Source organism: Anguilla rostrata, chromosome 1, assembly GCF_018555375.3.
Source record: "Anguilla rostrata isolate EN2019 chromosome 1, ASM1855537v3, whole genome shotgun sequence".
Taxonomy (NCBI): Eukaryota; Metazoa; Chordata; class Actinopteri; order Anguilliformes; family Anguillidae; genus Anguilla; species Anguilla rostrata.
Window position 1 is genome coordinate 78,743,772 of NC_057933.1, and position 139,720 is coordinate 78,883,491.

The following is a 139,720-nucleotide window of genomic DNA, read 5'->3' on the forward strand; positions in this document are numbered from 1 at the left end:
TGAGGAGTTAGTGAAGGGTTTGGGGTAATCTGGGGGAGCAGTGAAGATTCTTATTATGTATTCCTTATCAGGAAGATGGGCAGTTCCAGGGCTGGTCAGTTTCATTTCAATTCAATCAGTTTGTGAGCTGAACCAAAATCCCATGAATTGGAAAAATTGCCTAAATGTTCAAACGAGGATTTTTTTTCAGTTCATCAACTGAATTGCGATTCTGTTACTTAATTGGCTGGAATTGAAACTGGAATTGACACCAACCCAACTGCGACTCCTCATGACAAAAAGTACGCAGGCCACCCTCTCGAAGTCTCTTTTTGTTGACAGCAGCCGTTAGCCGTCGAGCTCGTTAGCCGTCGAGCTCGTTAGCACTCATTCTGTCTCTGATCCCTCACCTTTGAAGCAGGCCAAAGAAAGAGGTCAAAGGTCAATTGGGTCTTTTTAAAATATGGCCTTCAAATCCCTGCCAGGACGAGGAGACACACGGCAGACGCTTCCTTTTCGGTTGCGTGTACGCATTGGCTGTTGCCGTGGCAGCCCAGAGACGGCAAACAGGGCCTTCGCAACTGACGTCGCGGAACAGCAGCGCTCCTCGTTGCCCCCGGCGATCTGCAAGCTGGGCAGATTTTCCACGTCATTCAGCGCTTAATTGATCAATTAAAGTGGCTGATTGCGCAGTTCGCTCCCCATATCTGCTTTCATTGGTGTCTGAGTTTTCGTGGGCTAATCTAAAAATAATTTTTTAAAAACCCTGCAAGGCCCTGTGTCTCTCCAAGAGGGCGAGAGTAAACAACCACCAACGTAGGACTTTGAGTGACAGGCGGGAATATCTTCAGTAGGAAGGCCGGGGAACCAGAAGCTCATCTGTATTTTATGACTGTGATCTGTAGGAAGGCTGTCTTGGGTTCTTACTCTGACAAGACTTGCCTCCAGCTTTGTCAGACACCGGCGTTGGACTAGCTCTGAGGTTTGGTGCTCTCTCTGACCCCCAGAAGATCTTTGTAGTTTTGAGCCTTTTTTATAAAAAAAAAAAAGCCTTGTCTCTCTCACTTCTCTGCAGATCTGTCTTCTTCTCTCACTCACCTCTCCTCTCTTTCTCACTTCTTTCTCTCTGTTCTCTTCTGTTTTCTCTCTGTTCCCTGTAGGTCTGTCTTTTCACACTGTAGGCTCACCTCTGCTATCTTTTATCTGGTCCACTTTTCCTCCTCCTCCCTTCTCTCTTTCTCTCTCTCTCTCTCTTTCCCTCCCTCTCTCTCTCTCACTCTCAGTCGCTTTACACAGCAGTCTGTTTGCCGCTACAACAAGGGCAATATGTCATATAAAGTAGCACCATAATGCCTTAGTCATCACTGTGAAGAGCGTTCATAGGCTAAGGAAAAGGTTTGCCGTTTAAGGTCCATTAGCAGAGCAATAATAAACACAATTGTCAAACAATTATCAACCTTTGGTTCAAAACAATTTCTTGAAGTAAAAATGCACCACGTTAATATTAAATATAACACATTTGTAATATTTAGGCCCGGCCATATTTTCTAGTTATTAAATGAGTCGTTTAAAAAAAATTAATTTGCGCCGTACCTTTGACAGAGAAGCCTGCAAAAGAAGGTGGAAACAGAACAAGTGAAGGCCCGTTGAATGAGACGAAACGATCAGGACAGGGGCGTCCGTTGACCGCAGAGAATCCATCTTGTGGCCTTTTTTTTTTTTTAGATGGGACATCACACAGTTTCCCTCGAAACCGACGTCGGACCAGGGAGTCAGTGACATGTGAATTTGTTACGAACAACCGGTTACCTTCTTCCACCAATTACTACTCAGACCGGACATTACATCGCCCGGTCGGGGACCACAAACTGGAACAAGTACAGATAATTTGAAACCCGGACAACCTGGCAACCCCATCGTGCGTCCTCCTTCTCTCCCTCCTCCGCATCCTCCGCTCCGACAGAGCGCTGTGAGCGACCGCCTTCGACCGCCTTCGACGTTTTCTCTATTCCCGCCTTTTCTCACCGCTCTCCCCGGAGGCCCCCTGAAGGTCCCCCTCTCTCGGGCCCCGCGGTTCCGTCAGAACCCCCATCTGTTTTCGGTTTATCAGAACTCGACCCTGCTGGGCCCGGGCTGCTGAAACTGTCCTTCTCGTGCTCGCTGCTGAAATTAGCGCAAATCTGGGAGCAGAGGGAGAGACTGTTCACAATTTTTGGGGGGGTTGGGGGGGTGAGAGGGTGCGGGCGCAGTGATGGGCTCAGCTGCTGCCGTGGAGACGCTCAGACTCCGGCGGCAATAACGACCGAGGTGTGGAAATCGGCGGAAGTCCTGGCCTCTCTCTCACCACCGGAGAAATTACGAAAAAAATTAAAAATTAAAAAGCCCATTCAATGTTCCAATATCATTGACGTGTGTCATTGTGCAATTGTCTGCATCCACTGAGCAGTCCTCTTGGATAGGCCATTCCTTGTGAAAGGGATCCGGCCTCAATGGGACACCCTTGTGAAATAAAGGATGTATTTTATAAATATAAATTTCGGCAATATGGCAGGAGAGGCCGTGCTGTAGTGTAAACGCAGTCATGGTTAAAGGGGAGTTGTATGGGGCACGACGCAAAACGACACCAAAAAATATAAAAACAAAAAGAGAGAAAAAAAAGAAAAAAGAAAAAAGTGACAGGCCTCACTTGTAAGAATTACCTGAGTGAGTGAGTGTGTGTGTATGTGTGTGTGTGTGCGTGTGTGAGTGAGTGTGTGTGTGTGTGTGAATGTGAGTGCGTGTGTGAGTGTGTGTGTGTGTGTGTGCAGTGTGTGTGAGTGTGTGTGTGTGTGTGAGTGTATGAGTGTGCGTGTGTGTGTGTGTGTGTGTGTGAGGGTAAATCTGAGGTGGCGGTGATTACAGGTAAGGACACATTGATCTGGGTGGGATACCCCCCAGAGCCAGTCTCCCATTCATATGAGCTACAGAATGGATCATTATGATGGACAGCGAGTTGACCCGACCTTCATGACCTTTAACCCACAGGATGAGGGTGGGGGTGGGGAGGGTTGGGGGGTGTGATTGGGTTCACTGGTCTGTGGAAAAAAATCCTGGATGGCAGAGGTAGAGTGTTGAGGGCGGGGGTGGGGGGGTGGGGGGTGTGGGTGGCTTACCTGGGTGTCGGGATGACGGATGGGGGAGCAAAGCAAACGGGGCCCGGCTGAGGTGCAGCGGTTTCCAGGCCCCCCCCTCCAGATTGATTTTGCGAGCGGTTCGTGAGGTGGACTGCGGAAATTAGCTTGACTGTAATTACACTCCGGGCGGACGCTTGAGCTCGTGGCAGACAGCTGTGACATCACAGGCGGGAGGGGAAGGGGTGGGGCTAGGAGGTCACAGGTCATGGATGATTGGGAGCAGGGAAGGAGAGGAACTATGAGAATGTTGGAAGGGGGATGATAGATTGACAGGGAGGTGTATGGGTGGAGGTGAAGGGGGCGGTGCATGGGTGGAGGTGGAGGGGGTGGTGTGTGGGTGGAGGTGAAGGGGGTGATGTATGGGTGGAGTTGGAGGGGGTGGTCTACGGGTAGATTCAAACCGATACACACACCCACATACGCATATACATACACCTTTACACACACACCTACACACACACACACACACACACACACACACTAAATTATATGTGGTTGACTGCCTATCAATTAGACTGATTTGAAAGAACAGAAGGTGTCGAGAAGTGTTGGTTTTGTTGAGCGCACTGCGTAAATCTGTGTGATATTCATTTGCTGTTGGAGCATTTGAAGATGACATCTATGCCGATGACACAACAAAACGACACACATGCACACACCATGACACACACACACACACACACACACACACACATATGCACACACGCACACACACACACGCACGCGCACACACGTGCACACACATGCACACGCACACATGCACACACACACACACACCACGACCCATCCATTTTCAGCTGCCGCTGTTAGGTTCACCCTTGCATGTGAATGAAAGAAGATGCTAATACCAGTCCGTCTGGTTGTGCCCTCTCTCCTTCTCTCTCTTCCCATCTCTTTCTCTCTCTCTTTCTATCTCTCCCTCTCTCTCTGCAGCTTTCTGTGGCATAACGTCACCACTGGCACTCACACACGCGTTCTGCGTTCCATCTGCACAACAATGGTTTCCGTCTCAACAGAGCAGCGAGTGAGAGAGAGAGACAGACAGAGAGAGAGAGGGAGAGAGAGAGAAAGAGAACAGAAGACCCTAAATTACAGTGTGGATCACGCAGTGAGAGAGAGGCTGTTGCTACTGTATTCATTCTGTCTGTCTTTCGTCTCCTTTTCCCGTCGCCCACTTTAAAGATATTGTTGTAGATCTATATGCCGTTATATAATTAAAAATGCTTTAATTGAATTGGGAGAGAGAGGCAGATTGAGAGAGAGAGAGAGAGTTGTTGTTGTTCATTGTCGTTATAATTCTGATTGATCAAAATGCTTTGGCAATACGTATATCAAAATATGTTATGCCAATAAAGCATTTAGAATTGAAATTGAGAGAGAGAGAGAGAGGGTGGGGGGGGGGCGACACAAAACAGATCAGAGGGAGGGGAGACTTCATGAAAATTGTTCCCATGCAGAAAGGAAAGTGTGTCTAAAATCGGCCCTTAATGCACCAATTTCAGAATCACAACGCTGTGGTATCCATGGTGACGCCCTGACGCATGGTGTCATTCTTTGTGGTCTCCAGTCATAGTGCACCTGTGCGTTCCAATTTTCACAACTTTCAAACTTTTTATTATTTAAAAAAAAAAAAAAAAAAAAAACATTCAAACAAAACCTCAACAAATCCGCCTCGCTAAACAATAGAATTTTCCCCCATACATTTTATTTTTTAAATTTTGTTTTAGAAAAGCTGAAATCATGCAGGTGATCTTTAAAAAAATTGTAATAATAAAATAAAACTTCAAGCCAGTGAGGAAAATGAAATAGGAAGCTTAGGTCATGGTCTATATAATATGTAACATTCATATGCCCTGATAGACACTTGAGTATAAAGCATGTTTAAATTTGTTCCCTGTTTGTGTGCTGTAGCATGAATGCCAGCTTGCAACCCTGATGATGTCACAACATTATCTTTTTTTTTTTGGACATCGAACTGCAAGGTGTCAATGTATTTATGCACATGTGTCTGCTGTGCGTGGGCGCATATGTTTTCGTCTTTGTGTTTTTTGTTATTTGCATTCTTCCGAAGCTGACAAATACCTGCCTCAGTAGGCGTGGGTGTGAATATCTACCGAACAAAAGGCTGAGAGGGAGAGAGAGAGAGAGAGAGAGAGAGAGAGAGAGAGAGAGGGGAGAGAGAGAGAGAGAGAGGGATCACAGAACTCTCAGCCCCCTGCTTCATGTTCCACCCTTTACCCGTGTCTCTCTCTATCAGCGTGACTGCTGGAGGAGAGAGCCAATCAAACGGGCCCACCGTGAAGAGACAAGTATGCTCTTCTTTTGATCTGTTCCTGCACACGCCCTCGCTACGGAAACCAGCCGCAAACGATGCGCGGGGAGACCACCTGAGTGCCGCTCCCTGCTATGTGTTCAGGGCGGAGGCCAAACCCCTTCAGCCAATTCCGGAATTCCAACATCAAATTCAGCCAATTCCGGAATTCCGACATTCAAATCCAGCTAATTCCGGAATTCCAACATCAAATTCATCCAATTCCGGAATTCCAACATCCAAATCAGCCGATTCCGGAATTCTGACATCCAAATCCAGCCGATTTCGAAATCCAATTTGGCCATTTCCGGAATTTTGACAGACGCAGACAGACCGACAGACGCTTAGCGGGGTGAATCTCCCCGTGGCAGACTGACAGACAGACACTCTGACACACAGTTGCATGGATACACACACACACAGTCACAATCCACCCACACACCAGACTGCCCGTGGGTATTATCCAGCAGACTGCAGTGTGATGCTGTGGTACAGACAGTGAGACAGACAGACAGACAGACAGACAGTAACGTGAAGCTCCATGGGACTGACTGACGGACAGACGTGCAGACACACACTGGACGGTGTTGGCGGTAATCTTGCGCAGGCCAGAGGTGCGTCTGTTTCGCCTGCCCACCCCCACCCCTCCCTCCGAGAGAAACCCACTCCTGTTACCCTGCGATAAGGGCTTTCACCTTCTGCTCCTGCCCCCCCTCCCTACACAACCACACACACACACATGCACACTACACACACAAACACACACACACACATGCACATAACACACACACTACACACACACACACATGCACACTACACACACACACACACACACACACACACACACACACACAACACAAACAACACCACCCATCAACAACACCGCCCCACCCAACACAAACACACACACACACATCATCACACCACATCACACACACACACACACACCACAACATCACACACACACAACACACCAACACATGCATTGTTGATCACCTCAATTAACTCAATACACATCTCACAGTTTTCTAAATTTTAGTTTCGTTTTTTCTTCAGTTTGAATTTTCTAACATATAATGCGTTGGCAATATTTACTGTAAAGATTTCATACCAGTATAGCATATTGATTTGAAATGTGGGGGGGGGGGGATGGAGCAAGAGAGAGAGAGAGGGAGAGAGAGAGATTGAGAAAAAGAGCAGGAGAGAGCGCGTGAGAGAGAGAGAGAGTGACTTCTTGCACTCCCTGTCTCGCTCGGAGATGTGCTGTGGCTCTCGGGCTCATTACCGCGCTCTCTGAATTAGTGATCGCGTTTGGGTTCATCAGGGAATCTGAGGACGTGCGTTACGGGGTGAACACAGCGATCTGAGGCGGCTGAGCTCATAGCGACATGGCTCAGGAGGTAAGACCGATTGTCTGGCAGTCGGAGGGTTGCCGGTTTCAAACCCCGCCCTGGGCGTGTCGAAGTGTCCTTGAGCAAGACACCTAACCCCCAACTGCTCTGGCGAATGAGAGGCATCAATTGTAAAGCGCTTTGGATAAAAGCGCTATATAAATGCAGTCCATTTGCCATTTACCATGAGCTTTCTCCAGGCAGACGCAGCAGCCCGCGTCCTTGAGCAGGCGGCCCGCAAACGCCGCGCGCTAATTTGGTTTGGCTAAACATTTCCGTTCGGCGCGTCGGCCCCGCTGAATCGCGAGCTTCCTCCGCTCGCGGCTCGTCACATCCAGCAAACGGGCGGGAGCCAGAACAGCTGTTCTCCCCGGGGGCCACAGAGCCCTCAGATCCAGTCCCAAACGTTCTCTTCCACAGACGCGCTTATGAATCATAATAATAAAAATAATAATAATAATCCTGAAGATGTTTACTGGCTTCTTAAAATAAAATAAAATAAAATAAAATAAAATAGAAACAAATTGGGAATGTCTCTGCACCTTGATGAGGTTGGCTTTTGGAACAGGCGACATAAAAAATCTGATTGCATGACTAATCTGAGCTGTAGACTGTGATGATTATGTATTGATTATGTAACTGAACCCGGTTAGTCATCCTCAGGGTTCAGTGCAGCACATCCGTCGGCTAATAATATTGACCTGGAGGAGTAGAAACACACAGGTCTGTGTGCTTGTGTGTGTGCGTGAGTGAGCGTGTGTGTGTTTGTGTGTGTGTGCGTGTGTGTGAGTATGTGAGTGTGTGTGAGTGTACGTGAGTGTGTGTGTGTGTGCGTGTGTGTGCGTGCATGCGTGTGTGTGTGTGTGTGTGTGCGTACCGTCCAGTGTGCATGTGTGTGAGTGTTTGTGTGTGTGTGCGTGTGTGTGTGCGAGTGTGTGCGTGTGTGTTTGTGTGAACGCACATGCACACGTGTGTGTGAGTGGTTGAGGGAGACAGATCTCTCCCCCTGTTTATCATGGTAGATCAATGATTTCATTGTCACCTCATCTTCTGTGACTTAATTTCCTGTGCACTGCCTGCCTGTGCGTGTGTGTCACAGAGAATAATCAAAATGCTCCACAACACCCTCCTGGAACTGAACGCCAGGGACTTCCTCCTCCAGTCCATCACTTAAACCAATTAGGTTGAAAGAAGGATTGTGACATCAAGGGAATTTTAATAGGTTGGGGGAGAGGTGGCAAAAATAAAATGCATTGCTTCATTACCAACCAGATACACTGCACATACTGTATCAGTTTTTCCAAAGTCGGGCCCCTATTCACTGCATTACTTTACATTAAGGGGATTTGAACTTCTTTTTAATTAATTTTTTTTACATCAGGGCTACCCCACCCTGTTCCTGGAGATCTACTATCCAGTAGGTTGTCACTCCAGCCCCAACAAAAGCACACCTCTTTCAACAGCCAGAAATCTTGTTGAGCTGCTAATTAGCAGAATCAGGCGTGCCAAATTAGGGTTTGAAATGAAAACCTACAGGAGGCAAGATCTCCAGGAACACGGTTGGGCAGCCCTGTTTCACCCAGCTTCCACAGGATATACACTAAAGCAATTCAAATTATAGAGTAGATGCAGTATGTGAGTTGGTTGTAAGAACATGTTTGTGCATAATTGGTTAAATGTCCTTCGCATCCCAACAGATATCAATAAATTAAATGGTTTAAAAAAAAATCCAGTCTCTCTGACTGCCCCAGGCTCTGAAATAAGCCAATCCAAATTTCATTGTGCCTGAATCTTAACAACCAATCAGGACAGCTGTCTGCCCCGCCCCCCTGTAACATGTCCACAGTGCTGCCAGAGCACTGCCAGGTGGGCGGAGCTACACAGATAAGAGTAGAGCAGAGGTGATGTTACGGAGATCTCCAAACAACACAAAACCTTGTCATCTTGCGTATAAAACCTTTAAAATGATATTTTTACTCTGAATTCGACATTACAGTAAGACAGATACAGATAATGAAAGCAAAGGCATTTTTCGATTAAATATTTTTTATTTTATTTAACAAAACCCAATACATTCGCTTGTGGTTTGTAAATTACCAGACACCGCCATTCACGTCTCAGGATGCACTGTGGAATTTCAAAGCGGGCATAGTCCATGAGTTAATCGGGAATATCCAAGTCCGGAATTCCCAGATCACAGACATGGCCTTTGGAGCGTGCCGAAGTTTCTGGAAATACACGTGTGTGACACGGAGAAACTACCGCTCACGACCGACACGCCCCCAGATTTCACGTAAATTATAGCAGGTTCCGTATACTTCAGAAACTCAGTTTTCATCCAGTGCCTTCTCTGATGCTTTATGAATATGTCGCCTGTGCTCTTCGTCTTTTGCTTGTCAGCTCATGGTGGATAAAATCACAATACTACGATACAGAGAGGCAGCGGCGTCACTAGTGTTGGTGACACCCGGTGCGGTCGACCGTTGGTGTCACCCGATGTTGTACGGGGGAGTGGGGGAGTGGGGGGAGGGGCGCTGTTGGATGTTGTCGACCGGGGTTATGCATTCAAACGACAAAGCGCTTCTCGTCACATTGATGCTGCCAATTAAATCAACCGGCAGTAAATTGCATCAGAGAAATTAGCTGTTTCAACCCGCTGTCGCTGCACAAAACACTGCACAACAAAATTTACTGCCAGCCACTTCGGTGTCACCCCCCTCTGATGGTGTCACCCGGTGCGGTCCACACCCCCTGCACCCCCCTAGTGACGCCTCTGCAGAGAGGGGGAAACTGATCGCTAATCAGTATTAGTACTCTGAAATGCTTCATGAATACAGAGCCTGATTTATGACTAATTTCTCCTTTTAGTTCTCAGTGGATGAGACTGGGATATGCACAAACGGCGGCAGTGTAGTATAATGGCTAAGGAGTTGGTCTTGCAACCGAAAGGTCGCAGGTTCGATTCCCCGGTAGGACACTGCCGTTGTATCCTTGAGCAAGGTGCTTGACCTGCACCGCTCCAGTATATATCCACAGCTGTAAAACTGGATGCAATGCAAGTCGCTCTGGGTAAGAGCGTCTGCTAAATGCCTGTAAACTAAAACTAAACAGACGATTCTGTTTATGACTTACAGACCCTGCAGTGTCCGCCTGTGCAATGGCGAAACAGCCAAGGTGAGAAAGCCCTGCTAAACGAAGTGTGATCATAGTAAGCAGGAAGCAGGAAGCAGGAAGCATTTCTGCTTCGTTTAATCAGCATCTGCCGATGAATCATAACGCCCGTTGCTTATTTGATTGGCAGGTGGCCTTGCACGACCTGGCCTGCGGAAGCTAAGGGGGGGGGCAGGGTTGGGGAGCGTGTTTACAACATTCTGTATTTCTGTTTTTAATGTTGCTGTTTTTCGTCGCTCTCCCTTTGCGCCTTTTGAACTCCCCCCCCCGGTGGGGTAATCCTCTCCGAAGGTGGGCCAAAAAAAAAACGCGAAACACGAAACGCGACGAAGGCGTCCTCGTCCGAACCAAAGCGCGGCGCGCGTCCGCGCGAAAACCCGACGAACGCCCATTCCGTCTGCTCTCTCGCGTCTCCCTGCCAATTTCCTTAATTAGACGTCCCCCTGATTTCTCGCCGCTCGCCCTGACAGGGCTATTAGAAAATGACTCCCGCTGTGAAATACGCCCCTTCGAGAAACCGATCCTCCGGGACGTGGGCCGTCCAATTATTTACGCGTTTGTCGGAAGGGGTCACGAACACGGGGGCCATCCATAAAGGTTTGTTTGGGCGAAAGGAGACAGCCGCTAAAGCTGGGGAGACAGTGACTGATGTCAGAACCGCTCTGACAGAGGAAGGGCTATTCAGTAGATTAGCCCCTGTTAATAAATCACAGAGACGTGAGATGATCGGAGCTGTTGGTTTAGAACATGCGAGTTTCCTGGAGTGTGTGTGTGCGTGTGTGTGTGTGTGTTTGTGTGTGAGTGTCCATACATATATATGTGTGCGCGTGTGTGTATGTGCGTGTGTGGGAGTGTGTGTGTGTGTGTGTGTGTGTGAGTGATCATGCGTATATACGCGCAAGCGCGCGCAAGTGTGTGTGTGTGTGTGTGTGTGAGTGTCCATACGTATATATGCGTGCGCGTGTGTGTATGTGCGTGTGTGGGACTGTGCGTGTATGCACGTCTATGTGAGTGTGTGTGTGTGTGTGAGTGATCATGCGTATATATGCGCGCGCGTGTGTATGTGCGTGTGTGGGAGTGTGCGTGTGTGGGAGTGTACGCGTGTGTGTGTGTGTGTGCTTTGTGTGTGAGTGTCCATACATATATATGTGTGCGCGTGTGTGTATGTGCGTGTGTGGGAGTGTGCGTGTGTGTGTGTGTGTGTGTGTGTGTGCTTTGTGTGTGAGTGTCCATACGTATATATGCGCGCGCGTGCGTGTATGTGCGTGTGTGGGAGTGTGCGTGTATGCACGTCTGTGTGAGTGTGTGTGTGTGTTTGTGTGTGGTGTGGTGGTATGGTGTGTGGTGTGTGTGTGTGTGTGCTTGTGTGTGAGTGTCCATACGTATATATGCGTGCGCGTGTGTGTATGTGCGTGTGTGGGAGTGTGTGTGTATGCATGTCTGTGTGAGTGTGTGTGTGTGTGTGAGTGTCCATACGTATATATGCGCGCGCGTGCGTGTATGTGCGTGTGTGGGAGTGTGCGTGTATGCACGTCTGTGTGAGTGTGTGTGTGTGTGTGTGTGAGTGATCATGCGTGTATACGCGCAAGCGCGCGCAAGTGTGTGTGTGTGTGTGTGAGAGTGACGGAGGACACGATGTGTTTCAGTGCTAATTACCAGTGTTCACTTTGCTACCTCACTGAGCACTTGGCTCCCATTCTTACGCTGAAATTTACAGCCGATCGAAGGACCGGTTTGGTGGCAGATTTCCTGCCTGTCCAAAAATGGCACCTCAAGGTAAGTAGAGGGGAAAGAACCCAAACAAGGACGTTCCTTTCTATCATTCCTCTCCACCTTGCTACTGTCCCTCTCTTGCATCGTAGACATCGCTGGCCATGTAATGCAGTGTAACGTAGCGTAACATAACATAACTTAACGTGGTGTGGGGGATTGCGTTCCCAAAAAGAAGGCAATGACTGTGTTCCCAAAAGGCAGCGACATCACAGCGAAACTGCAGCCAGAGACGGCTGAGAAGGCGTGGGGGGGGGGGGGGGTGGGGGGGGGTGGGCGGCCACAGTCAGGATCCAGAGAGAAATTACTACCTGTCCCTCATCTGAGAGAGGACGGTATAAATAGATTAGCACACAAAAGGATGTGAAGAGAGGGGGTGAGGAGAGTAACGCTTTTACGGATGGGGCAGTCTCCATCTAAATCTCTGTCCAATAACAGAAGAGGAGCAGAGAGAAATTATATATATCACTCTCTCTCTCTCCCTGTCTCTCTCTCGCTCCCTTTAATCTTTTCCTCTACTGTATCTTTCTTCATTCACATTTCCTTCTCCCAGCTCTTTTCCTTAAAACTGAATTTGATTGCCGGTTTGGGGCGCTGCCCACTTTGCGGCCTTGAGCGAAAGACTTAACCCGAAATGCGCCAATAAATATCTGGCCATGTAAGTGGATTGTGTGTCAGGAAGGCGAGCTGTGTAAATCACCCCGGAGTGGAGAGTCTCAACATAAATTTATGTATTACAAGTAAACTTGGATCGCAAAAGCAGCGAAGGACAAAAATGAAGTCAACAGCTGTCCTGCCTAAGAAAGCTTGATTATGATTTTTAGGGTCTCGATCTCGTTTTTAGCTTTTAAAAATCACCATTTTTTTTTTTCAGAGAAAGAAATTGTAATTTCGAACAGTAGATTGCCAAATATGTTATATTGTAACAACGCCCATCTCGAACTGAGAAGGTTTTAGAGTTCCAGAAAGAGGATTTTGGCGGCTAAACCCTAAACAAGAAGTAACCCAGGGCAACCGATCGCAGACCGGGGGCGGGGAGAAGAAATGGTTGGAAGCAATCATTGACTGGAGTGGGGGCGGGGGGGGTAAATGTCGGTGAACATGGACTGTGAATTCGGCGCAAGGACAATAGCGTCACAAAAAGCTATTCATGCCCTCTGAAGATTGCACAGCTAAAATGTCTTTCAAAAAAAAACAAAACAAAAGAACGTCTTTCAAAAAAAACAAAAAAAAAACGGTGTTTATGCCAGCAGGGAATGACATTCTGTGCTTACAACAACTCTAAAGGCTGCTACATCTGAATTCTGGAACAGTCTAGGCTCAAGAAAAAAAGGGTGCATTTTCTCGCGAGGACAAACTTGTAATTACAGCTCGATTTGCATGTGGAAAGCTCTGGAGGTTTGGCGCTAGCATCAGCAGCGCTACGGCGCGGGTGCAAAGCAACGTTCACTTGGCGGTTTGTGCTGATGTTCGAGCTGGAGCCGGAAGCAACTGTTTGTTTTTTTTGTCTCCATCGGGTGCGCTTTAGACTAAACACATCCGATACCGGCCGGGGGTCTCTGAGGAGGGGTTTGGGAACCACTGGGCTAGAGGTTGCTTCAATGTGTCGAAGGTGGACTCAGAGTAGACAATGCATTTTTTTAAATGCTAAAACCAAGCTTAAAAACAAGCAGGAGCAAGCCATTGGCTGGGTTCCATTTACTAAAAGAGAGGTTTCTTAGGCAGGGAATGCTTGGACTGAAACACTGTGTGAATGTACTGGGTTTAGGCTTTCTGGGGAAGTGGAAGGCCAGTGCTACCACTGCTTGAAAAAATGTTTTCTGGAAGATATCTGACCTGTCTAATTTCCACAAAATCTAGGGTGCGTCGGTAACGAACGGCAGTTTCTCTGTGACAAGGGAGACATTTCTGCACACTTTCAGGCTTAAGTCAGGTGATCAGGAATTTCTGCGCTCGGATATTCCGGATTCACTCATGTGTTCTGCCCGCACTGAAATTTTATGGCATGTCCTGAGACGTGGGACGGCCATGTCTGGTAAATTATGCCAAGAGTCTGGACAAGAACAGCTCCGAGCACAGAATCATGCCAGTTTCTGAGGCAGAACTGAGGTTCCCAACACTGACATGCCGCGCGCGCCAGGAAATGTGTTTTCGTTTTTTTTTGGATTTGTGTCCGGCCCGTGAATGTGCCTTCTCACGCAGTGCTCCATCCATGATGACTGAATGAGAAACCGCGGTCGTTTCTTGCCGTACGCTGACTTTTCCGATTGCGTAGGGCCCTCGCGACCAGTAGGGGTCCCCGTTGAGCTGGTGATTTTTTGTCTTTGCCCCCCTAATTAAAATTGATCAGGGAAGCTTATGCATCCTGACCAGGGCGGCCGAATGGACCCCTTTCGCTGGATTCGGGATCACAATCCCCCCCACCCCCCCCCGTCCATGATTGCAATCTACCCCCCTCTCCCACTCCCCACCACCCTTGCTTAGCGCCCCCACATGGTCAGGGGTGGCCCCGCGGAGGCCTCAAGCATCTCCATCTCGTGAGACACGTCGCCGCTAGCCAGCGGGACACAAGCAAGACGACAAATGATCTCAGTCAGTCGCCGTCTTCGTACCCTGCGGGGGGGGGGGTGGCAGCTGAAAGAAAAGAGCCCCCGACAGAGCCTGACAGGACATCTGACTGAGCCGCAAAAAAAAATGTACGCCCCCCCTCCCCCAGCACCGAAATCAGTCCTTAACGCTGTCTGCCACCAGGCAGCCAGTAGACACTATCAGCCTGAGAGAAAAACAGAGACGTTTGCCAGTGACACCCCCCCCTGCTGATGACATCCTCTCCCTCCCATTCTACATTAACTTGATTCACGTCCAATTACTGACATGCCAGTATTCAAATGAACAAGCGAAAAAACACCAGAGGCTTTTCATTTATCATGTCCTGCAAGACTTGTTTTGTTTTTTTTTTGTTTTTTTTCGTCTTGATAGCTATTAATGTTTATTATAAATATCGTCTTGGAAAATATACTGCAGGCACATTGCAGAAGGGCAGATAATACAGGACACTAAATGCCAGACAGTTATTGGCCAAAAATACACACTGCATGACCTCAGAGCCATTCACCTGAAAGTCTCTGTGAAGAACAGTTTTAAGATTTACAGCGTGGGGGTTATTTGGTTTAATCAGTATATCTTGCAAAAAAAAGAAAAAAAAAGAAAAGAATTTCACGACTGCGCTGGATTTTTACTGGATGCCCTCTGAACAAACATAAAGCTGGGAACACGGACTAGAAACTTAATTTTAGCGGCTTATTTTGTATCGTAGCCCAAAGACCAAATAAAAACGAGAACTAATGGGGTTGCAAAGAAAGATACAGTGGTGAATCACAATGAGCATCTGCGAAAGGACAGGGCAACAGATTTCAGAGAAAGAGTTTTTCTCTCACCTCGTCATTCGTCTCCGGGGAAGGTCAAGCTCACCTGTTGCTTTTTTTTAAAATTCTAAAATAGTTCACTTAGCTGTCTGGTTACCTGAGTTCATAATAATAATAATAAAAAACTGAGAAGGTAATTGCGTTGCCGGTATGAAGCCTAACCCGCCCCCTTAATCAGTGCTTGTGTTGGGGGGGCATATGGGGACAGCGCAGGCTTGGGGATACTGGTGGTTAATGCCTGTGTCAAGGTAGAAGCACAGACTCTCCTTGCTACAAAACTGGGAGAGGAAGAACAGAGAGTCCACACGGATATATATATCAGCACTCCATGCTGATTCATTTTGACATAAATATCCACCAAACAGTGCGGGGGTCTCACGTCTCCATCCTATCATATGTAACTAGGACCAGGGAATATAGCAAACTCAGCACATTACCATGAAGACAGGAAAGAGCTGGGGCTAATACCAATATGGTAGAGTGACGTAACTCCAACTCTATCGCCTTCCAACTAGTTGGTTAACAGGAGGGGGAGTGCATAAATTTGGGAGCTCATACATATGCAAATTAGAAACACAGTTTGTTTTAAAGATACAGAGGCCTCTTTCCACCTTACTGTCAGACAGTGAGAGAGACATCTTTTTTTCTTCTGAATTTTAAACACATTTTGCAAGTTTCGGTCAAGTGGAGGCTACCGGTTTCTACAGCTGTCTCAATTCTGTCTGAGAGATGTCCATCAATCAAACCTTGACAAGGTGGGCTAAAGCCTGAGAAGAGGATACAGCAGCTTCACAAGCAATTTTCTCCCATATTCCAGAGTGAAATGGTTTCAGCTGGCATCGTTCCTTTAAAAAAAGTGGAGATATAGATTGCAAATGAGGAGCATGAGGTCTATGGCATGTTTTATTCATGCTGTCATATTGGATCTTCTAATCAGTGAATCTCACTGTCATTTTTTTTCATGGATGAATATACTCCTTATCTAAGCTGTAATTATACTTTTTTTCTCATTACTCTTTTTGCATGTCCTAGGCATGCCACAAGAAACCCTGACTGATGGGTCCCTCAGCCAATCAGAGAGGCCAATTGCAAGGGCGTAACTTAGAGTTAGAATCTTGGGGGCTTGAAATGCATAGACCCTGAGAACTGAGACCCCATGCCTCCGGACCCCCCTGTAGGGGGGTCAGGGGGCATGCTCCCCCAGAAGAAATTTTGAAAAGAACAGCTGTGAAATTATTTCTGGTGAAGGGGAAAATACAACAGATTACTCGGCTGGGTTCATGTACCAAAAACACTAGCTGATGTCCCAGAAAAGTCACGGCAAAGCAGTTGAAAAATCACAGAAACCTAAAAAAAAGTGGAAGAGAACTGAGTTGTCTCACTCGTTTTCAAATTAATATATCAAATTAATTAATCGATCTCATGAAATAACATATGCAACTACAGCAACAGCAACAACTGCTTGAAGTAAAAAATTTAATAAAAAATCAATGGGCAGTTGCCAGCTGCTACGAACAGCTTACGAAATACATTGACAAGCTGGTGCATTTAATTTCTTAATTCTGTCCACATGCTATTCCAAAGAAATAGCGTGTTTTTTTCTATAACGGAATGTCGTTATAAATGCTTAAGGCACGCTTAAATTGCAATTGCACTAAAATAAAACACGGTTACTGTGTATTCGTTCTTTTATTTCTTTGAAGTGTTTTGGTACAATACGTCGTAGGCTACATTGTGAAGTTTGAGTCTGTTGATGAGCGACTGTTGTCACTGGTGTTACCATAGTGGGTGAAGGAGTCAACACACTATTGACAGAAGTCGTCAAACAACTTGAGACAAATTGAGACAACTGAGGATCGAGAATATTGATCCCTGCGCATTCCAGAATCTGTACACACTTTGTTTCTTCAAGCATTTGGCAATAAGCTATTATTAGAATCTGTAGACCTATACAAAGAACATCATAGGCTAATGTTAAGGTTGACAATTACCATCCAAAACTGGTGGGGAAAAGAATCACGGAAAGCACTAAAAAATGAGGAAATTGCTAGAATGGCTAAAAAAATGGGGAAAGTCACGAAATCCATGACACCTGTGACGTCCATAAAAAACACCCAGCCTTACTGATCAGTGTATTCCAGCCACATCATGACATCTCCATCTTAATTATATGAAGTTATTTATCTCATCATTATGCTATATTATTGGGGGAAGCGGATGGGGGGGGGGGGGGGGTGTTCATTTACACCTTAGCCCAAGTGTATCTGCCGTCCTGTGTTAGTGTGGGTTGCTATGGTGATAGAGTAGTGCTGCAGTTGTGATTAGGTCAAATTATGGATGAAAATGAGGGAAAATAATAATGACACAGGCACACACACACACGCACACACACACACACACGCACACACCTGAGATAGCCGATTACGGACTATCTCAGGCTCTGAATTACCACGACAGGACAGACAATCTCAATTGAGAGTTTCACACTGTGTAATTTAACAGACTTAGAGAAGCTCTCTGCGTTTCCATGACACCACAGAAATGACACAGGGTGGTGAGGGGGGTTGTGGATCACTGTGCAGAGGGAAATTCGGGGAAAATTAGGGGGTGGATGTAAGGTGAGAAATTCAGGGAAAATTAGGAGTTTGGATCACTGTATGTAGGGAAGATCAGGGAAAACCGGGTGGACTGGATCACTGTAAGGAGGGAAAATTTAGGAAAACCGGTGGGGTTTGGATCACTGTAAGGAGGGAAATTTTGGGACAACCGGTGGGTTTGGATCACTGTATGGAGGGAAAATCCGGAAAAACCGGGGGGGGGTTTCAGGTTTCTTATTCCACTGAGAAGGCCAGACGCATGAATATGATGTGACACACTGACTGGCTGCAATGCAGCTGCCTGCACAACCGAGCTCATTCTGCAGCAGGGAAGCACTGAAGCACTACAGCACACTGTGGCACACCGGCTCTCATATCACACCAAGTTAGCCTTTCCACACATCAGTCATGCCTCCCACAAAAACGGAAAATGAGGAGTGGACTCAGTGTAACCATAGGCAACAGGAGGTCTTTCCCCTCCCTGTGAACAAATGTGCTCAATATATATTCTCACAGTAAAATGTTGGGTGTTAAATGAACTCTTACAATCCGATTGGACTCATACACAGTAAAATGTCCAGTGTTAATTCAACTTTAACAAAGTTAATTCAGCTCTTAACAGGTGACATTTGGTCTGGCAAGAGTTGAATTAACATTGTTGGAGCGTTGAGTTGAATTAACACGGGACATTGTACTGTGTATGTACTCTGTTGGAGTTCATTAACACTGGACATTTTACTGTGCGAAGACAATGGCATAGTATTTGTACATATGTTGTGAGCAAGTGAGAGAAAGAAAATGTCAGCGTGTGAGAGAGAGAGAGAGAGAGAGAGAGAGAGAGAGAATCATTGTGACTATGACAAAGGAAAATTACACATCCAAAGACTTTAAAATCTATTTTCTGACTTAATGGTGGAGGTGGTCATGCACCCTAAGAAGTAAAACAAGACCAGGTCAAAACCTAGTATACGGTTGGACCTAACACACTTAATCCGACCGACCAATGGTGTAACTTCATAACTCGGCCGACCAATGGTGTAACTTCATCACTGACGCAGTCACTCAGTCAGTCACAGACATTCGCGTTTGCAGGGCTGGCCCCACTGTTGCGGTCCAGCCAAAAATACTTTTCGACAATGCAGTCACTCACTCTAAAAGGAACACAAAAAAAGAAGAACAAGCTCGCAGGACAATTGATACAGGCCCCAGGATAGCAGGAGGCCCTGTACAAGCTATTGAATGTAATTTTAGAAGTTAGGTGACTCACTGGGATTGGTTACTAAGGCCTCATTACTAATATACTTTAAAACGCCGGCAAATGCAATCTTTGCAATTACTGTAGTTTTTTTTTGCAGGCAGAAACCTGGGGAAAGTTTTGGGCAGTTTAATTAATACAACGATACTTTATTTTCTGAGCACAATGCATTCAAATTAGCATTAGTCAAATTAGCATTTAACCTTGTATGCCCTAAAAAACACAAATATCAAAAGGAAAAGTACAGACAGTTTTTTCTGAGAGGGTTTAAATTCATCTTCTTGGGCAGGACAATTTTGAAAGCCTTCAAAATATGCTGTATGGAGGTAAACTTGCAAAATGAATTTTATACAGAAAATAACACATGTTAAAAACTGGAAATGGAGAGAACAGAGCAGTCCAACGTTGTTCAGATTTTATACGAATGAATCAAACACAAAAACAAAACAGACTATAGCTCCAGACCTTAAACTGTTAAAAAACCATTTATTGAAGGGAAATAACTGCATATATCCTGTTATTCACCTATAAATCCTGTCATTTTATGTGACGCTCATTAAGAAGTTATCACTGCTATTCTACATGACTTTGGCCGCATTTGACGGAAACAGTGAAACCCTGTAATTTTTTACTAAGATTTCAGATCCACAAAAATGCAGTTTCTTTTTCACAGAACACTCCCTCCAGATGGTGAATAAATCGAACTGTCCTCCGCACGACTGTCCTGGTTTCACCTGAAGGAGACGCGGCGGTGCCTCCCGCAGTGAAAGCAGTCCTGTCAGACCTGGGCCCTGGCCGTAAATCGGAAAAACACACTGAAGTTATGGTCCTCAAGGAACAAGGCTTCACCTTGAGCAGCTGTTTCCTGGAAGACCATAATTTTGGCTTTGTCCTAACCGGATACACTTATTCCACTCTTGACAAGGCACTTTAGACTACGCCATAAACTTTGAGGGGATGGGGAGAGGGAGAGTGCCGGAGGAACTTCCGGAAACTTACTGGCAAATGGTTGCTGGGTGGCTCACCCTGTTAAGGCACTGTTCTAGTGAGTCATATTTACTGCATGTCACTAGTGGGGGGAAAGATGATGATGATTTCAGGGGCCCACAGCTTGGGGGCCAAAACATTTTTTAAATTTGTTTCATTTAAAACTGGGGGCCTGGAGAAATATTTTTTCATGGGGTCCTTTCCTAACTACGCCCCACGTCCCAATGCTTGACTGGGCATTCCAAACTGAGGATAAATACTTTTTTTTTTTATCTTAAAAAAATCATGTTCTCGCTTCTGATTAATGATGATTTTTTTTTTTTTTTTTAAACTGCAACCGATCTGCATTCCTGTCAGAATTAAAACTCTTCCGAGCAGCAATCTGCAACTATGCAAATCCACTGGGACAGCCAGCTAAAATAAAAATGCAGATTGGTTGCCCCAACGGCAAAAAAACACAACATGAATACCCGAATGAGCCACCGTACGCACGGTGGAGATACTTACATATATCATTTAAATGTTGCTCTCGGGTGATGGAACAAGGACGTGTACTTGCAGATATATAATCAGGGTAAGCCTGTAGGAAAAATACTGTTCGATTTTTTTGTTGTTGTTTAGTTTGTGTGTGTTTGTGTAAAAAAAGGAATTCAAATACAGAGGGTCAGTTTCCAGATTAAGTCCGGATTAAGTCTTAAACTAAAAGAAAAAAATCTCTATTGAAAAGAGTTTTAAGACGTCTAAGATGAGGCTTAATTCATGTCTAGGAAACAAGCCAGAGTCGCCAGAGTGCATGCCTAAACCTTGCCACATGCACATCACTGCATAGCAGGAGGTTCACAAGTGTAGCATAAACATCACATCTTCCTTCTCCTGACTAATCCTGTTGATTTTCTCACGATTTCACAGCAAAACACGGGCAGGTTTTCTACTTCAATTACAATTACACGCACACATGTGTGCACATACACACACACACATACACATCACACATACACGTGTGCAAGCACATACTCACACAAACACAGGCACATACACATACATGCGTGCACACACACACACATACACACACAGACACTCACTCACACACACACATATGCACACACACACACACAACTCATATCTGGAGGCACCAGTTCCCAGGGGCTGCAGACCATATGCTGTCTTTTATTCATCTCAAGTTCTCAGCCCGGAGGGGGAAATGTGGATTGGGCATCTTTTGGATCAATACCTCATTAATGTGAATATTTTTATGACTGCGCATGTGGAAATATACGTATATTTAATGATAGAGTTGCAAATAACTGGGGTTTTGAACACCAGGGAACCGCAGCCCAGTGTTTGAAAAAAAGGTCAGGCAAAGTTGAACCATAACACGAAGAAGCAAATGAATGTTGATGAAAAATGAAATATCCATTTGGATTAACCATGGATTTTTCACTCCTGTTGGGGCAGTATGGATTTTGGGATGGGTACTGTTTTCACCTTAGCATGAGCTCTCTCAGATCTTCTCCACCCTGGTTTTTTCCAGCAGAAAGAGAAATCAGTTTATTCCAAAATTACATCCTCCAATTTTTGACGAATTGATCTCCCTTCAGACTGGGCTTGTTACATTACAGGCATTTAGCAGACACACTTATCTACAGCGACTTACACAACTTTCTTGACGTACTACCCACTGATGCTGCTGGACGTTTACGGAAACAATTCAGCTTCAGTACCGAGCTTAACCCTTTATGGTGCAAGATCACAAATATGTGATTAGAATGTTCTTAACTGAACATTCTAATGCTGATGTAATAATCACTACTGAAAGCAACAGAGTTTTAGAACACCGATTTAGAATTTTGGAGAAGACATTCCAAAAAAAAAAACAACTTTTCACAGGGTTAAGGGTACAACAGCAGTGTCCTGCCCAGAGGTGGAAAATCTGAGTTCATAAGTTAAAAGTCCTGCCGGGTACTTTGTTCCAATCACTTGTATTTGTTAACTAGCTGAACTTGTCAGTCAGGAGGGAAAACTAATAAGTGAAATCATCTGGCAGAGTTCATGGGTGGAAGAAACACAAGGCAGCACTTTTACTCTCTGACCCCTGTAGTGGAGGGCGGGCTGACTATTTTCACAGTATCGGTTCCTTCAAGATGATACATGTAAATGTATCGAACCTTTCGAACCTCTCGAGTTTTGATACTTTTTCTAAAAAATGGCGTCAGTTTCTCCGTGACATGTATAAGTTTACATTAATAAAGATAAAATATTCATTTTAATACACTGATTCTGCATCCTACTCGTATGTAGGTAGGCTATGTAAGCTCAATACGATGTTACAGAAATGTGACAAATCAACGTCAAGTCCGATTCAACTTGCTCATTCATTGACGTCCTATAGTTCGAGACAACGGTTCATTCGATATCGCTCATTCATTGGTTGTCCCATTGACTTCCTATACTCCGAGAGAACAGTTCATTCAATCTCGCTCATTCATTGGTGGTTCCACTTGCTATGCTTTGAGCGCTGCACCTACCGTAGCAGGCAGCAGTTTTGAGTGGAAAAATGCAGGGAGAGTCCAATTCATGAGCGCTCGGAGGTTCAACATGCTGACCCGGTACATACCGGACACTAAAAAGTGTCGTTAAAAAAGTTTTCGTTCGTTCATTTTCTCCCATCACTAGACCCACCACCTCTGGTCCTACCTGGGAAACAAACCGGCAAGCACTGGGTTACAAGCCTGGCGATCTTCCCATTATACTGCAGCGCTGCACATTGTAGGCTATCGTAGGACCCGGGACCTCTCTCTGGCTAGGAGATTAACTGCCGCGATGCCAGCACCAGCGCGGGTGGCTGTTTGTCAAAATCCCCTCTATGGGCGAATGATCACTGCCTTCGATTGAAGGGCAAACAGCGCAGCACAGATTTATGCCTGACGACACCGCTGATGGATTTACACCTCTTTCTGCTTTCACGACTAATTCTGAAGGAGAACAGTGCCTCTCAGATATCGAAAATTAGGAAGTTTTCTCCTTTCTGTGTTGAGTAATAAACCTTTAATCCCTGGGCGGGCATAAATATGGTCAAGCGTTGGCCACGTGTTAAACACAGCAAGAAATCGGGTGCTCCTGTACCAGTTCGAATGCGGTCTGCCATAGCCGATAGTGTCCACGAGCACTGTAGGCTGCGGGAAGCATTTGAAACGATGTCTCAACCACGTGACATCGTTTAAATGTAGCGGGCTGCGGTAGTCTCCCCAGCTGTCACCAGCATCAGAAGTCAGCGCAGCAGTACCGTCAGCCGCGAGGTTCGCTGAGCGTCAGACGCAAATAGATAGGGCCTTGATCGCGGAGAGCGTAAAGAGCGGGCATGCGGATAAATCGCCGAAAGTAACACAGAAGTGAACGGGCAAGCTAACCATGATATTGGCCGCAGTCAGCGGAGTTGTAATTATAGATGTATCCTGCGGCTCCCCGACGCGGACGTTACTGCATCACATATTACTCAATTAAGCACTGCCAGACTTCTGCGTCTGTCTAAATGGGAGAGGGGCGGTGACATCACCAACGATTAAAATATTAAAAATGCCACAGACAAGAACTGCCTTAACTGTTGCATTGGTCAATGTGCAATACGAAATTCCATAATTTTGTTTAACAAATTGCTCAAACTGGTCATTATCCTTCCACAGTCGCCACGCATGTAACTGCTCCACTTCCATAAATACAGACGCAGCCTCCACAAATCAGACCATGGTACAAGTCAACCAAAAACCTGGCTCGTGGGAATTTGTGCCCCAGACCATCATCACAAGCCTTTATACAGTTTATACAGTCCATTTACCATTTACTATAATCTACATTATACCAACGTGTGACATGAATATAGTCTGTCTGTTGTCCTGTAGGTAAAATTATGGGTTAGGGGATTACAACTAGGCCTAAAATGTATGAAAACAGTAAAATGTCTGTCAGCAGTACAGATAAGAAAAATAGCCCTATAATAATGCACAGGCCTGCTTATAAACAGAGTAAATGTGTAGACCCAAAGGATTCACACAATCCTCAAAGGACACATTGTCATGGGATTAAATATTAGTTTTAAAAGCAACTCCTTTCCACTCTATTCCATACAAGGCAAGTGTGTTCAATGGAGGTGCCGTGCGTGTTCCAGCGCCATCGTTAATATCATAAATTACAAAATGTAATGTAATCATGTAAATCATTGTGTTCCACCTCTTTGAAATCCAAGCAATTTCAGATAAATTAGAATGGAAACCCACGGGTAATATGAGCAAGGTTCTAACAATGAGGCTCTAATTGAACTCGAGCTAAATTATTTTTTGGTCGCACATAAATATGTAAGAAACATTTTTAAATAACAGAATCTTTTAATATCGTGAATAACAGTAATAGCTGTCCGATTTAAGGCTCAGACTATTATAATAACGAACTGGACACATGTAGAATACGCCACAAAGTACATTTACGATGGAGAGCTTTGCTAAATCAGAAAAGGCGCACAAAAAAGCTTTCTATATGCTTTATTGAAGATTCAACCCTCCGGTTACCCGCACTCCCCATCGAATCTCCACAAGCGAGCCAGTCAGTGGTGCTCATTGGACAGTACCATGACGTGGCCGCCCGGGGCTGAGACCGCCCAGGCACAGTGGCTCAAAGCATTCAGTTTCGAAGTTCCCAATTGGCAACAAATTGTTTATAATTGTTATTGTTTATTTAAAATATTACACGGAGTTCCAAGAGCTGCAATACTAAATATGAATGTATTTTCCAAATTTTTCTTAAAGTCAACGACTACAAAACAGTGAGTGCACAACATTTTTGCAGTTAAATTCAACTAGAATAATAATATAATCTTGTTAGAAATATAACTCAAAAACCGTAGCTACCGGCAGCGTATATATTCTTGTGTTTTCTTTTTCTCTGAAGTATTTTAAACGTATTTTTTTAACGTTTTGCTAAATCTCGGTAGCTATCTATGCAAGCATTGTTGTTCGTGTTTAAAGTTATCATTTTAATCAACCGTTTTCGTGTTGCAATTTTGTCAGTTGTCGTTTTAAATGACAACAGTACAAACGTTTCATATTACAAAATAGTGTTTGCGCTTCTACAACAGGTACTGATTTTGAAGCTGAGGGGATTGTGCGGGTGCCAATCTATTATTTATTTATTTTACAAAACATCCGAACAGAACTATTTGACACCACTAGCTTTTGAAATAGTGAAACAAATAATGTTTAAAAAAAAAAAAAAAAATCGATTTCAGATCTCAAAAGAGAAGTACACATTTTACGAGATAAGACGTGCGTAAAGATGATTTGTCAAACGAGTATTTAACTTAAACAGCAATGACGAAATTGGCACGGAGCTGGCATGATACCATATAAACATGTGGTTCTACTACAACATATGGCTGTAATATTTTTACGCGAATGCATGACACAGGTTGGGCGTTTTAAATAGCCTGCAAACAGAGACGTTCCAAAAAGCATTTAAACATGTTGAATCTTACTATTTTGTGTTGGTTGCTTTTGACATGACACTATTTTACTCGTACGAGTAATTTATCAGAATATACTAGAAAGCGGCTAAGCGGTGTTTTTTCTCAGGAGTATGCATTCTCTCGCATTATAGAGTCTTTTACGGGCAGTACATTCGTTATCATGCAAGCACTTTATTGAACAATGGTCAAGAAAACACCTCAACAGGAAACAATTGTCACACGTGAGATAGAAGACCTGCTGCCTGGCGAAAATAAAATATAAGTATCATATCTCCACGGTCATTTTATTGATCTTTACTTGAGCGGACTGTCAAACAAATGTAAGAATGCAACTAGCTATGCCTGAATGGATTTTGAACGGAATGAATTGAATGTCTTTGATCCCACGCCAGTTAGCGATAGCGATGTTAGCGACGTGAAGTCATTCAGAAGTAACTGCTTTTCCCTCCACTTATTTGCAACTCTGCTGCCGCGTTCTGTGCGCCTCTGCCAGGAACGAGATGTTGGTATCGCTGAGGGAGGCGCGTGCGGTGCTGTCGGACTTCCGAGCCGCTTTCCTCGCACCACCTTCGCTGGACTGCAGTTCCATCAGCTCCAGCTCGTGTTTTGCCGCGGTCTCCAACACCTTTTGCTTATTGTAGTAGATGACGAAGTTGTTGATGATGGGGTGGATTGGTAGGGCAATGGCGATGACCCCGCATAGAAAGCTAATAGCGGCATTGCATCGGCCTAGCGTGGTCTTGGGGTAGATGTCCCCATACCCTACTGTTGTCATGGTGATGATAGCCCACCAGAAAGATTGTGGGATGCTCTTGAACAGGGTTTCGGGGTGGCTCTGTTCCATGGTGTAGGCCAGTGCCGAGAACACAAAGATCCCCACGCCCATGTACATGAGCAATAGGCCCAGCTCCTTGAAGCTCCTCTTGAGCGCATACGTGAGAGTCTGCAGCCCGGAGGAGTGTCGCGCCAGCTTGAAGATGCGAGCAATGCGCATGATGCGCAGCGCCTGCACCGCCTGCTGAACGTTGGCCAGCTCCATCACGGCCGTCCCCAGGTATGTTAGCACTAGCACCACGTAAAAAGGCATGATTGCCAAAAAGTCAACGATGTTCATGAAGGACAGGGCGAAGTGCACTTTGTTCGGGGCGGAGGCCAGGCGCAGCAGGTACTCCACGGTGAACCAGCCGATGCAGGCGGTCTCGATGGCGTCCAGCGTCGGGTGCTCCACCTGGTTTCCTTCGGCGTCCTCCACCTGCAGTTCGGGGATCGTTCCCATGCACATCACCACGGACGAGATCAGGATGAAGAAAAAGGAGACGATGGCGATTGTGCGCGCGGGTAAGGATGACTCCGGCTTCTCCATCAGCTTCCACAGGAACTTCTGACACCTCTCCCAACGGTTGGCCGACGGCTCCCCCTCCATATCCTCAAGAATAAGCTTTACCTTGTTTGCTATTTCGGCCAGCTCTTCCTCCTTCTCGGTCAGGTTACTCTTACAACATTCGTCCAGGAAACTAATGTCGATTTTCCAGAATTCCATCTCCTTGATGAAGCAAATGGGACAAATGCCCCGTTTCATGTGGATTTCACCAAAGTAGTAAACTTCAATAATGCATTTAAAAGCGTCCGGGTCCCTGTCAAAATAAAACTCGCCTTTACCGGGGTCGTAGTCGTCACAAAGGGAGGAAATTGTATCGAAATTCCGGGAGGCGCAGTTAACCAGCTCCGCCAGCCTGGTCTCCGGATAGCGGTTTAAAATATCCCCGTGTAGCACTTGCCTCACTCCTCCGATGTTCACGAAAAGCTCGGTCTCCTCGCTAGAATCCGAGGCGTTGCAATTTCGATACCGCGGCTTCGGCAGTCCCCACATCTTTTTCTCTGAGTGATCAACAAGGGTTTCCAGACCATTTAATATTTTTACATATATATGAAGCCTTGCTTTATTGGTTCTCGCTGAATAACAGTTACGTTTGTAAAGTTTTGAAATTGAATTTTTAAAAAAAACTTTTTGCGAATGCGTAAAAAAAATGCGTCCACGAAACTACAGCTGTCTCCGGAGACAAAAATGGCTAGTGTTCACAACAAAATAGACCCAATATTCCGCGTAAGAAGAAGAGGTTAAATGAAACAGCCTATATATTAAAACAAACCAAGTCATGGATCATAGATTTGAGGCTCTGTTGTAAGGTGCCATAGGGGCGCGCGCTTGGCACGCAGCTCCTCGCCTTCCCATGGAAAACGCAGTTCAGTAACAGGTCTCTGTTCGCCGTGGCTCCGGCTCTTCTCTTTATCTCTCTCGGAATGTCTCACGAGGGGGAGTGTTACAGCGCGAGCTGCCGGACCGCGGCAGAAAGTTTCGAGCTCCACCTGTAACAGTATTTATCCAGCCTCGCGAAGCGCGCGTCACAACAACGGACACCGTGAAACCCTGCTGCAGCCATTAATGAACAGTTGCGTAACTAACCGGGAGCAAAGGTGAGCAGCAAGAACGGAATATATGGAAATGGGTGGGGGCAGTGGGATAAAGCACAGCGTTTTTTAACACACCGCCGCCTCGCCAGGATGGAAAATGGCTGTACTGATTTCTACGAAATGGCAAAAGAAAATTAGAGCACCCTCTCACATGCGCGCACGGACGCTTTTTTTTTTTTTTTTTTTTTTTACAAACTGTTGCAAATAGTAGGGATATGCACGCACGGAGTCGTTATGGTCAAAAACATGGGCACAATATATTTTATTCAATCATTACGACACTGGCTCTGGACCTGGACGTCTGTTGAGAAGATAAATAATGTCTTCTATCGCTGCGAGAAGAGGAAGTTATTTTGATGCCAATTGCCGTTATGAAGATATGACTCCCTCTACTGACCGTATGTCAAAAATGGCAGCATAAGACCTCATCCTCCATGCCAGGAATATACTGTGGCATATCCATTGCATGGAGTGGCTATCCCGTTACGGTTGATACGCACTGCACTTACCATATCAAGACACCTGCCAATAATTAATAATGCTCCCATTGTGTTAAATGACACTTTACAGTGCTAATTATGCGCACGTGTACTTCTCATGGAGATTATAGCACAAATTAAGTCAATTTTATTTGGTAGCCTTCTCAATGAACTGTCAATAAAATGTGAATACCCATCAGTAATAAATAATTATTTTCCAGGTAATTTTTTTACTTGCATAATGGTATGCATAATTAACAGAAAATAAAATAAAGCAGAATAACATGGTTATATAGTGACAAAAATGAATAAAACATTTTTAGCATCTAACTGCATCAAAAACAGTTAATTTTGTTTACGCTCAAAACTAGACTGTTCACAGTGTGTATTCATATTCCTCACTAACCCTTTGAAGAGCAGGTTTTTTAAAATAAATAAATAAATAAAGGGTTAGACGGCTACTTGTTACAGGGGAAGTTAAATTCACACAAAAAAGTGGTCGAGGAGCAAATGTAATTATGGAAAGCAATCAAAGCTCAGGTCATTATATTTGGCTGTCAATGATATTTGGCATCATTATTCCATGAACATGGTCAATCAACAAACAAATAAATAAATAAATAGAAAACAGTGTCAGAAATTTTCACTGTTTGAGAGTTCACCAAATGCTGGTAATAGAAGCAGCTGCTTCTATTGTCCCAGCTCTCTTATCCAATCCATCCAGTTAACGCTGATTAATTGCTGATTGCTATCATTTAACTCATAACGGTCGTCGTCAAATTAGGCACTATTTACATGCACTAAAAAACAAGACCAAGTCAAAACCTAGTCTATGGCTGGACTGAACCGGCCGACCATATACACTGGTCGGCCGGTTCGGTCCAGCCATATACTAGGTTTTGACTGCATTCATCAGTCAGTCACTCAATCACAAACATGCGCGGTGTAACTTCATCACTCACTCAGTCACTCACTTTTGCGTTTATAGGGCTGTTTGTAGACCGCTGTTGCGGTCCAACCAAAAATCTGTTCAACTGTGAGAGGGGGTGTTTTCGCTGAATTGCAGGTAGCAGAACCCAAAAGCGGAAAATACAGAAGAAATCAGTTTTTCCGTTTGATGTCTTAACTCTAATGCCTCACCAGGTGGCGACAGAGTTTCCCCCGACTCCGTGACTGCGCTGATTTAAGGCTTTATAAAATACATTCACCGTTGTGTCAGGTCCTCTCTCTACTTTAATCGACAATGAAGCAGGGACGGAAATCCCTTATTGTAAAACCTAGTACTTTAGTTTTAGATTTGCATTCCATTTTTTCCAAAATTATGACATTCTGAAGAGTAAAGTTCTCAGCAACTGTTCTGTAAATCACCTGCCAAGGAGCAGTACTAGTCTTCTTTTGGAGGACCAGATAACCTTCTGGAAAGATTTGTGGTGACATAAAAACGAATCTCTTTAATGGGTTTCTAAGGGCAATACACACACCACTCAGAATTGTTCTTGGGCTAGAGTTATGAAGATATTTTTTCAGTTTATGTGTGTGGGGCATTATTAACCAAATATAGTCGCAATGGATTTACCTATCTGTCATTAAAGACGCAATATGAAAAGGCAACCGGTAAGCCATAGTTAAAAAGTGGCCACAGCCTACTTTAGACAAACCTAGAAAAACGAACCATCACTTCAAGGAAATGGGGTTTATCAAACTATTTATAATCTGTTTTCTTTTCAACCATTTATATAATTTTTTGCTCAAAGTGAATGTTTTTAACTCATTCTAAGTTTCAGACAAAAGCCAGACACATTAAGAAAAGTTAATAAAAATAAGTCCTGCCTTTTAAACTTGTCTAATGCCACTGAATGCTGTATCATAAAAACAAGAAGGCAAAAACTATAGTAACTGAAGTAACTCACAGATAAACCTGATGAGGATTCATACATTGGAAGAAAAACTCAGGAACACTTTACTCCTACTATTTCAGAAAGGTATGGGTGTGCATTTTTTAAATGTTTCAACGTAATATATTTGAACAGGTTTATAGTCTTGCTTTGAGCAATGCCGTCCCATTAACAGCGAAAAATAATGTCCTGTCTTGTTCTCAAATCGTATGAGTCCTTAATAGGCGTTCCACGGCTTGATGTAGGCCTACTGTTGACAGCTGCAGCCCAATATGGGGTGGGCCCAAACTCGAAACAGGATGTATTTTATATGTGCTTAAATATGGTGTTGTAACTGTGTTTTTTAACCCTTTTAATAGTAGGCTTTTGGAATGCAATATATCATGGCCTAGTTCAGGCTTTGCCCTGCCCATGCACCCTCAGTCTTACCAAGTAATCTCGGCTACTGTTAACATATGAGAGATGCAGCATTAATGCCCTTTCCACTGATGTTACTGCAGATATGTTACACGTCCTGACTGTGTGAATAAATGGAAATGGTAGCTCTCTAGTGTAGAGTTATATTTTTACAACACCCCATAGAATCCTGGCAATGCAGAGAGCTAATGCAACCCTTGTTATGACGAAGTAAGAAAGGACATCAATAAAATGTGAGTGCCTGTCTGCCTAGCTTCTTTTATAAATATTCATATTTTATTCAGAGTAAGAGTTTCAAATGCTGGAATTAGCTCAGTCAATTGTCTGTTAATAAGTGCCGGATATAAATAATAATAATATTACTGCACATAACTGCTTGACTCTCTAAATGGTTTTTAAAGTGCAGCCAGGGTAAATATTGTATGATTCCTCCATCTTTCAGTCCTCGCACGCCCCGTTCCCTAGTCTTCCACTGACGGCTCTCCACGCCACTCAGCCAGCGTGGAGCTACACGTCGAGCTCCTATTGGCCACGACGCGGCATCGCCGACTTGCGGCCAATCACCTCAAGCCACGGCAAGATTTGGTGTTCCTTTAGCGACTGTGCCCGCTGCATGTGTCGTGGTTCTGAAGGTGTACCGTTGGTTCTGGAGCACAAAGCTGTTGGAAATCAAGAGCGAGTATGAAGGGTTTATTAGGTAAGGTATTTAAAATCCATATATTTTAGACGTTGTTTTAATATTCATTTGCAGAAAACAATTACAGTTCGCTTTCTCGCAAGCCACTGTTTGCTGGATGACTATTACCAGTAACGTTAACGTTAGCATCACCTTCTAAAAATTATTAACCAGTCTTGCAGCTTGTGGCCTTTTGAATGTCCAGGGGTTCAGCTTAATTTATTCATGAATTGAAATAAATGAAGACAGATAATGTAGTAACTGTGTTGCTAACCACAGAGCCAGCTACTTGACTACACTGTTATCTAGTCATGCAACAGTGGGAAAAAGTTGAACATCTATGCCGGCTGAACATATGAATAGCCAGTTTACAGGCCTGAATGTAAGAACCGAAGATGTGTTTCTTCTGAACGTAGTGGGTTTATTGTGTTTAAGTTAGCTGGCTACTTGCTAGACATCTACTATCTTAGGCTTGATCCAAGCTGAACTTGGGCGATAATCGGCTAGGTAAGTTTGGTAATACAACTAGCTAACAATCACATGATATAACGACAGATAACATTCGCTAGCATGTCGGATACTACGGCTGAACGTTACCTCAAAAACAGACGGTTGGAAAGCAAACGTGCCAACATAATGTTGTTTAAAATGATTATTCCGTTGTGTTTTACCCCAGGAGCGAGCATTAGCTGCAGTTTAAAGAGCAATGTTTTTACATACGGAATCGTGTTCATTCCATATGACCGTGACGTTAGTTTGTAAAGTGTTGGCTGTTGATTTGGCTGCAACTCCATGATACTGCCGAATGTTTTCCCTACACTGATGTGCTCTTCTGTGCTTTTCTTTGCCGGTGTCCAGCCGGTACATTAGCGTGTACGTTAGTACTCACAGTACACGGGTTCTACTCTTCAAGCGACGACGTGGTGGAACTCAACCCCTCCAACTTCAACCGCGAGGTTATACAGAGCGACAGTTTGTGGCTTATCGAGTTTTACGCACCGTGGTGAGTCCTCCAGCTGTGCCCTACGAATTCAGGTTCTATGCCCATAACGCGTATCAGAGAAAGGCTGCTGATCTAAGATCAGCCTCGTCTTTTAGGTGAAATGGATAAGATTAGGACATTGTTCCGACATCTTACGGAGTAGCGCGACTACTCCGTAAGACACATTGTGGGCCCGACTCTATTTGGCTCGCAGTTTTCCCACTACAGATATGTGACGTGACGTCAATATCCAGCCTCACCAAACTAGCTTCCATTGCGAAAAACCCCACATCTCATACAATTTGATACGATCTTGACTGATAGCCAGTATCCTATGAGTATTTGATTTAGGGTGCATCCAATCATACACCTACATTTGTCTACATATGATCTTGTGGTGCACATGCCCAGTAATTTTTTTGATTGCAAGAATATAGAATTATCCTGAAAAGATGCTCACTGGTACTTCCGCAACAGTCGTTTATGGTTGTGGCACCCCTGTAACAAGTTGTTTTTCGTTTGATCTTGGAAAAACGGCTTCCAAAAATGATTGTAAAAGCAGCTGCATACATATAATATAAGCTATATACAGAACTGAGTACAGCAATTTATTCTAGGACAGTGGCTGCATACAGTTTTGGCACTTTTAGACTGTCTTATTTCCTCATTGTTAAAGTTAATATGCCTGTGCCTATACAATGGCTGTCTGTCTCACTTGGAGAGCTGACTGTGATGGGGTTGCCTGATTCCTTGTATAACTTTGTTCCTGTTTGCGTGGTGCTGTGCTGACAGTGAACACAGTGAGTTTGTTCCCGCAGGTGTGGCCACTGCCAGAGGCTGACAGCTGATTGGAAGAAAGTTGCCACAGCCTTAAAGGTAAACTGTGCCTAGATCAGGGTCAGGCCTGAGGACCTGGGCCTAATACATATGCTGCACTTTAACCTTGTAGACACCAGTAAACACCTTGCAGTAGCTAAATGGGGGAGGCAGTGTAGTATAATGGCTAAGGTGTTGGTCTTGTAACCTAGAGGTTGCAGGTTCGATTCCCCGGCAGGACCGTGTACCCTTGAGCAAGGTACTTAACCTGCATTGCTCCAGTATATATCCAGCTGTATAATTGGATACAGTCTAAGTCACTGGTGCAGCATTGAGATTAAGACGGCGTAGACGTGGGCGTGACTGATGTGATGATGAAACGAACGCGGACGCAACGTTGAGGTGGACCGAAGGTAACCGTAGCTTTGTCGGTCATATCCGTCAGGGCGTGGTGAAGGTGGGCGCGGTCGACGCTGACCAGCACAAGTCGCTTGGCGGCCAGTATGGCATCCGGGGCTTCCCCACCATCAAGATCTTCGGAGCCAACAAGAACAAGCCCGAGGACTACCAAGGTAACGTGGCCCTGAGTTGCCTGTTGTCTTTGTGAAAAGCGGTACGCAGGACAGTTTGAAGTGGGCCTGAACAGCTAAATGGCTGCAATGTGCTCGAATGGTTGTCTTTGTAAACTTCTTTTTTTTTTGGGGGGGGGGTTGGGGGGTGAAGGACTACTTTTCTTTCTGTTTGTCCACCTTTTTTTTTTTTGACGCCCCTCTTCTCCCTGTCCTGGTTGTCGAAGGCGTCTTTGTTTGCGTGACCCCGGGCGTGACTCATTTCTCTCAGTCTTGTATTGATTACCTCCTTCCTGTATTCTGTCCTATGCTGCTTATGCCCCTCCCCCGGACTTCCTGTCTCTGTTTGACCCGAACTTAAAGTCTCTCTCTTTAATATTCTCTCTCTCTCTCTCTTTCAATTCAATTAAATTCAAAATGCTTTATTGGCATGACAAGATACAACTTACTTTTGTGAATTTCTGGTAGAAATTTTCCCTTATGTCCAGGTATTTTCCACCTGTTGTGAGAGTGTAGCTCTGTCTCTGTCTTTGTTGATTTCTCTCTCTCTCTCTCTCTCTCTCCCTCTCCCTCTCCCTCTCCCTCTCTCTCTAATATTCTCCCCCTCTCTCTCTAATATTCTCCCACTCTCTCTCTAATATTCTCCCTCTCTTTCGCTCTCTCTAATATTCTCCCTCTCTCTCTCCCGCAGGCGCTCGCAGCAGTCAGGCCATCGTTGACGGGGCCGTGAACGCCGTGCGCTCCCTGGTGAAGGACCGGATGGCCGGGAAGACCGGGGGCTCTGAGCAAGGCCGACAGGTGCGGAGCTCCGCCCCCGTTACTCCGCCCGTTACTTACTTCCACCGCGTAGCGGTGAGCTGAGGGGTTGTGTGCGGCTTTGTGTGATGGGCTGTGCGTTTTTCAGGGCGGTGGCGGCGGCGGCAGCGGCAGCGGAGGAGGAAGTAAGAAGGACGTGGTGGAGCTAACGGACGACAACTTTGACAGCACGGTCCTGAACAGCGAGGAGGTCTGGCTGGTGGAGTTCTTCGCTCCCTGGTGTGGCCACTGCAAGAAGTAAGCTCGCCGCTTCATGGCGATACCTTTTCATCGCACTGTGACTACAGCCGTAGCATAATAACTGAAAACATTTTTAGTGGGTATAGTCTATAAATTCCCAGCAAAAGACCCAGCAATTCATTGTTGTCCTCTGTAGGGGACATGAGTCTGATCTTAATCTCGAGCCATATTTTCTACTATGCTGAAACCTTTTTTTTCCTGCTGCTTCTTAGGCAGATATCTAAACAAATGATGAACATGGTTGTAGTTCTGTAGTGGTGGGCCTGTAGAAGTTATACTGGTAATCCCATAACAATTAAGGAGCTGGGCTTGCAGGTTCATATCTCATGCTACAGTCCCGAGCTGTATGAAATGGGTGACATTTAAAATGTAAGCTCCGCCATCCCTTCGGACGGTTGCCATGGTGATATAGGATATATATATAACGGTCCGTTCTGTCTGGTGTCTCCGCCCACAGCCTGGAGCCCGAGTGGGCGGCGGCGGCCACCGAGGTGAAGGAGCAGACCAAGGGCAAGATCCGCCTGGGAGCCGTGGACGCCACCGTGCACCAGGGCCTGGCCAGCCGCTACGGGGTGAGCGCCGCGCCCCGGGGACAGCCTGCCCTACGCCAGTGCGCCGACGCCGCGTGCTTCCAGCTACGTCCATTTCAGGGGTCGTCGCAGTCCTGAAATTCTGAACAGCGCGCAACTGCGAGCTGCAGTGCGGAGCGTTGCAGCGAGGGGGCGCTGTAGCGGGCAACAGTGGGATTGAAGCGGTCGTCTTCGATTTGTGCGGCGACCGGAAGGACGGGGGAACATGGAGCGATAGCCAATCAGATCCGACGTGTGAACTGTCTCCGATTTTCAAATGTTATTTCCCCATTGATTAATTATTGCTCTGCGGGCATTTCCAACATATACGATCGATACACATTTAACGAACAATGTTTTGAAAATAGAAAACAGGCCCACAAGCGACCGATTGTGGGATGCGGGAGCGATGCCGGGTTATCTTGTTTTTTTACGGTTAAAAATGGTATCAGTTACCGTTTAAAGTTATTTCGCTCGTTGGACTCTTTTCCCACGCCCTTTTGCACTGAGCACAGCGAGGCGTGAAGGATTGGCACGGCCACTGAGCTCGGCGACGCGCGACGTGGTGGGATTCGAGCCTGCAACCCCTAACCGCTGTGCCACTCCCGACCCCGCAGATCCGTGGGTTCCCCACCATAAAGATCTTCCAGAAGGGGGAGGAGCCGGCGGACTACGAGGGCGGCCGGACCCGATCCGACATCGTGGCCCGCGCCCTGGACCTCTTCTCCTCAAACGCGCCCCCGCCCGAGCTGCTGGAGGTGAGGCAGAGACCCCCCGGGGGGGAGGGTCTGGGGGTTCCCTGGGGGGGTCCTGGGGGTTCCCCAGGGTGGTCCGACCACAGCCAAATAATAACGCGTAACCCCTTACACACCGGTGTGTTATTTTAAACGGTCTGTTTTCATCGATATGCAGAAACAAACATTTCTTTTGTAAAAGTTTGCGTTTCGGCTGGAAAAACCTCCAATGCTGACCCTGGCCGTACCTTGTGTCTCTCAGATCTTAAACGAAGACGTCCTGAAGAAGACCTGCGAAGACTACCAGCTGTGCATAATCTCTGTGCTCCCACACATCCTGGACACAGGTAACGGCTGTGCCACACTCGGCCCTGCCTAACGCAGTTTTACACAGTCTCTGTGTTTCTCCTGTTGGGCTGCACCACACACACGCACGTGTGTCAAACTCGGCTTAAAACGAAACTCTCTCCGCCTGGCTGCCCAACCGCTCTTCCTGTACACCATCTGTAGGTTTTCGTTTCAGCCCTAGTTTGGCACATCTGATTCTACTCATTTGCAACTCATCGAGATCTCTAGCTGTTGAATGAGGTGTGCTTTTGTTAGGGTTGGAGTGAAAACCCAGAGGACAGTAGAATTCCAGGACAAGGATTGGTGTAAAGTTGTCGGTGTGAACTTGTTTCTCATGGCTCCTGTTGACAGGTGCGTCCGGAAGGAACGCCTACCTGGAAGTCATGATGAAAATGGCTGAGAAGTACAAGAAGAAGATATGGGGGTGAGCAGTGTGGCGTGGGTGTACTGGGGTCTGTACTGCTGTACTGAGGTGCACTGCGGTCAGTAGATCAGCAGTAGTCGGTAGCACAGGTTGTGGGGAGGTTGAGGTTGTGTTGATGTGTGTGATGTTGGGTCAGTAGCTCAATGTGCGGCTGCAGATGGCCAAGGGTCAGTAGGACAGTATATGTGTGTGTGCAGATGACTTAGTCCGTAGCCTAGTAATGAGGTGTATGGGTTTAGATCAAAGGCTGAGACAAACAGGGTCAGTAGCTCAAAGGCAGAGATGTTTAGGGTCAGCAGCTAAAAGGCTGAGATGTATGGGGTCAGTAGCTCAAAAGCTGAGATGTTTGGGGTCAGTAGCTAAAAGGCTGAGATGTATGGGGTCAGTAGCTCAAAGGCTGAGATGTTTGGGGTCAGTAGCTCAAAGGCTGAGATGTTTGGGGTCAGTAGCTCAAAGACAAATGTTTGGGGTCAGTAGCTCAAAGGCTGAGATGTTTGGGGTCAGTAGCTCAAAGGCTGAGATGTTTGGGGTCAGTAGCTCCAAGGCTGAGATGTATGGGGTCAGTAGCTCCAAGGCTGAGATGTATGGGGTCAGTAGCTCAAAGGCTGAGATGTTTGGGGCCAGTAGCTCAAAGGCTGAGATGTACAGGGTCAGTAGCTCAAAGGCTGGGATGTACGGGGTCAGTAGCTGAAAGGCTGAGATATACAGGGTCAGTAGCTCAAATGCTGGGATGTACGGGGTCAGTAGCTCAAAGGCTGAGATGTGTGGGGTCAGTATCTTGGTGTCTGTGCCTCTGCAGATGGCTGTGGACAGAGGCTGGCGCTCAGATGGAACTGGAGAGCGCTCTGGGCATCGGCGGGTTTGGCTACCCCGCCATGGCGGCCATCAACGCTCGCAAGATGAAGTTCGCCCTGCTCAAAGGCTCCTTCAGCGAGACGGGCATTCACGAGTTCCTCAGGTGCAGTACTCCGCCTTCACGCACTTTTTTATTAGTGTTTCTTGTGGGGCTTACTTACAGGAAATTCCCTTATGGCTTCTGGAAAGGCATGATGGGACATGTAGTCTTCTGTACAAGTGAGCATGAGCATTTGCTTATATGTGTATGATGAGGTCAATAAGGTTACACGTTCATGGTCTTGGGCATCTGTAGGCAGTTATCGCCAATGGGCACCTGCGAAGCCGCTAACCACGCCCACAGTGTAAACTGACTGTGGAAACTGACTGTCACTTTCAAGGTCGCGGGATTCGTGCGGTAAAAGTGTGACAGGCACCGTGGGTTTTCTGAGATTTAAATGCCGCTCGTCTCCCCCCCCCTTACAGGGACCTTTCCGTGGGGCGTGGCTCTACTGCAACAGTCGGGGGAGGGGCACTGCCCAAAATCCACGCCGTGGAACCCTGGGACGGCAAGGACGGAGAGGTGGGTATTGCGGGCGGATGGATGGATGGATGGATGGATTGATAGAACATATAATTTTATGAATACTTAGGAGCTAATATTAACACGTGCAGCCAGCACAGCGCTTATGGGATTGCATAATAGCGTGTTGTCATTTATACAGTCCGTATTATTTCTTTTGTTGCTCGGTGTGCTAAATGGTAAATGGACTGCATTTATATAGCGCTTTTATCCCAAGCGCTTTACAATTGATGCCTCTCATTCGCCAGAGCAGTTAGAGGTTAGGGGTTAGGTGTCTTGCTCAAGAACACTTCGACATGCCCAGGGCGGGGTTTGAACCGGCAACCCTCCGACTGCCAGACAATCGGTCTTATCTCCTGAGCTATATCTGCTAGCCTCGCTGTGGCTGAAAATCGGCCGTCGGTGGCTTCAGGCCTCGACTTGGCCACCTAAGTTCTGCAAACTCATGGAACACTCCCGCTACTTGCTTTTGTTCCATCTTTTCGTTTTTTTTTTGTTCACTCACTCTTTCCCTCTCTTTTCCCCCCCGCCTCAGCTGCCAATGGAGGATGACATCGACCTGAGCGATGTGGAGCTGGATGACCTGGAGAAGGACGAGTTGTGAGTCCGTCGACGGTCACCCTCCACCCCATCCCGGTGACACGGGCGCAGTTTAAGCCCCGTTCAGCCCCCCCTCTCCCCCCTGTCGCCTCTCCTGTGGAAGAGGTGAAAACCAGGACACTCTAGGGCTTTTTTTTTTTTTTGTTTGTTTGATTTTATTTTTATTTCTATTTTAAGAACTAAAGAAGGAAAAAAAAAAAAAAACGCTCCCAAAGCTTTACACATTGCCCTGTCTAGAAATCGGGAGGCGGGGCTTATGTGCTGGAGGGGCGGGGCTTCAACACAGTCCATCTCCGGGCAAGCGGTCAGGCTGCCGACCGATTGGTCCGTAACGGATGGACCGGATGCCTGGCCCCCCCGCCACCCACCCACCCCCCTCGCGCAGTCAAAGCCAGTGGATCTTTTCTGCGTGATCAGATTTCAGACACGTCCGGGGTCTCCGCCCACCAATGACCTCATTCCCCAGTGGTTTGGTTCATATAATGTGAAATTGGGTCTTATTATCAATATTGATGTTATTTTATTTTTATTTTTTTTCCATGTTCGCATCCTGCTGTAATTTAGCCGAGAAGTACAAGTCAATGTCATCTGTGTGCTTTCACTGAGGGAGGAGGTAATAATTATTGGGGAAAAAAATTGGTATTTGTCTTGTATATTATTTTTCATACTCAGCTCTTAATTTTGATTGTGGGAATAAAATGTTTTTTGGAAAAACAGTACCATGGCTGGATTTTTTAAACTCACTTAATTTCCTGATTAAAAAACTATTAGGCCAGACCAAAAATATCACTTAGTTAATGGTGCTATGATCTGCCATCTTGGCTCGAGTCTTAGAGCCACAATGGCTGCTACGGCATAAATTGGGGCAGGTCAGGAAGCTGTCCACTTCTTAAATGTGTACCGAAGTTTTAAATGTGTTTCTAACAAAAACATGGCCAACATTCACAGAAACGGCCGTGTGTGTGTGTGTCTACGTGCGTACACACAGGAAATGTGTTAACTGAAAGGTAGAACTAATCAGCGAAGTCAGCTGGCTGAGTTCACGGGTGGAAGAAACACACTGCAGGACTTATACTTTCTGACCCCTGGACATTCCAGCTCTGATTTACAGGCATGAACCACCCCTCTCAAATTCTTTCTCTCTCCCTATTGGGGGTCCTTGGGCCTTGGAACTGCTTTTGGGACCTCTGACGATGGCACGGAAATCCAGACGGGCGATGACGAAAGCAGAAGCGTCAAAACAGAAAATGCGTTTCCATTCACTTTATTTACAGCGCCTCGTTTCTCCAAACTGCATTTAGCCATTTCAGTCTAAATACCCAGGAAAAAATAAATAATTTTCACTAGGTTACAAAAAAAAAAAAAGTAAAAATAAACAAACATACTGGTGTTTATAGCCCTAAACTCACAGTCTTGATGCAGTCTTGAGTCTGGAGCTGGTTGTGGAGTGGTTAGGGCCCCTGGTGTGACTCACGGGGGTGGATGGCTGTCTGTGAGGAGATGTGGAGTCTGTTTTCTGCGAGTAGGCCAGTGACTCAACAGACAGCTCTCTGACACGGCCCCACTGAACAGTTCGCCGGAGACGGACTCCTGCTGCTGCACAGATCAAATGCCTCAAAAATATATCCAGTACAAGCATCCATTTCCATTTTATTTTATTTTGTAAAAACCTAGTCTTGTTTCATGAATCGTGACCAAGCACAACATTTCATATCTGTTTAAAGGGATTTGTTCTGCTGTGTCAGGAGGAGGGGGGGGGGGGGGGGGGAGTTGGGGTGCCTAGTTGGTCAGCAGGTTGATGTTGATCTTGTAAAAGATGTAAGAGTAGTACTCTTGGGGTGCCATGCTCATATCAGGGATGTCCAACCCCACCTGGCAGATAGGGGGAGACAGAACACCGCAATGCTTTAAAAGTGCACATCCTGTACCACAGAGGTGCTCAGATCTGGCCCCTGGTAACATTAGTGCCCTTGTTACTTGGGTCTCGGTCCTCGACGGCAGGGAACCGCCACCCTCCCTACCTGGTGTGAACACAGACTGGCCAATCAGTAGCACTTAATTGTTCAGCTAATTACCCGGGAAAAACGAAAACCAGAGCCGGATTCGAGGACCGGATTTGAGTATCCATGCCACTGTGAAAGATCAGTAGTACTGCCTAGTCCAGTAATGTCTCTGATTGGCCAGAGATTACAGTTACCCGGTGCATGAGGTTTAAATCAGTCTGATCACAGCATTGAAAACCAGCAGCACTGCTGGCCTTGAGGGTCAGATCTGAGTACAACTGTATGAAGGGATCACAGCATTGAAAACCAGCAGCACTGCTGGCCTTGAGGGTCAGATCCGAGTACAGCTGTATGAAAGTATTGTATGCAAACGATGAAAGTTTTGTAAGTTTCTCTGCACAAGATTATCTAGTAAATGTCTGTAATGTAACTGTAAAGATTTTTTACAGTTAGTAATAAAAAATGTTCAGAATGTGGTATGAGGTCACATTTTGTGCAGTCAAATCTCCCCGTCGTATAATTTATAATAATTTTCCATATAATAATTATGAGGGAAAGTTCAGCTCTGCTACTGTGGGTAATTGTGGATGTCAGATGCATGCAAAGCAAAACTTTGTACATTTGCTCAAAGTTTAAGTGCTCTGTGCATATTTTAATTAGTCATTCTTATTTTTTGTCTTCTTTGTTCTTCTTTTGTACTTCTATTTTCCTTAAGTTCATTTAGTTGTTATGAACACATAATTTATCGATTTTATGGAGAGTCTGTAGGAAAACCAGCTCACAAGCCCATATAGGCATGCTCCAGTGGCTGTGGGTTCAGTTCCCCAGCCTGGAACTTTCTATGCCGTGATCTCCGTTGACTTAAGTAAAAAATATGAGAGGACTGTCATATTTTAAAAAGACCAGATAACTGTCAACTTTTTTCTTAAAGTACCCATTTGATTATGTCATGTTGGAGTGAGTTCTCGATATAAGCCTATTAATGCTTTTTTCCCTTATGTCAATAAATTAACCAATCAGTCAGTCAATCAATCAATCTGTCAATCAATCATTCAGTCAGTCAATCAATCAATAAATCAATCAGAAAAAGCTGTTAGAAGGGTGTGTCTTACATCAGGCTTACTGGCTGCACCAGCACTGTCCAGGTGGGTGTACAGGGAGTCGAGCAGCTCTCTCAGGTGTTTGCTCCGCTTCCTGTCTGGCTGCAGAAGAACAGTCTGGAAGTTCACCGGGAGACCGTACCTGACCAATCACAGACCACGGATTAGCTGGGCTAACCAATCGCAGACCACGGATTAGCATGGATAACGGATCGCAGACCATGGGTTAAGGGGCCAGACCAATAGCAGACCATGGTGTAGCTCAGCTAACCAGTCACAGATCATGGATTAGCTCGGCTAACCAATTCCAGATCATGGATTAGCACAGCTCACCAATCACAGACCATGGGCTAACGTGCCTGACCAATCGCAGACCATGGGTTAGCTTGGCTAACCACTCACAAACCATGGGTTGACATGCCTGACCAATCGCAGACCATGGGTTAGCTTGGCTAACCACTCACAAACCATGGGTTGACATGCCTGACCAATCGCAGGCCTTTGTGGCCAGACCTTCCTGATGCAGTGTGCAATGGCCAATGAATGACTGCCAGTGTGGAGTCACCTCAGCACGGATTCCACAAACACCCGGAGCGCCTTCACATGGATCCAGGCCATGAACACCTCGCTGAAGTTCACCTTGAGCCAGCGTACGAAGGTCCCCTGACAGTTGGAAGAACGCAGGCACGTCAAACACAGATTTAAGCAACACGGCACCCGGAAGCCGTGCTGTATCATGTGTCCCTGTAGCCATGACAGCATTCACGATACAGCATGGCTTGGAGTGTTGTATTGCTTCTATAAAACGGTTACAACACATAGAAACAATTCATTGATGACAATATTATTTTCTTAATTCCTATTTGTAAGTATCAGTGAAGACTTTTCCTGGGTAACAGGGCACTGAAGACAAAGGACATGCTGTATGTGAAATTCAGGGTTTAGATTTGGGTTAGGGTTAGGGTTAGGGTTAGGTGGGATTCTTGTCCACTCACATACTGCTCCTTCTTATTGGCGTGGAGCCGGGTCATTTCCTCTTCCTGCTTCTGGGACTCCTCGAAGCTGAACTCTCGCACCGTGAACCTGCAGCACAGTTCGGTCACTGGGTGAATGAGAGACGGCTCTTAAATTTGTTTGCATCCACCTATGTTACCGTGTACACAGTACACTACTGAGTACAGAACCATCTCTACAGCGGTGCACTGTAGAGACAAGGAGAGACTGGAATTATGGGATTCCATCAGCAGATACAATAGCATAACTTTGAGATATCAAGCTTTGGAATTATGGAATTGTTATAGAATTGTTTTGTTTTTTTTAATCTATGTTTGTTTTCCATTTAAGCAATTTCTGGTCTTAGTACAGAATGCAAAAAAAAAAGAATGTTCCCATGTTAATAGGTTTTTGACAAAGCCTATAGTTGAAAGGTTTAAGTGGCCATCAGCTACTGGGCAAGGCTGGGGGGACACAGTCTGGGAACACAAAATGTACAAAAATGGTTGCCTTGGAAACAAGGTCTGCGTAGGTGCCATGTTGTCATTATACAATGCCATGAAAAAACCAGGTACCCAAATCTGGACATGGACTGAGGTAAAATGAGCTGTTCCGGGTTTTTTTTTTACCCTTATCTCATTAGTCCTGATTCATGATACAGGCCCGGGCTGCACCCCAGTGAAAACTAGGCCTTGGTTGATCAAATCCTTTGCCGTCTTGCATTTTTAATGCTGTTGGCAGTTGGCAGGATCACTAATTCATGCAGGGCCTTACTTGTGCTGTCTGGCCTCGGCCTTGAAGTCTCTGACGGCCTTCTTGAAGAGGGTGACAGTGAAAATCCCGCCCTCCGTCTCCTCCAGTAACTTCCTGCAGGGTAATTGACAGACACGCTGTCGCTGTCACCTCGACTTTTCTTCAGTGACACATTCCAAGGCGGTGCGCTTCTAGAACCTCTTCCTTCAGTGACACATTCTAAGGTGGTGCGCTTCTAGAACCTCTTCCTTCAGTGACACATTCCAAGGCGGTAGGCTTCTAGAACATCGGGCTGCTCTTAGTAAGCACTACAACCACTACGGCGATGTTTTCTACTAAACTTTTGGGTAGAAAAAATTCAGTAGGGTCTACCTGAATTAAACCGTTCTCATATTCCCTAAGAAATCAACTAAAAATTATACTGAAAGCACTTTATTTTCCTACGTGGTAACACTGTATGCAGTGTCAGACACACGATACAGTGCAATCATCACACAACGGACCTTGGAACATTAGATGAAATACTCTATGCTAAACTAAACTAAGCTAAGCTCTGCTAACTTTAAATTAAGCCAAAACTAAAGTTAACTTGAGCTGAACTAAATTTACACTAAAGCGAAACTGAGCTAAATGTCTGGCTTCCAGTGAGGGGATATTTGTGTTTTCCTGCTCTGCACTGCTCCGCACTGGTCTGCACTGCTCTGCACTGGTCTGCACTGCTCCGCACTGGTCTGCACTGCTCCGCACTGGTCCCTGTGAAAGAGACAGGAGCGGGTTCGTGAGGCACAGTTACTGCCAGGACTACGGTCACGCTCACTCTTCCTTTCCCGGGACGGGGTAACCTTACACTGCCGGGGAGGATGACCGTCACGCACAGGACTAACGGTTGGCCTACACGTGTCCGTATCTGTTCAGGGTGACCCTTCTGTCTGCGCAGCCGGGACCAGCCGGGACCAGCCTGGTCCAGTCGGTCCGTTCGGGATCTGTTTGGGCCCGACCGTGGATCAGAAAAAGGAGGACAACCCCGGGACTAAAGAGATCTTACCTGCTGGAACGAGGGACCACAAGCTCAGACAGAGACTCGTATGTCCTCTCCCACTCCGCAAAGTTCTCCCTGTCCGGATGACACACAGACAGGCAGACAGGTAGGCAGGCAGACACACAAACAGACAGACATATATTGAGAGTACTGTGCAATATTGTTAATATTGTACCCCCACCCACTGTAAAAAATGAGGCTGTCTAACTCTAGCCCCGTGAAGATGTGCAGAATTTCATTTTTCTCTGAGTTTCACCTGCCACCTGTCTATTGTGAATCCCTATAAATGAAGGATGCTCATATCTGGTGCTTGGGGACAGTAGTGCTACAGTTTTTATTTTCCACCTGAATGCTAATTGATTGATTGATGTCACTGATTGGTAGAGATTTCACACATCTGGTTTTCCGGGGTGTAAATCAGTCCCTGATTGGAGGAGAAGTGTGAACCAGCGGTACTGTTCTCAGGGGTCAGATTTAAGGTAATTTCTTCTCCCTGTTGCATGAACCTGAGAGCTGGCATTTTTTCAGCCTTGGTTTTTTTGGAACTCTTGTCCGATCCGGCACTGGACCAGGCCTCACCAGGTCAGGCTAGACCCAGTTCAGACAGCCGGAGAGACAGAGCCGATCTTCTCGCTGCTCACCTGGACACCACCACCAGCAGAGTGGTCAGGTACTCTGAGCCGAGCACCAGGTCTTCTTTCTTCACCACGTCTGTCAGCGTGCGAATATGAAGACTCCCCCTGGGAGACAGGACGCAGCTATGGTTACCACGCTGCTATGGCAACCACTTATTGTCAACCATGATGCACAGCTGATCATATAGAGTATGTCATATATGTAATTGTTAGGTCCAACCAGGACATGAAATGACAGTCTTCCAGAAAGTGCTCACGCTAAAATGGAAGAGTCCATTTATGCCATTGTTATTACTAATGTATATGCTGAAATGATTTTATTCAAGCCAACATAAACTTATAAGCAAGAAACTTTTTGCTGGTGTTTAGTATTAGAAAAATACTGAATCGAGCAGCTGAAAAAATATTGCGATTAGAATTTGGAACTCAAAACAGAGAACACGGAATGAATTATAGAATGCCAAAGCTCAAAGACGGTACCTGGAAAAGAGAACATGCGTATGAGAATTCACAACAGAATGTGGAACACAGAACAGTGAACACATACAGTATGTCACAATACAGGGTGGAATACTGAGTCGCTGAAATACGCAGGTGTGTTAGCTTGTGTAATATGAAACAGGGACTAAGGACCAGCGATCAGAGAGGGAAGGGGGTAGGGGATACACTCACTCTATCCTGTGCTCTAAACACTGCAGGCTGGACGTCACATTACTGTAGGCCGCAGATCGAGACTTCAGATCCGATTCTGTCTGGAAGACTTGCTGCGATACACACACACACACCATGCACACACATGCACGCACACAAAACATGTTCCAACAAGCGTACACAAGCGCATGCATACAATGGCATACATACACAAGCAAACATTTGTACAAGCACGCACAGTTGGAAAGGAGGAATTTGATTCCAGGCGAGGTGTGTTATTTATTTTATAACAGCGTCTAATTCAGGAAATAAATCCACAACCCTTTGATTAAGAACAAACACAGGTTCAGAGTTCCATATAGATATTTGTAATAACACTTTCATAACCACTCTTTGTACCCATTAACAGTGTAAACTGGTAAAAATGTACCTGTACCCTAAGCTCCACTTGCAGTACAAGGCATATGCTAAATATATTTTCCCCATCTAAATAGTTACATTAAGTATCTGGTGTGCAGTCGTCAGATGAGGAAGAGAGGGTGTTACCTTGGAGATGACCTCTGTCAGGGTTCTCAGGGGAAGGGTGGTGGAGTACTTGGCTCTGTCCCATTGGAAGTGTGTCACGTAACTGGTCAGATCCACTGGGAGCAGGACCACAGCATCACAGGAGGAAAAAAAGGACAATGCAACACTGCGCATAACACACTATCAAACAATCCCAAAAACATAACATGCCCACACAAAACATCACACATACACATGCGTACACACACACACGCATCACACATGCACACACACACACACACACACACACATGCACACCCATTCACACATGCACACACACACACACATGCACACCCATTAACACATGCACACACATGCACACACACACACACACACACACACACACACACACACACATGCAATATGGTTGCATACAAACACAAAATCTCTGCACACTCATGCAAGTAAAGTAACCGTAACGTGAGCCAAGGTACCCAGCAGAGCCTGGAAGTAAGCTTTAGCGGGCGACTGGGCGCTTTTCTGGTGCGTCTTTGATTCTGACGGGGGAGAAAGGTCACAAAAGCCTTCAATTTGACCAACGGCTCGACCGAGCCAGTGTTACTGGCAAACCAGTGTGCGTAATATGCATAGTATACCCACACACCCTCTGTCACACAGGCAGGCCCTTGTACAGTCACCCCTATCCCTCACAGGAATATGCACGTGTCCTAAGATTGCTCCTCGTGAACCTCAGGCTTAAAACGCTCTCTGATTGGCCGGTTGTGATGTAACTTGTTTTCCCTAGTGTCCGTAGTGGCATTTTGTGATGTAGTGGAACACCGCAACCAAACTGGCCTGCGGAGGTTCCGCTTGCACTCACAGTACTCACAGGCGGCCGTTGAGCTCAACGCAATACCTGTCTATGGTTCAGCTTCCCTGTTTTTTTTTTTCAGTTTTAATGCGCTGTGAGTTCCTGAACTGCCTCACCTCCATTGGCCAGCGTGTTCTCCTGCACCTTGTCTCTGGAGTGCTCCATCACCTCCGACATGCACTGGCAGATCCTCTGGATAACACTAGGATGAATGGAGGTGGGGAGAGAGAGAGAGAGAGAGAGAGAGAGGGAGAGAGAGGGGAGACGGTTGGGGGTGGGGGGAGGGAGAAGGACCTCAAAATGCTAAATGGCACACAAACATGTGCACAAGCACAGTACAAAGCAACAGACTCACTAAACGCTGTTCCACGGGGAAAGCGAAGGTGTCTCCTGCCCACAGGTATAAAAAAAAACCCAACACACCAGATACCTGCTGTTGATTCGACTCCAGCCCTGGATCCTTCTAATGAGGAAACCAACACTATAATGGGGCCTGACCTGACACCAGCCTGCTCCCCTTTCCTCTCCTCTCTCCTCTCCTTCCTGCAAATGAGTCGAAGTAACCTGTCGCGTAACCCCTGTGTATCAATTACAACTGACTGCTGCTGCTGGCTAGATACACTAGACCAGAGCTGGACAGTCCAGTCTATTCGGTTTGCCCAGAGCATACACTCTATGGTACTCCTAATCTATCCACACAAAGACACCTATGGTGGTCAGTTTTGCCTGATGTACACAGTTCTCTGAGTGGAGCAGCCAATCGGCTGTGATGGTCATGGACTATTATGGGTGGAGCCAAAGAGCAGGATAATGACCTGCTCGTCTGACAACTTTTTGACAAAGCAAGGCTCATACCAGTGTCTATGTCTGTACTTGTGTGTTTATCCTATTTGCCTGGTTCTGAAGAGCCAAATCATCTTTTGCCACCAACCTTTTTAATGGTCTGGACAGAATATAGCACTGATACTTTATTTATTTATTTTTATAATGATGATGATGATGATGAGGAGGAGTTTCATGGCGAGTCTGTATTTTCAAGCTACCAAATGTCTATGAGGACCAGGACCAATGCCTGCTCAGCCAGGACAAGGATTACAGACCAGGAATGGGACAAGCAAGCACCACAAATCCAGACTACAGTTTTATCCCAAATCCATGTCTCCTACCTCTCTGTGTAGGCATCCAATCTGGTGAGCTCATCGGAGACGCTAAGTAGGACATCCAGAGTGCCCACCTGTTGGAACATTGGGACGCCTGCTGACCGGGGCAGTCTGGACTCAGGACAGTATACATATGATCAAACTTCATGATGATTTGAGCTGACTACCACCAAGCAAGGTGGTACAAACCCGTGACCTTTAGGTTACAAGACCAGCTCCTTACCCACTATACCCTGTGCCACCCTTGAGCACCATTGCTTCAGGAAATGTCCAGCTGTATAAATGGATAGTATTAACAGTACCTTCAGGTCTGGGATAGGAAACCTGAAGCTGGAGGCCACCCTGGTCGTGGACACAGCACGGTTCAGTTTCTCCAGGGACTGCAGGCTGGTCTTGTCAAGGGGGACCGAGATCAGCCAGAACTCCGCCATAATGCCCGTCCCCCCTGCACCCCCTCTTCACTGGGTTTCTGCCACCAATTTCTGCTTTATGCTCAATCACTGCCACTAAAGTCTGAAGGGAAAAAATGGTAAATATATATTTTTTTAACCAGCATTCTGAAAACAGACATCTATCCATGACTTCATTATAATTAGAATATTTCCTTGAATTCCGCTGAGACACTGTTCAAGTTTCTAGTTTAGTATTTCCATATGATTATACATGAAAACTGAAAAATAGGAATGCCCTATTTCTAATGAGAGCGCTTCCACAGAAGCATTATGTTTCCCTCATTAAGAACAAATTAACAAATGCTTTCAGTTTATAACATACATTCTACAGAGAAAACTCAGCTTACTGATAAGATTGTTGACAGGAGTGTTTTTAAAGGAAATTAACAATTCGCCTTCATAAGACAGGAGAGGCCATTGCAAATATAGCCTATAACCGCGGAGAAGTGACGTAATGGAACTGAAAATAATTTAATGGGTCAATTATAAAGTAATGAGAAGCACAGTAAACCTACCTTTCACGTTCGGCTCAGTTCACATAACCAATCAGTCTATACAGAACAATTTGCGAATACATCAATAAATTGGTATTAATGTACAATCATGACTCGTTATTGCAACACTAGCTACCTAACCACAAAAAGGGTTACAGTAACTTCATAAAGTACATAAATCGCATCTGTTACGTGCTTACCTTATAATTAAAATTTCCATGCTTTTAAGTATCCACTAATCTGCGGGTCTGTTTGAATTGTTGCACCACCACTGTAGATAGACCACACGCTCCTTTTGAAGCGACAAAAGTGTACTTGGTTCCTACAAACGGAAACTCCAGCGCGTCTCCATCAGCGCACAGTCTAGTGAGAAACCAAACGCGGAGTCCGCGGGCTGCAGCCCGGTAAGATCTTTTCATCATTTAAAGCGAACAGGCAGGCTATACTGTGTACAGGTGTATTAGCATATTGCCACTGCTCCTTGGCCCTCGCTTCTCAGATTGCCTCTTTCACTTGATAATGATACCTCCTCTGAGAAACAGACATTGGGCGTAGGCCACAGGCTGAGTTATACACACCTTTTAAGCATTTGTTTAAGCTTTTAGTGTCCCTGTTGTCAGACAGGTGAACGTAAGGATGCTGCTTGGCCGCAACACCCCCAATAGCTATTTATTAATAGCAGTTGCATTTCACTTTTGAGTAGGTCTATATAAATTATGAGAATACAATAACAAAAATATTTAAACTTATTTAAAATGAATGAAATGCTTTGGTATTTATTTATTTATTTATTTATTTATACTAAATCAAAAATCTTTGCGCGCTTGGAAAGACGCTCCGCGTAAAACAGGACTAACAGATACGTAAAACTGCAGCAATATTTTCATAACGAAGAAACACGTAGACTACCGACCATGACAATCACCATTAAACCTGTTTAATCCTGTCATTTTAATTTGAGTTGCTATTGCAAAATTGAATAATATTTTATCTCTGAATTGCAAATGATTACGAAAAAATGCAATTAAAACATCGATCGCTTACAGAAATATAACCGCCTACAGCTTAATTAGTTAACATTCGTGGTTTTTTTTTTTCTTCCTTATGTTAAATCTAAGAAGTAGGAGTCGTCGATTACATGCTTGTATGAACAATCGCAATTTATACCACTATCTTTAAAACAAGTGTATTTAAAGTTTTCGTTTGCATTTAGCCTACGATGGCAACGTCTAAACGTGCTTAGGAACCTTACTGTCGTTATGCATTTCCACACGGAACGTACTAGCTGCTGGACCCCTTTCACTCATGCTTGCCCGGTGTCGGAATCGGAATGCTACAGTGGTAGAGAAACGTGGAGTGAGACTTTAAACTGCTCGCTGAGTCGTTTGCTAAATCTAATGTCACTTGACTCTATTATGATTGAGAGGTTAGAGTGACCATAGTAAAAAAAAAATGCAGGTTTCTAGCGTGAATGACGTGAAGATATACAATTTAAGTCACGGAAAATCTCTACCAGAGGTAATTCATTTGATAACCTGGCTTGTTTGCCTGTTGGCTAATTGCTAGTACCAACGTTACTAGCCCACGACTAAAATGTTTACGACCAGTTAGCAGAACTTGGTATACATAAAATAGCGTCTTGCCATAATTGCTGTGTTTTGCCATGAAATGCTTGATAACAACATGCTGTTCAAAATAGTGTCTTGTCATTAAAACACAGGAAGATGCTGCTATGTTACTACTTAGCCGGTATAACATTGCTAGCTAGCTAAATAACAAGCTGTAAGTGTTTACTGCCAAAGGACTGGCAGTGTAGTCGGTTTACAAGTTTACAGGACGCTTTGGCAGGAGGCTGCCATGTGTGTACTTAAAATTGAGCCAGTTGCTCGTCTTTGCTCGTACCTGGGGGCTGTAGTAACGTTATAGCCTAATTTATTCTCAAAAACTAAAGTAATGTAAACGTTTTCAATTCGTATTCCCAGTGGCTTTCTGACCGGAAGAAAAGGGCTTTGCAGAAGAAAGATGTCGGTGAGTATTTTTCCTGAAAGATGATTGTTCGTCACATTGCTTCTTGGGCGCGTGTTATGCTAAGCCACCTCTGCTCTGATCTGTTCCGTCAGATGTCCAGCGCAGGATCGAACTTATCCAGGATTTCGACATGCCTACAGTGTGTACCTCCATAAAGGTGTCCCGGGATGGACAGTACATTCTGGCAGCAGGTGAGGAGCTGAATAATCACGGGGACAGTGACGATCACATGGCTGTTACTACTCTGTGTTGACTGATCTCTTCGAATTTCTATGTCCTGTGTTAGCATTTCTGTGAGACCCAAAACTTTAATGCTTCTGCTTTTTAAACCTGTTAAACATGACCAATCAGAGTCAATCGGAATTCATCTCGAGTTGTTGTACTTTCAGGCACCTACAAACCGAGAATTCGCTGTTACGACACCTACCAGTTGTCCCTGAAGTTTGAAAGATGTCTGGATTCCGATGGTAGGTGGGAAATTCAACACAAAAAAAAACAACTCAATTCACACGTTTTGATAGGTTTTTAAATTTGGTATTCAGAGAATATTGTTGGAAGGTGGTTGGAATGAGCACAAGTATAGGTAGGGGGTCCCCAGGGCCGATGTTGGGGACCACTGGTATAGCTTAGGTCCTCTGTAGTCACTATAGTGGCTTTGTGTTGGGATGTGTAGGCTGTCTTTAAGGATTAGGGCTCATTATATGGCGGTATAGGTTATGTCCTCTCTGTAGTCTCATAGTGGCTTTGGGTGGGAATGTGTAGGCTGTCTTTAATGATTAGGGCTCAGTGAATGGAGGTATAGGTTATGTCCTCTCTGTAGTCTCATAGTGGCTTTGGGTGGGAATGTGTAGGCTGTCTTTAAGGATTAGGGCTCAGTGAATGGAGGTATAGGTTATGTCCTCTCTGTAGTCTCATAGTGGCTTTGGGTGGGAATGTGTAGGCACTCTTAAGGGGTTGGGTTTCATTGTATGGAGAGGTGTGCGGGTTAGGTTTTATTATATGGTGAGGTATAGGTTATGTCCTCTGTAGTCTCTTAGTGGCTTTGTGTAGGAATTTGTAGGCACTCTTTAGGGACAAGGGCTCATTGTATGTAGGTGTAGGGTATGTGTTGTGCAGCTGCTTTGAATGGGAACAGGATACTGTTCTCTCAGCCACAGTGTCGGGTGTTTGCAGCCACACTCTGTTGACCTGACTAATGACAGCTCACGAGGGCCAGGGATTTAATACGGTGATTAATTTTTAACTACTGCCCCACCCCACCCCACCTCACCCCGCCCCATCCGCTACCCTGCTCTGCCCCGCCCCCAGGGGCTCAGGTAACACCCCAAATGTGCGGGGTTTCTGGTTCTGTTATGGCCCGTGCTGGAACCCCCCCCCCGACCCGGGACCTTTGGGTGGTGAACATAGAGGTGTTTGTTTGGTCGTTTTTGCGTCGTCTCCTCCCACAAATGTGTGAATTGATGAAGTGCGTTAGACAGGGTGATGGTCTACAGCTTTGGTGCTGGAGGGTCTGCTGCTTTTGTTTTCACCTGAAAATTGTGAAGGGAGGTGGTCTGCAGCTTTGGTGCTGGAGGGTCTGCTGCTTTTGTTTTCACCTGAAAATTGTGAAGGGTGGTGGTCTGCAGCTTTGGTGCTGGAGGGTCTGCTGCTTTTGTTTTCACCTGAAAATTGTGAACTAACTCAAATCCAAGAAACCAGGGAAGGTGGGTTTCCTGTGCAGTCAGCTGCTTTAAATGGTCAGTTGAGTGCTGAGTGACCCTGTGGATCTCCGGGACCAGGATACCCTACTGATGTGGTAGGGTAGCACAGCCTGGACCAAGATAACCTAACTCTGAGGTAGGGTAGCGCAGCCTCGTAGTGCTGACCCGTCTGTGTGCTTGCTCTCTCTGCAGTGGTGGCCTTCGACATCCTCTCCGATGACTACTCCAAGGTGAGAGTGCGCCGATGTATGGCCAGTATTCAATCAACATTCACCCTTTACTTTCACTAACATTTAAAAGCATTAAAAGTTCGGTGATCATTGAGGCTAACTGGCCAAACTCAGTTTGTGGAGAAAAAGTGTGACATTTGTGTTTACGGACATATGCTGATTTAATGGCTGTCTGTTAATCTGAGTGTGTTTGTGTTTGTACGTGTGCACACTTGTGTTTGTGTGCGTGTGTGTGTGCGCGCGCTTGTGTGTGTGTGTGTGTGCCCATCTGTGCATGCGTGTGTGTGCGCGCGCTTGTGTGTGTGTGTGTGTGTGTGTGCCCATCTGTGCGTGCGTGTTCATATGTGTAGCTGGTGTTTCTGCGCTGCGATCGTTACGTGGAGTTCCACTCCCAGCACGGGCACTACTACAAAACTCGCATTCCCAAGTTCGGCCGGGACTTCTCCTACCACTACCCGTCATGTGACCTGTACTTTGTGGGTGCCAGGTAAGAGTCCAGCTGCGTGAAGCGCTTATCACCTGTGCTCTCTCCTGTACTCTCCGCTTCTGCGCCTCAATGACTGTCAGACTGTCCGAGCGAGTAACCAGCGAATACAGGAGAAATAAGCGCCCTTTAGCCACACCCTGAAGGTGTTTAATATGTAAACCGATATACTCTAAACCAGATGCTACCAAGGGCAACTTGGCACTAAAGCAGTCTGGCTAATATAACAGCACTTTTCAGCTCAATTAGCGTGATTTCTGACGCACACTGGAAGTCTGTACACAGAAATAAGAGCTGCATTGTCACTGCCTGTTTCCGCAATAGCCCTGATGTGAAGTCAATGGTCTTCAGACTCTTCACTGGTTCAGTTTTCTTAAAATATGCTTTATACTGTCTTTATTTCATTTTTCATATTTCGTTTCATCCATATTTCTATACACAGGAAGGTTATTATATAGGCTGCATATATTGTTACCCACTTGTAAAAAAAAAAAAAATTACAAATTAAATACTAAAAAGGTTGCAGAAGAGAGAGACAAAAATGTTTAAAGTCATGGTTGCATTAGGGGTTTTTAGATGGCTTAGAAATTTTTAAAAAATATTTACTTTTAACGTTACCAAGTAAAGTTGTTTATTTGACGATGTGTAGTGTGTAGCAGCATAGCTGAGATATTTTTACTGTTTTTACTTTTTGAAAAATTTCTTTCTTGATCGACGTCCTTTCATTTTCACCTGTGAAACTCAAGCAGCTCAACTCTAATTAGTTATCTGACCTCCATTATGGCTGTAAGTTAAGATCTTGTGCGGAAAGCTAATAAATAGCTATCTTTTTCTACACAGCCTTGATAAAATCATCATCCATAATTATGCAAATGCATCTTGGAGTACTCCTTTGGATAATAAAGATAACTGCTGCTTTAGTGGGCCTTAATTTAATATAATTGGCCGTGTTCTTTGTACAAAGCTTCCTTTTTGACAGTGCAAGAATTAATTGAAGAGCTGAGCATTAAGCTTTCATAGATTCAGTTTCTGTGTTACTGTAATATAGATAGGGTTTCCGTCTGAAAGTCCTGCTTCTCTGCTCTGAGCTTTTTTGAGTTTCTGAGTTTCTGTGGTTGGTTTTACATCTGAAAGTCCTGCTTCTCTCTCAGCTCTGAGGTTTACAGGCTGAACCTGGAGCAAGGCCGATTCCTCAACTCCTTACAGACAGACGCAGTGTGAGTATCTGCACCTTTGTGTGTGTGTGTGTGTGCACACATGTATTATGTTTATAGCTACTCTTCACCCCTTGTTCCTGTTCCCCTCTGTGTGTCTGTGAACCAGTGTATGCACCAGTTGCACAGGTGCCCTTCTGTGCACCTTGGTCTTTCTTTATTATCTGAGTGTGTGGACCTTTGATCCATGTCTGGTTATGGATGCTAGTGTGTCACAGGGAGAACAATGTGTGTGACATCAACCCTGTGCATCAGCTGTTTGCTACGGGAACAGCAGAGGTACGTGTGCTGGGCGGGGCTTCGAGCTGTGAGTATTCCTGGACCACAGTGCCCATTCTAGGACCCTGTTACTCTGTGGGGTGTGTGGGATTCCTGTGCGTGTAGTGTGTCATGTGCTGGGATTCAGGTGGAAGCAAGTGTGAGCATCACCGTCACAGCGTTAGCACACACAGCGGTAGGTGCTGGCGCTACGCGTGGATTCCTGGACTGCTCGCTCAACCGTCGCGTGAGCATGCCTGCTGTGGCTCAAAGTGAAGCTACCCGGCCCGAGTGCAAGGGTCAGACTGGCAGCTGAGCAGCTACAGCACTAGCAGTACCCCCCTGCAACAGCCACAGTGACATCAGCAGCTACAAACACACGCAGCTGCAGCAGCTACAAACACACGCACCTTTACTAATGGATAATTCATGCATTCCTGATAGCTACAAAAACTTACGCATGCGCTAGCTTCAAAAGAATAAAATGCATGCATTTTAGTAGCTTCAGTAGCTTACGCATGCACTAGCCTCAGTACGCACAAAATACATGAATTTTTTGTAGCCGCAAACTCTCATGCATGCGCTAGCTTCATGTGTCTTTAGCCCCTCAAAGCTGCAAGAGGAGAGGAGGCTTTCAGTCCTCTGACCCCGGGTGTGTTCTGTGTCCCGTCCCGCCAGGGTGGAAGGCCTCCCGTCCATCAGCGCGCTCAAGTTTAACGGAACCCTGAACATGGCCGTGGGGACGAGCACCGGACAGGTCAGAGCCGAGGGAGAGCCCGCCGGGCCACGTTTTATTCTGGCACCACTGTCCTCAACCCTTTAAAGTTGTGAGGTCACAAATATGTGATTAGAATGTTCTTATACTGAACATTCTAGTGCTGATGTCACAATCACTGCTGGTGACTGAAAGCGGTGGAGTTCTAGAACACTGACTCAGAATTTTGGAAAAAAACATCTCAAAAAAACCTGCTCTTCAAAGGGGTAATGCATTTGTCGGCACAGACCCGTAAGTTAGCATCAAGTTTCAGAAGCAGTTGGAGGGGAAATCAGATGCCATTAATGACACGGTGGTTGTGTGGGAGTTGCAGTAGTTTTATTTTCCTTTCCCGGGTTCAGGTGTTGCTGTACGATCTGCGCTCCAGTTGCCCCCTGCTGGTTAAAGACCATTACTACGGCCTGCCCATCAAGTCCCTGAACTTCCAGAACCAGCTGGACCTGGTGCTGTCGGCAGACTCGAAGATCATCAAGATCTGGAACCGAGACACGGTCTGTCCGTCTGTCTATCTGTCTATCTGTCTATCTGTCTATCTGTCTGTCTGTCTGTCCATGTCTATGTCCGTTTGGCTCTGTGAAGCTGTGTGTTGATTGGTTTCTGTGTCCCTGTTTGGAATATATGGGTTTATGTGGGTCTGTTGGTGTCTCTGTGTGTGTTGTTTTGTGTGTGTTTCCGTTTCGTCATGGCTGTACGTTGTGCTGTGCTTCTGTTGTTCTTCAGTCGCACTCTGTCATGCTGTCACCTCCCTCTCCGTGAAATAAACCCATTCCTCCTTTCCCGCTGGAGCACCAGCTCTGAAGCAGCTTGAATTGGCCACCCGGCACGTGTGCTTTACAGGCGTAGAGGAAAGGAAGTCGATCGAGATAGAAATGTTTTTTTTAAAAACAGCAATGATATCTCAGCAATGCTGCCCCACTGTGATCTTCAGAAAACATCTTTATTTGGTAGCGGTGACAAGCTTCTTAATTGGCCGGTCTGCTAGCGCTGAATCTCCGTGTCTCTGTGGCTACTTCCTGTTGCTACTGCAGTTTTTTTTAAAGATTTATGATCAGTCGTCAGCCTACGTTAGCAGGGCTAGCATTAACGCCATTGACACGCCCCATACGGTTAAACTGGCCTGAACTGGACTGATTCTTCCTCTTTTTTTTTTTTTTTTAATTTCAGGGCAAACTGTTTTCCTCAATCGAACCAGAAACTGACGTCAATGATGTATGCGTGTACCCAGACTCAGGTAAGGGGGGGGCGCCTTCTGTGCGTGTGCGCGCGCACCTCTGCGTCTCCTTTTCAGGCTGGTTTGAGCGAGTTCTGCAGATCGTAAGGGGAAGTAAATTACCAAATTACTTTCAAATGTCGTCTGCGTGGCCTTCCTCTGGGGCCGTGTGGTGCAGTTCCCCTTCCTCGCCAGCAGGTGGCAGCACACATGCGGGGCTGTCTTGCGATCGGCTCCTGCGGATCACAAGGCGCTGCCGATACGAGATTACAGATTCTCAAAGTCTCTCTTAATTACAGAAAATACCAGGGGCCGCCATTCAAACGTCTCTCGCCGTTAATTAAACGAAATTAAAAATGTTTTCAAAGGAGCGTCTGGAGTTAAACCGTTTAAGATGCCATTTGAGGGTTGTAATTTACCCTCTTAAAGCTGTCCGCTGTGTATAATTAACAAATTCATACAATTATTCCGTGTCGTTTTATGTGATATTTTGATAAAAACCTCCAAGATTGAAAAGAGGTGCGGTGTTAAGAATGTGGCTGATCCCCACTGCCCCTCCCCGTCCCATCCTGGGACCGAAAAGCTAGGACCAAAAGGAAAGAGGAGAACGGTTGTACCTGTCTAAAACCATGGCTGAGAACGTCCCGTTGTGGGATTTTGGTTCACGTTGCGGTTGAGTGGGTCGTCCTGTCCCAGACCAGCGTTCCCCGTCTGCACGGGTCGGCCCCGGGTCACGGTGGTGCGTTTAGGGAGAGCACGTTCGCTCCTGACCGGGTCCTCTCTGCGGTCCGAAACGCTGGGACCGGGACCGTGGTCCTGAGAGGCGTGGGGCGTGCTGCTTTTCTTAACGGAATCCATTAAAACGGGGACCCACTCTGCTAATTCACCTCAGCGGGGTTAGTGGCTCTGAGTGCCTTATTATGATAGATCCCTTATTACATTACATCCATTCTACCGCTACTTTACACCAGGTCAGCCAGCGGAGGATGGGCTCCCCCTCTATAGCCGGGTTCCTCTCAAGATTTCTTCCCATTTTTTTGGGGTGGGGGGGGGGATGTGTCGGGGAGCGGGGGCTTCTGGTGAAAATGCTGAGGGGAGTTATCTCACAAAGCAGCATTACTGAGTCAGCTGGATAACTGTGCTGAGTAAAACCTGTAGCAGTTCTTTTGACTTCAGTCCATGGGTCCAGATATGGGAGGGTTTCGGGTTTTTATCCAGCTATCTCAGTGGTCCTTTTTTTCCATAGACTGCGTTTTTTTTCCCATAGACTGTATTTTTTCCATAGACTGCGTTGTTGCCGTTCTCGTTGTTAGTGTTAATCAGTTTAAACCTTCAGGGTCCAAGTTGAACTATGCGGTTGTTCCCTGCACTTGGACCTGTACTTCTCTCTAGGGGTTTCGTCATACTTGTTCCTGGTTATGGTTATACGCTTTGTATGTACGTCGCTCTGGATAAGAGCGTCTGCCAAATGCCTGTAATGTAATGTAATGTATTGTAATCAGTGCATTTATCCAGCTGTCTCAGTGGTCCTGCTTCATGAGCTGAACTCAGGGCTCAGTTCACATAGACCTGATCATCTGTTTGCATAAAGTCATCGAACCGCATCAAAAAGCTGTCTGGTCAGATTAAAACCTAGAAGTATAGCTGGGCTAGCTCGGTTTAAAGATTAACTGAAATCCCATCTCCCCTTTCTATAAGGGGGCCAAAGTACACAGCATCCCTTTGTAAGCTAATGCAGTCAATCCTAAAACTAATACACTGAAACTCCAAACTGTTACACCCAGTGACTCCCCTGGACCGGGCTGTAGGCCTCTATCCTAAACTGACCCCTATGCCTCATTTTATTTATTTATTTATTTCTATTTTTGCTCAGGCTGTGTAACGTTGTCTTAAATTTTACTTTGGTTGTTTATGATAAAACACTCATTTTTTTGTTTTTTCTCTCTCCCCCCCCAAACAGGAATGCTGTTCACAGCCAATGAAGGACCCAAGATGAACACGTTCTACATGCCGGTGAGCATTCTACACCACCTCTGTGGCATCCACGTTGTGTCTGCACTTACACGCTAAATTAAAGCTTGCTGATTGGCTGAACGGTCCCAGGCACCCCTAAAGGCCTCAATCTGCAGCTTTTTAATGTAATGTACAGGACTGTAAATGTGTGACTCTGTGGCCAGTGGGGGGGTTAAATGAAGCACACACACACACACACACTCTCTCTCACACACACACACACACACACACACACACTCTCTCTCACACACACACACACACACACACACACACACACACACACTCTCTCTCACACACACACACACACACACACACACACACTCTCTCTCACACACACACACACACACTCTCTCTCACACACACACACACACACACACACACACACACACACACACACACACACACACAGGAAAATGCGGTCTCTGTCAGCGCGCGCGGAGAGAGAGCGATTGGGAACGGGGTCCAGACGCACTGCCACGCCCCGGCCCGGCCCGGTGCATCTGTGTGTCCTTCCTGTGCGGAGCGGGGCCCGAGCTCCTTCCTGCAGGACGTGACCTCGTCCCGCCTCCGCCTCGGGTTCCTCTCGGGGCGCTGGCGAGGCCCGCCGGGGTCCGGGTTTCGGGGAGCGAGCGATCGGCCTCGTCTGCTCCAGATGCCTCTCGTCTGCAGGCAGGAAGTGTGCGGGAGACACCCCTCCCTCCTTCCTGCGTCCTTTCTTGGCCCGTTTCCTCCTTCTCTCCTCTCACTGCCTCTTCCCCCTCTCTGCTATCACCATCTCTCCTCTCTCCCTCCCCTCTCCGCTATCGCCATCTCTCCTCTCTCCCTCCCCTCCCTTCCTTCTCTCTCCTCTCCCCTCTTCTGAAAGCTGCTGTATTAAATTATTCAGGCCCAATAACTATTATACACTCTCACAGCACAGGCACTCAATCACTGTGACTGCGGCAGTAGCACCACTTACTGCTATGCATTATTTACTAAAGTAAAGTCTTATCTCTGTCTCCCTCTCTCCATCTCTCTCTCTTTCTCTCATGCCCCCCCCCCCCAGGCCCTCGGCCCCGCCCCTCGCTGGTGTTCCTTCCTGGATAACCTGACAGAGGAGCTGGAGGAGAGTCCGGAGAGCACCGTCTACGACGACTACAAATTCGTCACCCGCAAGGACCTGGAGAACCTGGGTAAGAGAGGGGGAGGAAGAGGAGGAGAGGAGGAGTGGGGGATTGAAGTGAGAGAGGGGAGGAGTGGAGGATTGAAGTGAAAGAGGGGAGGAGTGGAGAAGAGGAGTGGAGAGAAGGAGCGATGGATTGAAGTTAAATGGACTGCATTTATATAGTGCTTTTATCCAAAGCGCTTTACAATTGATGCCTCTCATTCGCCAGAGCAGTTGGGGGTTAGGTGTCTTGCTCAAGGACATTTCGACACGCCCAGGGCGGGGTTTGAACCGGCAACCCTCCGACTGCCAGACAATCGGTCTTACCTCCTGAGCTATGTCGCCCCCCAAGTTGGGGAGGAGAGGAGTGGAGGATTGAAGTGAGAGATGAGATGAGTGGAGGATTGAAGTTGGAGAGAGGAGGAGTGATGGATTGAAGTTGGAGAGAGGAGGAGTGATGGATTGAAGTTGGAGAGAGAAGGAGTGATGGATTGAAGTTGGAGAGGAGAGGAGTGGAGGATTGAAGTGAGAAAGGGGAGGAGAAGGGATGGATGGTTGAGGCAGGAATTGATAGATACACTAAAATGTCGGAGCTCCTCCTGGTTCCCTGGTAAAAACTGAACCCTGGTTTTAGCCATTTGGCAGACACTCGTATCCATGGTGACAGGCACGGCTTACAAGCGTTTTACATACAAAACATTTTTAGTGCTGCATATGGTCAGATGCAAAGGAAGCACCTCTGCTCAAGGCCAGAACGGCTGTGTCCCACCTGGGTGTCAAACCTGCAACCTCAGCGTTACAAGCCCGGGTCCCTAACCACTATACTACACTGTCACCCGAATATACCAATACGTCTTTAAAATGAGTGAGAGAGAAAGGGACGGAAAGAGAAAGAGGTAGGAAAAGGAAGAGACAGTGAAGAGAGAGATTGATGAGGGACAGGGCTGGAACGACAGGAGAGGAAAGGATGACAGGAAGAGTAGTGGGTGAGGTGGGGGGTGGGGGGGTTGAGGGGTCGGGGGTGGACAGGGTGGGGCTGTGGGTCTGGAATGCGTGGTTATGTAACTGCGGAGACTGCCTGTTCAGTCCCCCCTCAGCAAACAGGGATGATCGTCCACACTGAGAGAGGGAGAGGAAAAAGAACGAGAGAGAGGTTGAGGTAGAGAGAGATGGACAGATATGAGGGAGTGAGAGATGTTGGAGAGAGAGGGAGTACGAGATATGAGAGAGAGAGTTTGAGGGAGAGAGTGAGAGCAAGAGAGAGGGAGGAAAAGAGAGTGAGAGGTTGAGGGAGTGAAATAGACTGATAGGTGAGAGAGAGAGAGAGAGACACAGAAAGGGTGAGGGGTGGGTTGAGACGGAGAGACCTCTGCCTGTGTCCCAGTGAGCGTGTCCATCCTGCCGTACGGGGAGGTCATGTGACCCCGGCGGCTGGAATCGCGGCGATAGATGTTGGTAGATGTGGAAGTTGAGGATCGACTTGAGGAGCCAAATCCTCTCCAGTGTTTGGGCTGAATGAGTCGTCTGTGCACACAAAAGGGCGTGTGTGTGTCCCAGCCCTCAAACCGAGTGTGTCTGGTGCTCTAAAAACACAACTCCGAAAAGAAAGAACGTAAAGGAACAACAGCCCGGTCCCTGAGGTGCGGGCAGACCAGCCTGAGGTAGAAACAGTACCTGCCTTTTCATTTCCTCCAGGTGACCGTACACTTTAAACCAGAACTACAGCTACTATTTATCTCAGGGGTGAATGAAGTGTGCAATTTCGTGCATTCCTTTGTGTATATTTATGGAGTCGTGGAGCAGTTTATGTAAATCTCCCTTAAGTCATTCCCAGCGGTTTGAAAAGAGGCATTGTAGTAGCGGTGTTTGGTGCGATGTCACGTGACCGCATTCGGAATGTATTGCCTAGCTGCTCGTCCAATCGCGGACGGGACGGAATGCGTGGGACGTGCGTAAAGCGGAGCGGCGGGACCTGGAGTTAAAGGGCAGTGTGACGGGGGCTCCAAATCTCAGCGGGACTGGCCCGGGCGGGACGGCGGCGTTGATTTAGGACTCTAAATATTTGAGGAGGGCTAATGAGACGCACCGGCGAGGCCGGCCTGTGTGAGCGGAGCCCGGGGGGAGGGGAGGGGAGGGGAGGGGATGGAAATTAGCCAAAGTAAATGTCACGCTCTCTCTAGAAGCCCGTCTTCACGAGCCAGCGTAAATGAACGGAATTAGAGGGTCTGTAATGTCTGAGTCGGTCCTCGCTGCCCTGACCTCACACAGACACAGGTACAGACACAGACACAGCCACAGACACAGGCACAGACACAGGCACAGGCACAGGCACAGGCACAGGCACAGACGTGTGCGGCCTGGGATGTGTGGCGTTCTGCTTCATTCTGTCCTGGTTTCACATTGACCACCATTCGTCCGTTAAAGCAATACCGTACGCTTTGAGTGTTGCGTGAGTGATAAAGTAGTGTGTTCTTGCTGCTGTTCATAAACAAATAAAAAAACACTGTCAGCTCCAAAGTGAACCTTTTTGCTGCATGTTTGTGTGCGCATAACAGCTGTCTTCCCATTATATTTTATTAACGATTTATCGTGAAATATTTATGGTATTCTGCATTTTTTTGTGACAGTGCTTTCTTGGCATACAGGCAGGTAATGAAAAATTAATCTTTGGTGTGCCTCTTACGGTCAGCGTTTTGGTGAGTGGCCCTGGGGTTCTGAAATGGTGCTGCGGCAGACACCACCTGGTGCGTTTGCTCTTTTACCTGACTGACCTGTGCTCTTCCCTGTCTGTCCGTCCGTCCGTCCGTCCTCAGGTCTGTCTCACCTGGTGGGGTCTGCACTGCTGCGAGCCTACATGCACGGCTTCTTCATGGACATTCGCCTCTACCACAAGGTGTGTGTGTGTGTGTGTGTGTGTGTGTGTGTGTGTGTGTGTGTGTGTGTGTGTGTGTGTGTGTGTGTGTGTGTTTGTGAGTTTGTGTGTGTGTGCGTGCGTGTGTGTGTGTGCGTGCCTCTGTGCGTGTGTGTGTGTGTGTGTGTGTGTGTGCGTGCCTCTGTGCATGTGTGCGTGTGTGGTGTGTGTGTGTGTGTGCATGCGTGTGTTTGTGAGTTTGTGTGTGTGTGTGCGTGCGTGCATGCGTATGCGTGCACATTTTCATGCACACTTTTGTGCGCCTGTATATGCTTTTGCAGTCCGTTTTACAGAACAGTAATGACGCTCTTTTTCTTCGCCGTGTGTACGTGTGCGTGTGTGTGTGTGTGGGTGTGTGTGTGTGTGTGTGTGTGTGTGTGTGTGTGTGTTGGTGTGTGCGTGTGTGTACGGTATGTGTGTGTGTGGTGTGTGTGTGTGTTGTGGTTTGTGTGTGTGTGGTGCTTGCGTGCATGTTTGTGTGTGTGTGTGCGTGTGTCGTTGCGTCTGTGTCGTGTGTGTAGTGTGTGTCGTGTGTGTGTGTGTGTGTGTGTGTGTGTGTGTGTGTGTGTGTGTGTGTGTGTGGGTGTGCGTTCTCCAGGTGAAGACGATGGCGAATCCCTTCGCCTACGAGGAATACCGCAAGGATAAGATCCGGCAGAAGATCGAGGAGAAGCGAACTCAGAGAGTGCAGGTCAAGGTGAGCGACCCCGCCCCGTCTGGAACTCTGGAACTCTGCAGCTCTGTCACGTGACCTGGTCACATGACCCTGACTTCTCGCTGTGCGCATGAGCGAGGTTTCTCTGTGTAACGCGTCTTCATTGGCAGTGTGTGTTCTTCAGGGGCGGTCTCTCCTGTGGTTGTGTGTGTCTCACAGATGTGGTTTCTCTCTCTCTCTCTCTCTCTCTCTCTCTGAAACAGAAGCTGCCCATGGTGAATAAGGAGCTGGCCATCAAGCTGATGGAGGAGGGAGATGAAGAGGAGCAATCCAACAGGAGGAAGAAGGGCAAGGTGAGCGCCCCCTGCTGGCTGCTGTTTCCATGGACACGCAGATGCCCACACGCACATGTGCTTGCGTACATACAGGACACACACACACACTCACACACACACACACTGTCGCAGTCTGGCAGCATGACTGATCGTGTTCCGTTTCTCCTTTTTTATGCACCCCCCCCCCTCCGCTCCCTCCCAGGCCGTAACCAGCATCCTGAATGACAACCGCTTCAAGGTGATGTTTGAGAATCCCGACTACCAGGTGGACGAGCAGAGCGAGGAGTTCCGTCTGCTCAACCCCATCATCTCCAAAGTGAGCCAGAAACGGCGCAAGAAGCTCCGCCTCCTGGAGAAGCAGGCCGCCGCCCAACAGGTGAGACATTCTAGAGCTGCTACACCCTACAGGTGAGACTCTGAAGCTGATACACCCTACAGGTGAGACTCTGAAGCTGATACACCTTACAGGCAAGACTCTAGAGCTACTACACCTTACAGGCAAGACTCTAGAGCTACTACACCTTACAGGAGAGACTCTAGAGCTGCTACACCTTACAGGTGTGACTCTAGAGCTGCTACACCCTACAGGAGACTAGAGCGCTACACTACAGTGTGACTCTAGAGCGGCTACACCTTACAGGTGAGATTCTAGAGCTGCTACACCTTACAGGTGTGACTCTAGAGCGGCTACACCTTACAGGTGAGATTCTAGAGCTACTACACCTTACAGGAGAGACTCTAGAGCTGCTACACCTTACAGGTGTGACTCTAGAGCTGCTACACCCTACAGGAGAGACTAGAGCTGCTACACCTTACAGGTGAGACTCTAGAGCTGCTACACCTTACAGGTGAGATTCTAGAGCTGCTACACCTTACAGGAGAGACTCTAGAGCTGCTACACCTTACGGAGAGATTCTAGAGCTGCTACAGGCTGTATTGTGAGGGAAGAAAAATTAATAACAGTTGAGAACTTTATTCTAGGTTCACTGAATGCACCCTTTCATGTGCTAAAGACAGTTATTTGGGTTGTGTGGAGCCTGCCGTATTTACTGTATTAGGAAGTCGTCTGCGGTTTGAGGTGACGTCGAACATTCCTTTCGCAGAACTGGTATTGCGCGGATTCGTAGAAATGTGCCGCTCCATGCATGCCGTGCAGTCGGGTTCATTCAAGGCCTAAATTAGGCCGCCAGTTCCCCAATGCTGCCCCCAGCTGTGACCTCTGAACCTCACCTCGTCCGCCTGTTGACCCCGTCCTCTTCCTCTCTACAGAAGGAGGAGCAGGACGAGGAGGAGGAGGAGCCGGAGGGCCGGGCCAGCTCGGAGGAGAGCTCGGACGACGACAAGAGCTGGGTGGAGGAGGTGCGGGAGCAGCGGCGCCTCCTTCGGGTGGAGGAGCGGAGCCGCAAGCGGCAGGACAGGAAGCAGCAGGATCGCGAGACCAGCCTGGAGAGCCAGAACCAGAACCAGAACCAGAACCAGAGCCAGAACCAGAACCAGAGCCAGAACCAGCCCCGCTTCTTCCAGATCAAGGCTGGCGAGGATTTCCGGAGCTTCGGGGACGTGGGCCGCAAGCAGAAGCTGCAGAAGTGAGTGACAGCCGTCGCCATGGCGTCGGGGCACGCCCCCGCGCTCACCTAGCTGTTCTGTCATAAAAGGAATGTTCAGCCCCGGAGGCTGGCTCTCTGACTGTGTCACGGGTCAGGACAGGTGCCACGCCTGTTCACACCCCTGGGGCATGGTTATAAAACCTGTCAGCTGGGCGTTACTGTAGAGACAGGAGCTAACTGTGTGTGTCTGTGTGTGTGTGTTTGTGTCTGCGTGTGTGTCTGCGTGTGTCTGCACGTGTGTCTGTGTGCGTGCGTGTGTGTGTGCTTGCGTGTACATGTGTGTGTGTGTGTGTGTGTGTGCGCGTGTCTACGTGTGTGTGTGTGTGTGTGTGTGTGTGTGTGTGTGTGTGCGCGCGCGTATCTCCGTGTGTGTGTGTGTGTGTGTGCGCGTGTCTCGTGTGTGTGTGTGTGTGTGTGTGTGTGCGCGTGTCTATGTGTTTATGTGTGTGTGTGTGTGTGTGTGCGTGTGTGTCTGTGTCCGTGTGTGTGTGTGTGTGCCCGTGTCTGCGCGTGTCTGCGTGTGTGTGTGTGTGTGTGTGTGTGTCTGTGCGTGTGTGTGTGCGTGTCTACGTGTGTGTGTGTGTGTGCGCGTGTCTACGCGTGTGTGTCTCTTGCAGGGCCTCGTTGGAGGACCGTCTGAAGCTGGAGGAACATTCCGGAGCCCTCAGCATGGCCGATTCGACGGTTGGCAGCAAGCAGCTCACCTTCACCCTCAAGAAGGTGAGTCTGGCCTCTCAGCCCCTGCTTTCCAGGAGCCAGGAAATAGAGCGGGAAGACTTCCTGTCCAAGAGGTTGCGAAAGATGGAACCTTCATTCTGTGACATCATTGTCCAACCGCTGTTAGCTGCAGCTGTGCTAACGTGCTTTCGGCGGTATGAACAACATTACGCAGGCTTCTCCTGCCACGAAACACTACGCTCCACGGTTGTGTTGATAATTGCGGTCGGTACAGTATCATGCAGTCAGATAATTGCGCCGTTCCTTCCCTGCTAAGGGTACGAGGACGCTCAGTTAGCCCCTCCCAGCTCAGTTAGCTCCTCCGGGCTCAGTTAGCCCCTCCCAGCTCAGTTAGCTCCTCCGGGCTCAGTTAGCTCCTCCCAGCTCAGTTAGCCCCTCCCAGCTCAGTTAGCTCCTCCGGGCTCAGTTAGCTCCTCCCAGCTCAGTTAGCCCCTCCCTGCTCAGTTAGCCCCTCCCAGCTCAGTTAGCCCCTCCCAGCTCAGTTAGCCCCTCCCAGCTCAGTTAGCTCCTCCCGGCTCAGTTAGCTCCTCCCAGCTCAGTTAGCTCCTCTGGGCTCAGTTAGCTCCTCCCAGCTCAGTTAGCCCCTCCGGGCTCAGTTAGCTCCTCCCAGCTCAGTTAGCTCCTCCGGGCTCAGTTAGCTCCTCCCTGCTCAGTTAGCTCCTCCCTGCTCAGTTAGCTCCTCCCTGCTCAGTTAGCCCCTCCCGGCTCAGTTAGCTCCTCCGGGCTCAGTTAGCTCCTCCTGGCTCAGTTAGCTCCTCCGGGCTCAGTTAGCCCCTCCCAACTCAGTTAGCCCCTCCTGGCTCAGTTAGCTCCTCCCGGCTCAGTTAGCTCCTCTGGGCTCAGTTAGCCCCTCCCAGCTCAGTTAGCCCCTCCCGGCTCAGTTAGCCCCTCCGGGCTCAGTTAGCTCCTCCCTGCTCAGTTAGCTCCTCCCTGCTCAGTTAGCTCCTCCGGCTCAGTTAGCTCCTCTGGGCTCAGTTAGCCCCTCCCAGCTCAGTTAGCTCCTCCGGGCTCAGTTAGCTCCTCCCAGCTCAGTTAGCTCCTCCGGGCTCAGTTAGCTCCTCCCTGCTCAGTTAGCTCCTCCCTGCTCAGTTAGCTCCTCCCTGCTCAGTTAGCCCTCCCGGCTCAGTTAGCTCCTCCGGGCTCAGTTAGCTCCTCCTGGCTCAGTTAGCTCCTCCGGCTCAGTTAGCCCCTCCCAACTCAGTTAGCCCCTCCTGGCTCAGTTAGCTCCTCCCGGCTCAGTTAGCTCCTCTGGGCTCAGTTAGCCCCTCCCAGCTCAGTTAGCCCCTCCCGGCTCAGTTAGCCCCTCCCGGCTCAGTTAGCTCCTCTGGGCTCAGTTAGCTCCTCTGGGCTCAGTTAGCTCCTCCAGGCTCAGTTAGCCCCTCCCAGCTCAGTTAGCTCCTCCCAGCTCAGTTAGCTCCTCTGGGCTCAGTTAGCCCCTCCCAGCTCAGTTAGCTCCTCCCAGCTCAGTTAGCCCCTCCCAGCTCAGTTAGCTCCTCCCGGCTCAGTTAGCTCCTCTGGGCTCAGTTAGCCCCTCCCAGCTCAGTTAGCTCCTCTGGGCTCAGTTAGCCCCTCCCGGCTCAGTTAGCTCCTCCAGGCTCAGTTAGCTCCTCTGGGCTCAGTTAGCCCCTCCCAGCTCAGTTAGCGCCTCTGGGCTCAGTTAGCCCCTCTGGGCTCAGTTAGCTCCTCCCGGCTCAGTTAGCTCCTCTGGGCTCAGTTAGCCCCTCCCAGCTCAGTTAGCCCCTCCCAGCTCAGTTAGCTCCTCCCTGACAGTTAGCTCCTCCGGGCTCAGTTAGCCCCTCCGGGCTCAGTTAGCTCCTCTGGGCTCAGTTAGCCCCTCAAGGCTCAGTTAGCGCTGTAAACGCTCTCGTGAGCGCAGGCTCGGGTTGTGACTGATGTGGGAGGCATTCCTGTGTCACTGCCAGGGAGGCTGTTACTCTTTATGAGAGCCCATCATTGTGCTGGTCCCTGTGGAATGTTCCTTTCTTTCTCTCTCTCTCTCTCTCTCTCTCCCCCTCCTCTGTCCCCCTTCCACCCCTCTCTTCTCTTTCCCTCTCTCTCTGCATCTCTTTCTCTCTTCCTCTCTCCCCCCCTCTCCCACTCTCTCACTGTGTCTCTCTCTCTTCTCCCTTTCTCTCCCCCTCCCTCTCTTCTCTCTCTTTTTCTCTCTCCCTTTTTACCCTGTCTCTGTCTCTCTCTCTCTCCTTTCTCTCTGCCCCTCTTTCTTTCTTTCTTTCCCTCTCTGTGTGCAGAACAGATGCATTCTTTCCTCCCGTGGGTGTGCTCAGTCACCCCCCAGGCCGGTGTTCACAGTGTTCAGTATTTTCTCTGTGTGTCGGTTGTTCCCCTGGTCCCAGCAGTTTAGGGGTCACAGGGTGTCGGTGTGGAGTGTGTGTGTGTTGGGGGGGGGTTACAGCTCTGGGCCTGTGGGACCAGGGGGCCGTTCGCGTGCGCTGAACTTCCTGTGTCTCGGGACTTCCTGTGTGCGTGTGCAGCGACCACAGTGCTGTTCTGCAGGGCTCGGCTCATATGAGACCCCCAAACCCCCCCCCCCCCCTTCCCCCCCCCCCCGCAGGCGAGAGGCGGGGCCTGCTGTCTGGTGGTGGTCATGGTGACCAGATAAATAAAATCATAACATTATCCATTCCGCCCCCCCTCCCCCGCCCTCCATGTTTACAACTCACTTTCTCACCCTCACTCTTTCTGTCTCTCTCCTCCTCTCTGTGTTTCCTTCCTCTCTCCCCTTCACACTGTCTCTCCCCCCTTTCTGTCTCTCTCTCTGTTTTTTTCTCCCTGCCTCTCTTCCTCCATCTCTCCTCTTTCGCTCCTGCTCTCTCACTTTCTCTGTCTCTCTCCCCCTTTCCTTCCTCTCTCCCCCTCTCTCTCTTCCCTCTCTGTCTCTCTCACTGTCTTTCTCTCGCTGCCTCTCTTCCTTCATCTCTCCTCTTTCGCTCCTGCTCTCTCACTTTCTCTGTCTCTCTTCCCTTTCCTTCCTCTCTCCCCCTCTCTCTCTCCACCCTCTCTCTGTCTCTCTCTCTGTCTTTCTCTCTCCTTTATGTCTCTCTCTCTGTCTTTCTCTCCTTGCCTCTCTTCCTCCATCTCTCCCTCTCTCCCTCTCTCCCTCTCCTCCTCTCCCCTTATGTCTGTGCTGCTGTGTACTGGTGTTTACTGCCTCCTGTGGCCTGAGCCCGTGGCAGTGCGGAGTTGACCTGGAGTAACCCCGGCTCTCCCAGCCGGGGGGAGATCGCAGCGGCTGAGCTCGTGATGACGCTGCAGGCGGCCGCCCTGCTCACCTACGCGGTGACACTCGAAACTCGAAAATCGCGCCATTAGCATGTCCTCAGCGCCCCATTACCGGGTGATTAACGCAGTATTACCGTGTGATTTGCGGGCCGGTGGAATATTAGCCTGTTGTCTCCTGGGCCTCTCCGTCTCAATCCCATCCCGATAGCCGTTAGTTTCAGGTTTTAAGGTGCAGTGATCTCTGTAATCTGCCATGAGAATGCGACTTGTAAGGTGTAGGGCCTGATGGTGTTGGGCAGTAGTAAGGGTGTAGGTGGGGTAGGATGTAGGGCAGTTTGAAGGGTGTAGTGGATGAGTGTGCAGAGCAGTGATAAAGGTGTAGGGGTTGGGGGTGTAGTGCAGCGGTAAAGGTGTGGGATGGGAGGGTGTAGGGCATTGGAAAGGGTGTAGGGGATGAGGGTGTAGGGCCGTGGTAACGGTGTAGGGGGTGAGGGTGTAGGGCAGTGGGAAGGGTGTAGGGGGTGAGGGTGTAGGGCAGTGGTAAGGGTGTAGGTGGTGAGGGTGTAGGGTAGTGGTAAGGGTGTAGGTGGTGAGGGTGTAGGGTAGTGGTAAGGGTGTAGGGGGTGAGGGTGTAGGGCAGTGGTAAGGCTGTAGAGGGTGAAGGTGTAGGGCAGTGGTGAAGGTGTGGAAGGGGAGGGTGTTGGGTGTGGGGGGTGTAGTCAGGCTCTGACCGTGACCCTGGCCCTGACTGTTCAAAGTCCTGAAAAGGTGTGAAGGCTTAAATTCCCAGGAGGTTTTCCCAGGAGATCTGCTCGGCCGGCCCCTTATCTCATCTCATCTCATCTCTCCGCGCCGGGTCTGGTGTCCGGTGTCTTTCCCAGAAAGCGCTCTCGCCCGTTTCCTGTCCTCTGGCTTTCGCGGAGGTCTGCGCGCGCGGAGTGGAGCCGCGCCCCGGGGGCCCGGTACCCTGGGGGGGGCCGGTACCCTGGGGGGTGGGGGGGGGCCGTGCGTCGCCGTGTGTAAACGGTGCGGAACGTGAGCGGCTGACTGCCTGGCTGCGAGCGCACCTCCAGCAGGGTGGGGTGGGGGGGGCAGGGAGGCTGAACGCTGGCTGGTGTCTGCAGGTTAGGGTGGCACGACACGGCAGCGGTTGGCACCACGGTTTGGCCCGAGTCTCTCGAGAAGGTGGTTGCGGGTTCGAGTCCTCTCTGCGTGGAGTTGGCGTGTTCTGCCCGTGTTTTTGCGTGGCTTTTTCCCCTCACAGTCCCCAGACAGGTAGGCTTCAGGTGCTCTCTAGCCAGAGAGACCTCTCAATGTCAGTCTGAGTGTGAGCGCCCTGCTGTAGTAAAGGGTAGATGCAGTACAGCCGGGGCAGCGCAGGGGGAAAATTCGCCGCGCCTCTCCGTGTTTAGTAAACACTGCGGGATCAGGGAAAGGTGACCCGCCTCTTCCCGCAAGGACGGGCCCGAGCGTAACCGTGCCGACCGCAGCGTCCTATGGGCTGTGGCGCTGCGGGCAGCCTGCTGAGAAACGCGGCCGCAGGAGTTCTTAGAAAGGGGTCTCGTCATCATCCTGCACGCCTGCGATTGTGGTTGAGGTGAGTGTGGTGATGCCGCAGTGTGTGGAGAGTGTGTGTGTGTGTGTGTGTGTGTGAGTGTGTGTGTGTGTGTGTGTGTGTGTGTGTGTGTGTGTGTGTGTGTGTGTGTGTGTGTGTGTGTGTGCGTGCGTGTGTGTGTGTGTGCTCGCGCTTGTGTGAGTGTATGAGTGTGAGTGTTTGTGTGTGTGTCCTTCACCCAGTAGGATGGGTCATTTTTGTTCATCCGAAAGTGTGGCAAAATTTGGATGTATTATTTTTATTTTATTTTATTATTTTTGTTTTACTTTCAATTCTAAATGCTTTATTGGCATGACATATTTCAGTATGTGTCCCGTCCCTCAGGCTTTGGCAGGTAGAAACATATTGTGCAGCCAAATTTTGGCAGCACCTTTCCTCTCCCAGGAGAATTTGATTTTTTTGAGATTCAGGTATGTTTGGGAAGTTTGGGACTTGTTCTGTGAGTTTGGGGAAGAAATGTTCTCTGCGTTTCTTAGTGATTTGTTCCATTTTTCACTTCGTAGTTTTTGCAGTGGAGCATTACCTGCTCTTTGTTGCAGTGGGAGCACAGCCTCTCCTCCCTGGGCAGCCAGGTCTGCCTGTGTCGACCTGTCTCTATCGCCAGGCTGTGCTTGCTGAGTCTGTATTCGTCAATGTTTTCCTTTCCTTTCTTTCAGGTGGTCTGTCACAGTGTAGTCTCGGTTTAGGGCCAAATAACATGCCGATTTACTTAGATTTTTTGTTTGAGTTTCCCAATGTGTAATGTAATTTTGTTTTTGTTGTGCTCTCTCTCCCCCTCTTTCCCTCCCTCCCTCTCTCTCTATCTCCTCTCTCCCTCTCCTCTACTCTCTATCCTCTCCACCTCCCTCTCTCTCTCATCTCTCCCTCTCTCTCTATCCCTCCTCTCTCTCTCTCTCTCTCTCAGTCGGAGCAGCAGCGGCAGCAGCACAAGGCCGAGCGAGAGCACCTGGAGGAGAGGAAGAAGCTGAGGCGGTCTGCCGGACACCTGCAGACGCGCGGGAGGGGGCGGGGTCAGGGGCGGGGCCGGGGGCGGGGCTGGGGGAGGGGCCGGCACTGACTGGCAGGACCTGGGGGTGGTCACTGAGGAAAAGAGGCGGAGCCACAGTCAGGGAGTTTGTGTTAGCTCTGGTCCAAAGGACGCAGGCTTGTGTGTCTTTCCCCATGTTTTAAAATAGCCTTTTGATGATATATTTATACCACCGGGTCAGGGAGGCCATTTTGGAAACCTCCTCTCCAGGTTACGTAACAGGGGTGTTATGTGTGTGTGTGTGCGTGTGTGCATGTGCGTGTGTGTGTGTGTTCAGTGAGGGCAGGCTGTGTTCTGTTAGGACTAAAGTCAAGTCTCATTTTCAAGTTTATCTGAATTAATGAATTTACCAGACCCCTTCATGAGTATTTCACTGAACAAATTTACCTTGTCTGTGTGTGTGTGTGCGTCTCGTGTGCGTCTCACTTGTCTAGCCTGTCATTTCTCCTCAGTCACTGTAGTTCTGTGCAGATAAACAGGTGTGCTTGACTGAGATCATAAATGCTTTTTAAACACACCTTTCAGTTGTGTATCTTCATTATTATTGATGCTGTCTTTCCCCATCATTGATCATCTTGTTCAAACATGTAAAACCTTCGTCAGGATCACATTTGCGTCACATGACATGATAAAAAGGTTAAACGGTGCCTAAGACAGTTCTGCTTTAATACTGGGCAAACTGAAATGACAGTACTACTGTCGGGCTGCCAGTATGTTGAGCAAAGGCCAGTGCATTAACACAGAGTTAAGTCATGATTGAAACTAGACAGGACCGCCATTTTGGATGGTGTGGATGCAGGCTTTTGCTTTAGCTCAGCACTACAGCACCTGATTCAGCTGGCTAACTAATTGTGGTCTTCAGGCAAGACATCTGTAAGCAGAATGAGAGTGACTGGACATCCCAGGACATCCCAGGACTGAAGCATCCCCAGCGTTCACATGCCCCTGCATCCCTTATCGCCGTGGGGACTGGAGGGCGTCGCCCTGGCAACGTCAGTTTCCGTACCGTTGGGCGTGTAGCTGGAGATCAAAGTGCCGGTGCCAGCGATGTGTTCCGTGGGGCGATGCTCGGTCGCCAGGTTTAGGCTGTCTGGTGGTGTGCCAGGCGCAAAGGCCCAACAGCGGAAAAACAACACGGATCGGGGGTTCGGCGAGAGAGTTCTACAACGGGGGGTTCCGGGCTCCCGTTTCCGGTGGCTCCACAATGCCAGCGGGTGGTTTCCTGGTTTCCGTCCAATCAGCAGCCAGTTTCCTGGTTTCTGTCCAATCAGCAGCCAGCTTCCTGGTTTCTGTCCAATCAGCAGCCAGTTTCCGGGTTTCTGTCCAATCAGCAGCCAGTTTGGGCCTTGGAAAACGAGGCGTGCTGGACCCTTTGGCCAATCGGAGACTGCCGAAATGCAGTGGAGACCAATAGACGCTGGGGCAGGAGCATGAGAGCGTGTACCCTGGCAGCTGTAAGAGGAACCGGTCAGGTAGTGTGGGTTTTTCGGCGGCAAAGGACCGGAGGGTTGGATAGCAGCTTGATTCCCTGTGTGGCAGTGCTTTGGGCGATGGTGTTCTCACAGGACCCGGGGAATTTCTCTGGGCACAAAACGGTACCTTTTTTTTGACACGCGGTGTCCCGTCTATCTCGCGTGTCCAAATTTGGGAGTGCACCCGTGGATCGGTTGCCCTCTGGGACGCTCACGGCCTAGGTGTGTGTTGTCATGGGGGGCATCACGATCGCGTACCCATTTGGGCTGTGCCTATGCCTCATCACTGTGGGGAAAATGGCCTCCCGGAGACAAAATAACACTCAGAACTGTCAACAGCAGGTCAGACGCTACTGTCGATAATGGTGACGTGACCTTGCAAATTTTACCAGTGCCAGTACGCAACGTTCCGTTGCTAATTAGGCCCAGGCTAACGGTGGATCTTGAGAATTTCCCCGAGAGCGGTAGACGTAACAACTGTTTCTGGAAAACGACAGATGATCCGTGTTCCCTTTCCCTGCCATCCCCCAAAATCAAGCCCGATGTCCCGCCAGAATTTCAGTTGCCTTTCGCCCTTCGGCTCGAGGCCAAAGTACAGCAGAGCAGTGAATCTGCCAGAAGTCCTGCGTTACCCAGGAGTTTGTCACGAATATCTGGATGATCTGTCTGAATCCGCGAGTCGAGCACAGCCCAAGAACCTTCTTCCAATCTCTCTGTCCTCTCATTTGTGTATTTGGAAAGCAACAAGCCGAAGATAAAATGTTGTCTCCAGACATTCAGTTTAAAATCAAACTCTTGAACAAAACCTCCAACAAAAACGCTCAAAAAGCAGGAAATGGTAACTTAAGATTGTCTCTTATTTGGTTCCTGCTTCACAGTTAATTACTTCAATTCTTATTAGGAAACCAGAGGTTGTGTAAACAATACACTGGTGCATTATGGGATTGTTGATTCTGGCTCACTTTTTTTTGAAGGGGCAGTTGACTGGCCCTTAGTATCCACTTTCAGATTTGGCTGGCGTTGAATGCAAATGCATTCAAGCAAATCATCGACTGCAAAAATCACACGACTGCATTACAAAAACGGTCTATGCTAGGGGTGCGATGCTCCTGTCTGCTGGATTTCAGTGTTTCGGTATGAGTGAGTCTCCGAAATCATTGGTTGGCTGAGGAGTTCGCACACCTTGTTCTCAGTGCCTTAGCTGGCTGTTTGATTGGAGAGGCTGCAAATACAGACAGACATTACAGTCCTCCAGGACTGGGGGTTTGAGTCCTTTGACCTACACCCTCAACAATCCCATAGGGCTTTGCTCCATTGTGTTTATAAACACATTTCTGCATTTTCTTATTTTAAGCATTGGTTGCGCAGAGGTTGTGATTCGCGTGACATCATCTTTCTTTCCCCTAGAGGAAGTGCTGTGAGATGTCCAAAGTCTGGACAACTGGGGGAAGAGTAAATATGGGAAATAAATCGTCAGAACGTTTTTATCTTTGGTTTGTTGCTTTCCAAATACACACAAGAGATTGTAACGGCGTTCTTGGCCTGTGCTCTACTTTCGGTTTCAGACAGGACTCCCGGGTAACTCCAGGGCTTCAGACAGATCCACCGGTCTGCTGTACTTTGGCTCGAGCCAAAGGGAGAAAGGGCGATAGAAATTCTGGCGGGGCATTGGGGTTGATTTTAGGGGATCGCAGTGAATGGGGAAAGCGGGTCATCCGTCCTTTTCCAGAAACCGTTGTTGTTAGGTCCACCGCTCTCGGGCAAATTCTCCGGAGCGGTCGTTCGGCTGGCTTGGAAACGCAGCGTCAGGCGGTTTCGCAGCAGTCCTGTACTATTTGTGGTCGAAGCCACATATTGCCTGTGACAGGTGGCTCAGCAAGACCTGCATCCTGAAGGATGGACGACCGGCCTGGTTTCCTGTGCAACCTTCAAACCCCACATTGAATACAGTAAGGCTTTTTTTAATTTTTTTTTTTTTGTAGGGAAGGTACACTTGATAGCCTGCTGAATCGCAGTAAACACACTGACGTTAAGCAGCTCCACCAATAGGCCCGGCAAAGGCTGCTCTTTCTGAGACAGCTAATGAATTGCAGGGTAAACTGACAGCTCCTCCTTCAAAGTTCTACACATCCGTAATAGAAAGCATCACAAAAATCTCAGATCATCATTTTGGTACAGAACGGCAAGGAAATACCTCAAACGAAATAAACCAGATTATCTCCAGGGCATCCAAAAAGTACCCGGTGTGACCTCCCCTCGTTGGACTCCGTCTACTGCAAACGCATCATCGAACAGGCAAAGAAAATAACATCAGATCCCTTCTATTCAGCTCATCACCTTTACAAATACCTGGCCTTTGATTTACTGCATAAAACCCTATGTGGGCCGGACTGATCATTTTAAGGTTTTTTTTTGGAATGTTTTTTTTTTTCAGCATTGTATGATTGTTCTAGAACTCCATTGCTTTCCGTCACCAGTAGTGATTATGACATCGTTCACCTTTAGAACGTTCAGTTAAGAACATTCTGGTCACACATTTGTGACCTCACACCTTTTAAGGAGTTTAACGACAGTTCCCCCCCCCCCCCAGGCCAATGTTCACCGACAGCGCTGTAGTCCCAGGTGTCACGTTCTGTGAACTCTGACCTCTGCACCTGTCACTTTTCACTTGCATGCACTTTATTTTTAAGTTGCGTCTTTTGTATGCCCTATTGTTGGGTTTGTGTGGTTCGCTGTTGTCGGTGCTACATGCTGCTGCTGTTTGTGTTTGGGAAAGCTCACTCAGAATCTGTATCGCTAACAAATTCCACCATCCGGATTGTGTGGCATTGAGAGCGTCTCGTATCTCGTATCTCGTATTTAGTTGCAGTTGGTTCCCCGGGGTTCCTGTGAGAAATGTTTCGTAGTAAGAACAGCCGCACATTGGAGGCCATCAGCACTGTGGGTTTAAATTATGCACACGGCACCGTTTTTTTTTTTTTTTTGTTCTTCGGGGTTCTGAAGAGGAAAGCTGAGAAGTACTTAAGGAAGTGGATAAAAGGAGGATGATTCATGCCACATGGAAACTGGAAACTTCATTCCTGATAAACCTTCATCCCCCCCTTCCTCCCCCCCCCCCACACACACACTCTGGAAAGGTTTATAGCTTTATGAGGGGCGTTTTACTTTTTTGTAGTCACTTGGTGGTGGTGGTGAGTGGGGATTGGGGTGGCTGGTGAAGGTGTAATAAACCAGTGAGCTTCATAGACACCCCAGATTCACATTTTGTCTGAAGGAGAGCGATTCGATCCTTCCTTTCCATTTTCCATCTCGGGTACGAGCACTCATGGTGGACCAGTGAAACGCCAACCGCTTCTTTCCAGCGCCTGTTTCATTCATTGCATTACAGCCATTTGGCAGACGTTCTTATTCAGAACGACTCGCACAACTTTTTACATAGCATCCATTTCTGCAGCTGGATATATCCTGAAGCAACGCAGGTTAGAGCACCTTGCTCAAGGGTACAATGGCAGTGTCTCACCCAGGAATTAAACCTGCAAATATTTAGGTTGCAAGACCAGCTCCTTTCCCAGTATACTATGCTACACATAAATCCCCCTCTCTCCCTCCCTCTCTCCCTCTATACCGGTCTATCCTCTTCCCTCTCCCTCTCTCCTTTCTTTTTTTGCCGTTGACTTTTACTGCCATTTGAATCATCTACTCCTCCCCCCCCCCCCCGCCCCCTCCCCAGCCCAAACCCTACCCCCCACCCCTCTCTTTTGTAAAAGTATCTGCTGGCTTTGCGGGTCCCGTCGCCCCCGGGGGGGGGATAGCAGAGGGGGGGGGCAAGGTTGGGCTCGTCTGAAGGGCTCTGCTGACTACAATGGCTGACATAAGCCAGTTAGGACGGGACGGGGAGAGCCACAGAGGGGCAGGCCGATTTTTATGACGCACTCGTTTTTTTTTTCTTCTTTCTTCTTTTCTCTCTCCCCCCTCCCTTCTTTCCTTTCTTCCTCCGCCACTTTGATCTTAACCCCGAAAGAAATTAAACTCCTGTCTGTGCTCACAGCGGCCTGAGCTTGCCAAGGGGGAGGGGCCTGGGAAAGTGGTCTCAGGCCTGGCTGGGCCCTCCGGGTCTTTTGTGTCTGGTCTTAGCCACACTGTGTGTGTGCGTGTGTGTGCGTGTGTGTGCGTGTGTGTGTGTGTGTGAGCGTGAGTGAGAGAGAGAGAGAGAGAGAGATAGAGAGAGAGAGAGACTAAAACCAGGGGCTTGTTTCACTTAGAAGCTGTTCCAGAAGCTGTCCCAGTCTGGCCTACTTTTTTTTCTCCCATTGCGTGTGTGTGGGTAACAGAGGGAGAGAGGGAGAGAGAGAGAGAGAATGAGGAAAAAGGAAAAAGGCGGGAAAGTGGGGGCCACGAGTCACTTACATAAGAGAAGCCCATCGTCCTGCGAACCCTGAGAAAGTGTGTCACTTCCCAGAATGCACTTCAGTAAGGTCCCGTGAACATTAGTCACGGGTTTGAGTTCCTTTCAGCGTGACGCCTTTGAATGTGTTTCTGAGGCTCAGAGTAAATAAATCGCCATTTTGGGGAGGAAAAAAAAAAAACTGGGGTTGCGATTGGCTGGATAGTGCGGCGGACACCATTACCTTGCTTTCATGCCACTGGCAGTCGGCCACCTCTTGGGCCCAGATCCGTTCCGGCGGTGTCCGTTTCGCCGCCATCGTCGCCATGGAAACGGCGGAACCGTGTCTCAGGAAGTGGGTCAAACGCGGGTGGCCATTATAGACCCCCCCGCCCCCCACCCTCACCCCCCCCCCCCCCGGGTCCCTCCCCTGTTGGAAGAAAAGATGACACACTTTCAACAAACCGACGTCCGAGGTGGGGGGCGGGAGGAGGGGGGTGTGGGGGGGGGGGCCGCGTAACAGAAAGCTCCGGAAAGAAAAGACGCCAGAGCCCAGGCCTCAAGCCGGCTCCTGGTTTCCGCCACCGATTCATGTGAGGATTGGCCTTCCGCCCCAAAAAACCAGACCTCTTACGCTTTCTTTCCTCCGGAACCAAGGCGGGAGACGGAGGAGTGGCCCCTGGAGCAGGGGAAGGGGGGAAGGGGGTCCCAAACCGCCCGGTCCTGGAGGACGGTGGCCGGTGCCGGGGGTTTTTCCTGTTCTTTCCTTTCTGTCGACAGCTGGCTGAGGCCTTGCGGCCCCGGCGTGTGAACTCTTCAGCCCGGTGAACTCCGCAGCCCTGCTCCTGGAGTCCTCCGGGGTTCCCGCCCTTACGCCACACTTGAGTTGAGCTGTCCCAGCGGTGGGCTGGGCTGTCGGCTCTTCTCACGTCCTCGCTCTCGATCGCCCGCCGGTTCAGAGGAAAGGAAGGAAGAAACCAAGAGCACTCCCTGCAGCCCTCCTGGTGCACTCCCTGCATCCCTCTGGTACACTCCCTGCATCCCTCCTGGTGCACTCCGCATCCCTCCTGGTGCATCCCGCATCTCCTGGTGCACTCCCTGCAGCCCTCCTGGTGCACTCCCTGCATCCCTCCTGGTGCACTCCCTGCATCTCTCCTGGTGCACTCCCTGCATCTCTCCTGGGGCACTCCCTGCATCTCTCCTGATGCACTCCCTGCATCTCTCCTGGGGCACTCCCTGCATCTCTCCTAGGGCACTCCCTGCAGCCCTCCTGGGGCACTCCCTGCAGCACTCCTGGTGCACTCCCTGCATCCCTCCTGGTGCACTCCCTGCATCTCTCCTGGTGCACTCCCTGCATCTCTCCTGGTGCACTCCCTGCATACCTCCTGGTGCACTCCCTGCATCTCTCCTGGTGCACTCCCTGCATCCCTCCTGGTGCACTCCCTGCATCCCTCCTGGTGCACTCCCTGCATCCCTCCTGGTGCACTCCCTGCATCCCTCCTGGTGCACTCCCTGCATCCCTCCTGGTGCACTCCCTGCAGCTCTCCTGGTGCACTCCCTGCATCTCTCCTGGTGCACTCCCTGCATCCCTCCTGGTGCACTCCCTGCATCTCTCCTGGTGTAGGGACGCAGGCCTCTGCTTTAGGCAATTGATTAGTTAACTGAAGTACATAACTGCTAAAATGCCTCAGGGGTGGGGGGGATGGGGGGTGCGGAGGGGGGTTGGCACAGAGACCGGCTTGAGCCTCTGAAAGGAGGGAAATATTTTGGGGGGGTTTCTTTGCGTCACACGTGTGCGTCTGCGTCTGCGGAGGGCTCTCGAGAACAGCTCCCACAGTGAGGTCAGTGGGCTTACCCAGCATGCTTTGCTACTGCTGAGCACTGCGGCTCGATTAGATGAGTTGCTTTGACAATAGTAATCCTTTCCCACTGAAGGGTTGAATGGGCTGAGGGCTCGTGCGCACCCAGCAAGGGGGTGGGGGGTGGAGGGTGTGTCTTTTTTGGAGGAGTGAGGATTGGAAGGAGGGGCGAGTTTCTAGGAAAAGGATAACGCGTTCTCTCCTCTGTTCATGTGTGTCTAATGTACTGTTTCCATTGCTCGTGAGAGAAGGGAAGGAAAGGGAGAGATTCACAGGGGCAATTCTGAAACTCAAAATTCACATGGGGGACAGGTGGGTTGGGGGTGGCAACTGGTGAGTAACTGAGAATGAGCTAAGGAAATAAAACACGTGTGTGTGTGTGCGTGTATGTAGGTCTGCATGCGTGCGTGCGCGTATGTATATGTGCGTGTGTGTGTGTGTGTGTTTGTACATGGAAGGGGGAGTCCCTCCAACTCCAGGTCCATGACAACAACAGAGTGCTCCAAAGCTTGATTGGATGGAAACTGTCTACTAGTGTCAACCAAACAGGTAAAAGAAAGACAGACTGAAGGTGTTATATGTCATACCTTGGTAATGTACATACTTTATCAAACTAAATTGTACAGTTCCCTGTGCTATTAGATGCGTTTTCGCATGTAGAGTTAGTCTCATCCCTACTGAACACACCTAGATGTTAATTAGACAGAAATGAAAGCCTTTTAACATCTGCAGATGAAACGGTTGGAGAAAAACTCACAGAAAATTTGGGCAGGGAACAGAAGATGAGTTCTTCTCTACCTCTGCTTCCACGTCAATGGCCAAACCACCCACGAACAGAGTCTTCAAAGACAAAAAACAGAAAATGGTGGTTTTGCTGTGGGTTTATTAATGAAGTAAATTGCTAGCAAAGGATTTGCCCCTCAAAAACCTTTATGGTGGAGCTGTCTTCCTGCGTAAATGTGAAACAAATTTTGAAAAAATATAGCATAGCCTACAGTTGACCCTTTCGCTAATATACAATTATGGCTTGCTCAGGTTACACTGTGCGCACGTGCGCGCGCACACACACACACACATAAGCTACTATTAACGATATATTGGATTGTTATTAATGACACAGACTGTAGTGAGCCAAATTGCAATGTTGCCAAGATAGTACCTAGCCTGTCCACACGTAAGCTAATTAGCCTACTTAGAATGGTAACAGATGATACATTGCCGTCAACTAATGACTGTTTATCATATTATCAGTTAATAATTACCCAATTTATCCATGATTTTTAAAGTCTCTCTGTCAAACTGTCGGATAACAAATGGAGAACACTTACTTGTTACCTGTCCACTCGTCTGCATGTTTGAGCTACAACTTGCGCTGTGCCTTGCCGAAGCCACTGACAGCTGCCTGTGCCAATGCGGGACTCATGAACGACATGTGAACTGCGGAGTTATAAAGTTATGGGGTGCGATGGCTGTCTGAAGGGACAAGATGTATGCATGAAAACTCATCCCTTTCCATTAATTGTAACGTCAGAACATATTAGCCACAATTCTATGTTTAAAATATTGTTTGTTTTTGTTGGTCATGTTATGTTGGGTGGGCACATACCCACCCTGAGTCAATGGGCACAACACTACTGACACTGATTAAACTGCAGATTTATACAAATAAATATGTATTTCAGGTTTTAGCTTTCCTTATAATACAGGAAACATCTAATAAACATGATTTGGAGCTCAGATTTTTTTGTCATATACACGTTTAATATGATCAGAACAAATGATAAACTTTTGTGTATCAGTAAAATGTACAGTTTTCCGGTCTTTGACCTATGCACAAATGATTCCAATTTTGACAATGTTCCCCCACTTGGATTTTCATGGAGTTTTGATTGGCATTGCACACACAGGTGCAGCAGTGGCCGAAAGCCGTTGCTGCTGCTGCTGCTCCATTGACTATATAGTTTACACAGTACCGTCTTCCTATTTTTCTTCTCTATCTGAGTTTCCGACAGAAAGAGGAGGGCTAACATGAAAAATATCTCCCAAAGGAATCCTGTTGGAATTTTACAATGTGTAAAGCTGCATGATTCCCAGTCTTTGCAGAATCTTAAGATGTGTGCACCTCTAGGAGTGAAAACCATTGAATTGGACAGATTGTTGTTAAATGTGAGTGAGTGTATCAGACTTTAATCGTCTTAAAGTCATCTAGTGCATGGGAGGCATAATCTACAAGTCTTTGGGCTGCGGGTGAAAGCTGGAACACCCAGAGGAAGCCCACATGGACCCGAGGAAAACATGCAGGCTCCGCCCGGAAAGGCTGGGATTCGGACCTGGGACCTTTGTGACGCCCCACTGCCCCGTCACGTCTGACGTTCCATTGGGGTCGCACGTCAATGACGCTGTCCTCCTCCCAGAATTACACACCGCAAAGGATGAAGCCTGAACACATGCTGGAGTACAGGTCTGAAAATAAAACTGAACACTTTCACTTTCACTCACTACGGAGCCATGTTAGCTAGCTTGAATGCTCGCCCGATTTATGACTGTGTAGCTAGGAGTTACTGCAGCATGTGGATGTGGAAGTGAAGACACTTAGGCTCCAGAAACTATTTCCTAAGGGCAGAGTCTAACAAGATGCCGACATATCTGGTCTTACATTTAATGTGAATGGGAACAAACACATTTACACAACAGGTATGGACTAAACGAAAACAAAATGGATGCCAGAACATATCCAGGTTGTCGCCACAACCTTGTGCTTTCACTCGACTTATGTGCTGATTTTATCTTGTATAACAGAAACATGCTCGTTTGGGGATTTCTCCTGGTGATTCTTTTCGCATGCATCGGTAATGTTTGATTTTATCTTTAAGTAAATTCAGTGGCGGAGCATATTGAAGCTATAAGACATCTAATAGCGATGAAAGCTTCTTTGTAATCCTTTCGTTCGTGTAAGAGGCTTGATGTTTGCACCCAGACGAGACCAGGTGGTCGCAGGCAATGTGTGTGTCCCAAGTAAAAATGGATTCTTAAGCCAGCTGTGCATTCAGTTATTCCATTACACCTTAACATCTGATATAATTGTGTATCAGCATCTCAAAGTGAGCAGAAGGCTTTAAAATATACAGGCGCACGTGAGTTACATTTAATGTCAAAACATGGAAAGAATCTTTCATTCAAATAAATGGACTGAGACATCTTTGGAACTCAATGTGTGTGGTGTGGTGTGTGTATCACTATTTACCTCTTCAGGAGCAACACTGAGTAAAAGGAAGGTTGTGGAGCCGATGTTGAATAATGGGGTCACCAGAACCAGCTGACTCAAGTCACACAGATCCTAGTTACGCTTGCAGTAAAAGTGACAGATAGTGATGAGGACGTCTAATTGAATGGCAGTGAGATATCAATTGACTCAGCCATGCCCACGTGGGCTAGAGCTGTATCATTTCTGTACTTTTTACTCTACTCTGTTAAGGGATGCTGGTAATGAAAACATTTCTTACTGGTCTTTATTGTTCTTTCGTTTTGGTTTGGATTCTATTAACATTTGTCCTTAACTTTGTGGAACAATTTAAAGCACGTTTATTTTTATTTATTTATTGTTTGGCTAGTTCAGCAATCAAAAGAAACTTCCCAATCTGAGTCTATGAAGAAAATGTATAAATTCTTCCATTTAGTTGGCAGTCATTGGCCATTAAGACAGTTGTTGATTGAATCCCAGCCTTTGTTTGTTTTTTTCTCTTACAATGACCAAAATTAGCTTCATATACAGCCCATATTCCCCATTGGAATGGCACATATTCCCAGTTTACCCAATATAATATCCTGTTTTTTGTCTTTTTTCCCAGAGTTAACCAAATGCCCTGTAAAAGATGAAGAGAGTAAGTAAAGATATTATACAATCACCAAAATGATACACACATCCACTACACACATCCACACAATAGCATAAAATAATATGCAACACTTTTCCTATTATACTAAAATATGGCGAAATGTTTCAACACTTCATTTCTGATTTATATGAATAAAACAAATGAATTGAATAAATAAATTCAATATTGTTAGCAGTGGGAATTATGCATAATTCTGGTGCCAGAGTGATGCACTGGTTGCCTGCTTTGGAATATCAGGTGTTGAACATTTTGTCAAGGGGAAGAGTCATGTGCAACAGCGCAGCAAAGCAGATGCTCTTATGCAGAGCAGCATACAGTAACCAAAAGTGCTGATCTTTTTGCTGGGAAAGGTCAACAGTATGTATGCCCATGATGTCTCTGCCACTGTACTCAACTGAAGTGAGACATTATCAATATCACTTTGTTGTACGTCGCTCTGGATAAGAGCGTCTGCCAAATGCCTGTAATGTAATGTAATGTAATGGACTGCAACGGATTGAATGTTTCACAGGCAACTTTTCCGCATCTGAAGTGTCAAAGATGAACAACACCAACAGGACCGAGTCATCTGGTAAACCTTTGGATTTTTTATACATTTTTTGCATCAAGCCTTATATTTTGTTTCTACCAGACAATAAATGCAAAGGTTCCCTTGATTCAATTCTGTGTTCAATTTTGGGATAAGTATCAATGACACCTTATCTTTGTGCTTTAAAGGTGAAATTTAAGTATAGCACAATCACATGACCAGGCTTACAGTGTAAAAAAAAAAAAACAATAAAATAAAGCAATATTTAATTATATAGACTAAAGCAACTGCAGCTCCCAATGTGGGAAACTTAAAAGATAGAGACCATCAGAGCTATTACCTTCCCTGGTCTCAGTTAGATTTTCCCCTTTTTTGTAAATGGTAGTTTTTTTGTTAAACAGCGCTATTAATTTGTCCCCTGTGATTGAGTGCATAAATGTTTTTTTTTTTTTTTTTTTGTCCAAAGTGTGTTTTGTGGTATCTGACTGAAATGCCCTTGGTTCAGGTTCCAGCATGACCCCACTGCAGATTGCTGCTGCTGTTGCTGTTCCTGCTGTTGTTGTTGGTGCCGGTGCCATTGCATACTGCGTCTGGAAGGCCCTTCGATTGCAGGGGTAAGCAATTCCATTTCTGCAGGGCTGGTACCTATACAGGTTTTCATTATCACCAGTTACACTGGCCAAATGTATTCACTTCTGATTTTGGGGGAGGGGGGGGGGGTCAAGGGGCATGGATGTGAATGGTGTTTACCTCATCTAATCCAGTGGTTCTCAGCCTTTGTCCTGGGGACCCCCTGTGTATGCTGGTGTATGTTCCAACCACAAGTGCAATCCCAGAATTTTATCCTGTTCCTTTTTCTTAATTTATTTTCGTGTTTAGAGGGATTACTGTGTTTATCCTCTTAAACCACATCATATCTCAAATAGCTATGCATGACGTGTTCCATGTTCACATTGTGCTTATTGTGCTGTATTGCAATCAGTTACATAAAAAGAAGTAGCGATTTTCTTCACTGATCAAATTAAAAACTGTGTTGAGTCAATAGGCTCTAATTAGGTCCTTAATTTGTTGATCAGGCACAGGGAGCCACAGCTGGGAGGGACAGACCCACAGAGACAGCCCCAGGCACAGGACAAAAACGAAATGGAGCTGGAAGACAGGAATGATGCCTCAGTAGAGTGCTCCTCTCGGTCCATGGAGACACAGGGCCAGGATGCCAGTGATGGGGCTGCAGGCCAAGGGGCTGAGGATGGGGATGGGGAGGGGGGTGAGGATGAGGATGGGGATGAGGAGTGGGATGGGGGTGAAGAGGCGGGTGAGAAAGGGAGTGAGGATGGGAATGGGGATGGGGATCAAAGCACCTACTCCCGCACCTGTAGCGTATGGAAGAAAATAAAGTTCAAAAAGTTTTTAAGAACTCATCAAATTTCACAGATTTTAATTATTTAACTGTGAAATCAATATGTTTGACTTTCAACTGTGAACTAAATATTTTTTATTTATTCGCATTGAATATTATAATTTTGAATTCACATCTCAAAAAGTTAACCTCCCAACATTCCAATCTAAAAAAAAACTAATGTTCCATTTTACCAATGCCACAAATTCTGTTTTTAAGAGTCCAGTTCATAAAAACTCAGCTTGTAGAAATTCAGTTTTAAAACACATAATGAACGTCTGGGTACCTCGGGAAACGGGGTAGAACGTGCTGTTTTAGTCCCACAGCAACAAGGTGAGCAAAAATACTGAGATTACCATCGCTGTAATGTGAATGAGCGACAGGCCTTGAACCTGTAGATACAAATAAATGAAACAGATCAACAACATTCATTTTCCAACACTAAATCAGCATCACTGAACCGACACTCCTGTATAACTGCACATGCAGTATATGAGTGAAGCTGCAGCAGGTCTTTAGTCCTGATTCTTACAGACATTCTCACCTGAGCTCTTTGCTGCTATGTGGTAGATGTCAGTTTGTTTCTCTCCAGTGTATATTTATTGTAGGCATTTGGAAGATGCTCATATCCAGAATGACTTACGTATAATATATTCGGTGTTAATACGAACTGGCTTCAGACTCATGACTCACTGGGTGCAAAGCACTGCTCAAGTGATTCTCATAAAGGACTCAAGACTCACATATTTAACATCAATTACGGTTTCATCGCTGAAGTGCTATGCTTCCAAGTTCAAGTAAGTGCAACTCAGAGAAAAAAACAAAGAAGGAAACGATTATTTGTCAGGTGGTCTGGAAAACCTGGCATGGATATTAAAGCCTTACCAGCCACAGAAAGATTGACACTGGCATGAAGTCGATGACTATAGCCTTCACACCACACACCACAAACCTGTTTTCCTGAATCATGTAACCTGAGATTCGATATCTTCAGAAATGTGTCCTCCAGTGTAATACTGTAATAAAGTTCAATGCGGTCGCTGTAGTCTGGATCCTCATCCTGCTTCTGCCTCTGATTGTTTTCAACACGGACATGCATATTTAACTAGACAAGAAAGCACGCCCTCAGCCAACCTAAGCCGTGCAGCCCCGGAAGTAAGCTTGCACTGTGCATGTCCTCGTTGTTGAGTGCAAAACATTGAGCTCCCCATTAAAGTGAATGGGGAATATCAGACTTTTGAAGGCTAAATAATCTTCCCTGATGGTATTTTGATACTCGATTGAGGATTGTTACGTTTTAAAAGCAGATTGAAAAATATGCATTATGTAATAAAATTACATATGTAATACATTATGTAATAAAATCACATTCAAAAAAATATTTTCCTAAGACATCTGGACCAATGAGGTTTTTTTTTGGTTGTTAAATCACATGATTTCTGCATTGAATTCAATGAGCTGCAAGCTCTTTTGCCCTCAACAGCTGTGAACATGCGCAGTATGTTTCCCGATACTTCCTAGGCTTCATTGACTGGCCACTCCTACCCTCTCCAGTTCCTGTGTACGCTCTATGATTTTCAAGGCCCCTACGAACGCCGGCTATTATTAACGGCAACTTTGATTGCTTAAGCAAAATCAGCAGGTTGCTGGTCAGCAGCTAAGCTAGGATTTAATATTTCCCACATACATAACCTTTTATTCAGTGGCGACTGGTGAGCTGAAAATTGGTGGGGCGCAAAACTTTAGGCTACTTTAAACTAATCATTGATCTCAACCTGTTATCATTAGTAATTTTCCTTTATAATCAAGCGTGCCAACGATTGGATTAATCTAATGACAAGTAGCCTAACACACAGCGTCTTCATACTGTGTTAGGGGGATTAAATCATAAATTCAATTTATCTGTTAAAAATCCGTTTTAAACACCAAGTAGTCTACATTTAACAAACAAGATACACCAGTCTGTTATCTACTATGTTAGCTCTCAGAATAACCAGCAAAAACAAAACCTGCACTTCAATTGTGTTTACAATCTTGCCTAGATTAAAAATGTGCACAATTTCGTACTGCAAATGAAAATGAATGTAGGCTATACGGCCTAGGCTACTCACTAAAACTGCCTATTTGGGAGAGCTGGCTATATATGATAGTATTGAGTAGCCCATTTTGTGGATTAATTGTATTGATACTCAAGGAAAATCAGGGGAAGATTCCGCCACTGCTTAACGATTAAAACTGATTTTTCTAAATCGCATTTATCATTTAATCTCCCTAACACAATGAGAAGAAGCTGTGTCCCTTTCCATTTGATTAGTCAGATGTTTGCATGCTTGTTAATAACTGAAAATGAATTAAAACAGTTTGAGATCAATGATTAGTTTAAAGGAAAGTTTTGCGCCTCACCAGTTTAAGAAAGATGGATGAAAGAGGAAAAAGTGAGGACAAGAGGAGGATGACCGATTATTTTTTTTGGGTAAAAATAATTCTCAGCATTAATGACACACAATAAACTTGAAATATATTATGTAAAAGCTTGCATCAATAGTATACATTCTTTTTAAATTATTACTTTTACAATTATGTGCACAATACATTAAAGATTATTTTAAAATTCTCTCCTCCTATTTTGTGCTGAGACATTCATTGGTTTGTACCTTTTCACCCACCTCCCACCGGAACTCAGGGTCCACCCACCTCCCAAATCCCAATTTAACCCCTGTCTATCGTGTGTTGCTATCTAATAACAGTAAAAATGCATCTGTAAATGAGCTTCTGTAAATGCATCGTAGAAACAATACAACAGTGCGTTGGCATTAAAAAGAAAATGTAGTTGAATATTTTTAGAAGCAAGTACATCAGTACGTTAACTCAAGTAAAAATTTGACTGAACAACTTTCACTTGTAGTGGAGTAATATTTGACCAGGGGTATCTATACTGACTCAAGTAATGGAGTTGTGTACTTTGTCCACCACTGTATATAACCCATCAATATACGGCTATATATGAACTACCAAATAGATGCAACGGCACTTTAATTTGCGTAAAAATATGTGGCAGAAAATATGATTATAACCTCCTAAGATCTGGAAACACACTTTTGTCTAGTATATACATATATTTAACTTCGCCTCTTTTGCGTGTGTGACTTCATGTGCGTTTGGGCATAAGTTTTTTAAATTTTGGCCTACCCCCACGCTGCACTGTACAGCATTTGCATTATTCTTCAGTACTCTATGCAAATGTAGCAGAAGCGTCCACGTTTCTGACGCTGGCAGCGCATTCTGACCTGGATTCCACATGTCCTGGAATGTAATTTGCATATTACGACACATTCATATGATGGCTTCCTGTGGCGGTGCCAAAACCAACCCCCCACCACCCCACCCCACCCCACCCCACCCCACCCCACCCTGGCCCTCTTTCTCGGTCTCGGTTCATCGTCATCTTGCAGAAGGATGAAGGGAGAAATGTGCTGAATCGGGGGGGGGGGGGGGGGGGAGTGATAGTTCGCGCCGGGTTCTCCCGGCCCTGTGGACGGAGGGAATGATCTCACCGCGCACCGCGACTGCGGCCGAACGCTTGTCTCGACGAGCGCAGACAGTTCAACCGCGAGAAGAAACCGTTAACAGATCGTAAAAATGCAAAAAAAAAAAAAAAAAACTTTTTAAAACCACACACACATGTGGAATAAAATTGTATGTTTATGCACTTATTTCTCTCTCTCTCTCTGTCTCTGTTTCTGCCTCTCTCTCTCTCTGTTTCTACCTATCTCTCTCTCTCTCTCTCTGTTTCTGCCTCTCTCTCTCTCCGCGAAAAGTCTACATCTCTCCTCCTCCACCGAGGCCTTCAGACGGCAGATGAACTTCCACGTGCGAAAGGGTGACATTTTCTTGGTGTCCTGCCTGCCTGTCTGCCTGTCTGTCTGATGGTTGAAGGGCTAGTGTAGACGTGTCCTTGTTGGATCACAGAATCCAGTTTTGTGGTGGTTCAGGACGACGCTAGTAGACAGTTTTTTTTTTTTGGTGCCCTTTATGCCTGGTTTCAGTGGTCAGGACCCTTTGATGGGCTGAAAGCTCAGCGTAGACGACTTCTGTGTGAGCTTCAGTCGCTGTGGTCACTGAAAGGTCAGCGTGGATTATTTCTGTGTGACCTGCAATCACTGTGTGAGCTGTAGTCACTGAAAGGTCAGTGTAGATGTGCTCTGTGTGAGGTGAACGGTCAGTGTAGATGTGTTCTGTGTGAGGTGAATGGTCAGTGTAGATGTGTTCTGTGTGAGGTGAATGGTCAGTGTAGATGTGCTCTGTGTGAGGTGAACTGTCAGTGTAGATGTGTTCTGTGTGAGGTGAATGGTCAGTGTAGATGTGTTCTGTGTGAGGTGAACGGTCAGTGTAGATGTGTTCTGTGTGAGGTGAATGGTCAGTGTAGATGTGTTCTGTGTGAGGTGAATGGTCAGTGTAGATGAGTTCTGTGTGAGGTGAATGGTCAGTGTAGATGTGTTCTGTGTGAGGTGAACGGTCAGTGTAGATGTGTTCTGTGTGAGGTGAATGGTCAGTGTAGATGAGTTCTGTGTGAGGTGAATGGTCAGTGTAGATGTGCTCTGTGTGAGGTGAATGGTCAGTGTAGATGAGTTCTGTGTGAGGTGAATGGTCAGTGTAGATGTGCTTGTGTGAGGTGAACGGTTAGTGTAGATGTGCTTGTGTGAGGTGAATAGTTAGTGTAGATGTGCTTGTGTGAGGTGAACGGTTAGTGTAGATGTGCTTGTGTGAGGTGAACAGTTAGTGTAGATGTGCTTGTGTGAGTTATATAATATGGCTACGCTGTGTTGCCGTTGTGGTCGCTGGTGAGACTGAAGCTGTGTGTGTTCCTGACCTAGTCCTAACAAGTGGGCCTGAGGTTTATGTCTGGTTGTCTGGGTCTTGGTGGTGTGATTGCAGTTGTCTGTGCCTTGCTTGTGTGTGTATGTGCCTGTGTGTGTGTGCGTGCATGTGTGAGCGTGAGCGTGTGTGAGTGCATATGTGAGCGTGAGCGTGTGTCCGTGTGTGTGAGTGTGAGTGTGTGTGTACAGGTGCATATGCTCTATGTCTGTGCCTAGTCTTTCTAGCACAGGTGTGTCTGAAACTACAGGACGTTCCTGGGTTTTGGGGGGGGTGGTTTGGATCAGGCCGAGCGGGCTCGCTTCTCTGATGGGACTGTCCTGAGGGGTGCGGGCTCGTGAGCAAGCTGAGACGAAGCCTCTCGTGCGCGTGAGTCACAGCGGGGATCGCCGAGCGCCTTTCCCAAAAAAAAAAGAAAAGAAAAAACCACCCGTCCCCGTGCCGCCCTGATCCACTGACCCAGGAAGTGCTGAGTCACTGCGTTTGCACACAAAAGGCACGCTCTCACGTCACGGTTGCATAACACAGCCCAGCGTGGGGGTGGGAAAGGGAGGTGGGGGGCCCGGCCGGGGGGGCCGGCGGGGGGGGGGCTTAATGCAGGAGGCTTTGTCTGTTTCAGGATAATGGGGGGAGCATAACGCCCTGGCCCACTTCAGGTTCGGCGTTCCCGGGACGGGACGGCAGCCAAACACCCCCGCCCCCCCCTCACACAACCCCCCCCCCCAAGCCCCCCCCCCCCCTCCCCCAGGAACCCGCTGAGGAGGAGAGAATTTTAAACGCTACTTCCCCTTCCCACTGAGAATATTACCCGTGGACCCCTGCCACCTCAACATCTGGCCTCACTGTACAACAGGCCTGTGTGTGAGAAAGACGTGAAGGAGAGGGAGAGTGTGTGGGGGGAGGGAGGGGGGGGGGGGATGACTGCCAGACAGTTATTCTGAACCAAACTTCCGGACTGTGTGCGTGTGTGAGTGTGCGTGTGAGAGAGAGATGGTACAAGCACCTCATCGTAATTGTTTTGTTGTATATTGTTTTTGTTCGTGTAGCTGCTGCTGTTGCAACTGTTGTTGTTCTGTTTTGTTTTCGCAATACCGCTGATATGTGGTCATGCCAATAAAGCTTATGTGAATTTGAAAGAGAGATAGAGAGCGATAGAGAGAGAGAGAGACAGTGGGGGGATAGGGAAATGAAGGGAGGGAGAGCGTCCCAGGCTGTGATGCCTCTCAGGTTTTCCCTTCAGAGTGGGACATACACCCTGTTTTTGAATTAAAAGGGGTACAGCACACTCGCTGACCATGTTTTCCTACGGATGTAAAGCTCTGCCCCCCCCCACCCCCCACCCCCACCCCCCTTCTCTGTCAGGTGTTTCCATCCAGCCCTCCTCCTCCTCCTCCCCAGCTCTACATCCACATCAGGTTTTATCCTGTTTTGTTGTAAATGTGTCTCCTCTCCCTTTCTCACCGACTTCCTGGGGGGAGGGGGGGGGGGAGGGTAGGAGGAGGTTGACGGCCTTGTCCTGACAGCCAGGTGCTTCCCTGTCTCCCGTCTCCGGACTCCTTGCCTGAGCTCAAATGCATCAAAGGTGCAGCACACCTAATATCCAGGGCCGCAGATTGGGGGGGGTGGGGGAGCAGGTCCCTCCAAATATCATTTGTCCTGGGCCTCATAATTCATAGATACGGCCCTCCCTATATCCATCCATCCATCCGTTCGTTTTGAAACCGTTCACTTCGGGTCAGGGTCGCGGGGCGGGGGGCTGGAGCCTATCCCAGAATGCATTGGGCGAAATGCAGGAATACACCCAGTCCAACGATCCGTATCCACTGTATGAAAATGTATTCTATTATTTTTTTTTTTTATTTAACAGAAAAGGTAAACACATCTGTTAGCCTCATTGAGGGCAATCTATTTCTGACAATATGGCTGATGGGAGATGATCCGTCCGGTACTGTACATCCAGAAATCCTGTTGCTGTGTCTACAGCGATGATGTCACCACAAGAGGGGGGTGGGCGGGGTTGGTTGTTATTGAGGGTAAGTCTGTTAAGTTATTAGGCAGCGAACGTGTTCAAACCGCCCTGCTCCGCCGCTCCCCCACCCTGCCCCGCCCTGTCACGTCACAGCGCCGCAGCGGACGAAGAACCGCGGGGTTGCCGTGGAGACGCTGCCGGGTACAGACGTCAGCCGCCAGATGGTGAAAGAAAGAGACTATGACGGGTGACGGCAAAGATAACACCTGGAGAGAGAGAGAGAGAGAGAGAGAGAGAGAGAGAGAGAGAATGACAGAGAGAGAGATAGAGAGCGCAACACACTCATCAATTATCAGTCAAGAATTCGGCAAATGAGCCAAACATCCAGCTGACAGTCTGCATGCAGAAACAACTGTAAACCTGTCATATGAGTACACAGACACACAACAATCAAGGCATGCAGGACAGAATTAGGCCAATACCCAGCCGTTGCTTTGCGAAATACAAAAGAAAAGGTTCATCAAATTTTGGAAGCACCTAAAACAAACTACTACTCTACTCACAGCACTACACAAGCACGGGGATGCCGGGTATTGAACAGGCCCTCAGCCAACGCTCACACACACCTCTGAGGCTCATGATCAGAGCAGCATTCATTGGGAATCCATCCATTCCTCCATTCTCTAAACCGCGTAATCCAGGTCAGGGTCGCGGTGGCAACCCTATTACTGGGAATCTCAAACAAAATCACAAAGTAAAAAATGAACTGTTGTCTGATCGTAAAAAACAGTACACTGTAGAAAACTACTTGATCAGAAGGACTGACAACAAAACCTGAGAACCGCCTAGACGAGGTATTGCATTTGACTGAATTTGCAGGCACAAAAATGCATACATTCACACGCACATGAGCACAGGGCGTACACTCATACCAACATGCACGTACATGCAAACCTCAAACATCTTTTTTGTTATAGTTAGTTTCATCCATTTTCTAATATTGTAGCAGAAGTTGACGATGTTTCTTTTTTTTATTTATAAGCCATATTGTACATACACTATATGACCAAAAGTATCTGGACACCCCCTGGTCTGGGGCTGTTTTTCATGGTTTGGGCTAAGCCCCTTAGTTCCAGCGAAGGTAAATCTTAATGCTACAGCATGCAGTCACATTCTGGACGATTCAAGACGGGCACACAGCAAGGTCCACATGGAAAGCAATATAACACAAAAGGTCTCACGGGCAACGACTGTGCAAAAGGGAACAGAGACGATGAAGAGAAAGAGAGAGAGAGAGAAAGAAAAGGAGGGAGAGAGACAGAGAGAGTGGGAAGCCTATAATCAGTAAAGGTCTAGACAGAGAGCTGGAAAATGCAATGCAGGCGCAGTGCACGGTAGGGCGGTGAACTTTCCTTACTGTCATCCGCCGACAGCAGTGACCCCGTTTCTACAGGCAGGCCCTGACGAGTGGGTAGGTTTCCTGTCTCTCTCTCTCCCTCTCTCTCTCTCTCTCTCTCTCTCTCTGTCTCTCTCTCGCTCGTGCAGATTCTCTGTCCCTCGTCCTAGTCGCTACACTTCCACGGGAACCACCTGGCGTGGCAAATATGCCGCCGATCTCCCTCATGTCCACACCGTGTCCCTGCCCATCGACCCATCGCTCCTTCCTAATATCCCAAATTTTGTGTCCTCGTTTCTCCGCTCCAGCCAGTCGTGGGGGCACCTACCCCGAGTCCTAAGGTCCTTCTGAGCCTGCTGTGTAACACCAACGCTCCCCCCACCCCACCCCACCCCAACCCGCCGCCTGGCTCACCTCTTATTCTGGAGAACCAGAAGGTCTGCTGGTTTTCATTGTTATCTCAGCACTTACTTGATCGATTACAGCAACTGATTCCGCGGTTAGCCCAACTCATTTAGTTTGTGGGGTCTGAACTGGTTGCTATATTTAAGGTGAGGAGAAAAACTGGCGGACGCAGTGTGGCTCTGCAGGATCAGGGCTGCAGACTCCACGTCCGGGGAGTTCTTTAGCAGCTGCCACCTTTGCCTTACTTTTGTGGAGACTGAGGGACAAGGTGTGCTGTGAAAAGTTGTATGAAAAATGTGATGCATAAAACATGCGCTCGCTCACACACACACACACACACACTCATACGCACACACACACACTCACATGCACACTCACATACATGCACTCACACATACTCACACACTCACACGCACACACACACACTCACATGCACACACACACACTCACACACATGCACTCACTCACACACACACACACACACACACTCACATGCACACACACACATATGAAGACACACACACGCACACACACACACACACAGTTCTGTGTCTTACATGGCAGTGGGCCTGGTGTTGCCCTTGCAATGTGCCCTAACAATCATCACCTCAGTACAAGGCCTTGATAAGGGGTCAGAGTGAACGATAACAGCCCCCAAACCACACGGGGGTTGGGAGGGTGGGGGGGGCACTCAGGGCCACCTCAGATTTTGTCTCTCTTCCTTTTATGTGAGGGACAAAATCACTGAGCCAAGCTGCACCCCCCCCTCCCCCCCCCGAATACCCAATACTGTTTCAGCAGTGTCCAGGATCAAGGGTGCTGCACACAGAGGAAGGGGGCACGTGGGTAAAATGTCCAAAAACCAGGACCCTGCTCTCTTTCTGCTCCCCGGAAAGAAAAACGGTACTCCGGAATCTTCCGTCTCTGTGACCCCAAGACTCCTCAGTGTTCCCCCCCCAAGTATAGACTTCTGCCCCTCCCTCCCTCCCTCCCTCCTTCTGCTTTCACTGCTACACTATTTATTTAAAGGAGTGATGTGGCTTTTTTATTCCTTTAAAGTGCGTTTTAATTTAGTTTTAAAAATATTTCTTTTTAGATGACCTCATGCTGCTGATTTGCAGGGTATTAAAATGGAGGGGGGGAAAAAAAAAAAAAAAAAAAAACCCTGTTTGATTAAAGCCTGAATGACCTGGTGTGGGAAAATCATTACAGAGGCGGTCAAGTCAGAACCATGAAAGTCTGTGGAAACTGGAGAGCCCTGAGCCAGAATGGCTGCATGCGTATTCGATCACTGCCGTCAGACGCCGCCGTTTTGGTTTTATACGAGGCGAACGGTGCCAGGCGTGACCTTTTTTTCTCTCCTCTGAATGGAAGTTTTTTTTTCCGGTCCTACGCCCTGCCCGTCGAGGGCTGAGCGTGAACCGCCCTCCTCAGGGTCAGAGTCTCCGTGAGGTTAACTGGTGCACGGCAAAGGGGTCAGGTGACCCGGCAGCTGACGTCGCGCGTGCTTGTGTGTGCGTGTCCGGGGGAAGGGTGTGTACTTACCCAGCGCTCTCCTCCTCAGGCCGGTACCTTTATGGGAACTCGGCTGAGTATCGGTAAGGTGCGAAGACAAACACCGACGTATGCTGAAGCGTATGCCCCCTGGTGTCCTTGTGGCCATTTTGTTTTTCTTATCTAAAGTGTAAGGTGCCATTTTTATTTCGAGCATTACATTACATTACATTACAGGCATTTGGCAGACGCTCTTATCCAGAGCGATGTACAACAAAGAGCATGCCCCCCCGCCCCCCCAAGAAGTTTGTGCACAGCCCTGTTGAGCATCCTGAATCAAGAGAAAATAGGGGTACATTTAAAAAAAAATGCACAGCCTACATATGTTCTCTTAGCTTGTTTAATTAAATATTTTTACCCATAATCACTTTGTGCTGTGAATTTCCATAGCCAAACTCACACAACTGAAAATAACACTTACAATACAGTAACAAAGCGCTGCAACTACCAATAGACAATGCAGTCTTAACAAGCAATTTAGCCTTATTTATAGAATTAAAATCTTCTATTGCATTTCTGCTGCATAACTCATTCCAAGACTTTCCAGTGCGGTAGGACTATTTCACTTCATGCAAAACAAACAAACAAAACCAAATAGCAGTTATAATAACAAAAATATATATATATATAATACTTTATTTGAGAGAAATAAGAAATAAGATGATGGGGCAGTGGAAGTGTTTACAGCCCTGGCCTCCATGTGCTTAATCTCCAGGCTTGTTCGGCTGCTTTTCCTAAGCACCTGCTGTCACACACCAGGATTACATCCCGGTGGCAGATGACTTCTGGAAATCAAGAGCTAGGGCAGAAACTCTGCTGACTTACCGGCACACACACACACACACACACACACACACACATACCCGCACACACGACCTGCACGTAGCCCTTGTCCTGTCTGGGTCAGCTCAAGTGTTCGCGTGTGCACGGGTGCGTGCGTGCGTGCGTGCGCGCGCGCGCGCTTGCTTGCACGTGTACACGTGTCCGGGGAGCCATTTTAACGGCATTTAGGCCACGGACGGTTCGCGGCTTCACAAGACCGTTCACGCCTCTACGTCAAAACAGCGCGCAAAGACGTAAAGGCTGGGAACAGGCTGTTCGGTCCATCTCGTTGTGTCGTTCGAGCGCAGTGCGAAGCATCCAGCAGTGTGTCAAGCCCGGACTTGAACTCCCATAGAGACTCTTCTTCTGTTACGCCACGTTACCTGGAACGCTGTTCTACGCACAACGCGGAGATAAAATGCCAGCTCTGTGAGTAATCTCTGGAAGTCGCTCGTTTTATTTCTCCGTTGTGCGTAGAAGGGCTTTCCAGGTAATTTCATGGAAGAACAGCCACCCCTGGGTGTTCAAGTCCAGGCTAGGCACATTCCTAGGAACTCCTTACGGCACATGAACAACACAACTGGGACATCTGGGAAATTTTTTGCGATTCACTTCCTTAATCCTTTTTTAGAAAACCTCAAATTCCCACCTTGTTGTTTTCTTACTAAACTTCAACAGATTAATTGTGTTGAGTCTCTGTATAACTTTAAAAACATTTCCAAACCTGTAGGAAACTTAGCTACCCTTCATGCTCCTCACCTGACAGAAGGCATGCTTTGTGAGGACCCATTATCCATGTATTCCTAGTCTGGACTATGTCCTCCTGATGACTAATTGATCTGCTGATTTCACTGTAAAAATGTCTGTCTTAACATGTGTTTTAGCCTTGTAATGAAGCTTATAATCTTATTTTTTTTCTTATATGTGTATTTTTTACAAACACAACCAATCAATTTTATCCATAGTTCCTAATTACTGATTCACCTCATAGTTTGGATGGGATGGGGCCTGGTGGCTCTCTCTCTCTCCCTCCCTCTCTCTCTTCCCCCCCCTCTCTCTCACTAAATATAACCCTGCTAACCCTGAGAACAGTGAACATAACAAACGGTGATTCGCCAAGCTGAATGTAAACACCAAGTGATGTGATATTGATGTTATAAATTCTCAGAGCGTGCATGCCCATCTGCGGGACTTGTTGTGTGAACAAGAGTCCCCCCCTTCTGCAGAATAAGGAATACTGATTGTTTACCGTTCACAGCCTTGTGCTTTTTCCCCTTGTAATCCGACACAGACCTATCCGGGGTGACTCAGCAGTCATATCAGCTGCGGCCCCGGTGGCAAAAGCAGGGGCCGTCCTCGTATCAGTGAGATAACGCCAGGCCTGCCTTTGCACTGTGCCCTGTAGCGGGCTGAACCAGAGACGTGCAGAGGGGGGGTGGCTACAGTGGCTTGAGCTGCTGCCCCCTTTGTCCTCCTTGGCTGAAATGCCCCTCTGGACCAAATAAATAAACATTAGAGTGAGTCATCACACAATATCCTGATGTAGTGTGCCAACGTTGGGGTGTGCGGGGGGTTTCTTGGCTTGAACCCCTGCCCTTCAAAATAATAATAATAATAATAATAATAATAATAATAATAATAATAATAAACTATTTATATAGCACCTTTCATATCATAAAATGCAGCTCAAAGTGCTTTACAAGAGAAACAAAATGTCTGTGCACGCCACTGGTCTGGACACTGACTTTCTTCCAACTGATTCAGGTCTGAAGAGGCCTCCCTCTCCTGACCTCACTGCCGCTCAGATCGCTCTCCTCCCGATCGCTCTCCTTCCAGTCGTTCCACGCTGTCCTTTTATTCGCAGAATTTCAGGCTCCGTCAAACTGGGGTCACCCACCCCTGTACCTGTGTACTGACACGGTGGCTAAATACCTCCGTTTACTCAAGGCCTGTTAGTTTATCAATGAACGGGGGAGTGGGTGGGGTGTGTGTGTGTGTGTGTTGGTGTGTTGTTGTTGTGTGTGAGTGTGTTGTGTGTGGTGTGTGTGTGTGTGTGAGTGTGTGTGTGTGTGTAGTGTGTGTGTGTGTGTGGTTTGTGTTGCGTGTGTGTGTGGTGTGTGTATGTGTGTGTAGTGTTGTGTGTGTGTGGATGGTGTGTGTGTGTGTGTGGGGTGTGTGGTGTGTTGTGTGTGGTGTTGTTGTGTGTGTGTGGTGTGTGTGTGGTGTGTGTGTTGTGTGTGTGAGTGTGTGTATGTGTGTGAGTGTGTGTGTGAGTGTGAGTGTGTGTGTGTGCGTGTGTGTGTGAGTGTGTGTGTGTGTATGGGGGGCAATTTTCCCAGGGGCTCCGGCCGCCTCTGTAATCTACAACTATCCGCAATCTACAATCAGCAGTTTCTTGAAGGTGTAATCAGGTCGGGATTCCTCAAACGTTTTCTCCCCCCCGTCTCCCGCGGTAACGCCACGCTCGTACCGCCACACGCTCACATCCGCGTTTTACATTCTTTTACCGTCGTAGTTTCACCCCTCGATCTGCCCGGCGAAACACGCGCCGCGAAGGCGTCGGCGAAGAAAGGCGAGTCCCGTTGCACCATAACCAGTCCCGGCCTACCCTGCAAAGGAAACGCACCTGCCCACAATCAGCTGGACAGGAAACCGCGAGGAGGGGGGGGGGGGGGGAAGGATATTTTTGGGGCGCGTCACGTAGGGACTGATTTATGATTGAGCAGCGCACACGGGGTGCGCACGCAGACGCTGTCGGAAAAAAAAGGGTTGTTTGTTAACTTCCTGTCCTCTCCGGTGGAGAGGAGCGCTCACTTCGGGCTTCCTCAAGTCTTGTTTCCCGTAACTCTGTCTCAACAGCCTCGGTTTGAGAACATCTGGTTCGTCACCAATTAGTGAGGCCATCGCTGTGGGGAAACGGTAGTGAAAGTGCGTGCTTACACATTGACCAATGAGGGACGCGAGACAGAAGAATCCACTTGCAATAAAAAACACGGCTCAATGTTTAACATTCGTTTAGTTTCTCTTTGACGTGCAGTGTTGTTCATGCATTTTTGTCTTACTCAGTTTATTTGCTTAGTTGACATCCTCATCTATGGTGACTCACATAGATTTTATCTTTGCACATTTTCTATTTACACAGCTGTTCGTAAACCAATGCTATATATAGGTGGTGGTGTGGTATATATATATATATATATATATATATATATATATATATATATGTACACTGCTGACTGTATTAGCCTTATAACAATGTAACAAGCCATTCTATTATGTCTATGGTCATATTTATCATGAAATTATCAGGCCTATTAACACAGCTACTCAATCATACCCAAACCTGTCTTGTCAGTGTAACACCATTGTGCAGTTAGCCATTTATTCAATAAGGTTGGCCTGAAAATCATATAAAGCTTTCACAGAAAGGCTCAGAGTAGGAGAGCTGATCTGGGACCACGTTTTTCCCCGCCACATCCTAACCGTCATTATTATGTGGAGACCGACAAAACTGATCCTAGATCAGCAGTCCTACACTATTTTCACTTCCCCTCCTCCACTCTGCTCAGGGTGTATCTGAGGGGCTTCTGTTCTGACAGCCTTAATGACCTTTCACCCCAGTGAGACCCAACATTTCAGTGTCCATTTCCGGTGACCAAGACCTGCCCTGTCTGTTTTCAGACAAGGATCAGCAAGGGGATACACACACCCCTGGTGTACTGGACTCGTCATTTCAAACTAAGGGTCTTACTTTTTTAAATTTCACATTTCTTATATTGAGTTTTAATTCTCATGTTGAACTGGGTAATGCCAAGGGATTGCATAGCCTCTCAGATGTAAGGAGGATGATTTGGCAGCCGTAGATTTTTCAGGATATTTAATCAGGACGTTGGGGTTAGTAGCCCTACTCTATCATTAATAGAGTGGCCACTAATGACGACAGTTATTCATGATTGTAGTTTTTCATCTGCAGCACAAAAAGGACAACAAATCTGCCAACGTATTTCAATTCAATTCCCACCATAAAAACTGTGTTGCGGTTGTTAGGCATTTATTTCTAAGAGTGAAACGCGGGGCATGGGCACTATTAGTCACCATGGAAAACTAAACTTGAAATTACTGCATGAAGCTGTTAACACCTATATGGACTGCAGTGCACCAGCATATCTGGTGGTAACATGGGAACTTCATGATAAAAAGAGTAGCACATCCTTATATGAAACAGAATATAATTAAGTTCTCCTTTGTTGTGTTTTATTAGTTATAAATACATGTTGTACCTTTGCAAATGTGCGTAACACTAGATTTGCCATTGGGTTCTATACTTATATATTTATAAGAGCTATGTTTTTAACAGTACAAAAAAAAAAAGAAGCCAGCCAGATAGATTCATCACTAAGAAGTCATTTGTGATTTTTTTCCAGATTAGCTGCTGTTTTTCACAAATTCTAAAAGATGTATTTTGATGCAACTACATCATTGGAATGCATTAGTTTAAATATAATTTTGGATATTCATATACAAATCTATTGTTCTGTCTCGCTAATATCCCATATCTTCAATTACTGTTGGTTCATGTAAAGTTGAATCAAGTTTTAAGAATAGCCTACTTTTAACCACACTGATGAATCATACATTAGGTTTTGGAGTGGGCCCAGTAAACTCCTCAGTTTTTGATCTAACTTAGACAACAAGATTTCTGGAAATGTGTCCAGTCGTCAGCAGGATACCCTGAGTGTATTGGCGCGGTACACTCTTGCTCTTCTCCATCTCTTTCTTCCCCCGTCGCCTGGGCGCGTGGTGTCTACAGCAAGAGTAAACCGGTTGGCATGAATTTCAGGGCCGGTTTCAGCTGGAGTGTTGCCTTGGAGACGACAAACCTATAAATACAGTTCCTACCACGAAGCCGGCCTCTGACTCAGTCCCAGCTAGCAAGGCGAATAGTACGGTGTGAAGACACGCGCGGTTAGCTGGTCAGGGTGGCACAATACATTTTATTTCCAGGTTCCCCGTCTAATGGACACACTCTTTGTAAATGCTTTTTAAGGTGAGTGATGTTTATGATTTATTTTACTGAATCGACGATATACGCTTTCGCTTCAACTCGTGTACGGAGATTGCTTCATTCTGGTAGATTTTGTGTTACACATTACTGTAGTCATTGCTAATAGCCAATCGATTAACCCAGCGTTTTTCAGTTTACTACTATTTTAGATTATTTGTCGTACGTATTAGTGAATCGCTATGGAGGTCTGTCTCTGAAATATGTTCCGATGGGCGACAAGCGAGCGAACTAACGTAGGCTATTACTAGCTGCAATAAAAAAAATCAACGTGGCTTCTTTGTTCGCCCATGGTATTGGCAGACGAATATAAAACTCATCCAGACAAGGTCTGATTAACGTTAACGATACAGTCCTGGGATAATTTAACGTTACATACAAAGGTTCGGTATTGCGAAATATTTGATTTAATACAGAACTGCGTTGGTCGTAGGAAATCGAATCGATCTGACAGAAAACATAAGTGAAAGTCGACAAAATGGGCAGCCAAGTAAAGCTGGGGGACATTCAGTATTAGTGAAGAGCATTACACGGTTAATTATTGACATTAGGCACGCGTGTTTAATCGTGTAGCGCATATGATGAGCGGTAAGCCGTCTAGCTGTCGGTTAACGTGGAGCTAGACCCGCATGAGTGCTCTGGAATTTCGCCAAGATTCGAATGGAACCTTTCATCACTACCTGCAGTTCGGGGCGATACGTTTTATTGGCTTAGCTCTGGAGGGCCGACCTCGTGTGCGCCTCTCCGATTGGCCGTCGTTTACGTCAACCGAAGTCATATAATCCCTTGCGGTCTTATTGGCTGTACTTTGTCGCTCCCCCTCTTGGAGGCGGGTCCCGGTTTGCCGGCTCTGAAAGGAAGACATTTTACTCAAGACCGTTAGCGGCCTGTACTAGGCCCGGGCTGCATGTCCCTGTGGGTTTTCAACTCGACACGAACAAAGCACACGTCATTCAACAGCGAGAGATCTCGTCGAGCTTTTTGATTGGTAGAATCGGGTGCGCTAGATAAGGGTTGAAACGAAAACCTACACGACAGCCTATCTCCAGGAGTTGGGGTTGGGCAGCCCTGAATTTGCCTGTATTTTATGTCACACTTTGCCTAAATTACGAAAGTAGGGGTGGGTTCTTAAGAAGGCAGCTGGGATAGCAGCCAAAATGTCCCATTATCCCAATCATAACTTTACTAGCCCTGTTTCTGACTCTTTAGTGTTAATGTTTTCTGTTAGCCTGTTCACATTCTCAGCATGAACTGTACATTTCTTGTTTTATAATTTGTAATATTTCCATCAGTAATACTCGTAGAAAAGCAACATGTATTAGCATTCAGGCCCAGATAAGAACTATATTGTGACATAGGCACAGGCAATTTTGTAAACCACTAAACAAAGAAGGCGAAGATATACTAATATTACATTATATTATCTGAACCAGAAGCTATATATATATATATATATAATATGCTTTTTGGACCTATCTCTGACATGACCCACATAGGCACGTGCCTATGCGTTACCCTGGTCCTGTGTACATTACAAGGCTACATATTTGAGAAAACAATCTCGAGTGTTGACCCAACACTGTCCCAACAAGTTTAAAGTGGACGAGAAATACAATGTCATACAACTCTATTTCTTTTGCTTTTTACTTTAGATGTGGCCCTACAGGCCTGCGGGGAGCATTATTAACTGCAGTGGCCACTTCATTATTTCTGTATACTTTTTGGGCTGCTTTTTCAAGCTTCTAAGTCAGTGTTCCAAAACTCCATTGCTTTCAGTCACCAGCAGTGACTGTTGCATCAGCATTAGAATGTTCAGTTAACAACATTCTAATCACATATCTGTGATGTTGCATCGTGAAGAGGTGGAGGAGGGGGTCTTGGGTAAATGCGAACTGCAGACCCCTTGCTCCCGTCCCACAGGTGGACTCCATTTCAGAGCAGTCAGCCAGCGGTGTAGTAGTCGCAGATGGTAAAAAATTATGGCGTTTTGTTCAGGAATAATCATTTGGGTATTCCCAGGGCATACAAAAGCACTCCTGTCCCCCCCCCCCCCCCCCTTACGAGCCATCATTGAGCTCAATGTAAGCCAGCAGTCCAGTAATGGGAATAGCTTCAGCAGCTGAGACAAACCAACCTAATGATGTCACAACCTGGCTTGTCCCAAGATGGCTGTGCTGTAGTGCTAGTAGCTGCAAAAACAAACCAAAAAAAAAAAGAAGCAAACTATAGCATGTCTGTCTTTCAAATGCTGGTCAGTTTCAGAATTGAATCTCAGGTTGAAAAGCAAAAGGACCAGAGTCATATTACTGAGGGCTTCGTGTCCCACATAAAAGTGGCAACAGCAGGGGCGAAGCTGGGAATTCCGGGTCCCCCGACGGTGGTAGTATTTCAGCGATACACTTGGATTGTGTGGCGAGTTGCAAACCCGTCGTTTTAATGTGTGTGTGTTTCCTCTCCCGTTTCCCCTCCTTCTGCAGAACACACGCTTGAGGAAAGCGCAAACTGGCTTCTCTGCGGGCCCCGGCCTCGAGTCTTATCTGAAGGGTTTCAACTTCACCGGCGAACCGCCTTGGCTGCTCTGCACCTGATTACGTTTGCATAACTCCAGCTGTTTCTCATTCGCGTACGTATTCCCTTTACGGTTCACCGCACCTTTCTGCATTTACATAGGTCCACACAACTGACTGGCAGTTAATTCACTGATATGGATTGGGGTGCTGATAGTCGTGAAGGAACAGGTCTTTTAGTCAAGGAAGTTGTCCATCTTTTAGTCATCCTTAATTGATAAGGCCTTCAAGAGCTTTCCAATTATAGTTGTTTTTTTAAAATTTATTTCTTGCAACGTTTTCCCTTTGTCTCTGCAGATACTTTTGAAACCAGTTTCTTAAAAAGAAATAAAAGGACCTGCGAGACCATGAGCTCTTACACTCCGGCGGACTTTGACTTCACTTTCCTGGAGGAGGGGTTCTGTGCCCGTGACTGCGTTGAGCAGAGGATCAACGAGTCGTCCATGTCGGTGAGTGAGCGTGTGCTCAGAGATCTCAAACTGTTCCCGGAGGACTGCGGTGGCTGCACTTTAAAATCGGCGGGCAGTTCAGGCCTAGGGAACAAGGACTAGGCCAAGTGTGGACTCGTTGGCCATTCAGTCACTTAGAGTTAAGCTCGTGAAACCAACCGACACTTGCAGATGTCCTCGACCAAGATTTGAGATTCGGGGTTTGGCGTGTCATCTCGCTTTTGGGGGTTTTTTGGTAAATGGTTGTTTTTAACGGCTCGTTCTCGGTCTCCTTGACGTCCCGACCTCTTGTCGTTTCCCCAGGACGACAAAGACGCCTTCTACGTGGCGGACTTGGGGGACGTCCTGAAGAAGCACCTGAGGTGGGTGCGTGCCCTGCCCCGCGTCATGCCCTTCTACGCCGTCAAGTGCAACGACAGCCGCGCCGTTGTCATGACGCTCGCCTCCCTGGGGACGGGGTTCGACTGCGCCAGCAAGGTAACTGCTGTACACCCGAGGCAGGAGCATCAGTGTTTGAGTGCTTGTGTTCCGTAAATGACCTTGACTTAATTGGCTAATTAGAAGGCGTGAGATTAAATATTGCTGTATCACATTTCTCCCCCTTTTCAGAATGAGATCCAGCTGGTGCAGTCTCTCGGGGTGGACCCCAGCAGGATCATCTATGCCAACCCTTGCAAGCAGGTGTCCCAGATCAAGTACGCCTCTGCCCACGGGGTCCAGATGATGACCTTCGACAGCGAGGTGGAGCTCATGAAGGTCGCCCGTTGCCATGAAAACGCCAAGTGAGTGACTGCTGTGTATTTTTTCGCCCTCTTTTCTGCTTCACCCGCTTTAAAATAAAAATTAAATAAATTGTCAGTTGTAGGTGGGCCACTTGAAAAGCTGGGTGGATGGATTTGTTGGATGGATAGTTGGGTTGATATATGGAGGGATACATGGTGTATTACATACTTAATTTTCCTTGTCTGTGCATCTGCCGTGGAAAATCTCACCCTTAACCCATCCCTCTCCCTTGTCCTTCCTCCTCCTCTTCCTCAGGCTGGTGCTCCGCATCGCCACGGACGACTCCAAGGCAGTGTGCCGGCTGAGCGTGAAGTTTGGGGCGACGCTGAAGAGCAGCCGGCTGCTCCTGGAGCGCGCGCGGGAGCTGGGCCTCGACATCATCGGGGTCAGCTTCCACGTGGGCAGCGGCTGCACCGACCCCGAGACCTACAGCCAGGCCATCTCAGACGCCCGCTGCGTCTTCGACATGGGGGTGAGTGCCCGGCACTGTGTGAAACACTCCACTCAGCCGGCAGTTGGAGCTTGAGCTGGTTGTTAAGTGTTGTAAAAACTACCCATTTTGACTGTAATCCCCTTTGGCTAGATCTCAAATTCTGACCCTGGAGATGAAGTGTGCGAGAGAGACAATTAATGACTCTGATTAAGGATTTAAGTTCTGAAATGCACCTAAAATCAGCAGATGTGGTGACCTTTCAGGGTCTGGACTTGAGATTCCTGTCAGAGCTGATTATGTGGTTCTGACACTAAAGCTTCTCGTGTGTGTGTGTGTGTGTGTGTGTGTTAGGAGGAGTCTGGATTACTTAAAGTTGGGGTTGAAACCAAACCTCTTTGGACAGCCCCAGGTAGATCCAGGTATTTGATGTGTTCCACCTCAAGCACACCTGATACAAACTAAGTCAAGCCCTTCATTAGCTGCATCGGGTGTGCTGGAGATGGAACACATCAAACCCCTGGATCCACCTGGGAGTGTCCAAAGAGAGGTTTGGACGTAAAGGATATGTCCTCATGACTGACCTCTGGCTGTTTTGCAGGCTGAGCTGGGCTACAACATGACCCTCCTGGACATTGGCGGGGGATTCCCTGGGTCCGACGACTCCAAGCTGAAGTTTGAGGAGGTAATAATTTCCCCGTTTGCTCTCAGCTATGAAGCGGCGAAGATGTCGATGACCTCAAGTCTTGTCGGCCTGGAGGCTGGTGGGGGCGTAGTCGTGTTTTAACCTGTACTCGCTGGAGAAGACCTGGAGTAGAAATTTGTGTGTAGATTAGCCTTTCACAAATCTGGCCCTGGAGGCCGGTAGTGCTGCTGACCTTCTGGGCCAGACTAAGAGTATCCCTTGTGTGAATGGAGGTTGTGCGAACATCCTTGCTTTGTTGGGTGAGCTTGAAGAGCAGGCGGGTTTTCATCTCGGCTGATCTGACCTGTACGTCCTCGTCCGCAGATCACGGCTGTCATAAACCCAGCGCTGGACAAGTACTTTCCGGCCGACTCTGGGGTCAGAGTGATCGCTGAGCCGGGCCGCTACTACGTGTGTTCAGCCTACATGCTGGCGGTCAACATCATCGCCAAGAAGGTGGTGATGAAGGAGCAATCGGCCTCTGATGGTGAGTGTAGGAAGGGGAGGGGGGGTTGGGGGGGGGGGGGGGTCTTATAAATGGTAACGAGCCACATGTTCCCTCGGTAAGCTCTTTAGCCAGTCTGGCTGAGCTGTGTATGCTCTGTCTGAAGGCACAACATGTCTCGTCAGAAATGAGGTCACCTGTCAGATGGCACCTGTTTTGCCTCGCACAGCTCTAATCCCACAACCCCCCCCCCCCCCCCCCCTTCCTTATTCTCACAGATGAAGACGATGGGGCCAACGACAGGACCCTGATGTACTATGTGAATGACGGGGTCTACGGCTCCTTCAACTGCATCCTGTATGACCACGCCCATGTCCTGCCAACTCTGCACAAGGTGTGTGTGTGTGTGAAGCCTGTCTCCTGGCATGGTGCTCTTGTTGTCCTGGCAACACTGCCGAGTCGTGGTGCCAAGTCATTATTGTCTCTGTCTACATAAGTGACCTGGCCCTATTGCAGTGCCAGGTCTTGTTTGTTTGTGTGTCCCGGTAAGTCTCCCTGTTACTGGAAGTTTGTGTTTATGTACAGTCGTGTCCCTGTAAGTGACCTTGCCCTGCTGTACTGCCAGGTCATATTTGTGTCTTCATAAGTGTCCTCCTCCTGTTGTAGTGTACCAGGTTGTGTTTGTGTGTCCCCATAAGTGATCGTGTTCTCTCGTGTGTTCCCATAAGTGACCTTGTTCTCTTGTGTGTGTCCCCATAAGTGACCGAATCCTCTCGTGTGTGTCCCCATAAGTGACCTTGTTCTCTTGTGTGTGTCCCCATAAGTGACCGAATCCTCTCGTGTGTGTCCCCATAAGTGACCTTGTTCTCTTGTGTGTGTCCCCATAAGTGACCGAATCCTCTCGTGTGTGTCCCCATAAGTGACCTTGTTCTCTTGTGTGTCCCCATAAGTGACCGAATCCTCTCGTGTGTATCCCCATAAGTGACCTTGTTCTCTTGTGTGTGTCCCCATAAGTGACCGAATCCTCTCGTGTGTATCCCCATAAGTGACCTTGTTCTCTTGTAGTACCGGGTTGTGTTTGCGTCCCTATAAGTGACCGTATTCTCCCGTGTGTGTCCCCATAAGTGACCGAATCCTCTCGTGTGTGTCCCCATAAGTGACCTTGCTCTCTTGTAGTACCGGGTTGTGTTCATGTGCAGCCCCGTAAGTGAGCTCTCCCCGTCTCATTGCAGAAACCCAAGCCGGACGAGCGCACCCACCCCTGCAGCATCTGGGGTCCCACCTGCGACGGGCTGGACCGCATCGTGGAGCAGTGCATCCTGCCGGACCTGCCGCTCGGCGAGTGGCTGCTGTTTGAGAACATGGGGGCCTACACCGTCGCCGCCTCCTCCACCTTCAACGGCTTCCAGAAGCCCGACATCCACTACGTGATGTCCCGGAGCGCCTGGTACGTGCCCAAGTACCTTAACGTTTTCTGTCGGGCTTTTACTGATTCGTAGCAGTTGGTTTCCAAGGAAGGCACACAATGACACACGAAAACATGTGGATCAGTGTAAAGCTGCCGGCTTTTTCTGAGCAGCTGATTTCTGCATCTTGGTCATGAAAGGTGTAGTGTGGTTTTTTAAATCTTTTGAAAGAGCAGAAAACTTCTCAAGTCATTCACAGTGCAGTATATAAATTAGCTTTGGACTTCACGCAGAAATTTTAAAAGAACAAATCGGTAAATCATGCATCAACCGACTAGACATCCAGAACATTCCATCACCAGAGTTTTTTTATCAATTACTCAAAGGGAGGGGGTGGGCAATCTGACATAAAAAATGTAAAATGCTGATTGCATTTGCAGCAAAGGATTGAAATGTTTCTGTCGTGGTGAACACAGCTGTGGGTTTGAAAGCCATTGCAGGCCCTGACCTCCAGTGACCCCCCCCCCTTTTTTTCTTGTCTCCAGGCAACGCATTCAGCAGATCTCCACTCAGGGGCTGCATGGCCCCATTGAAGAGGCCTGTCCCAGCGACCTGCCGTCCTGCTGCAGGAAGGAGAGCAGCCTGGAGCTGCCGGCCAAGCCCTGCCCCGCCCACGTGCTGTAACCACTCCCATAATGCACAGCGCGCAGCACGCCACATTTCAGTTTTTGGGTGTGTGGGCGGGGAACTCACTTCTTGTACTTTCCTGTTTCAAGAAACCGGTTACTTGACAAGAAAGGGGAAGAGGCAAGAGTGTGTACGATCATCCTTTCTAAAGGATGTAGCGTGTGAATCTTCTCTTTCTGATTAATTGGGGGAACTATTATTATTATTATTATTATTTTTTATTTTTTATTATATTTCTTTGAGAACCTTATTTTAAACAGACACAGGTGTTGGCGTGTCATAAGCACACACATGCGTGCTTTCTGGTAGCGGAATAAAAATGTTGAGCAGTAGAACCAAATGCTTGTAGGCCCCCAAAGACGTTCGGCCTGAGAATCCATACTTTCGCCGGACAAATTGCATTCCGCGTCTCTGTGTGAAAGACTGAGATTTTTACCCCTGAAAGAAGGGCTTTTGCCCCCCTTGCAACCTCTGACATTTCATGGAGATGGGTGACACACTGTTGTGTGCAGGGGTGCCTTGGTTAGTTTGCTTTGCTAAACATTGCTAAGCTCAAAATTGCCTGGACACCCATTGGGTAACCCCCCCCCCCCCCTCCCACACCTTGCTGCAAGGTTTGGCAGATGTAGGGAAACCTGCCCCCCCCCCCCTTTCAGGGTCTGGCTGCTACAGACTTATTTAATATTTAATTTTGCTCATCTTTCATACAGAAATGCTTTTTCAGGGGACATGCAAACTTGCCTTTCTGCTCAAACCCTCCCACCACTTGAAGGTTTTTTTAAAATATTAATATTAAATAATGATAAAGAAAAAAAAATACAAATGATGTATTGAAAGCAGATGAGAGATGGAATTGCACATTTCATTTCCATTTCCTATGGAAGCTTTTTTTTTTTTAACAAAAAAAAACAAAAATATTTTGTATTTTTTTATAATAAAATGTTAACCCAGAGCACTGGTGTGTGGAGACTTTATTTGGGACATTGTCTGTAAATCTCATGGGGTGTATATATTGGTCACTACGCAACACTGCATAAAAAGAGATAAATCTGAACCAGAAAACTCCAGCATACACCGCTGAACTGTGGAAGTTTCTGTTATTTGCTGTCCGGAGAGGTTTAAATTCTACCGGTTCCGGATATAAACCATTCACTTTGCATGGGGAAGACGGGAAACTTCCGTGTAAAGCCATCAGTTGCCTTGCTGGCTAATCCCCTGTGGTACTCCGCCTGGAAACATTTTCATACCCGAGGGACATGTGCATTTCACACCTCAGTGACACTCCTGACACAGTGCTTTCCCCCCTGCTGGTAACTAGTCTCCAAACTGCCTCGCCTCAGACCCGATGAGAGGTGAGGAGTGACATGAGAAGTACCGGATCGCAGCCGTCGGCTCTTTTCCGAATCCAAGCGCGCAATGAAACTCCGCACGTGAAAGGCACCCCCCCTCTCCCCCCCTCGTTGTCTGAACACACGAACAGACCTGGAGGGAGGAGTCTAACCGTCAAAGCTGGATAGTGGGGGCATCTGTTACGCTACCTCTCGCACGGTATAAGTGAGCTCAACGGCAGCTAGTTCCCCCTCAGACGGGCGCTGTTTCTGCTACGCGCGACCCTGTTCATTCCTTAGCCTAGCGCACCAGCTCCGAGGCCCTGATCACAATCCGCGGTGTTGTCTGTCTTCAACTGGGAACCCCAGATTACACACAATTCAACCGAGCGCTGCGGGAATGGGAAATGCAAATACCAAATTGTTACTTTAAAAAAAAACATTTTGCCAGATGGGGAAAAGACCATAGGACTGAAAAGGCAGTGTTACGTTTCCTGTGCCATTTGCATTTGTCTATTACTTGTTTTTTACTGAAGGGTTTTAGGATTTAGCCAATTCAGTGTTCAGTTCTTCGTCTGAAAGGCAATGAAAAAATCCATGTCTGTAAAACCACAAGGATATGATTCATTCTTGGAAGTACACTTTACTTCTCAATAAAGATGAACAATAAAATTATTGTGTATAACTGAATAAATGTATTGAAATTCTGCGATTTGTATTTGTAATTTGTACAAAAACATGAGTAGATTATAACCATGTGGCTGGCAGAGTAAATACAATTAAAATTCATGATATGTAAGAAAAATTGAAAAGCTTACACAATTATTTTACCACATTATTCCATAATTAAATATGAATTATTCCGTATCATCTTCAGTCATTTTACCACAGTAACCTGTACCTCCACCATGACGTACTAAAAAACAATACTTGGTGCCAGACCTCGGTGTCAAATACCTATTTGTTTCGAATTCTGTGCTCTATTGATCTTGCTTTGTGAAATTGAGCCTGCCGATATGACCAGAAGGCAGGGTTTGCACTTTTTTGAGAGTATTTCATTGGTTCTAATACACCAGACAAGATCAGCAAAGTTTTGAAAATCCAAAAAAAATACGCATTTGACCCAGGCCTGCTTGGTGCTAATGTTGCTGTGGTCTGGTGGCGCGGTTAGGGCGCCATCTGCTGGCGAAGAGGGAGCGGTTTAGCCGGCCAGTGAGACTCGTAATTTTTTTCCGCATACCACTTTAGCGCAAATTACGCCCAGTAGTTTCATTGGTCAACACGACGAGAGGGTTGATTTGTTAAAGGAGTACCATGGTGGTTGAACGTGACACTTCCCAGTTGTCTTCAGGCAACAACAAAACAAATGTGCATAATTTTTTAATTCTTCAGTCATTTCAATGCACTTTAAAACGTATTTTTCTAAGCCTAAATTTCCCACGATAAAAATTCACCCGAACCGTCTGGGCGTGGTAATGAGAACTGTCAGTTAGCTATGATTGACAGACCGTGCCCCGTTTCCATAGCTACCCCCATGATACGCGCTCTCTTTGGGAGACTGAATTTTCACAAGCTAGCTAGCTTAGTAGGGCTAGTATATCAAGTATCGGTAGATAGCTAAGGTAAGGACGTTGACTTATATCCAATTATAATTTTTGATATCTAGCTAGCCAAGTTAAGATAAAAGCACAACTATAGCGTCCTCATAAAAGCAAACTAGCAAGCTAACGTTATCGATAACATTGTCTTATGAAAGCAAACCTCCTAGCTAGCTAACGTTAGCTAGCTAGCTAAATTAATATAACCAGAAATAATCTAAAGGCACTCTAATTTAAGTGAACCTAACGTTAGTCAAATATTTGCATTGTCTGAACAGCAGGACGGTGTGTGCTGTCAGATTTCTTTACGGGGCGTGGAAATGGGAGTAGTTACTGTATTAGTGACGTAGCAAAATGACAACTTTCTCAACCGGTTGAAAATAGGACGATGAATTTAAAACGCATATTTCTCCAAAAATACAGAACGGACATATTTAATACTTTGCTCATTGTGTTTCTTCTACAACCATTAGACTATTCTAGTGGTTCCCTGAACATACTGTTTAAAACAGCAGGGACGCACTGTGATCTGTTCCAGGAACCATTACTCTGTGAAGATTTTAAACCTAGTTTCAGGGTCTCTACGAACCTTTCAGCTGACTCATTGGTAGATGGATGATATGGTGCTGACGAAACGTGCTGGATCCCATTTCTTCCACAAAGGTTTTGAATTTGTCAGATACCAGCTGTCGCCCATTATCACTCACTAATTGTTGTGGTAGTCCAAATTGGCTGAAGATAGCTCCTTGATGGTTATCACTGATGAAGTACTTTTCATGATGGCTACCTCAGGCCATTTACTGTAAGCATCAACAACTAAGAACATGTGGTCTTCAAATGGCCTGGTGAAGTCTATGTGGACTCTCTGCCATGGTTCTTCCAGCCAGCTCCAGCTGTGGAACATTTCTCAGCTTCTGGCAGACTGAAGAAGCTTTGGGTTTTTATTCAATAGCTGCATCCAATCCTGGCCACCAGAAGTAGTTATGTGCAATTTCTGTCATTTGTACCACACCACAAATGCCCAGACTGGAGCTCATCGACCACGTTCTCTCAGAGGTGGTGGAATAATTACTCTATAAACACCCAAGGAAAAAAAAAACCAGGACTGAACTGTGAGCTCATTCCTCCTCATCAGATATGGCTTCAAACTCTGTTTAATCTCTTCTCCCCTTCTAGAAGTGATGTTGTCCATAACCTCTGACATGACAGGCTCAAGGTGTATGTGTTTCTTCACGTGCACTGAGGAGGTCACTGGAGCAGCTGCCACTTCTTTGAAATAGAAAATCTCAGCTTCTGCTGGTTCAGGGCATGCCACAGGCAATGGGAGTCTTGAGAGTCCATCCGCATTCTCATTCAGTTCAGACTTCCTGTACCTCATATCCTGTTGGTGGGCAGACTGTTGCAGAGCCCATCGTTGCATATGACTCCAACAAATGGTTGGAGAGTCTGTTTTTGCTATATGCAAGTAAATATTTTTTTTCTGGAAGCATTTTTTGGCTACTGTATTGTGTGTGTGTATGTCAAGGAATCTAAATGTATATAATTGTAAAAAGAGTCTTTTATTGGCTAACAGATTGCTTAGTTTTGATATAGCAGAATAAATACATCTTGGCAGGCCCAGCCCTATAGTCTTATCTGAAAGGTTTCAATTCTACCGGTGAACCGGCCTGGCTGCTCTGTACCTGTACAAAGTTTGCATGATCATCCACCTGTTAATTCCTGATTTCAATTTGCATTTACATAGCTCCACACAATTGGCTGGCAGATAATTTATTTGTACATTAGGATAAGCGCAGAAGTTTTATTTTCAGCATTTCTCCTTTGTCTCTGCAGGTAGTTTTGAAACCAGTTTCTTAAATAGAAGTAAAAGAACCTGCGAGACCATGAACTCCTACACTCCAGAGGACTTTGACTTCACTTTCCTGGAGGAGGGGTTTTATGCCTGTGATGTTGTTGAGCAGAGGATCAACGAGTCATCGATGTCGGTGAGTGAGTGTGTGCAGTGAAATCTCAAATTTTCCTTGAAAGCTGCAGTGTTTTCAGAGGTTCAGAGGTTTCAATAAGCAGTCAGTTTAGGTCTTTTAAACAATGTGTGTGGACTCTTTTGCCATTCAGTCTCTTGAAGTGAATACCTGAAACCAGCAGACACTTGCACATCTCTCTGACAAAAATTTGAGATCTACGGCTTGGCGTCTTGTCTCACCGTTGGTGCTTTGATGATGTCGTTGAATTTTGTGCCGGTTGTGTTTCCTATTGAGTTTCCTTGATGTCACCTCTCACCCTTCCCCAGGATGACAAAGACGCCTTTTATGTGGCGGACTTGGGAGAGGTCCTGAAGAAGCACCTGAGGTGGGTGCGTACCCTGCCCCGCGTCACGCCCTTCTACGCCGTCAAGTGCAACGACAGCCGCGCCGTTGTCATGACGCTTGCCGCTCTGGGGACGGGGTTCGACTGCGCCAGCAAGGTACTGCCCTACACTGGCGACTATTTTTCTCCAGCAGGAGTTCGTGTTTGCATGCTTGTGTGCAGCAACCTTTCCAATAGGATGTTGTGATTCGAGGCTGCACTTAGACTGGGTGGGATTAGGATGCTGAGGGTGCAGCAATCAGCAGACACGAGTACATCGTTCAGAGCTTTGACTAGGCCAGTTTCAGTGCTGTGATGTGGGCAAAATCCAGATTGGAGGGGTTCAAAAAGATTACAGCACAACATGAAGGCTTGAAGTTGGGATGCAACAATGTATTCCAGGGTCTTGGTGAAGAAAGAGAGGTTGGAGATATGCCTCTAACCTCTAATTGTTGAGGTAAGAGGTATCCAGTCAAGGTTTCTAGAGGGAGAGCAGCAGTTTTGTTAAACTGAGGGGACTACACCTGTCAGGTTATCTTACACGGTGAGGGTAGGCAAGACTGCATCCAGGGAAAGGCAACATTAGCCAGGGCAACACAGGTGGATGGTAGCTGGGACTGATCTGAACTAAGCTGAGGGGGAAACTGAGTGCAAGCAGGGGTGCTGGTTTTTCCACAGAAGATATCGTTAGTAAATCAGTAGTCGATGGAACGAGAGAGGTAGCGGTGGTCCAGAGATTCAGTGCAGTTTCAACAATTATCAAGAAAATAGACGCGGGGAGAAGTGGCAGTCAAGCAGGATGCCAGCAGTACTCTCACCCGGAAGTGACACAGACGGGACAAAATAAATCTCAGTTTGTTGCAGAAACTGTCTGAATTCCACCAGAACTGTCTCTCTCTCATATCAAGCACGAGCAATCAAGTAAGAGCAATCATAAGTCTTTTTTTTCCTTCAACAGTATTTTATTATTTTAGTGTGCAGGAATATCAGATTATGAGTCCTATATAGGAGTATTTTTCTCATGCCTGCTTATTAGTAGTGTGCCAGTTCATTTGTAGATTAGATGGCAGTTAAACATGTCTTGTCCTAATTTGAACTAATCAGGATGTCCCGTGACCCTGTTTTGCCTGCACCTGTCCCCCTTTTTCAGAATGAGATCCAGCTGGTGCAGTCTCTCGGGGTGGACCCCAGCAGGATCATCTACGCCAACCCCTGCAAGCAGGTGTCCCACATTAAGTACGCCTCTGCCCACGGGGTCCAGATGATGACCTTCGACAGCGAGGTGGAGCTCATGAAGGTCGCCCGTTACCATAAAAATTCCAAGTGAGTGACTGGCACTGACTGCCATATTCTTTCGCTCTTTTCAAGAAAGTTCTGTCCATGGACTGCAAGAAAGGGGCTGGAATTAAGAGGCATAACTTGTAGCAGGAGGCGCAACTTGTTGGTTTTCAAATCACACCAAAGAATCACACGAGATGTCATGAAAGAATGAGAGTTTGGCATGATCAGCAAGAGGGCACATCATTATGGGAGTGCAGAATGAACCGCACAATGTAAGCATTGTTTTGATATTCAGTGCCTTCCAGCTTTCGGGAATATAATTTGTGTAGGCCCAAACAAATATAAATGCTAATTTTGCAGCAGGGTGGGAGAGTACCCTGGTCTGGTGGTGCACCTGCAGACCCATGAGTTTGTAGTAGAGCCCGGTATGGACCCGGTATCGGTATGGACAATATATCGGCCATTATTTGACTTTTTTGACGACATCGGGATCGGCAGTAATGGCGCCGATGTGCCCCGATTTTTTCATAAGTATAATAAACAAAAAAACAATGATTATTTATCTGTACTTGTCTGTTCGAACGTTGTAATTGCTATTTACTAGAATTATCCAGTAGAGGGAGCTCTAATACAAGTGTGAACTGCAGCAGCTGACGCGCTACTTCTCTAATAAGACGTTTGTCACTCGTGCCTCATCCAATATTCTCCACTGCAGGACTTGTCTGCACAGATTCGATTGCCGCAATAAATGTGTGTATATTTAGTGAAAGTTTTTTAATTAAATGCGTTTATACGACCACTATGTTTATCAATCCTCATTATCATGCGAGCGAGCTAGCTGACATATTTGGTTCACTTTAGCAAGCTAGCTGGCTAGCAAGCCTTTATGAAGTGGCAGTGAGCACATAAGCAGCGTAGGATCTACATTTCCAGAGGACATCGCTGTATTCTCGAATAAATAACCAGCCAAAATAAAATGGTGATTGAATGCATCACACATTTGTTGAGATCTGAGATAATATTAGCTACTATATGATGCTGTGTCAATAGCCAACGCGTTATTGCAAGCGAGTGTGTCATCTAGTCACGGGCCATCGTAGCAAGCTAACCAGACAGTAAAAACGCCGATAAAACACTTCTAACATGGATCATTTTAAGCCATGCTATCTAGCTTTGTCGTGATAACATGAGAGAAGGACTGCTGTTAGAGAAGCGAATCAACCAACAGTTAGCGCGGGTAACCTGCACGAAAGCGCATTGTAGTTTTTTTCACGTATTTCATCCAGTCAATTTAATTTCATCTAACGTTACACTTGATTCACTCTTTAGCTCCGCTAGATAGTGTCTTTTTCTTTGAGATCATGTAGTAGAAATAAAATACGAAAATATAATTCATTTAACTTACTGAATATATAATAAGAAATAATGAGGCTGTGTCAATAGCTAATGCGTTATTGCGAGCGTGTCATCTAGTCACGCGTCAGAGCGCATTGTAGTTATTTTCACCGCCTAATTCTTATGGACAGGGAAGCTCGCTAGATAGTCTTACACTTTGAGATCATGTAGTAGGAATAAAATAAGAAAATGCAATTAATGTACTGAGAATAGATACTAAGAAATAATAATAAATTAACAACAACAACAACAACAATAATAATATTCATAAAAATACATGTTTGAAACTGGAAAACTGATTTTTTTTAAATGAATTTTTATAGATGGCTGGAAAAGAAAGGAGTAAAAGCAAGGTGTGGAGTTATTTTGATTTCACACACTTAAAGATGGTGTTAATATATATATATAATTTAATATCATCTTTTACTTTTTTATCTAAAAAGTTCTTTGTGTGTTTATTTTTATTTGTTTGCTTATAAGTTAAATGTTCTTAAATATAGAAATATAAGTTTTTCAAATTGATTTGATTTGACAAAATATCAGTCAAAACATCTCTCCAAAATCGGGATCGGCATCGGACCCAAAAATCTGGCATCGGTCGGGCTCTAGTTTGTAGTCCTGTAACTCGGAAGTAAGTTTGCATTTTTGAGCCATGGGTTCCCTTGGCAGATTTCCAATGCTTTCCAATACTCAAAGAATGAAACAGCATGATACTCATATGATAACACAGCAGCATACTCAAGGGATAACACAACACGATACTCAAACGATAAAAGCGCATGATGCTCAAAAGATGACATAGCCTGATACTCAAAGGATAACATCGCATGATAGCCAAAGGATGAATAATGACTAAAATAAATTACCTTTTGACAGAGAGAGGAGAAGATAAACCTAGCTGTGTCCTGCTGTCTTCCTTTTGTCCCCTCTGGCATTTATTGTCGGTCTGTTACTGACAGTAATTTGGAGAATTGGTATCAGACTAGTGTGTTGCTGCTGCTGCCGTCCCTGTCTTGTCCATGTATACATGCCAGGAGGGCTTCCAGAACAAACTTGCTGCCAAACATCCCTGTATTGCCTTTTAAAATGATTAATGAAGATTCTAACTTCGACTGATTGATATTTTATATTTGGAGAATAACTGTTTTGTTGGATGGATAGATAGATGTATTGACGGATGAATTGATAAATGGATGCATGGATAACTATTTGGATGGATGGATATAAATGGTAAATGGACTGCATTTGTATATCACTTTTATCCAAAGCGTTTTACAATTGATGCCGCTCATTCACTCATTCACACACACACTCATACACCAATGGAGAAAGGCTGCTATGCAAGGTACCGATCAGCTCGTTGGGAGCAATTAGGGGTTAGGTGTCTTGCTCAGGGACACTTTGACACACCCAAAGGGGATCGAACCCTCCGACTGTCAGACAACTGCTCTTACCTCCTGAGCTCTGTCGCGGATAAATGAATGGGTAGATAGATGATAATAGATATTTGGATGGGTGGGTAGATATTTGGAGAAATGCATACTTTAAATGTATAAACTGTGTTCTACAGACACTTTAGTTTCCTTGTTTGCATATGTCCTTTGGAAAATCTCACCCTTCACCTGCACCACCCTCCCCTCCTCTTCCTCTTCCTCAGGCTGGTGCTCCGCATCGCCACGGACGACTCGAAGGCGGTGTGCCGGCTGAGCGTGAAGTTTGGGGCGACACTGAAGAGCAGCCGGCTGCTCCTGGAGCGCGCGCGGGAGCTGGGCCTCGACATCATCGGGGTCAGCTTCCACGTGGGCAGCGGCTGCACCGACCCCGAGACCTACAGCCAGGCCATCTCAGACGCCCGCTGCGTCTTCGACATGGGAGTGAGTGCCCGGCACTGTGTGAAATGCTCCACTCAGCCAGCAGTTGGTGTTTGAGCTGGTTGTTAAGTGTTGTAAAAACTACCCACTTTGACAATAAACCCTTTAGCTCAGAGATCTCAAATTCCAACCCTAGAGGGTTTCAGTTTTCTCATTTATTTTAATTTTTTTCTGATCTTTAATCAGCAGTAACATTTTGCCCCGGGAAACAAGGTGAGTGGACCTTAGACAATAAATGACTTCAGATGTGACAACCTATCAGGGAGTGGACTTTCAGATTCCTGTCATAGCTGATCATGTGATGTGACAGTCTGCAGAAGCATGTGATGTGATATGGCTTGATGCGCAGTGATCTTATCTGTGGTAGTAGGAGTCTGCATTGTGTTAAAGATATGGTCTCATGATTGACATCTGGCTGTTTTGCAGGCGGAGCTGGGCTACAATATGACCCTTCTGGACATTGGCGGAGGATTCCCTGGGTCCGATGACTCCGAGCTGAAGTTTGAGGAGGTAATTTCTCCACTCTCTCTCTTGGAAATCACACAAAATGTACAGACGAGATTCAGATCTTTTCTGGTAAGAGGATGATGTGGGTGCAGGCATTTGTTTCAGCCTAGCACATAAAAGCACCTGATTCACCCTGTTTGTAAATCATGATCAGCTGACTATTTGAATCAGGCTTCAAGTGCTGGACCTGTATCCACTGGAAAAGACCTGGGGTAGAAATGAATGTGTAAATGATCCATTCACAAATCTGGTCCTGGAGGCCAGTAGTTCTGCTGGCTTTCAATTTTTCATCTCCAAACAGGGAATGGTTTTGCCAAGTGAGTGGAATCTCTGGCCAATCGGTGACATTCATCAATCAGCCAGTTAATTGTAAGGTAGAAGAGAGATAAGCAGTGCTGCTGACCTTCTGGGCCAGACTAAGAGTATCCATTGTGTGAATGGAGGTTGTATGAACATCCTTGCTTTGTTGGGTGAGCTTGAAGAGCTGGGTTTTCATCTTGGCTGATCTGACCTGTACGTCCTCGTCCCCAGTTCACAGCTGTTATAAACCCAGCGCTGGACAAGTACTTTCCAGCCGACTCTGAAGTCCAAGTAATCGCTGAGCCAGGCCGCTACTATGTGACTTCAGTCTACACGCTGGTGGTTAACATCATCGCCAAGAAGGTGGTGATGAAGGAGCAGTTAGCCTGTGATTGTAAGTGTGGTGGGGTCAGGAATATGGTGGACAAGCCACATGCTCCATCATTAAGCTCTTTAGCCAGCTCTTTAGCTCTATCTGCAGAAAGTCAGAACATACTACATGCCTCAAAAGATCTGAAGTGTAACTAGGTCACCTGTCAGATGGCACCTGTTTCTCCTCACACAGCTCTAACTCCACTTCCCCCCACTGTCACAGATGAAAATGATGGGGCCAACAACAGGACCCTGATGTACTACGTGAACGAGGGGGTCTATGGTTCCTTCTTCGAAGTCTTTTTGGACCACACCTATGTCCTGACAAGTCTGCATAAGGTGCGAGCACAAAGACCGTCAACTGGCACGGTGCTTTCATAGTCCTGGCAACACTACCAAGTTGCAGTGCCAGATCATATTTGTTTGTGTGTCCTCATAAGTGCCCTCGCCATGTTGCAGTGCCATGTTGTGTTTGCATTTCCTTGTGAGTGAGTTCCCTCTGTCTCGTTGCAGAAACTCAAGCCGGGTGAGCGCACCTACCCCTGCAGCATCTGGGGCCAGAGCTGCGCCGGGCTGGACCGCATTGTGGAGCAGTGCATCCTGCCTGACCTGCAGGTGGGCGAATGGCTGCTGTTCCACAACATGGGGGCCTACACCATCACCATGTCCTCCAACTTCAACGGCTTCCAGAAGCCCGACATCCACTATGTGATGTCCCGGAGTGTGTGGTATGTGCCTAAATTCCTTAGATTTTCTGTCGTGTTTTGCCTTATTTGTAGCATTTAGCTTTATGGGAAAGATGCAGAATGATCACCAAAAACATGTGTATCAATGCAAAGGTGCCAGGTGTGGCTGAACAGCTTATTTTGGTCTCGTGGTCTTTAGAGGTGCGGTGTGGTTTTTGAAATCTGTTTTATGTCCTAACCTTCAGCGTATCCACATTCAGTGTATTTTGTTAAAAGAATAGAAAACTTCTCTATCATTCAGTGGCATTGGCTCCACAACAACATTTTTAAAAAGTACATAAATCAGTCAACATTAAAATACATCAACCGACTAAAAACACAAGGAACATTCCATCAACAGGATCTTAATACCTATGACGCAAACGGGGAAAACTGCCATTAAAATATAATATGCTGATTGCAATAAAGGATTGAAATGTTTCTGTGAACACAGCTGTGGGTTTGAAAGCTATTGTTGGCCCTGACCTCCAGTGACACCCCCCCCTCTCTTTTCTTGTCTCCAGGCAACGCATTCAGCAGATCTCCACTCAGGGGCTACACTTCCCCGTTGAAGAGGCCTGTCCCAGCGACCTGCCGTCCTGCTGCAGGAGGGAGAGCAGCCTGGAGCTGCCGGCCAAGCCCTGCCCCGCCCGTGTGCATTCAGTCCCATAATGAATGGGGGGGGGGGGGGGTGAGGGGGTTGAAGGGGGGGGGGTGGTTGCTGACTTCCTGTACTTTCCTGTTTAAAAGACCAATTACTTGAAGGGTAATTGTTTTTTACGTTCATCCTTTCTCAAGAGTGTAGGTTGTGAATTAATTGGGGAATTATTATTATTTACTTTTTTTGCCGGTAAAATTGTGAGGGTTTTTTTGAATTTCGTTTGCATCAACATTTCCCTGCCTTGACACAACAGGTAATGAAACCTCTTCAGAATCCTTCTGGGTTCCCTTCATATTCCTATCCGCTAGTACTCTGTTCTTACAGTTACTGTAGGATTGCTATATAGCAGTGTTTCTTAAGCTTGTATTGAAATGACTGTACAACATTCTTCCCCAATCCGTTCACATACCCCCTGTTTCTCAGCTAGCATCCTGTCAAGAATTAGCTTATTCTGTATTGTCATAAATGAAGTGGCATGCAGTTGTTCTTTCACCCCAGCTAGGGCCTGAATGGTGTAATTGATAAACTTCTGTTGGTTATACCACCGATGGTTTATTCAGTGACTACTCTTGTGTGTTTGTCCCCAGGGAAGCAATGCTGCACCGTAATCTATGGGCGCTTCACTCATTATCTCATGTTCCTCCGGTACTCCCTTCGGCCATCCTGTTGTAGGTTACCCACACTCTCTTATCCTCCTCCCACTATATTTGTCTGAACACACGAACAGACCTGGAGGGAGGAGTCTAACCGTCAAGGCTGGATAGTGGGGGCGTCTGTTACGCTACCTCTCGCACGGTAAAAGTGAGCGCAACGGCAGCTAGTTCCCCCTCGGACGGGCGCTGTTTCTGCTACGCGCGACCCTGTTCATTCCTTAGCCTAGCGCACCAGCTCCGAGGCCCTGATCACAATCCGCGGTGTTGTCTGTCTTCAACTGGGAACCCCACATTACACACAATTCAACCGAGCGCTGCGGGAATGGGAAATGCAAATACCAAATTGTTACTTTTTAAAAAAAACATTTTGCCAGATGGGGAAAAGACCATAGGACTGAAAAGGCAGTGTTACGTTTCCTGTGCCATTTGCATTTGTCTATTACTTGTTTTTTACTGAAGGGTTTTAGGATTTAGCCAATTCAGTGTTCAGTTCTTCATCTGAAAGGCAATGAAAAAACCCATGTCTGTAAAACCACAAGGATATGATTCATTCTTGGAAGTACACTTTACTTCTCAATAAAGATGAACAATAAAATTATTGTGTATAACTGAATAAATGTATTGAAATTCTGCGATTTGTATTTGTAATTTGTACAAAAACATGAGTAGATTATAACCATGTGGCTGGCAGAGTAAATACAATTAAAATTCATGATATGTAAGAAAAATTGAAAAACTTACACAATTATTTTACTACATTATTCCATAATTAACTATGAATTATTCCGTATCATCTTCAGTCATTTTGCTACAGTAACCTGTACCTCCACCATGACGTACTAAAAAACAATACTTGGTGCCAGACCTCGGTGTCAAATACCTATTTGTTTCTAATTCTGTGCTCTATTGATCGTGCTTTGTGAAATTGAGCCTGCCGATATGACCAGAAGGCAGGGTTTGCACTTTTTTGAGAGTATTTCATTGGTTCTAATACACCAGACAAGATCAGCAAAGTTTTGAAAATCCAAAAAAAATACGCATTTGACCCAGGCCTGCTTGGTGCTAATGTTGCTGTGGTCTGGTGGCGCGGTTAGGGCGCCATCTGCAGGCGAAGAGGGAGCGGTTTAGCCGGCTAGTGAGACTCTTTAGCTCAAATTACGCCCAGTAGTTTCATTGGTCAACACGACGAGAGGGTTGATTTGTTAAATTGGGCTCGTATAGCAACCGCGTTGAGTTTGGTCTTTTATAGTTTAACGTGTCGTAGGCGGCTACAATTCACTGGATCTCTACCGCAATTTGCTATTTGAAGACGTTTGAGTAAACGGCCATGTAATGTACGCTACATTCTTGGTGGTGCTTAGAGTTCGGTCTTTTCAATATACTGCACTATGTATAGTTAAACGCATGCTGGCTTGATAGAATTCCTTGGATCTCTGCTGCGATTTTATTAGACTGTCAACTGTATTTGGAGACGCCTCACCTAGTCTTGTTGATTTGATTTTCTGCAAATTACACGCCATGGCACGGATCCTTCGATGAAATCGATGTCTGGGGCTCATTCCAATCGCTAGATTTATTCATCTTTCACCCAGGACAATGATTTAAGACGTTCATTGGAATTTAAGCAAGCACATCAATTTTATTTAAATTTAATTTAAATAAAAATATTTTGAAAAGTTATTTATGCAAATGTATTACCATGAATATAAATCTGTGTATGGGGTATGTATTTTATTTCAAAGGGAGCTGCTGGGTGGCTCACACGGCACACAAACTTCCACTTGTGGCACACAAATGTCTTCTGGGCTCATTCCAATAGTTTATTTTATCCATCCTTGTCTCCTCGGTCCTTGACTGAACTGGAAATCGGTGGAGTTCAAGCACCTTTAAGGACATTCCAATCTGTTAAATGCGCAAGGATCGAGGAGCTAGGAAGGCTCCAGAAGTATGCCTGGGCAAGGATACACGGTTGCCTGTACAAACCTGTCATTCAGGTTTGTTTCGTAGCCTTAGGTTGTGCCCTGGTGGAAGTGGGGAGGGACGATGACCATACAGTATTGATTCAGCTCAGTCTGTATTTTGATCAGTTAAAACTTTTTGTTACCTCTTTTTATGTAACTGCTTGCTACATAGCACACTAAGCAGAATTTGAACATAGGATTTTTATTCTTCATGTGTTCATGGCATACATAGATATTTCTGACATGGTGTGGCTTAGAAGTGTAAACAATTCATCTTGTCATGAAAAGCACCTAATTAGGAAAAACGAACAGCTTGTTAAACATTTTGGGATTGAATATGTGGTTGGAATGAAAACCTATCCTACACAAGGGTCCCGCAGGACAGAGGTTGGGAACTACTGCATCAGGACATAAGCTTGATGCCCCTGGTTTAAATCAAGTATCTGCAGCCCAGGTGGTGAAGAGCCACAGGATCTTCTGGTGTTTGTTCACACCATAGCAAGAACAGGCAGGCAGGTACTACATACCCAATAATCTGTGTGATGTGACTTACTGCTGTACGTCCCTGTAAGATTATCAAAGTTGGGGGTACAAACTTCTGGGTAAATCAACACATATTGTATTGCTTCCTATTGTACCCATATGTACTCTATTAGGACTTGAATGAACATTGGACATTTTATTGTGTACGCATAGCCTGCTCTGGAAGTGAATTTGTGAAATTATGTGAATTTGAAAGTTAATTTATGACTTTCTGTTATATACTTACTATTTTGAAGGAACTACAACTAAGAATGAACACACAAGAGGAGAGAGAACACTTCATCATTTTACTGAGGAACGGAGTTTGAACTACCACAACACACCTAATGTGCATAATGCCCAACCACAAGCCTTGAGGGACAAACTTAATGCAAATGGAAATACAAAAGAAAAAAAAATTCCCTCACCCTTTACCTTGAATGCCCCATTTCTTTAAAAACAAACATTAGACTGTTCTAGTGGTTCCCTGAAGTGTTCAAAACAGCAGGAACGCACTGTGATCTGTTCCAGGAACCATTACTCTGGGAAGATTTTACATTACATTACAGGCATTTAGCAGACACTCTTATCCAGAGCGACTTACACAACTTTTTACATAGCATTTTACATTGTATCCATTTATACAGCTGGATATATACTGAAGCAATGCAGGTTAAGTACCTTGCTCAAGGGTACAACGGCAGTGTCCTTACCCGGGAATCGAACCTGCGACCTTTTGGTTACAAGCCCAGTTCCTTACCCACTGTGCTACAGACCTAGCTTCAGGGTCTGTACAAACCTTTCAGCTGACTCATTGGTAGATGGGTGATATGGTGCTGACGTAATGTGCTGGATCCCATTTCTTCCACGAAGGTTTTGAATTTGTCAGATACCAGCTGTCACCCATTATCACTCACTAATTGTTGTGGTAGTCCAAATTGGCTGAAGATAGCTGCTTGATGGTTATCTCTGATTAAGTACTTTTCATGATGGCAACCTCAGGCCATTTACTGTGAGCATCAACAACTAAGAACATGTGGTCTTCAAATGGCCTGGTGAAGTCTATGTGGACTCTCTGCCATGGGTCTTCCAGCCAGCTCCAGCTGCGGGCCATTTCTCAGCTTCTGGCAGACGGAAGAAGCTTTGGGTTTTTCTTCAATAGCTGCATCCAATCCTGGCCACCAGAAGTAGTTATGCGCAATCTCTTTCATTCGCACTGCACCACAAATGCCCAGACTGGAGCTCATCGACCACATTCTCTCAGAGGTGGTGGATCTGCCATCAGACCCCTGCAACTCATTCAGAATGCTGCAGTTCATCTGGTCTTCAACCTCCCCAGACACTCCCACGTCACTCCACTGCTCACTACCCTCTACTGGCTGCCTGTTATAGCTCACATCAAATTTAAAACATTGGTCCTAGCATACCAAGCAGTCAAGGGATCAGCCCCAGCATACCTCCAAAAGATATTCAACCCTACATGCCATCCAGATCCTTCCGTTCTGCTACCTCAGGAAGCCTGGCACCTCCCCCTCTTCGCACCTGCGCTTCCCGAACACATCTCCTGTCTGTTCTGGCCCCACGATGGTGGAATGACCTCCCCGTGGAGGTCAGAACAGCTAAGACACTGACCCACTTCAAGCGACGACTGAAGACTCACCTCTTCAGGCTGCACCTCTCCCCATCCCTCCCTACCCCCCTGTAAATAACTGTAAGCTTAGGGTTGTAACTAGGAAGCTGTTTTGTACGTGACTTAGTTAATGCACCTGTTTTAACTACTGCTTGTATCTTTGCATAGACTGCGTTGTTGTTCTCGTTTGTGTTAGTGCTAAACAGTTTAACCTTCAGGGCCCAAGTTGAACTATGCGGTTGTTCCCTGCACTTGGACCGGTACTTCTCTCTAGGGTTTTCGTTATACTTGTTCCTGGTTATGGTTATACACTTTGTTGTACGTCGCTCTGGATAAGAGCGTCTGCCAAATGCCTGTAATGTAATGTAATGTAATGAAGGTGAGATTAACTAACTCTGACAGCCTAGGGGAAATGTTGACTCCTAAATATGTGATATTACCAGTGCGCAGAGGAAGAGGTGGTGTTTGGACTGCCACATCCCAGCTATTAGGGCTATGCTTTATTATAACAGTTAAAACAGACCGATTTAGGATCGGAACAAAAACAACCGAAGGATTAATTGAGTTCAGTCTTACTTGTATAGCATTTTTTTTTAAATTGAGAAAGGCAAATGGAAAGGCAATTGTTACAGGGAGGTGTCTTCAAGGAATCCAAGAACAATAGCAGCGCTTCAGTCTGTCAGTTGCATTGTTCCAACTGCTGTAGTCGCATAGCTTTGGCCACAAAAGTTTAACAACAGATTATCAACAGGGGTGTGTATGTAGCTGCCAGAGAAACAATGAAACACATACAGTATAATCAGTCGATGTAACTATACCATAGGACCAGGGGGTGTCGAGCTGAATCCCACAGGGGGCTGCGGTTTTTCACGGGTTCCTTTCAATCGGCTGCCAATTAAGGCCTTGAGGACAAGGTGTGCGGATCCCTTAGCCAATCAGACTGGAGTCTGACACCTGTGCTGTGATCTGGACAGTGAGGGATTACGACAAAGTTCAGTCAATCTAACTTTAAATATGTGATGCAGAGCATGAGCACAATAAGGTCAGGGTAACATTAGAATCAGACGCATAACGGGCATGACGTGTACATAAATTACTAGACGAGTATAAAAACATTAATTTAATGTATTTAGCTCGCACCCCCTGGGGTCACCGTTGCTCTTAACTGGCATGGGTGGGACGTTTCGCCGCCAGCCTTTTTGCGCAGCTTGTCTCTGGTCGACCGTCTCCGTTCCTCTTGCGTCGGAAGTACGCGAAGGCCGCCAGTCCCAGACACAGCAGCAGCAGCAGCAGCAGGCAGAGAAAGCAAATGAGTGGGATGGTCACTCTGGCGCAGTCTGTGCAATGCCCAATGTCATCGGAAGCTGAAACACACACACCAAAGCAGTTCAAATGTAACTGAAAACACGCCAAGGCAGTTCAACTGCAACTGAAAACACGCCAAGGCAGTTCAACTGCAACTGAAAACACGCCAAGGCAGTTCAAATGTAACTGAAAACACGCCAAGGCAGTTCAACTGCAACTGAAAACAAGGCAAGGCCATTCAAATGTAACGGAAACAAGTACCAAGGCCATTCAAATTGAACTGAAAACACGCCATTGTTTTCACTCTCTCTGCTCAACGGCCATTATCTTGTTAAACAAATGAACCAAAATACCTAACCCAGCTGTATTTCTGTGCTGATATGGCACAGATAGAAGCTTTCCCAAGGTATTCTGTGTTCAAAATTCAAGGATGCTGCTTTCAAGGAGCTTGTGAGAAATTATATGATGTCAAAATAGGCTTTAGTTAGCAAAGAGGAGAAAAAAAACATGTTTTTGTATAACGCACTAGTAATTAAATTTAAAACCGCCTGGATTCTTGTTTTTGGAGAGCGAACAGCAATAAAAACGGGGCAGTTTCATAACACACAAGCTCCACACTGAGTCACACAGCATCAACATAAAGCCCAAATGCGCGTGTCCGACATTAAACATTCCACAACAGCGTTCTTTTGTGGAAAACTGCAGGTCGGGGCATCGGGAAAACTCGGACAAACAGCCATTATCCCTTTACCTTCTGCAGGGCAGAGATTTCTCCCCTCTTCACATTCCTTCACTGCACATTCACACAGTTCAGTTGCCTAACAGACACGCTGCTCCAAGGTCTAGCCGGTTACGCTGAACTATACATAGCCATTTCCTAACCGCTGACAAAGGGCACTTTGTGGTCTCTGCCCTTGGTACACCCAGGAGACAAAACGCACGCAGGAACACTGTCGCTGTGGTAACCTGCTGGATTTGCCAAGCAGTGCGTCGCCCGTAGGAAAAAAAAACCCATGTGCTCTGCAATCCGAGACTCCTGAGATCTTCACATAGGAACTGGATACCCGGCTCATCTTCAGTTTGTGTTTGGACCTCTATTTTCATTAAAACATCAAAGGTGACACATCAAAAGTTAAACGCGTCAAATCGGCCTGTTCCAACCATTACTGTACATTAAATTTAGCGCTTCCCCTCTATCTAGGACAAAAGGATAAAAAGTGGAGGTGAAGTATTCACAACCCAACACTTAAAAAAATTACATTTTGCACCCCAACTCGAGGCTGCATATATACCCCAATCTGGAATGTCGTGAGCGACCCATGTGCGGACCACCACTGCCGTTTCGGGAGAGCTGGGTGAGCTCTCTCCCCTCTGAGACGCGTGCCGTCCAAACAGCGCAGAGGAGCCGGAGGCCTTGCACACAGTGGCCTGGACACGCAGCCACACGAGCACCTGCATCAGCCAGCTGGGGGGTTCCCCCGAAAGCCATGAAACCTGGCTGACCGAACCGTCCCGTACCCTGGGGTGTTAACCCCTTGTGTGTCGCTACCAGGCCACAGTGGGGGGGGTCAACACATAAATATAACAGGAAAAAACATGATGAAAAAACTTAAAACCCTCAGGTTTTCCTCCCACAGTATAAAGGCATTCAGATAAGTCTAATTAGAGGCTCTAAATTGCCCATGAGTATGAGTGTGTGAGTGAATGGTGTGTGTGCCCTGCGATGGACTGGCAACCTGACCAGGGTGTAGTCCTGCCTCTCGCCCAGTGCATGCTGGGATAGGCTCCAGACTCCCCTACCCCATCCCCACCCCCACCCCCACCCGAGACCCTGGCCAGATATAAGCCAGTTAGATAACGGATGGACGGGCAAGATTTTAAATGGGAACAGGTTTTTTACCCAGACTGAGGCAGACGAGCCTCTCCAGCACCTGTCCCAGGGCGGCGTTCCTCAGGGTGAAGCTCAGGTTGACTCCGGGACCGGGGTCCTTCAGCGTCACGCTGGTCCTGAGGGACAGGAGCCCGTCCTCCCCGGGCCCGGACAGCTCCTCCCGGGCAGTCAGGTTGCGGCCTGTGGAGTCGGCCCACTGGACCTGGGGCGCGGGGTACCCCTTGCTCTGATACTCCAGGCTGATGTTGCTGGGGTGGACCTGGATGTTGAGCCTGGGCTCGGTGTAGAACGCTGCCCGGGGGAGGGGGGGAAAGCACCTGAAGTTAGTAGACCGATATATCGGTTTGGCCGATATATCGGCCATTATTTGACTTTTTTGACGACATCAGGATTGGCAGTTATGCAGCCGATGTGTCCCGATTTTTAAATAAGTATAATAAACAAAAAAACTTTGATTATGTATCTGTACTTGTCTGTTCGAACGTTGTAATTGCTATTTACTAGAATTATCCAGTAGAGGGAGCTCTAATACAAGTGTGAACTGCAGCAGCTGACGCGCTACTTCTGTAATAAGACGTTTGTCACTCGTGCCTCATCCAATATTCTTCACTGCAAGACTTTTCTGCACAGATTCGATTGCCGCAATAAAAGTATGTACAGTTGAGGTCGAAAGTTTCCATACACCTGCAAAGCAAATTTATTTCATGGCAGTTTTGAGGTTCCAATTATTTCTACAAGTCTTATTTTTCTTTGATGGAATGATTGGATCTTATACTTGTTTGTCACAAAAAAACATTCATGAAATTTGGTTTTGTAATATATTTATTGTGAGTTCTCTGAAAACAAAAATATACAAACAGGTTCAGAAATAAACATACAGCAACTTAAATTATCTATTTTGATGATGTAGAAAGTTGTGACAATCAAATTTCCTTTGTGGCATGGCCCCTTAACTCCTTGTGAGTGATCATGATTGACTACAGCTGATGACTTCTCTGAGGCAATTTAAAAAGGGCTCGTTAGTCACAACCAGCCTGCACTACAATGGGAAGGTCAAAAGAGCTCAGCATGGATCTGAAAAAGCATATCATTGACTTGAACAAGTCAGGAAAGTCACTCGGAGCCATTGCAAAGCTGTTACAGGTACCAAGATCTACTGTGCAAACCATTATTTCTAAGTTTAAAGTGCATGGAGTGGTTGTGTCACTGCCACGAACAGGAAGAAAACGCAAGCTCTCCCCTGCTGCTGAGAGAAAATTGGTCAGGCTGGTCATGCAACCAAGAATCACCAAGAAGCAGATCTGCAATTAATTGCATGCTGATGGAATACAGATATCAAAGTCCACAGTCAAACGTGTTTTACATCGCCATGGTCTGAGAGGCTGCTGTGCAAGAAGGAAGCCCTTGCTCCAGAACCGGCACCTTAAGGCTCGACTCAAGTTTACAAATGACCACATGGACAAAAATACAACCTTCTGGGGGAAGGTCCTGTGATGAGACAAAAATTGAGTTATTTGGCCACAATGACCAGAGATATGTTTGGAGGGAACAAGGTGAGGCCTTCAACCCCAAGAACACCATCCCTACCGTCAAGCACAGGGGTGGTAGTATTATGCTCTGGGGATGTTTTGCTGCCAGTGGAACTGGTGCATTACAAAAAATAGACGGAATCATGAAAAAGGAGGATTACCTCAAAATCCTTGAGGACAACCTGAAACCATCTGCTAGAAAGTTGGGTCTTGGACGCAGCTGGGTCTTCCAACAAGACAATGACCCCAAACACACCTCAAAAGTGGTGAAGGAATGGCTAAACCAGGCTAGAATTAAGGTTTTAGAATGGCCTTCACAGAGTCCCGACCTCAACCCCATCGAGAACATGTGGACACTGCTGAAGAGACAAGTCCGTATCAGGAAGCCAACAAATTTAGTCGAACTGTACCAATTTTGTCAAGAGGAGTGGTCCAAGATTCAACCACAAGCTTGCCAGAAACTTGTGGATGGCTACCAAAAGCGTCTACTTGAGGTTAAGCTGGCTAAAGGTCATGCGACCAAATATTAGAAGCGCTGTATGCTTAGTTCTGAACCTGTTTGTATATTTTTGTTTCAGAAAACTCACAATAAATATATTACAAAACCAAATTTCATGAATGTTTTTTTTGTGACAAACAAGTTTAAGCTCCAATCATTCCATCACAGAAAAATAAGACTTGTAGAAATAATTGGAACCTCAAAACTGCCATGAAGTAAATTTGCTTTGCAGGTGTATGGAAACTTTCGACCTCAACTGTATATTTAGTGAAAGTTTTTAATTAAATGCGTTTATACGACCACTATGTTTATCAATCCTCATTATCAAGCGAGCGAGCTAGCTAAAATATTTGGTTCACTTTAGCAAGCTAGCTGGCTAGCAAGCATTTATGAAGTGGCAGTGAGGACATTTCCAGAGGACTGGAATTCTCAAATAAATAACCAGTCGAAATAAAATGGTGATTGGATGCATCACACATTTGTTTTTTTATCTGAGATAATGATATTAGCTACTATATGATGTTGTGTCAATAGCCAGCGCGTTATTGTAAGCGAGTGTGACATCTAGTCACGCCTCATCGTAGCAAGCTAACCAGACAGTAAAAACGCCGATAAAACACTTCTAACGTGGATCATTTTAAGCCATGTTATCTAGCTTTGTCGCGATAACGTGAAAAGGATTGCTGTTGCAGAAGTGAATCAACCAACACTTAGCGCGGGTAACCTGCACGAAAGCGCATTGTAGTTTTTTTCACCACCGAATTCTTATGGACAAGCCTCACGTTACGTATTTCATCCAGTCAATTTAGTTTCATCTAACGTTACACTTGAGTCACTCATTAGCTCCGCTAGATAAAGTCTTCCTCTTTGAGATCATGTAGTAGGAATAAAATAAGAAAATATTATTCATTGAACTTACTGAGAATAAATAATAAGAAATAATGAGGCTATGTCAACAGCTAATGCGTTAATGCAAGTGAGTGTGTGTCATCTAGTCACGCGTCAGAGCGCATTGTAGTTTTTTTCACCACCGAATTCTTATGGACGGGAAAGCTCGCTAGATAAAGTCTTACTCTTTGAGATCATGTAGGAATAAAATAAGAAAATATAATTCATTTACTGAGAATATATACTAAGAAATAATAATAACAAATTAATAACAACCACAATAACAATAATAATATTCATAAAATATTCATACATGTTTGAAACTGTAAAACTGATTTTTTAAAATAAATTTCTTTATCTGGCATCGGTCGGGCTCTAGAAGTTAGTGAGATTTACTAGGGGGGGGGGGGGGGGGGGGTGGTGCATGTATTAATTTCAGTGATATGTTGCAGTGAGTCATAGAGGGCGTCTGAGGGTAATTAAACTGTTGTTGCAATACTGGGAGAAGTCTGTTGACTAAATTTCGATGAAAATTCACAGAATACTTTCCACTTTGCCAGATATGTCTGTCTGTGCATGGCTGCACCTAGCTGTACCTGGTTGTGCTCGGCTGCACCTGGCTGTGCTCATCTCTACTTGGCTACACCTGGCTGTACCTGGTTGTGCTCATCTCTGCTTGGCTACACCTGGTTGTTCTCATCTCTACTTGGCTGCACCTGGCTGTACCTGGTTGTGCTCATCTCTACTTGGCTGCACCTGGCTGTACCTGGTTGTGCTCATCTCTCCTTGGCTGCATCTGGCTGTACCTGGTTGTTCTCATCTCTACTTGGCTACACCTGGCTGTACCTGGTTGTGCTCATCTCTACTTGGCTGCACCTGGCTGTGCTCATCTCTACTTGGCTACACCTGGCTGTGCTCATCTCTAATTGGCTACACCTGGCTGTGCTCATCTCTAATTGGCTACACCTGGCTGTGCTCATCTCTACTTGGCTACACCTGGCTGTGCTCATCTCTACTTGGCTGCACCTGGCTGTGCTCATCTCTACTTGGCTGCACCTGGCTGTACTTGGCTGGGTCCTTTGCAATATTTTACATATGCCGATGGAGGGGGGGGGATTCTGGGCTAAAAACAAAAACCTGCACCCACGTCATACCTCTTCAGACAAGACTGAACATCCCCGATTAACAGCGAAGTTAAGATATATGTATCTTGGCGTAAATTTGTATTTTTAGCACCGCCCTACTGCTGGTGCTGCTTACATCACTTCCTGTCTGCTGTTCTGGGACAGGAAGTTGTCTCACCCGCGTACTCCAGCTGCACCTCCGCTTTGCCATTTCCCAGCAGGCTGTCGACGGAGCAGAGGTAGCGCCCGGAGTCCTGCGGGCCGACCCGGTCCAGCCTCAGAGAGGCGTTTCCGGCGCCGAGCAGGGGGCGGAACATCGAGGTGCGGTTCCGGTAGCGGGCGTTCTGCGTGTCCAGCTGGTCTCGCCCGAAATAGAAGCTGTGCAGGACCAGGTTGTCCTCCGCTGTCTGCCACGTCACCACCAGGTCCTCCAGGCTGTTGCCGAGGCTGGGCGCGTAGCTGCACCCCAAAACCACCGGCCGGCCTCGCACCGCCAGCACCCTCCGCTGCGGGACGCTCACCTCAAAGGCAGCGAGAGACGACCCTGCAAGCGTTTAACAAAAAAAAAAAAACATTTGAAAAAGGGGATCGCTGGCTGGCTTAACCTGTTACAACGTGGTTCTAGCTGCAGGGGGTCTGCCTCGCGGTCTGGCACCAAATCCGTGGCAGTCCAGACTGGCCCCCACAGAGCCGTGCACCACCAGCTACAGCGCCACTGTTGGGGGGGTGGTTAGGGTTTGGCAGGATGTCTGAGTCGCATTGCACACCACGCACTCCACCGAGGGCGGCCCCTTAATCTGACTGCACACACTGCATTTAAGGATTCTTCAGGCCCAGGGGGTTTTGTATGGCCATACTGTACTGTACTAAATTATGGAAACACTGAGTGTAAGAAGTTCTGCGGTCCTTCTCCCCACAAACCACACAATCCACAGATCCGGGACACACACAGGTTTTACTGTGCGCTGGTTACATACACAGACCTGCCAACCTGCACGCATTTTGTGTACCAACCACGCAATTCTTGGTCAAAATACGCAGGTACGAAATGCCAGCTGAAACTACGCAAAAAAAAAAAAAATATATATATATATTATTGTAATTTAATTACGGAAAACAACCAATTAATACAAAACAATACCGTACATTTATTCGGTATTTAAACTACATCAAGGCTTGTGTGTGCGTGCAAAGTGAAGTGGTGTGAAAGCATGTGAACTAAGCGTTACACTGACTATTATGGTACTCAAAATGTTTTCCTAAGGTTTTGGCAGGTCTGCATACACTCTGGTACACAAACAGCACAACACACCCGGTAGGGGAGGGGCTTAAACGCCACGTCTGTCCCTGTGCGTCTCTCGTTCTGGCGCCGCGGTCTCGCCGCAGGCAAACCAGATAAAGCGTTACTCCAGCTGCACGTGCGTAATTCACTGCAATTAGCCTACAGCTGCGGAGGCAGGCCAGCTAAACGCCTGCAGAAGGCGCTCTAGCCTACACCACCCCTCCACACTGTTTCTGAATGCGGCGCATCCATAAACTGAGCCAGTGCAGTGCACCGGGCTGTCATCACGCATCGCTAAAGAGAGAGAGGGTGCACGTGTTCGTCTGCGCTCGCACCAAATCACAGAGGAGGCAGGGAGAGCGCTGGGGTGACGTAACGATGAAAAGTTTACGGCATGAATGCAGGAACCCTGGTGTATCTTACTGGCACGCCTGGTTGAGACACGAATTTTCACAAGTGGATGTGACTGCATAAATACCTTGCAGTTGTGCAAACTCCTGATCCAGAAAGGGCCAGTGGGAGTAAGTGTGTAAGACTCTTTTCATTCAACAGGCTTAAAACCTAAATCACGAGACTCAAATTCAACTATGAAGCGATTTAGTGAAAGGGTGCTCAGATAGTAACATATCACGAGCTGCTGAACGGATTTCATTTACTGGATATTTCCTGCCATGAAAAGTATGGCGTCAATTTAATGCCAATGCGCGAGCACAGAACCACTTTCACCCGTGTAAATTCCAACGCCGCGAGTAAAACAAGCAGCCGCGCGCGCGCAGATATTCACTGCGCGAGCACAAAACCACTTTCACGCACCGAGAGTAAAAAAATGAGCCACACTGTATGCAATGACGAGTTTTTCTATGCAGGAAAGAAACCGTAAATTATGGTTATTCATCACACTGACACCTCTTACTCCCACACAACAGTCACAGAGAAATCCAAGTCCTAAAACGACAGCCTTAAAGCGGATTGCCTTTTTTCCGCCTGGCCATTTTCCCCCTCAGTGTGTAAAAAGCAGGATTCAATGACGGCAGGTGGATTCGAAGGACAGAAGTTATCGCTTTCGGGGGGGGGGGGGGGGGGGGGGGAAACTATTATTGGTTGAAATACATGATGTTCTGTCTGATACGCAAGATACGCAAGTTAATGAACTCTTCATTCACTTGTGAATGTTACAGGCATGTACAAACATCATACAGCTATTCGAACGCTATTCCGATTTCGGTGGAGGGCGACTGTCCAGGGGGAACGCTTGATAAATATTTCCCTCGAATTAGCAGTCCGTTCACTAGAATTTTTAAATAATGCCCCCTAAATTACTTAAATCGTTCCCTTGAATTAGTCATTCACGCGCTGAAATTATTCGCATTCCCAATATAAAACGAAATTTAGCTATCATCCCACAGGTAACAAAGAAACCGACAAACAGTCTACAGCTAGCCAACAGCTGTCGCTATCTCGGTAACTTTACTTGGGCAAGTTTCAGTACGTTTCATTAGTTAGCCTTGTATTTGAATGTAGGCTACGTCTCAAAAAAAAACATTTGTTCACGTTCCGTTAATTAGGCTTGCCATGGGAAATTTCAAGAAGGAAACTTACCTGTAAAACGAAGTACAAAACACACGGTTGCCAGGAGAAACATGTTGAACGAGCACGAAGAAATAGCTCATGGACGTCGGATCCAACGGCTCGAGGCTGTTAACCAAATTTGTGTGTGTGTGTGTGTGTGTGGGGGGGGGGGCGTGTTATACATTAAATTGATATAGCACTTCTCGTCACATTAACCCCTTAGCGCACAAGCCAAATCGTGCCAATCCTTGCCCATTTAAGGGGTACCCGATTTAAAGCTTTATAACTCCAGATGTGAACACCACAGAGACTTGAAAAATGGCTTAAATGAAGCAAGACATTTGTACAACTTACAATACTAACGCAGATTTATTTATATTCATAATAAGGAATATGGAAGAAATAAAGTGCCACAAATGCAATTGTTTTGACAAAAAATCAAAAATAAATTTGCACTTTTTAAGTGAGAAATACTGAGAGACTGCATATATACAGGAGGTTAAACTATACGTGTGCTAGATCAAAAACTTCTTGACCACAAGTTCATAAAATCTAAGGGTGGATGTGTAGAACTACTATAGATGTATGAAGCAAAAAGTAAGCAGTGTACCCAGCGTCTCCAAATCTATCCAAAATGTCTAAATGATGCATTGCTGTAAATCACAACATATTCACGTATTTCACTACAAATCAACTGTTTTGACTCAAGAAAATCACTGTTGCATAGTTTTCAAATGGGAATTACAAGCTTTCAGTCATTACAGTGGTCTAAAATAGCTAGGTGTCCAGAAACATATCCAAAATCTCTCCAAAATTGAATAAAATGCTTTTTGTCCATTATAAAGCATATAAATGAGCCCCTTGTGAAGGTTTAAGATGAAACATTGCTATCAGATTAAAAAAATTATGCAAAAATACTGTCACACAATGCGGTACAGTACCTAAATGTGTAATAATTAACTCTGCATTTCTATACTCTGTACTCTCGTATGTTTTCTTGTATGGGGATGGGACAACATGAAAATAATTTTCAACCGTCCACCACGTTTTGGCAATGTTCCAACTCTCACGTCATCACTGTTGCATGCTTCACAAAAACTATCACACTACCATCTAACGCTTACGCCGGGCACCCACCGCACACGTAGCGTGAGCAGCGCGGCGAAGCAGCGCGGCGCGTAGCGTGTCTACACTGGTTCCGTTTGTGTCGCGCAAAGGCTTGCTTAAAGATCTATATTCCTAGTAGCTCTCGCAGTCTGCAGTGGGATTACATCCTCTATTTCACGTTTGTTCACGTATGTTGATTATGGGTTAAGTGAATACTTGGCGAGAGACCTTTTTCAGTTTGTTAATTTGGTAATATTTCGTTAACTCATGTAAATACGTGAGAAAGTAAACGCTTTCAAGAATTACCATAAGCTTAAATCGCAACGTAGCCTGCATAATAATCAATCTCAAACTGTATTAATTTATTTGCTTGGTTAACAAGCGTGCCAATTTAATGAAGAATATGTAATGATCATAATAAATAATCCGTAATCAACCATTGGGAATTCCCGTGTCGTCTTGTCATTCACGTCAAAACATTTATAGGATCAGATTTAGTAAAATCAGCTAATCATCAAAAAGATAGTGTAACAGTTTAATCTTGAAGGGATATGAACACCACAACGCCATGAACACCGGAAGCTTTGAAGTACAAGTGCAATAAAGGCTTGCTTACAACTTCATTTATAAAATAGGTGCATTTTCATCGGCAAGCCCACTAAATAATCTGATTTTTTAAAGCTCTGTGGATTATCTGATTTTTATTAAGAAGCACTTTTTGAAAGCACGGCGAACGAAGACATTGGAGAAGTCAAATAGGCTGAGCAGTGGTTGGTTCCGAGCTAACAAACCGCTGCTCGGTGCATTCACTTCTACATCATCAAATAGGCTACGTCTTTCTGTGGTGTATTTTAAAATTTACCCCCCCCCCCCCCCCCCCCCCGCAAAATAAGATAGCGAAACTAAGTTTTTATTTTATTTTTTTTCTGCAAGGACAATACAAAAACGAAAAGGCTTGTATTTTTTTAGCTGCTTATATCTGGGAGGGAACTATGGACACACCCCCAGTAGCCTAATATAAGGATGAAATATAAATCAGAACATGTATACCTAGCATTTTAGAGCATATTTCTGTGTATAAACAGGTCATCGTGACGCGCGACAAGCCGAAAAAATAGAACAGAAGCTACGAAAAACTACGCTTCAGTTCGCTTGTGTCGCACAAGCTTCGCAGCCGGTTCGCGACGCGTTCGCATCTGGTGTAGAGGACATCGCCCGCTGCCGTTGTAATAACAGTACTTCAACTATGCTACGCGTTCGCGGTCGATACGCGTGCGGTGGGTGCCCAGCTTTAAACGCGTGCTGGCTGGTTAGAATTCCTTGGATCTCTGCTGCGATTTTATTTGACTGTCAATTGTATTTGGAGACGTCTCACCTAGTCTTGTTGATTTGATTTGCTGCAAATTACACGCCATGGCACGGATCCTTCGATGAAATC

At 46.6% G+C, this 139,720-nt stretch overlaps 7 protein-coding genes and 1 long non-coding RNA gene across 10 annotated transcripts; 5 read left to right on the top strand and 3 right to left on the bottom strand.

Annotated features, from left to right (window-relative positions):
• Positions 1-25,318: 25,318 nt before the first annotated feature.
• On the bottom strand, positions 25,319-28,420 carry kcnf1b (potassium voltage-gated channel, subfamily F, member 1b). The gene has a single exon (XM_064303010.1). The coding sequence runs from the start codon at positions 27,439-27,441 to the stop codon at positions 26,023-26,025; it is 1,419 nt and encodes a 472-aa protein (XP_064159080.1). The 5' UTR covers positions 27,442-28,420; the 3' UTR covers positions 25,319-26,022.
• A 2,953-nt stretch (positions 28,421-31,373) lies between these two features.
• On the top strand, positions 31,374-39,744 carry pdia6 (protein disulfide isomerase family A, member 6). The gene is made up of 13 exons (XM_064303021.1): positions 31,374-31,531; positions 32,369-32,513; positions 33,311-33,368; positions 33,754-33,880; positions 34,569-34,675; positions 34,782-34,930; positions 35,391-35,505; positions 36,120-36,260; positions 36,499-36,583; positions 36,936-37,008; positions 37,808-37,966; positions 38,329-38,425; positions 38,961-39,744. Exons 1-13 carry the CDS (start codon positions 31,516-31,518, stop codon positions 39,027-39,029), a joined length of 1,341 nt encoding a protein of 446 aa, XP_064159091.1. The 5' UTR covers positions 31,374-31,515; the 3' UTR covers positions 39,030-39,744.
• Positions 39,745-40,284: 540 nt separating this feature from the next.
• On the bottom strand, positions 40,285-50,927 carry LOC135236575 (V-type proton ATPase subunit C 1-A-like). Of its 2 annotated transcripts, XM_064303033.1 has the most exons (14): positions 49,881-50,927; positions 49,037-49,247; positions 48,741-48,808; positions 47,691-47,776; positions 47,198-47,260; positions 46,746-46,840; positions 46,221-46,312; positions 45,555-45,653; positions 44,920-44,988; positions 43,896-43,988; positions 43,124-43,211; positions 42,694-42,791; positions 42,141-42,270; positions 40,285-40,897 (listed from the first exon to the last, which is right to left on the bottom strand). In XM_064303033.1, exons 2-14 carry the CDS (start codon positions 49,163-49,165, stop codon positions 40,805-40,807), a joined length of 1,203 nt encoding a protein of 400 aa, XP_064159103.1. In that variant the 5' UTR covers positions 49,166-49,247; positions 49,881-50,927; the 3' UTR covers positions 40,285-40,804. The 2 variants fall into 2 exon arrangements, with proteins under 2 accessions (XP_064159103.1, XP_064159111.1); XM_064303041.1 differs by lacking the exon at positions 47,198-47,260 and having other exon boundaries at positions 49,881-50,926.
• Positions 50,928-50,950: 23 nt separating this feature from the next.
• Positions 50,951-73,381, top strand: nol10 (nucleolar protein 10). The gene is made up of 20 exons (XM_064321336.1): positions 50,951-51,198; positions 51,663-51,708; positions 51,801-51,899; positions 52,098-52,175; positions 53,601-53,638; positions 53,989-54,125; positions 55,274-55,339; positions 55,555-55,643; positions 56,257-56,351; positions 56,711-56,860; positions 57,534-57,600; positions 59,540-59,592; positions 60,638-60,764; positions 63,550-63,629; positions 64,246-64,344; positions 64,566-64,655; positions 64,840-65,013; positions 65,907-66,223; positions 66,862-66,964; positions 72,742-73,381. The coding sequence occupies exons 1-20, from the start codon at positions 51,133-51,135 to the stop codon at positions 72,892-72,894; spliced, it is 2,127 nt and encodes a 708-aa protein (XP_064177406.1). The 5' UTR covers positions 50,951-51,132; the 3' UTR covers positions 72,895-73,381.
• A 10,697-nt stretch (positions 73,382-84,078) lies between these two features.
• Positions 84,079-86,283, top strand: LOC135236587 (uncharacterized). 2 transcript variants are annotated; one of them, XR_010324621.1, is made up of 4 exons: positions 84,079-84,460; positions 84,987-85,046; positions 85,510-85,618; positions 86,081-86,283. It is a non-coding gene; the product is annotated as an uncharacterized LOC135236587 (long non-coding RNA). The 2 variants fall into 2 exon arrangements; XR_010324620.1 differs by lacking the exon at positions 84,079-84,460 and having other exon boundaries at positions 84,884-85,046.
• Positions 86,284-102,312: 16,029 nt separating this feature from the next.
• On the top strand, positions 102,313-111,975 carry odc1 (ornithine decarboxylase 1). The gene is made up of 11 exons (XM_064303062.1): positions 102,313-102,471; positions 104,964-105,109; positions 105,351-105,502; positions 105,806-105,979; positions 106,112-106,284; positions 106,541-106,757; positions 107,317-107,400; positions 107,725-107,887; positions 108,124-108,239; positions 109,078-109,292; positions 109,797-111,975. The coding sequence occupies exons 3-11, from the start codon at positions 105,401-105,403 to the stop codon at positions 109,933-109,935; spliced, it is 1,383 nt and encodes a 460-aa protein (XP_064159132.1). The 5' UTR covers positions 102,313-102,471; positions 104,964-105,109; positions 105,351-105,400; the 3' UTR covers positions 109,936-111,975.
• Positions 111,976-114,657: 2,682 nt separating this feature from the next.
• On the top strand, positions 114,658-122,342 carry LOC135236600 (ornithine decarboxylase-like). Its single transcript, XM_064303071.1, has 9 exons — positions 114,658-114,849; positions 115,155-115,328; positions 116,361-116,533; positions 119,544-119,760; positions 120,184-120,267; positions 120,796-120,958; positions 121,160-121,275; positions 121,450-121,664; positions 122,186-122,342. The coding sequence occupies exons 1-9, from the start codon at positions 114,748-114,750 to the stop codon at positions 122,331-122,333; spliced, it is 1,392 nt and encodes a 463-aa protein (XP_064159141.1). The 5' UTR covers positions 114,658-114,747; the 3' UTR covers positions 122,334-122,342.
• A 5,306-nt stretch (positions 122,343-127,648) lies between these two features.
• On the bottom strand, positions 127,649-137,313 carry LOC135236612 (CD276 antigen-like). Its single transcript, XM_064303080.1, has 4 exons — positions 137,206-137,313; positions 134,503-134,868; positions 130,294-130,575; positions 127,649-128,452 (listed from the first exon to the last, which is right to left on the bottom strand). Exons 1-4 carry the CDS (start codon positions 137,246-137,248, stop codon positions 128,250-128,252), a joined length of 894 nt encoding a protein of 297 aa, XP_064159150.1. The 5' UTR covers positions 137,249-137,313; the 3' UTR covers positions 127,649-128,249.
• Between the last annotated feature and the right edge of the window lie 2,407 nt (positions 137,314-139,720).

Excerpts from the sequence above, each read along its gene's own strand:
- pdia6 (XM_064303021.1), top strand. Across the intron at positions 34,676-34,781 it reads GCTCTGAGCAAGGCCGACAG|GGCGGTGGCGGCGGCGGCAG; the intron begins GTGCGGAGCTCC and ends TGCGTTTTTCAG. Across the intron at positions 37,967-38,328 it reads GGCATTCACGAGTTCCTCAG|GGACCTTTCCGTGGGGCGTG; the intron begins GTGCAGTACTCC and ends CCCCCCTTACAG.
- kcnf1b (XM_064303010.1), bottom strand. The coding sequence starts at position 27,441 with ATGTGGGGACTGCCGAAGCCGCGGTATCGAAATTGCAACGCCTCGGAT.
- nol10 (XM_064321336.1), top strand. The coding sequence starts at position 51,133 with ATGCAGGTTTCTAGCGTGAATGACGTGAAGATATACAATTTAAGTCAC. Across the intron at positions 52,176-53,600 it reads AAGATGTCTGGATTCCGATG|TGGTGGCCTTCGACATCCTC; the intron begins GTAGGTGGGAAA and ends CTCTCTCTGCAG. Across the intron at positions 63,630-64,245 it reads ACATTCGCCTCTACCACAAG|GTGAAGACGATGGCGAATCC; the intron begins GTGTGTGTGTGT and ends TGCGTTCTCCAG.
- LOC135236612 (XM_064303080.1), bottom strand. The coding sequence starts at position 137,248 with ATGTTTCTCCTGGCAACCGTGTGTTTTGTACTTCGTTTTACAG. Across the intron at positions 130,576-134,502 it reads GGTGCAGCTGGAGTACGCGG|CGTTCTACACCGAGCCCAGG; the intron begins GTGAGACAACTT and ends TCCCCCGGGCAG. Across the intron at positions 128,453-130,293 it reads GCTCGTCTGCCTCAGTCTGG|CTTCCGATGACATTGGGCAT; the intron begins GTAAAAAACCTG and ends TGTGTGTTTCAG.
- odc1 (XM_064303062.1), top strand. The coding sequence starts at position 105,401 with ATGAGCTCTTACACTCCGGCGGACTTTGACTTCACTTTCCTGGAGGAG. Across the intron at positions 106,758-107,316 it reads GCTGCGTCTTCGACATGGGG|GCTGAGCTGGGCTACAACAT; the intron begins GTGAGTGCCCGG and ends GCTGTTTTGCAG. Across the intron at positions 107,888-108,123 it reads GGAGCAATCGGCCTCTGATG|ATGAAGACGATGGGGCCAAC; the intron begins GTGAGTGTAGGA and ends TTATTCTCACAG.
- LOC135236575 (XM_064303033.1), bottom strand. The coding sequence starts at position 49,165 with ATGGCGGAGTTCTGGCTGATCTCGGTCCCCCTTGACAAGACCAGCCTG. Across the intron at positions 43,989-44,919 it reads GTGGTCCCTCGTTCCAGCAG|GAAGTTACTGGAGGAGACGG; the intron begins GTAAGATCTCTT and ends ATTACCCTGCAG. Across the intron at positions 42,792-43,123 it reads CCAATAAGAAGGAGCAGTAT|GGGACCTTCGTACGCTGGCT; the intron begins GTGAGTGGACAA and ends TCCAACTGTCAG.
- LOC135236600 (XM_064303071.1), top strand. The coding sequence starts at position 114,748 with ATGAACTCCTACACTCCAGAGGACTTTGACTTCACTTTCCTGGAGGAG. Across the intron at positions 121,276-121,449 it reads TCCTGACAAGTCTGCATAAG|AAACTCAAGCCGGGTGAGCG; the intron begins GTGCGAGCACAA and ends GTCTCGTTGCAG. Across the intron at positions 121,665-122,185 it reads GTGATGTCCCGGAGTGTGTG|GCAACGCATTCAGCAGATCT; the intron begins GTATGTGCCTAA and ends TCTTGTCTCCAG.